The sequence below is a fragment of the Musa acuminata genome, chromosome BXJ2-5 (assembly GCF_036884655.1).
Source record: "Musa acuminata AAA Group cultivar baxijiao chromosome BXJ2-5, Cavendish_Baxijiao_AAA, whole genome shotgun sequence".
Lineage (NCBI taxonomy): Eukaryota > Viridiplantae > Streptophyta > Magnoliopsida > Zingiberales > Musaceae > Musa > Musa acuminata.
The window spans coordinates 9,124,160-9,265,000 of record NC_088342.1 but is presented as its reverse complement, the minus strand read 5'-3'; the positions used below and the strand labels follow the sequence as shown (position 1 = coordinate 9,265,000).

General features: G+C 40.8%; 16 protein-coding genes and 2 pseudogenes across 22 annotated transcripts in view; 11 read left to right on the top strand and 7 right to left on the bottom strand.

The window, feature by feature from the left end:
- Nucleotides 1-6,983, bottom strand: part of LOC103984846 (structural maintenance of chromosomes protein 6B-like) — a 28,309-nt gene extending 21,326 nt beyond the window's left edge. Inside the window, exons 1-3 of one of the 2 annotated variants that reach the window (XM_065108661.1) lie at nucleotides 6,699-6,983; nucleotides 6,510-6,615; nucleotides 1,336-1,469 (exon numbers count right to left, since the gene is read on the bottom strand). In XM_065108661.1, coding sequence (XP_064964733.1) covers nucleotides 1,336-1,469; nucleotides 6,510-6,615; nucleotides 6,699-6,855 — 397 coding nt within the window. In that variant the 5' untranslated portion in view covers nucleotides 6,856-6,983. Of the gene's footprint in view, nucleotides 1-1,335; nucleotides 1,470-2,827; nucleotides 2,905-6,509; nucleotides 6,616-6,698 lie in introns of those variants that run through there. The other variant, XM_065108662.1, reaches the window with a different exon arrangement.
- Nucleotides 6,984-10,852: 3,869 nt separating this feature from the next.
- Nucleotides 10,853-13,123, top strand: LOC135612397 (zinc finger protein ZAT9-like). Its single transcript, XM_065108660.1, has one exon. It carries the CDS (start codon nucleotides 11,074-11,076, stop codon nucleotides 12,139-12,141), a length of 1,068 nt encoding a protein of 355 aa, XP_064964732.1. The 5' UTR covers nucleotides 10,853-11,073; the 3' UTR covers nucleotides 12,142-13,123.
- A 7,463-nt stretch (nucleotides 13,124-20,586) lies between these two features.
- Nucleotides 20,587-23,601, top strand: LOC135612395 (uncharacterized). Its single transcript, XM_065108658.1, has 2 exons — nucleotides 20,587-21,276; nucleotides 21,734-23,601. Exons 1-2 carry the CDS (start codon nucleotides 20,623-20,625, stop codon nucleotides 23,381-23,383), a joined length of 2,304 nt encoding a protein of 767 aa, XP_064964730.1. The 5' UTR covers nucleotides 20,587-20,622; the 3' UTR covers nucleotides 23,384-23,601.
- A 141-nt stretch (nucleotides 23,602-23,742) lies between these two features.
- LOC135612396 (putative glucuronosyltransferase PGSIP8) lies at nucleotides 23,743-25,894 on the bottom strand. Its single transcript, XM_065108659.1, has 4 exons — nucleotides 25,573-25,894; nucleotides 24,897-25,155; nucleotides 24,603-24,804; nucleotides 23,743-24,526 (listed from the first exon to the last, which is right to left on the bottom strand). Exons 1-4 carry the CDS (start codon nucleotides 25,851-25,853, stop codon nucleotides 23,826-23,828), a joined length of 1,443 nt encoding a protein of 480 aa, XP_064964731.1. The 5' UTR covers nucleotides 25,854-25,894; the 3' UTR covers nucleotides 23,743-23,825.
- Nucleotides 25,895-32,809: 6,915 nt separating this feature from the next.
- LOC135612394 (delta(24)-sterol reductase-like) lies at nucleotides 32,810-37,147 on the top strand. The gene is made up of 3 exons (XM_065108657.1): nucleotides 32,810-32,948; nucleotides 34,936-36,183; nucleotides 36,479-37,147. Exons 2-3 carry the CDS (start codon nucleotides 34,945-34,947, stop codon nucleotides 36,920-36,922), a joined length of 1,683 nt encoding a protein of 560 aa, XP_064964729.1. The 5' UTR covers nucleotides 32,810-32,948; nucleotides 34,936-34,944; the 3' UTR covers nucleotides 36,923-37,147.
- Nucleotides 37,148-37,865: 718 nt separating this feature from the next.
- LOC135612392 (NADH dehydrogenase [ubiquinone] 1 beta subcomplex subunit 8, mitochondrial-like) lies at nucleotides 37,866-41,842 on the top strand. Its single transcript, XM_065108654.1, has 4 exons — nucleotides 37,866-38,080; nucleotides 38,172-38,258; nucleotides 38,365-38,460; nucleotides 41,649-41,842. The coding sequence occupies exons 1-4, from the start codon at nucleotides 37,943-37,945 to the stop codon at nucleotides 41,703-41,705; spliced, it is 378 nt and encodes a 125-aa protein (XP_064964726.1). The 5' UTR covers nucleotides 37,866-37,942; the 3' UTR covers nucleotides 41,706-41,842.
- A 332-nt stretch (nucleotides 41,843-42,174) lies between these two features.
- Nucleotides 42,175-45,404, top strand: LOC135612393 (14 kDa proline-rich protein DC2.15-like; annotated as a pseudogene).
- LOC135612391 (UDP-glycosyltransferase 86A2-like) lies at nucleotides 44,677-46,495 on the bottom strand. Its single transcript, XM_065108653.1, has 2 exons — nucleotides 45,871-46,495; nucleotides 44,677-45,799 (listed from the first exon to the last, which is right to left on the bottom strand). Exons 1-2 carry the CDS (start codon nucleotides 46,397-46,399, stop codon nucleotides 44,862-44,864), a joined length of 1,467 nt encoding a protein of 488 aa, XP_064964725.1. The 5' UTR covers nucleotides 46,400-46,495; the 3' UTR covers nucleotides 44,677-44,861.
- Nucleotides 46,496-69,116: 22,621 nt separating this feature from the next.
- On the top strand, nucleotides 69,117-69,854 carry LOC103985058 (putative ripening-related protein 4). Its single transcript, XM_009402673.3, has one exon. The coding sequence runs from the start codon at nucleotides 69,117-69,119 to the stop codon at nucleotides 69,672-69,674; it is 558 nt and encodes a 185-aa protein (XP_009400948.1). The 3' UTR covers nucleotides 69,675-69,854.
- A 240-nt stretch (nucleotides 69,855-70,094) lies between these two features.
- Nucleotides 70,095-75,151, top strand: LOC103985057 (cell division control protein 48 homolog D-like; annotated as a pseudogene).
- Nucleotides 75,152-75,808: 657 nt separating this feature from the next.
- Nucleotides 75,809-85,671, top strand: LOC103985056 (uncharacterized). 3 transcript variants are annotated; one of them, XM_065108651.1, is made up of 10 exons: nucleotides 75,809-76,001; nucleotides 77,391-77,552; nucleotides 80,895-81,090; nucleotides 81,584-81,624; nucleotides 81,836-81,923; nucleotides 82,018-82,662; nucleotides 82,745-82,815; nucleotides 83,164-83,454; nucleotides 83,555-83,611; nucleotides 85,282-85,671. In XM_065108651.1, the coding sequence occupies exons 2-10, from the start codon at nucleotides 77,433-77,435 to the stop codon at nucleotides 85,477-85,479; spliced, it is 1,707 nt and encodes a 568-aa protein (XP_064964723.1). In that variant the 5' UTR covers nucleotides 75,809-76,001; nucleotides 77,391-77,432; the 3' UTR covers nucleotides 85,480-85,671. The 3 variants fall into 3 exon arrangements, with proteins under 3 accessions (XP_064964723.1, XP_064964722.1, XP_064964724.1); XM_065108650.1 differs by having other exon boundaries at nucleotides 82,745-82,839; XM_065108652.1 differs by lacking the exon at nucleotides 75,809-76,001 and having other exon boundaries at nucleotides 77,431-77,556; nucleotides 82,745-82,839.
- A 13,492-nt stretch (nucleotides 85,672-99,163) lies between these two features.
- LOC103984840 (malonyl-coenzyme A:anthocyanin 3-O-glucoside-6''-O-malonyltransferase-like) lies at nucleotides 99,164-100,872 on the bottom strand. The gene has a single exon (XM_009402400.3). The coding sequence runs from the start codon at nucleotides 100,699-100,701 to the stop codon at nucleotides 99,346-99,348; it is 1,356 nt and encodes a 451-aa protein (XP_009400675.2). The 5' UTR covers nucleotides 100,702-100,872; the 3' UTR covers nucleotides 99,164-99,345.
- A 1,257-nt stretch (nucleotides 100,873-102,129) lies between these two features.
- LOC103984839 (phenolic glucoside malonyltransferase 1-like) lies at nucleotides 102,130-103,676 on the bottom strand. The gene has a single exon (XM_009402398.3). The coding sequence runs from the start codon at nucleotides 103,545-103,547 to the stop codon at nucleotides 102,201-102,203; it is 1,347 nt and encodes a 448-aa protein (XP_009400673.2). The 5' UTR covers nucleotides 103,548-103,676; the 3' UTR covers nucleotides 102,130-102,200.
- Nucleotides 103,677-105,026: 1,350 nt separating this feature from the next.
- Nucleotides 105,027-106,584, bottom strand: LOC135612389 (LOB domain-containing protein 16-like). The gene is made up of 3 exons (XM_065108649.1): nucleotides 106,444-106,584; nucleotides 105,917-106,364; nucleotides 105,027-105,509 (listed from the first exon to the last, which is right to left on the bottom strand). The coding sequence occupies exons 2-3, from the start codon at nucleotides 106,196-106,198 to the stop codon at nucleotides 105,210-105,212; spliced, it is 582 nt and encodes a 193-aa protein (XP_064964721.1). The 5' UTR covers nucleotides 106,199-106,364; nucleotides 106,444-106,584; the 3' UTR covers nucleotides 105,027-105,209.
- Nucleotides 106,585-106,792: 208 nt separating this feature from the next.
- Nucleotides 106,793-113,043, bottom strand: LOC135612388 (uncharacterized). 4 transcript variants are annotated; one of them, XM_065108646.1, is made up of 8 exons: nucleotides 112,798-113,043; nucleotides 111,736-111,845; nucleotides 111,282-111,493; nucleotides 111,109-111,200; nucleotides 110,166-110,301; nucleotides 109,937-110,079; nucleotides 108,666-108,790; nucleotides 106,793-107,281 (listed from the first exon to the last, which is right to left on the bottom strand). In XM_065108646.1, exons 1-7 carry the CDS (start codon nucleotides 113,008-113,010, stop codon nucleotides 108,692-108,694), a joined length of 1,005 nt encoding a protein of 334 aa, XP_064964718.1. In that variant the 5' UTR covers nucleotides 113,011-113,043; the 3' UTR covers nucleotides 106,793-107,281; nucleotides 108,666-108,691. The 4 variants fall into 4 exon arrangements, with proteins under 4 accessions (XP_064964718.1, XP_064964716.1, XP_064964719.1 ...); XM_065108644.1 differs by having other exon boundaries at nucleotides 106,793-107,233; XM_065108647.1 differs by having other exon boundaries at nucleotides 106,793-107,233; nucleotides 110,166-110,268.
- Nucleotides 113,044-116,221: 3,178 nt separating this feature from the next.
- LOC135613261 (uncharacterized) lies at nucleotides 116,222-116,671 on the top strand. The gene has a single exon (XM_065110364.1). The coding sequence runs from the start codon at nucleotides 116,222-116,224 to the stop codon at nucleotides 116,669-116,671; it is 450 nt and encodes a 149-aa protein (XP_064966436.1).
- Nucleotides 116,672-118,008: 1,337 nt separating this feature from the next.
- LOC135612387 (ubiquitin-conjugating enzyme E2 4-like) lies at nucleotides 118,009-122,760 on the top strand. Its single transcript, XM_065108643.1, has 6 exons — nucleotides 118,009-118,275; nucleotides 118,385-118,464; nucleotides 119,077-119,191; nucleotides 119,350-119,402; nucleotides 119,530-119,658; nucleotides 122,496-122,760. The coding sequence occupies exons 1-6, from the start codon at nucleotides 118,232-118,234 to the stop codon at nucleotides 122,624-122,626; spliced, it is 552 nt and encodes a 183-aa protein (XP_064964715.1). The 5' UTR covers nucleotides 118,009-118,231; the 3' UTR covers nucleotides 122,627-122,760.
- A 1,106-nt stretch (nucleotides 122,761-123,866) lies between these two features.
- Nucleotides 123,867-126,463, top strand: LOC135612386 (uncharacterized). Its single transcript, XM_065108642.1, has 2 exons — nucleotides 123,867-124,072; nucleotides 124,363-126,463. Exon 2 carries the CDS (start codon nucleotides 124,527-124,529, stop codon nucleotides 126,255-126,257), a length of 1,731 nt encoding a protein of 576 aa, XP_064964714.1. The 5' UTR covers nucleotides 123,867-124,072; nucleotides 124,363-124,526; the 3' UTR covers nucleotides 126,258-126,463.
- Nucleotides 126,464-140,841: the final 14,378 nt, after the last annotated feature.

Genomic DNA, 140,841 nt, shown 5'->3' with positions numbered 1-140,841 from the left:
CATTGGATACCCTTTTGGCAAGCTCGATGTTATTTCTTAACTCCTTCAATATTTCTTAACATTGGATATTCTTAAAAAGCTCGATGTTATTTCTTTTACTTTCTAGATTATAACTCCTTCAATATTTGCTTGTTCATCCTCCTATAAGGCAATGTTTTCAAAAAGCACTCGGGCGCTTACCTAGACGCTCGGGTGAGGCAAAACCTGAGCGCCTTGCAACACCTCAGGGCAAGGTGTTTCAATGAAGCATCACTCTAGCGCATGGCTGAGCCTAAGCATTGGACGCCTTAGGCGAACGCACAAGCCAAATCGAGTCGACTTCAAGTCTGGGTTTGACTGGTTAAGTGGGTTTCAATCAAACCCACTCCCCACCACACCCCACTCCCCCTCCCGTGCATGTGCCCGACCCAATGAAAGAAACCAGAAGTGAAACCCTAACGCTCATCCACCACCTTCATACACTTCATCCACCACTGTAGCTCCATCCACTTTGCCCACCGCAGTCGGCAACCTCGTCTACCACCTTCATACGCTTTGTCCACCACCTTCAGCAACTTCATCTACCATTGCAACTTCATCCATTCGCCATTGTAGCTTCGTCTGCCGCCCTCTCCAGCTTCATCTGTCGCTAGTTTCCACCTTCCTCCACAACCGTCGATTACTTCTCCATCTTCTCAATCCTCTCTTTCTCATTTTATAGGTAATACTTTTATCGATTAACTTGTTGCACCATATTGAGGTGGCGCATTATTAATCTGTTAGAAGTTAGAACTTAGGAGTTTGTGATCAATTAACTCGCTACCAAAGAGTTGGGACTCTATATTACACATAAAGGTCAATTAGTTTGTTGCACCATCTTTATTTTTGTAATCATATCTAATTATTTATCAATCATAATATAATTTTTAAGTTTTAATATTTGGGAGTGCCTTACTCGAGCGAGCACTTAGCACGTCAAACATTTTGGGACCTTGGTAAAATGCACCTAAAACTTATAAAAACACTACTATAAGATTAAATCCAACAAAGTTGACAATTTCTTAAGTCTAACAACTAAACATATGATTTCTTTTTCTATAACGGTTACAGTTATATAATGATTCTTCCATCACAATGTTTCCTATCATTATACAATATAATCGGGTTTAATCCCAAGATAAAATTAATCATTAAGAAAGATCACCTTCTAATGAAGGATAATCCATTTGTTTCTTAAGTTAAAATAATATTCAAAGGAGAAAATAAAAGGATAATATACCGGTTACTTTTTAATAATAAAAACTATGATATTATCTATCAACAAAAAAATAAAAGGGGGAGGAGAATATATTTAACCTTGATGGTCCTTTAAAATAATCAAACTTGATGACTCTGTTATCCTGCGTTCTATCATGATGAGGTCACCATAAGATTCATGCTTGAAAGCATCCTCCCCGTGATTCTTTATTTGAACAAGAACAGTAGCATAACTGCAAGAAGAAAAGCCATCATGTTTTAGAGCAAGTTCCAATGCCTAGCCCCGCTGATGAAATACCAAATTAACGTGAGCTTCCTGTTTAAGAACCTAATAACTCAACAAAATTGGATACCTTTTCTACACTAAACACCAAAACTGACAAGAGCACCATATAATTCACTATTAGTTGACCTAAGAAAATTGATACTACTCATTTTGTGAACATAGCACAAGCACCTACAAAGAGAGAAACATAAACAGTAAGGATATAACCTTGACTTCATATTTGCTTCTATGGTGATGAAAAAGAGGAAAAAGCACAGATGAATTAGTTAAAAGTTGTTTTATTTTAAAGAACTAATTTATGACGTGCTAAGCTGAAATCCTTCCAACTTTACAAGTGCAACTATATGACCCATCCACACAATCAGAAATTTCATATTAATTTCCTACTCTAAGCCTCACACTCATACATCAATCTCACCAAAGCCTCAGTTTGAGAATTAGACTTAAGATGGTTTCGTGGACTCTATTATATTTTCAGGTTTCACAATCTATCTTGTGGCTTCAGATACCATGGGCAATTCAAAACAGATCTCAATTGATATCAAAGCTCTGAAACTATATTTAAGTGCAAGTTTCCTCAAAAAATTCAAATTGCATGAGCATGAGTGTGCCTGGGAACCAGTTGTGCTTTCTATCTTTATTTCATGCTTCATCACAGTTTGCTTTTTTGGATGTTTGTTTACTTTATTTAAACTCAGTCAGACATCACCGATGTGCAACCTTAGCTTCTCAAAATTGACCATCCAGAATAAAAGGAAGAGTTACGTAAACAAATAAGTTCTCTTCCAAGGAAGAGCTTACTCAATAAACATTTAGATTAAAGACGAATAAGTGGTCCGGAGCATAGGGTGAATGGTGTAGGTGGAAATTGGTTACAGAACAAAACTTTTGCTGTTAAAAGTTGAACACACAAAAAATTGCTTAGAAATGAAGAAGAGTTGCATCCTTGTGTATTACCAAAAGGCACAAAATGCGATAAGAGAACTAGTTAGAACTAAAGTTGGATTATAACATTATAGTTTGCCTACTAGCATCAACAACATAAAAAGTCATTCGTAAATGGATGATAATGTTAACCCACAGTTCTGGTCAATAAACAAGTAGCTACTCAAGAATGAGTCGTATGTTTCCATGTTAATGGAAGTCATTCATTCGAGAAAATAAACAACAATACCTTTTACATCAACTACATAGGATTACTCCAAACTTAAGATGAAAAGAAGCTTCAATAAAAAAAATAACATAAGTCATGGTGAGGCACCATAATGACAGGTACCACATTATCACAAACTTAGTTAGTTTTACCTAAGTTGTGCGACACCCTTGTGTGTCCATCCATAAAGGATCGACCCATCTGAAACCTCTTATGGTCCCATAAGGACCTGCAAAAGAGAAGACGGGTTACAGGAAGTGTTTAACTCGGGATCCCACAAGTAGACATTTCAACAAACACTTGATATGCAACGCAAATTACAAATATAGACTTTGCAAGCTCTGAACGATCGCATGACAAAGGGTTCAAGATGGTTCGTCACGACTAAAAGTCCCCATATGACATTGTTGTGAAACAATACAGTAAACTAGCCCTGACAATACCCCAAAAGCCCATTTAGTCATATGTCATCCGAGTAACTCTAAAGTATTGTACTGGCTGACACTCCGCACCACTCTACAGAGCTAGAAAACCCCCAAAATGACTACTTGGATGGCCTATTTTGGGGTAGATTTTCCTTTGTGCGGTGGCTGCACACAACCTCTGGTTACAAGACTAAAACGGCCACAAAAGCCAACCAAAATGGAGCTGTCAATCCTATTACAAGCCCTCTACATGCCATGAAAAGCATGAACAAAACTGAAAGATACGAACATACACAAACATTATATCGAATACATTGTGTACAGATTTCTCCATGACATTCTCCTCCACTTATTCATTTGAAGTCTTTACAGACATCTCCTCGTCTTTACTGAATCATCAATTTTATGCTTTAGCTACAACACACCTCCCACGACTTCCAGTTGCTCTCCATCGCTAGAGAGCAACTAGTGTACGGTCAAACTTAGATCCGCTAATGTTGCTTCAATTCGCCAATGACTCTGACTCTGGTGTGGGGTCGGTCAAGCTGTGTTGATTTTTGCTAGTTCTTGCAGATCCCTCATATGAAGAAAAAGACATTCTTTATTATGCGTTGATCTCTCAAACGTCTCGCGTTGTTTGAACTAGTTGGATGCCTATTAAAACTTTAACGAGCATCGCTTTGCAGACTTGAAAGTTTATAAGGTCTTTCCTTCGTAAAATTTGTTCATTGATTCCTCTTTTGCTTAATTATTGCCTCCAAGGAAGTTCGCATAACTTCTATTTTTTATGGTATTTGATTGGAAAATAAAACAAACAATCTACTCTCAATAGAACCAATCACCATTAGTGAAGATATAATAGTTGTAGTCTTCCACTAAGTCTTTTTGAAGGATCTTTGAATATGTGTAGAGATCATTTGTTGGATCAATAAGAGAAATAGGATACTTGGTTTTGCTCATTCTCTTAAGAGTTACAAAGTCAAAGGTTATTTGATTTCATCCGCCTCCTCAAGGATTGTGCTTCATGCATCAAGCTGGTTACTATCCTTTGCTTGCTCTTTGCTCACACTTTTAAAGCACCCAAAGTATTTGCACTCCTTGCATTGAGTTGGCTAATGCAATTTTCCTCCTCATTGTCATCGAACTTCTAGAATGCAAAAACTTTTACCTAAAAAGAGAAAAATTTTACACGACTTAGAGCAAGTCTCCGATAGTTTTGGTCACCTCTCCAATTGTACCATCTTCTCCATCATTTTCGTTGCCTGCTCCTCTGAATAGAAAAGGTATAGCACCGCATACTGCCTACTTCGTTCCTTGGTCGAACACTCCTGCATCAACCCGAAGTCCCTCACTTTCGACAATCTTGATGAGAAGTCCATCAACACCGGTTTTATGAAGTTTCCTAACCTCTATCCTTTTGTCTTAGCTCGATACATAGAGTTTGCCTTAGCATTTTCCATCTCCTTGACCCCCTTTCACAACCATACACTCTCCCTCTATAAGAGCAAAGGATCAATAACTCCAGAAAAGTCTTGCTTCTACAGTACCATGGCGCTACTGTGCCCATGGCCCTACTATTCGTCACCTCGTATATACATCTCTTTCTTCATGATCGATAGATTCACCTCTATGACACTGTGGCACTCCTCTAAGTCCACCTTCATTCTAACTGACGCTTGGCTTCGAGTAGTTAAGTCCTTCTGGACTCGTCATCACTTCCTCGCCCCTTTCGACCACTTGTTTCAATGTCTCTGTTTTCTCCAAGCAATCCCCCTTGGTTGATGGAACAACATACTACAACTCTCACGCATGGCCTTCGCCATCATGTTGTAGAGCTCGTGTCGATTTTGTTCTCCTTTGCATCCTTGGAAGGAATGTTCGTTCGTTCGGATTTGTCCTCAGACTTGTCAAGCTCCCTCAAGTGAATATGAGTTTTGGAGCAATCCAACTCTCCATTCGCTTCGATCATACCTATGTATGATCAAGCCCCCCACATGAGACTCGTTGGTACTTGCACTTGGAATCCCCCTCAATGGTACACAACCCTCATAAGCTGACGATCAAAGCTTTTATCTGATGCAAAATTCAATACATGTACGAAAGACTTACCTCAGCGAGTACGATGGTATACACTAATTGAATCCATAACCCTTCTTGTTGTCGTGTTGCTCACTGAAGTGAAGCTCCCAATGGCTCTCGATCATACCTCTGTATAATCGAATCTCTCACATGACTTCTCCCATATGTGCCGCATTGCCTCGAATTGTTCCATCACGATCCGCTACATCATGTCGCCTCCTAGTGACATCTTTATTCCATTCTAATCTTTGTGGGATGAACTTGGACTGCGATCTCTCCGTCTGTAGCCTTCACCTACACATCACAAGACCTCCACCACCTTTGATTGTGCTATCTTCTTTGGTAATCAACCTTCGTCCGCCCACTTTTAGGTTACACATGGACAAAACGCAGCTCAAGGATAGTCTGTTGCCCAACATCTCTTGAAGTCTACCGACTTCACTGAAATTGATGTGTCATTGTCTAGATCATGGGCCCCTACCCCTAGCACAATCTATGTTGTGCACAGCTTCTTTTGTGGCAACTCGAATGGCAACACTACGACATATTATTTAAGAGTACTGTCGCCGCATCCTCTTGCCTCATGCCAAGGCTATCTACATATCTTGTTTTTAGGCAGTTTTGCCTCTGCACGATTACCACACACAATTTGCGTTTACTAAACTAAAACAATCACAAAAACTAACCAAAATGAAACTGTCAAGCTTACTGTAAGCCCTCAACATGCTATGAAAAGCATGAACAAAACCAAAAGGCAGACAAACACAAACATTAAATCAAACACCCTGTATATAAATTTATCCGTGACAACGTGACAAAGCCAACAAATTATATTATGGTTATATCACCTCGTAACCAAGACAATGTTTTTTACATTACACAATAGTTTTTATTCTATAATAATCATTATGTTCCAATTAAATCATCTGCAGCCACAAATATGACATTTTCCAGTATCAGGCTCATTCACACACTATTAGATTTTTTTATGAAGTAAAATACTAAAAGAATTCTTAATCTACAAACCTTCTTTACCACTATCAGTTGTGTCCAAAAACAACCCAGCTAGTCTTCAAACCACTAAGCGCAGTAAGATAATAACATTTCCCTGAGTCAAGTAGCGGGATCCCATAAATGTGTACATTACTAATCAAATGCCATTCGTAACACATACACCGCACTCAAACAGAACCAAACAAGACAATCAACAAACAAATAAACAATATCCAGAAAATGAATTTTGCCAGTGACACAAGAAAAAAAAAAAAAAAAAAGCGGGCTTTTCGTCAATGACGAATTAAAAGGACAGGAAAAAGGAAATCAAATATACCTGCAACCCGTCTTTATGAAATCCTTCAAACTAGACGCCCTCTGCGTGCCCCTCGCTCGGGACCCAAACGCAATACATAAGGCGGTCAGTATCGCACTCTTTCCACCTACAGAACAAAACCCTAGTTCAGCACGAACGAAAAACAAAGATCCAGAAACCAGTGATCGAGGTGGGTGTGATCCGGCATACTCCCGTTCTGGCCGGTGATGAAGTTGACCCAATCACCAAACTCGATCTCGAGGCTGCTGTGGCACATGAAGTTCTCGAGGCGGATTCTGGAGACGACCCCAGCTCCGGATCTCGCGGGGTTCCCTCGCGGCTCCGCGAAGACCCTAGAATCGCCCATGGGGGTTGCTGTCCTAGAAACCCTATCGACGGACCGAGACAGGAAAACGATGCAGGAGAAGGAAGGCAACGAGAGACGAAGCGACGAGGGAAGGATGGAAAGAGGGAAGAGATGGGGAAGAGCGCCAAAGCTGGAGTAAGGCGAAACCATGGGTTTTTTGAAGGCTTTAGAAAAGATGGGGCTCGCGATTTGACCGGTTTGCCCTGGGCCCTCCGTCAGTACCGTTGGGGGGTCGAGCGAACGGCGTCAAGACGATTTCTTTTAATCGCCCAAAAGGAAAATAATAATAATAAAAGGCAAAAATATGCATATATATGTTTCTTCTTATACTTCGAATTGTTTAAACTCTAACTAACATAAACGTATTTTAAAACTATTATCTTGATAAGAATATCAATTATATTTTTTTCTACTTTATATTTTATCATAAATTAGTTAAGATTAATTATAGTTAAAAATAGTTTATTTGAGTTTTTCGGGATGATTGTTATCGAAACTATAGGAAAAATTGTATATAAAAACTGTATATATATATATATATATATACTTGTAAAACACAAAATGTTACATAAATGACATTTATAATGATGTTAATGTATTCAAAAATATTATGTAGATTCTTATATACATTGGTAATTATAATATTGTCCTTTTATGTTTGAAATTTTGATGAAATTATCAAAGGATATTTTGGATTTTCTAACTATAGTTTTTTTTATTGAATGAATGCTAATAAGAGAGAGATATATATATATATATATATATATATATATATATATATATATATATATATGGAATATTTAAATGATATATATGTTGTATTGAGTTTTAAAGTGATAAATATGTTATTTTTAAAATTATATGTGCTTGTACTCCTAATTAAAAAAGAAAAATCATGCACCATACAACGGCTATGAAATATTATCTCAACTGATAAAAACCTTAATAAAATATTAATAACCCATGTAAAAGGAATGTGCTTGGAGAATTTTTTTTATTTACTTATTATTATCTATTATCAGTGATAAAATATTATCTCTATGATTTAGAAATAAATACAATAAACTTAAGAAAATTATATAGGAACTTAATGAATAACATACTTATCTATTTTTCTATCAATGTTGAATCCAATTGGCTGTCATCGTTGTCATAATATTTTGTAGAGTTCTCCAAAATCCCAACACACTAAAACTATAATTAATTGGAGAAATATAGCTTAAAGTTGCCGATGCAACGATTCAATGAAACTTGAAGTAAACACACGCTGCACGCAAGCAACAAAGAAAACGTTCTTGCAAGCTTCCGGTAGAAGCATGCAAGCGTGCCCGGCATGAACGCGGTGGAGAAGGCCAGAATAGCAACTCCACTTCTAATCCAACACGCATCGTTAGTGACCCATCCACAACGCGTTGATCGCCTCATGGTCTTCGCATTGCTATCGATCGGCTTCAGTAAAGTCAGCAGCTAAGTCGGAGGAAGATGAGATTTGACCAAAACTTGCACTCCCGTGGAGTTACCACCGGTAAAAGAATTCTTCACCGTGATATGAGCGTGTGTGTTGCGTGAGAGAGAGAGAGAGGAAGAAGAGCAGGTGGAGGAGTGGACATGGCGGAGAAAAGAAAAGAGGAAGAGGATTCCATTTGCCTCCAAGCTGAAGGACAAGAAGTGTCGAATCCTCCTTTTAACCACAACTACTGGTCAACCTTTAGCTCTACATATACACAAGTTCAGCTGCAACTTTTAGATCTTCCATTCATAGGTTTGTCACTTGCCGTACATGAACCGAGTTGCGACTTCTGATGAGTCAGTATCATGATATAGACGTACTGAAAACTCTCAATCCTTCCAAATCGTTAAGGGATATAAGTGCTTATTTTTCTTTATAATATTGAAGAAAATTAACTCGTAAATACTCCTTCTAAAGGTTGTTGATATTGCTAAAATGTAATTAACATCGACAGAACCAATTTTGTATCCACCCTCAAATATATAGCTTTGTGATCGACAGCTGGTCCTTTTTTCCGGTGTGCATGTTTGACCTTCGCTCTCGGTGACTGTCCCATGCATGAACTTGGATTGACTGTCTTGCGACAAAGAAGAGAACAAGGTAGGCTGCGCTGACTTCTGTGGCTAGAATTCAACCCTCGGAGTCTTCGCTCATAAACCTAATAGTTCGATTCCTACGCTGCCATGCATGCATTCTCCCATTTCTCTTGGTTTTGGAATCGATCACTTTCACGTCGAATTCCTCATTTTTGTGCCTTCTAAACGCACAACAGCACTATCAATTCCACGAGAAACTTTGGTCTGATGATTCACTACAGTAAACAATACTATTACATCAATCATCATTAATTGCTAATAAAAGATTAAAAAACTACAGTATATGTAGAGAACTGTGTCGAGAAACCTTTCTACAATTTAGTATCGACATGATAAGTGTTGGCGCATATCAACATGATTTGATTTACTATTAATTAATTTAACACATCCATGGATGAGAAAAGTGAAAGATTTATGTGAGGCTATTGACATAATGATCTTATAAACACAATCTTAATCGATTTTAATTTTTTATATGTCTCGATCATAATAAAAGATATCCCAAATAGTTTATAATTATTATTTTATTGTTATTTATTTATGATTCATGTGATAGATTTAACAATTATGAAATACTTATGATGTCCAATATATACTAATACAACAATACATAATTCTATTTTCGCCACTTATCATTTATTATATATTTACATATTAATAAAATAGAAAAAAAAAATAATGGACTGAGAAGGAAAAAAAAAGGAGGAAGATGGTGGTTAAAATTAAAATTTAATGATATGTATTATTTGATTGATCGACTCAACCATAAATACACTGATTCGTATATTCCATTGTAATCTTATTTTTTTAACATTAACTATAGCATAATATATATATATATATTTATTTATTTATACTATTTGTATGGAAGTTTGATGGGAGTTAAAAGAAAAAAGAAAATTTTTATTGACGAAAAATAACAACGCGGTTCACATCAGCGCCAAGTCATCCTACCCACTAATCGCGTAATCTTCAAACTCACGAGGCGAGTTCTTTCCGGAACACAAGTGGGGGCCACGCATTCCTTGGGAAACACGTTGGCTGCCAGGGAGGTATAGTCATGGGTGGCGTCCTGTTTCGGTCCAACTTCTGCTCCTTGCATGCCTTCGTTTTTATGGAATCGATAATACAAACCCAGCCAACTAAAAAAAATGAGAATTATACGCATTTGCTATTTTGTTCTCTTCTTCTGGAATTATTATTAGAATTTGGATACGGTAATATAAACCCACCCACTTCAGATACGGTAACTTCGGATTCACATGACGTAGACTTAATGTACCAAAATCAATAATAGCTCAACTAATTAATTAATTAATTGAATATTCAACTAATTTGCATGTGGACAACGTGGTACACATTTCTTAGTTTGGCACAAAGAAAGAAAACAAATAAAATGATGTAGGAAATTCTCTTATTAATTAATATTTCGGAAGAAGAGAAGACATTTCTCAATCTGAAAGCACAAGGCCAATTTCTCAATCTCAAAGCATAAGGAGCACTTCAAAGTGTGTGCCGGTTAGGGTGGTCCTGTCAACAGATTAGCCATGGATTCGTGGGCCGATATAAACGGCACAACCACGATTAATTGTGCAACAGCTCAGGTCAAGGTGGTTGCGTTTCGCACGTACCCCTGACACGTGTGTATATATATATGTATATCGAATCGTATTGTATTATGTTTTTATTGCATGTTTGATTCGGTTAAATCAACCTTATGATACTAAGAATTATTAGGATGACAGGAGGAGATGGACTGGGAATGTTTTCTTAAGAAAATACCTGCTATAGAAGCTAAAAGATTGATTACAGAGATGCATCTCCAGAATGACTTAAATTGGTTTCTCCCATTGACCTCCAAGCCGAAAGATACATGCCATTTATGATTCGAGTTCCCTTTTACCAAACACCCTTCTCGGTTTCCTCTCTCTCTATCTCTCTCTCTCTGCTGCTGTTCTTGTTCTCGTGGTGGGGCGTGACTCCTTTTGGTCGAGCAATGCTTGTCACCTACTCATTTTTAGCTCCCACTTCCCGTCCTTCCTTCTCTTACTTGTTAAGAAGAATGATCGAGTGAGTGCGCAAGAAAACCTTTGCCGTTTAGTAGTTGATTCGATGGACAGGCACACCTGCAATCTCTGCTTCCGCCGCTTCTCCAACGGCCGCGCTCTCGGGGGGCACATGCGCTCGCACTTCATCGCCGCCGCCCCTCTGGCTAGGCCGCCGCGCTCACACGGGTACTCTTCGGACTCCACCTCCTCCGCCCAACGTGCGGCGGAGCGTGCAGTTGAGGAGGAGGAGGTGGTGGTGGTGGAGATGGAGAAGGAGGTGGGACTCTGTTACGGCCTCCGCATGAATCCCCGGAAGAGCTTCCGGCTCGTGGATCCCGAGTTCTCCTCTTCCACCTTCGCGGCTGTGGAGGCAGCCGGCTCCTGCGACGTCGTGCAGGACGGGGAGAGCGAGACCGAGTCCCCCCGCGGCCAGCGCCTCCCGACGAAGCGCCCCTGCAGGGCCACCGCCCCTCCGCTGGATCAGCCGGAGGGGGAGCCGATGAGCTCCGTCTCGGACGCGACCCCTGAGGAGGACATCGCCCTCTGCCTCATGATGCTCTCCCGCGACTCCTGGGCCGCTACGGTGGAGGATCGCCCGTTGGACGGCTCCGATGACGAGGACACCCGCCGGCCCGCCGCCCGATCGCGGCCCCCGCCAAGGAAGGGGCGAAGTCGATACCAGTGCAGCGCGTGTAAGAAGGTGTTCCGGTCGTACCAAGCTCTCGGCGGCCACCGAGCAAGCCACAAGAGGACCAACGGCTGCCGCCCGGTCACCGAGCCCCGGATCAACAGCGAAGCCGACTCCGTCGACGCCAATGCCGATGCCAAGGTCCACGAGTGCCCCTTGTGCTTCAGGGTCTTCAGCTCCGGCCAAGCTCTTGGCAGCCACAAGCGGTCGCACTTGACGTCCTCCGCCACGACCGTCGCCGGCAACTCGCGGTTGGCAGCCCCTCCGCCGCCATGCTCTCCGCCGAGCACGTCCCCTGTCTCCGCCGCCACCAAGCACGGAGGCAACTTCGGTCTTATCGATCTCAACTTGCCAGCGCCAGAGGAAGACGACGCCGAGCTGTCGGCCGTCGAAAGCACGCAATCTGTACCCACACAGCCGGCACGTCGAAAGCATGCAATCTGAGCAGGCCTTCTAACACCGGAGCATGCGATACCCAAGTCCAAACTCCAAAGCAGAGGTAAGACTCTCAGAGACAAAGAAGCACAAAAAAGGTAGCCCCTTTGAAGTAAATTATGCAGCATCAAATCCTTTTCCTTCCGCACTGATATCGGATAAAGCTGGTGTCTTGATGATTTTGTTTGTATGATTCTGCTCCTCTTTGCTTCTGCTGACATAAGTTCACAGGTTTCTTGTGGTGTTCAAGTTGCAGCTGTTGCTTACTGTAACAGCTGATGAACAGTAGGTGACATCAATGGCTTTCAGCAACTGCTTCAATAAAATTAGAATCAATTCTTCTTCTTCTTCTCATCTTCTATACAAAGTGAATTAAATTAGCCAGTGAGAGAAGAGCAGAGCAGCTGGCAGCTGCTATCGTTCTTCTTCATCCGATCTGTTCCCTCTGATACTTGGTCTTTTCTTCAACCTTTGCTTCGCTTCTTCACTGATACTCCTCTGGTACACGGCGCCTCAGCATTTCCACGTTCCACCTTCTCCATCCGCCCTCGCTGTTACTGTTGGATTGGTCCAACCGAGGCCGTGCTGTTGGTGAACCAGGATTGCGTACGCTTGCGGTGGTGGGCGAGTATTAATTGGCCTCGCATTGGAGTCATCTATCCTCCTCCGGCTAATTACTCCTCCGCGGCCGAATCCGAACTCTTCCGCAACGAAACCGCGGCGTCGGAGCGCACGGTCAAGATGCGGAACGGTGGGCCAAAGCGTGGTCTTCACGGAGGCACGTCCGATGCACGTTGGACGGCTGTGATGGACGGTTCTGCGGGTCTCTCGTTCTGTGCTTGGCTCGGAGCGAGTCGCGTGTAGAACATGCGACACCTGTGGAGAGAGACCCTCGCTGTTTCAGTTACGAAGCACCTCCACATCGCGCCCGGTCCGATTTGGTCTACTTATTTTCCAGCCGGTTCAGAAGTAATCTGGAACGGTTCTCGAACTATCCGTATGCGGAAGCGAACCAACTGCTCCGGCTCAAATGGACGGGTTCGAACCGGTTGTTCAACTGTTGCGACGAGCACAAACAGCAGCATTAGCGGCGGAGAAAGATGCGTGAGGGTGGAGGGCCGGTGGGAGGCGGGTCAGAATCCTGTGATGGAATGCAAAGCAGATTCCCATATCTTCCCTCCCTCCCTCTACTTTATAACAAAAGCCTTTTATGCACTTCCCCTTTGACCATCCAACTGTTCTCTCGCCACCTTGCTCATCCTGTTCTTCTTTCTTGCTGCATATTCTCACTTTTGTTTGATGATACAGCGATGGTTGAACTCTCCTGTTTATCCAAATCAAGATGTGAAGATACCAAAGACTTTGATTAATGTTAGTGATTGGTCATATGAGCAGCCCAGTAGATTACTGGAGACTTCAGCTGCAAAGTGAACTAAACTAGATTGTATAGTATACGCTGGGAGAAGTCGTCATCACACGGTGGGTAGGCCTTCTAGTGTTGTCAGTAGTAACTCATGGCATTGTTTTCGATTCTTGCAACATAAGCATCAAAATGCGTTGTCTGCTGCGGATGCTTCTACCACAATTCACTGGGTGAATGGGAAATTGGCAATGTGTTTTGAGGGTGGCAGGGGGGGAGGAATAAAGTAGGGAGCAAAGAATAATAACATATATCACGATAGAGAGAGAGAGAGAGAGAGAGAGAGAGAGAGAGAGGGCGGGGCAGTCTTGTGCTCCATGAGTTGGTGGTTGTCGGCTTAGATAGAAGGGAACAAAACAGAGAGGGAGCATTGGGTGTGAGGTCGGGAGCTTTCCACTCTTCACACACAGGTTTGAAGTGCACATTGGAGTGACCAAAGGAACAACTCAATAGCTACTCACTGTGACTAGTTGCCAAGCTTTCTTTTCCTTCTTGCCATCTCATTTGCACAAGGAATCTCAACTACAGAAGCACAATACGGAAACAAGGCTGGAGTGTGGAAGAAGAGATTGAATGATATGCTTGGATTTGGTGATGGATTGATTTAGAATATATCTTTGCTAAGTAGCAAGCTTAGGGTACCTTTATGCCCCTTGAACCCTCTATTACTTCTCAGAACACAGGATGTGTCCTTAAGCTTCTCCACTAAGTGTTTGACAAAGTGAATGCAAAACAACATAAGTGCCTTAATGTCGAATTCAATAAGGGATCATGGAATCAATCTTCATCAGCAACCAAAGAGAATACCTCCTCAATCATTATCGAGTAGGTCAAGTGTATCGGACCAAAACACATAGATCTTAGTGGTGAAGGTAGAACTTGTTGTGTGGAAGCATCACTGACATGGCATTTCCTTTGGGGAACCACAGGGAAGCTTCATTTTGATCATCGTTTTCAAGACCCAAATGTCGAAGAGGTCAATATCCAAGTACTTTCCCTCTCACAAACACATACACCCACTCATTCTCTCTCATGTTGCAGTTCATAACCCACTACATTTTTGCAAGGAAACCTTTGAAGTTAGCCCCACATCACTTGGAGTTTGGCAATGCCTGTGATACAAAGAAAATTTTGGGAAACATAAATGCTAAATTTTCATGATCTGACAAGAATCAATCAAAGCATTTAGTTGGCTATTCAGAATAGCTTCTTGTGAAATTTATTGGAATTGTCCTGTTTATGGAGTGCCATAATGCATATATGGGAAGGAATCCTATCTGACAAAATAATTTATCTGATGGCAACTGTTCTGTGGATAGTCCAAAAGAATCCATAACACCTTTAGGTGGGGAACCCACAATCTTCATGTTGCTCAAGCTGATGCCTCCTTGACTTGCATTCCATGTGCCCAAGTAGGTCTAAGTAACCACCCAAGGCAAAGACTTTTAGCTATCAAACACTAACATTATTTTCAGAATATTAAATATATATATTACATGTAGCACTAGCTCTAGTTACAGATTTGACATCTAAACAAACAATATATCTCAGATATCTTATATTGCAGTCCTCACAATGACAACCTGAAGTTGATCCCTGGCAATGGAAGGGGCTATAAATCTACATTTTGATGGAATTAGGTTCTTAGCCAACCTGTCAAAAAGATGTTTCAAATATCAAAGAACAATTAGTGTTTGAATAGGAGTATAAAGGCCAGGTATCATCCACTAAGCATCTACAGATTGAACATAGTTGATTAGTTTTCAGTGGAAGCCAGGACAAGTTGCAGTGCTTTAAGTAGCTGCTATCATGATGATGTTTTCTGTGTGCAGAGTGAAGTGAAGGTTTCCTAAAAATTGGAACTCAAAAGAGAAGGCAATCTTTTACATTTGTGGCAGTACTGTCCATCAATGGACTGTGATTGCTGAACTTGCACAAACCACAGCTGCCACAATGATGATACTGTTCTACCCACAAGCATATCTAAAGGTTGTGTTGGAGCTCAATTCAGAGGCACATGCATTGTTTATTGTGTGTCACTACTACCAAGTGAATCATGCATAAAGAAGATGGTATTTCCTTTTTCTTCTGAACCTTTAGGAATTGTGCTATATTGTTTCCATATTACAGATGGTCAAGAAAATTTTCATCTGTGGTGGATTCTTTCGGTTTTTGGAAGATCAATAGGGCATCCACCTCAAAGTATTAGGATTGATGTTTTGACATTTCATGTTCTGTATTCTCTCCTACTCTTGATCGAGTAATGTTTTATGCCCATGACAAACTGGAAGGGCATCAACATGACATTGAAGCCTCATAATATGTGTCATTAGGTTAAAGGTCAATAGTTAGTTGGTGCCATTGAATGTGGAATGTATAAGAGAAGATGTAATATATAGTTTTATACTATATTTCATTCTCATTATTGTATCTTCCCTTCTAATATCTAAATTTGCTTTCTGTTTCCAAAATTTTATCTCCTCCTTTCAATCAAGGAAAAGCCATAGTTTCCGTAAAAATAATAAAAGATAGCAATATATTTCTAAATAAAGAATTTTAACCAAATGCAAAACCTCTTTAGATCACTATTATTCTAGCATATATATATATATATATATATATATATATATATATATATATATATATATATATATATATATATATATATGTCATATCGTGAGATATCGCTTGCTACAGACGATCTGATAGGGGATCGATACACGAACCATCTAGTACTAGATGATATTTACTAAAAAACTTTATATTATCTTATCGAGCTTGTACCACTTGGCAACGGTAAAAATCCTCTCATTACCAACCTATACTAATCGATCTGATTTTGATCATTGTTGACATAGGACTCATATCTTACCCTTTCTAATGGTCGGACCATTTTTAAAATCAAATGTTTGTAAATAACTTCTCAATCATATATAGCAACCTGCTCAATCCAAATATATGACAATGACGTTGACAATATTACCTCAATAGATAGTGATGACGATGCTAGTGAGTTGATGGTTATATTTATATAATTTGAAGGTAGGGCATGGACTCCGAAGTATTTTATGTATACTATCCAAGATTCAAAGAATAAAGCTTGATATGATAATTAGTCATTCTTCTCAAAGTAATAGTACGATGATCATCTTATGATATGAATAAGTAGATTAGTGACAAAAATAAAAGTTTTAATATTTCTCGTACTCTACACCAATATATGTTATAATTGTACTTATCTCAAGATCTACCTCAAACACGCATTGTTCATGACGATCAAACTATAATCATCACCACGTTGATGCACTAATAGTGTACGGTATAGTAATATATTATGTTGTGAGATCAATTTTAGGATTAAGTCTAATAAATATATCAAAATGATATATAAATACATAGGTTCGAGGATCCTGATTCATTGCCCATAAAGTCTCATTATTTTTTTTTTGTGATTAAACTAGGTATATACATTGATCAATTACTTAATTCATTTGAATCTTATCGTTTAAACTATTTAACAAATGATATAATAATTAAAATTTTTTTAGATAATTTGATATCAAGGCCTATCTATAATGTACTATAAAGCTATTCCTCAAATTCCAAAAAAGATGGATCATTATTTTTTTTAATTTAAAATATTTTTACTTAAATTTTATTTTTATTTAAAAATCATAATCTAATTTTTTTTTTAAAAAAATTAAAACTATTTTTATATCTTTCTATACCGCCAATTGATTGGTATATATATATATATATATATATATATATATATATATATATATATATATATATATATATATATATATATATATACTTGATTTGGTGGTGTCTCGCTGTCGAATTTGCGAAGGTGTTGTGGAGATGGAAACATCCGAGGGAAATGTTGAAGCGACCGTTTCCTTTTCTGTTGGGGAGGTGATCAAACTGATGAGGGCTTCGTCGGCACCTTCGTCACTGAAATGCAGCCATTGAGATGTCGGTGTTGCTTTGAGAGACGAGGATAGGGGATTCCGGATTTGCCGCAACAGATGAAAACCATCAATGCTATCGACTGATTCATTTGCTTCCGGGGCTGTAACGAGCAAAAAGAGATGGTGGTATCAGTTTGATTTGGACGGGTTTGGATCGAATATGGACTTCTCGACCAGCAAAGAAGTTGGGTTATACAAGAAGTAGGAGACGTAGATTTCTGCAGAAAACTCGATTGCTGGTGTGTTCATATTTTGGTTCTTTTGAGGAACAAATGCTCACTATCATAGGCCGACTTGTGAGCTGGTTGCGGATGTGAATGACTCGATATAGGGAGAATCCATATGCAGGTAGGAAGGTTGATGCTACCACTGGGCAGTGGTATTAAATCAAATCAATGATTTTGATGCAACAGCAATTGCTGAATCAGAAAAAGATCAATGCATTGGAGGAACAACAATATCATCAAGACGATGTTTTGGCTGGTGGTGGTATTATTGTGGTCCAGAAATTGGAAGAACAACTTGGTAGTGGAAGAACAACAAGACAACGCATTGGAAGAACAACAATGTTTCTTATTTGCAACAATCTGCTAACTTAGTAGTGGCAAATGTGGCTGAGGACAGTACCACATGCATGCTGTGTTTCCAATTGGAATCAGGGTTCCCTGACATGGTTTTAGATGCTCAGTGACTGGGAGGTATTATGGCACTGATGCCCCCAACAGTGGCACACACACACTTGGAGCATACACTCAGATGATTCAGGCAAGAAATGGTGCTACACATGTTCAGCTGAACCTGGAATTGCCATTTTTAAATGGTTTGGTCATGAAGGAAGATTCCATTTGAAACAATGGGGTTGATCGATTCGAGCAATACATTACTGATGGCCACTACAGCCAGGTTACAGGAATTCATTGGGATGCCTGCCTTCAGGAGTAAGTTTATACAAGACAACATGTGAAAACCTGAACCAATGAGTGGGATGATCACTGTTTCTTTGAGAATTACTTCTATGATGCAACAGGTCATGCAGCGAATTGTATGGATAGACAAGTAGGTTTTAGGAACCTGAAATCACTGCCAAACTCTGATTATGGCAGTAGCTATGGTGTTCTGTGACGGCAGAGAAGATGGACCTTATTAGATCAGTCAAAAGTCCAGCAAACTTACCTGGCATGTTTACCCCATGGACATCATGGCAATCAAAAGTCAACCAAGCATTCTCTGCAACCAATGCATTATGGAAATCCATTTTACTCAATTGTTCCTGTGCTCAGCACTAAGTGAATGCAGATCTTCACTGTAAACTCACTGTCATGGAAAATGCAATATCTTGTTGTAAGGTATGATCTTTTGATGCTGGTTTTGAAACCGAACCTCTTATCTCTTTCCTGTCAAAGACAACAAGTCAAATTTGTGTTTGCGGTGCTTAGTTGATGCCTAGATTTCATGTAGATGGCTCTCTGCAGTATACTAACTCATTTCATGTGCATCTTAAGATTACATTACTTCTATTGCTGGTGACTTCAATATTGTTATCTTGAAACAATTATCAAGGAAGTTAGCCTACACTATGTTTATATTCTTTATTGAAGAAATGAAAATACTTTAATATATTAACATATTTCCTCTCCTATTTATACAAATTAGGAGAAATGATTTTCATAGAAGATTTTTCTCAACAAAATAGAAAGATTAGAGAAATATTATCATAATGAAAATAATAGAAGATAAGAATAATTATTGAAAAAGTAAAAAAAAATTATTGAAGAAATGAAAATGTTTCAAAGGATTTTCCTCAACAAAATAAAGAATTTTTCAATAAAAAAATTTTCTCAACAAAATAGAGAAATTTCCTTGATTGAAAAAATCTTATCTTCTAAGTTGTCTCTGTTGTGTAAAATCATTGAACATCAACAGAGTTTGGCATTTAGATCTTCTAGATGACGGCTAAAGTGACTTTGGAATCTTAAATCAAGTAAATGGTATTCGAAATCAGAAAAATACTGAGATGAAAAGTGACTTGCAATTACTATCTATCTAAGAAAAAGTTTGGCCACCCACATGACATGCATGGCTCCATCTTCACCTGAGTATAGCCATGACACACTTTTCCCTGCTATTCCTTTCGCAGCTCACATCAACCGAGGTTTCTGATAAGAAAGCACAGAACTTTCATTCCAGAGTCTTGACTTCAGATGAAAAGTAGATACAATCACTACTTTTCTAAAGCAGAGAATTCCTTTTCATGTTCTTGGTTTGATTCCATAGGAAATGGTCCTGAGCAACTGATCACTTCAAGAGATAATAGCTGGTGTTGCATGATTCAATTCTTCAAGTAGCAGTAACAGGGAATAGGGACAGATGAAATGATTCATCTAATCGGGTCCGTTGTTGGCCGCAGGAAAACCCACATATCATGGATCGGACGGTGCAGATCCGAGAAGAAAGGAACAGTGTGCTTACACCCGTCCCATCAAAGGGTCCTTGGAATAAACGGTCCTGATCATCGGATTCGCTACTCTTTCTGTGCCAGCGGTCCTCAACACGAAAAGAAAGAAACGGAAAAAGGTGAGGCTGACGTGGGAATCCCACGCCCCCCGAGGCGATGAGTTGGGATCTTTACCCGCACGCCGTCCCTTCTACGCAAAATGCTCACGCGCAATCACAAGCGTGGTCTCGCGTCCCTGGACCATGGTGTACTCCGTCCATGTGATCTTATTTAGGCTTCCTCAAGACGCCTAAATAAAGCGCTTCTTATAAAGAGCTAAATAATCGGTGATTAAGATAAAATATTTTTATATTCAAATTTTTAGATTGGAGGGTAGACTAGAGAGTAATGATCGATATAAAGCATAGGTTGAGGTTAGATCGATCACAATGAGCATGGTAGGATGAGCCTAATTATTAGGGTTACGAGAAAAAAATAAAATAAAATTAAAATCAGTATGATCGTAAATAATAAAAATAAATTTTATATTAAATTTTTAATGGGGTTGTGAATGGTAAAAGATCGGACTCCTGTTTTTATTGTTATTATTATTCATCGGTGACTTGCTAACGTCTTTTGCTCCGTTCACGGCGTCCTCGGCCATGGTGTTCTCCGCCGTCGCCGAAGCCCAGCAGCAGGAGCAACAGCCGCAATGCCACGAACAATTGGTGTACCAAGATTACCACCACCTTCAACAACTACCCCAGTCCACCTACGACCCGCAGTCCCACGCGCACGAAGCTTACTACACTTACCACTACGACTACGACCCCTCCTCCGCCGCCGCCGCCGCAGCCTACCACCACCACCACTACTACTCCCATTATTACCCCCACGACTACTCCTCTGCCACCGCCTACCTCCCGCCTTCCCTGCCGGCGCTGGCCCATCCCGACCTTGCCTCCACCGTCGCAGCGGCAGCAGCACCGTCCCATGACCCCTCCCAGCAAAACCACGACCAGGCTGCCCATGCGAACCCGCCGCTGCACGAACAGCCGGCGGGGCCGTCGTCCTCGGGGTACCACGTGGCCCCGGAGCCCAACCCCTCGGCGGCCGCGGCCGTGACCGCATTTTCGCAGCTCACGCAGTTCGCCGGGACCATGGAGGCTGCGGAGCGAGCGATGGCCGGGAAGCAGGATCGGCGGTGGCACCCCAAGGGCGGGCCACAGCCGTCGATGGCGCAACACCGTCGCCAACGTCGGCCTCGACACCACCAGCCGAGCGGCTACCATAGGGAAGTATGGGTGCGTCCAGGGGTATGCACTATTTCATCTTATTTTATCTTCTTTGTTCTTGTCCAATTTCACGCTTTGATCGAGAGTAGAAACTCTTTGTCTCTGCCTCTTCACTAATAAGGTCCTTCGTTGCACACCAAATTCCCAATTGAGTTGATAGATCTTCCATCTTCTAGCTATTACTTTTGTCTACATTTGTGTCTGTCGGAAAAATGAGTTCTTCCCTGTGTTGCTATGTTGTCAATAAAATCTGTCGGCCTTACTTTCCTTCCATGTGTTTATTACAATTATAGTGATGATTAGGCCCTTAGGATATTGTTGCCATGCAACTCCTTACTTGTCTCCTATCTCCTTCCATTAACTTTTTGCTTGTGTTCTTCTTAGATTTGGTTTTGTGTGTAGGAAAGTTAATCTTGCAGAATAAGTCATACTTTCTTAGATTTGCAATACTCCAAATTATTTTGGAGCTCTTTTGCAGGTCGCTGATGGCGGTACATCTTCATACAAAGGTGGAAGTAGAAGAGGTTGCGAGCCTTTTATTGGTGGTGCTGTCAGAGGCAATTCCAGTTATCACCCTTCCAAGTATGACAACAGTGTCCGTTCCTTCCGCGGTAGAGGTCGAGGTCGAGTAGGTAATGGTGGTGGTAGGCGATACTATCGGTCTGTTCCTGAAAGACAACTGCTTGATTCTGCACCTGCACCAATTATGGAGTCATCATCAGTTGCAGAGCCAGGGATGGCATCAGGGCAGACACCATTAAAGGTAACAGCAATGGCCACAGAGACAACACAAATGTTACCATGGCAACCTCTCCTCCTGCTTGCTTGGTGCGATGTTTGTAGGGTGGACTGCAATAGTTTTCAAAACTTAGAACAGCACAAGAATGGAAAGCGACATAAGAAGACAGTGCAAAGAATTCAAGAGATCGAAGCTCAGAGGAAAGTCATGGCAGAATTAGAGGCAAAGGTTGCTTCGAAGCCAGAAATAGACCTTCAAAAGATGGAAGAGAACAAGTATGCCCTTTTGGGTGAAGCAAAAAATGTCTTTCATCAAGCAATCGAAGTAGCGAATGCCGGATCAGATAATGTGCCATCTGCGATGTTGCCTTATCAAATCCATGAAGCTACCAAAGTGATTGATGCGAAAGCGGCAACCACAATCTTCTCTTCTCAGGATAGAAAAGTAAACAACAGCTCTGATACACCAGAAATTGTCATTCCTGCTCAAGTTAAAGAAGCAAACCAAGTCTCTACCGCATCAGAAAATTTGCGGGCAAAGACCATGCTAACAAATCACAACATGGAATCTGAAATCCAAGTCCTTGTTTTATCAGGGAAATCTGAGTCTTCAAAGGAGGAGGAAGCCAGAGGTGAGGCACTGATGTTTGATGAACAAGAAATCATGGCATCATCTATCGAGGGACGAACAAGGAGACCAAGAACGGATGCTTTTGACAGGTATGACAAGAGGTATGGCGAAAAGTGGAAGACGATGAGGTTTGGACATGATGGAAGGCGGTTGAGAAGACCTGAACCAGTCCGAAGCCGGCCTCTGATGCACCCCAAGGAACAGCCCAGGGTCTGCACAATCTGCAACGTAATGTGTGATACGCTAGCGGTGTTCAAGTGTCATCTGTCTGGTAAGAAACATATTTCTCGGATCAAGAGGTTCCAAGGTCAACACTCTGTCTATGGGCAAATTAGCCTCTACATTCCTCCCAACCAGCCATCAGCTTATCCACCTCAAGCTCCACAGCCATTGTTTTATGGCCTCAAGTGTCATGAGTTGCTGCAGCATGCGGTGTATGAGCTAGGTGCTGTTCAAATGGAAGGTTATGGACTTCAGCAAGGTGATCAAGCCGAACAAGGTAAAACAGCCGATAATACAGCTCTGGAGTCTCAAACTGAGCAGGCCTCGGAACAACCTGAATATAAATGTTCCTCGTCTAGGTTTGAGGAGGCCACCAGCATGGCCACTGCAGGTACAGAACATAATTCTGCTTTTGCCGATTCTGAAGACTTAATTGCTGTTTCCGAATCCGGAGTATCTCTTGATGATAAACCTCTTCTGCCAAAAATTGATGTCAAAGTTGAGTCCAGCGCTGAGAATGAATACCTTGCAGCTTGATCAATGTGGCATTCAAAAGTCTTCTCAATTATCCTTCAATTATGGACTATTATTGTCTGTTTGACACATCAAAATTGTACCTTGGCTTCTCCTCCTCCTCCTCCTCCTCGCCATATGTAGAGACCTGAAGGTTCAACAAAAGCAGGATCATGGTTCTTTGATCATGGCTGTCATCTCTTCCTCCAATATGTTATGGTGAAATCTCTTATTTCAGTTCACTTGTGCATTTAGCCCGCTCTGTTCTTTTTGCTGATTTCATCTAAGCAAATTATTGTCGACTGCCTTGTTTCATGAGATTTGTATAGGAAAAAGTTCCATTTCAAGTTTTACTGGGAGATTAGACAACTGATAGAGGTATATAAAAGAATGAGATCATAAAATGAATAAGATAATCCACTCAAATCTTTACAGTATCGAGTCTCTCTCTGCTGCAGCTTAATACTTAATACAGCTTATTGGACTCGGACAGCGGCATGGATTCTCCCAATCTAAGGAAGACGGCCTCCCGTTCCAGAAGACTCTGCAACGAGATCACAGTTCTCGTCAGTGATGCCCACAGAAATGGAGCACAGCAGAAGGCATAGCCGAACAAAGCCAGAGCTCTGGTGATGCCATCTGAATACCAAGGAAATGCCATCACAAACAGGGAGCCAACTATGCCCAGCAGCAGTGTGAGGACCGGAAGAGGCGGAAGCAGGAAGACGCTGATCACAATGGAACAAAGCGCGGCTGCTCCGAGCAGGTAGAGCGGCCAGCCAAGAAGCGGGTGCGCCGTCCGGGGAACGAGGAAGAAGGGGACGACGTGCGCTACGACGATGGAACACACCGCCGTCGCCTTCACCATGGCGTGCAGGAAGGGGAAGGGGATGAAGCTCTTCTCCGATCGCCGGTTGTGACACAGCTTCAGCAAGTTGGGACGCGCCATTCGTGTGACCGCTATGATTCCGAGGTACATCACGGCCTGTATCAGCATTGCCGGCGTCTCCGCATCGTACCCGAGACTGGTTCGTCGTTGCTCGTGCCATTGGAGACCCAGTGGCAGAACAGGCCAAGACCACCAGTACCAAGGTTTCAACCATGGCATACTGGGGAAGGTGATGACGCTGTTGGGTCCGCATGGCACACTCCACCGAAGCTTCAAATCTATGATAAGAACAGGCAGATCCGATCGTTCAAGAAGAGAACGATTTCATATAGAAGGGTGACCGATCGAACTCACAGTAGTAGGAGGCATCCATCTGGTATCCCAGCGGGAGTCGATAGGTTCCGTGGAGCTTCGTGTGGTTGGCGGGCGGGTGGAACATCGGCCGATCGAGCAAGTCCGAGAAGTAGCTGACCAAGAACCCCTGGTCTGCGCCATCTTGGTTCTCACGTCCGATCTGTAGCTCGTGAAGCATGTCCTTGAAGACTGCCATGGAAGGCTGCAATCCATGCAAGAATGAATGAGATACTGAGAGAGCTGAGCTTGGAAGATCTGCAAGAGTTAGTAGCTGGATCAGTGCAAGGATCGTGCCTGGAGGACGAAGAGGCCGGTGTGGAAGATGCAGGGGTTGATGAAGGCGGCACAGAAGTTGCCGCACTGGAAGAGCTCGTCGGTGGATTGGAGGAAGAGGTTGTCGGCGTCGAGCATGACGACCCGGTCGTACGACACCAAGCTCCATGCGTAGAGCTTGTTCAGCGTCAGCTTGAATCTGGTGTTGAAGTTGCCTTGCTTCTCGTACGGGTTCTTCAGGTTCTCCACGGTCACCACCTTCACCGCGTCCTCCTCCTCACTGTTGTTTATTCACGCCGACCATGCACAAATCTATGGAGTCAGATGAATGACCCAAGCAAGTTAATGCAAGATTGGATACGTTGACTTCTTTTAATGTGCTTCTAATGGTGAAGAATAAGATGAGATGATGGCATGACGATTTCCACGGTCTGGTAATTTCGTTAATTTCGAGAAGATGTAGGGGTAATATAAAGAATTAGAAACAACGACGCGTTCTTCCACAAGGTCAACGAAACCGAAAGTCAAACGCCTTCGTGCTAACCAAGTAAAAGCCAGCCCGAAAACGAAGCTCGAAAATTTCCGATCGATACTTCTTATGCTCGCCGTTCGATAATCATTTATTTCAACCTCCACCGTTTGATCCACGATTGAGAGAGAGAGAGAGAGAGAGAGAGAGGAGGAGGCAAAGACTTACAGGGTTCGAACCCAACGAACGGGGACGTCGGCGGAAGCAATGACGACGAGGTCGGCGTCGACGCGGAGCCGCGCTAGCGACCGCATCATCACTCGCGTCGCCACGTAGAACTCATAGTCCCTCGGCGTCCCCATGTACATCATCGCCGCGTAGGCGTGGCGCCGCCCCCCACCGCGGCCCTCCTCCTCCGCTCTCGCCGCCGCAGTCGCCAGCAGCACGAAGACCGCCACCACCACCACCCGCAGCAGCGCCTCCCGCCTCTTCCCCATCTCTCCCCACATCCAACGTCCCTACTCCAAACAGAACCAGCACCACCTCCCCGCAGAAGAAAGGAAGGAGGGTGTGGGCAAGAAAGCGCCATTAAGCATGCTTATAAATAAGCAGAAGGGGACATATTGAGGTATCTCATCCTCCCCTTTGACAAGTTCTGCTGGATGTAAACACTTCTCTTTGACGAGTTCTTTCGGATGTAAACACTGATAAAATTAATTCAAATAATTCGATTAGACACAATAAAAAAAAATATGGATAAGGATTTAGATTAAAATAAATGAGTAATTAAATTTTTTTTATTATAAATAAGGATCATTGATTTATTTTTATTTTAAAATTTATAATTTATCTTTCTAAGTAATATAAATATGTACTCTTCGATAAATCTAAGGAATTAGATATTGGATTTGCTGGTTTGAAGAAGATCAATAATAGTATGTTAATTAAAAATTATAATCCAAAAAATGATAGACATTAGAGTACGCATTTTTAATTAAATTATTATTATCTTTAAATGTGAAAATTATTCATTTTGAACTGTGAAGATGAGAACTCTATTTATTTCATAAGATTATAAAATCTGATAAGAAATAATTTTGTTGAGTATAATATATAGGATTCTAATATTATTAAAAATTAAAAATATCAAATAAATGAGAATATGTAAAAAGATATAAAAACTCTCTAAAATACTACAACAAGCAATAGATAAGTTCATATTTTTCTAAATTGTGTCGATATAAATATCAAAAAAAAGTTTAAAAATATATTAAAACTATGTTTAGAGGTTAATTTGAAACTCTTACGATGAAAGAACCTCAAAGCTTCGAATTCTTAGACGTTAATTTGAAACTCTTATGATAAAAGATTCTAAATCTATCATTATGTTTTTCTTAAAAGTCTTTTCTATTATGAATCAGGTTCTATGATGAAAACATAAAAGATCAAAAAAATTATAAAAAATATTATAGAGTTTATTATTAAAATTTGATATGATTTTTATTGTTATAGAAAAAGTTAAAGATAAAAGTATATTGTTTATTAATGAAGTAATGTATTCACTTTTAGTTCATAAACAAAAAATAAATAGATCTTCTAATGAAATTTTAGAACATTCTCTTCAAATGAAGATAGATCAAAAGAAAGATTAAAAAAAAAAAGGTTAGAATGGTAGAAGCCATGGACTATTTGATATTCAAGATAGGGGATGAGGTCGATTAATTGAGAATTAGAAGAACTCTAATGAAGGCAATAATAAAATTTGTTAATATTTTTTTTAAAAAATAGACATATTAAAAAAAGATTATTCATATAAAAATAAAAATCTAAATATTTCTCTTTACTCTCATTATAAAAAATATGGTCATCTTGAAAAAGATTGTTGAACAAAAATCAAATAAATTATCATAAAGAAAATAAGAGTAACATTTTAGATCTATTTTATGACATAAATAATATTTTAGATCTATTTAGTTTTTGCATAGTGGATGCACTAATATGATATAACAAGGAACAAAAATTTATTTTAAAGGCCTAATGATTCAATCAGATCTATAGTACAAATATAAGATATCAATAAGATTTAGGTGGAAAGGAAACGAACGATTATTGTGAATACTAAATCTGATAAAAAAATATTGATAATATGATATTTATTTCTAGTTTAAAATAAAATCGTTTTAGTACAAGACAATTGATAAGAAAATGATATTACACTATTTTTTATGATGAAAATATTTAATTTATGATAAGAAAACTAAAGTTTGATAGTAAGGATGACAAAAAAAATATATTTCCTTTATTATTTTTTTAATTTATTGCATTTACTATTACTGTTATTACTGAATTAACATTATAGCATAAAAAATATGATCATCTGAATTAAGATGGACTAGAACTATTAAATCAAAAGAATATGATAGTTGATTTATCTAAACTTAAGAATAAAGATACTATATATGAATCTTATATTTTTTTTATAAAAATATAAAAATTCCTTTTATTATTGGAGAGCAAAAAAATAATTGAAACTTACATATATATATATATATATATATATATATATATATATATATATATTTACGGGCTTATAGAAGTTGTCGCACAAAGTGAAAGTAAATATTTTTGTTATTTACAGATAATTGGGTATATTTTTTGAAAGATAAAACTGAAGCCTTATGTGTTTTCAAAATTTTCATAGCATATATTGAAAAGTAAAATAGTTATTTTATTAAAACTCTATGTAGTGATAGAGGGGGTGAATTCACTTCCAAAGAATTTTTTATAAGAATATAGATATTCACATAAAACTATAAGCTATACTCCTCAGTAAAATACAGTAGTAAAGTATTACTTGAGAACTAAAGTATCTCAACAAATTTATGATAAAAGAAGATGAACCAATTAAAATTTATTGTGACAATAAGTTTAATGACTAATAATCGTTTCTTTGTAATGACTAAAAACGTAAAATAGAATAGTAAAGTATCTCAATAAATTTATGATAAAAGAAGATGAACCAACTAAAATTTATTCTAACAACAAGTCTATCATTGTAGTGACTAAGAATCATATCTTCTACGAGTGTACGAAACACATCAAAGTTTGATATTACTTCATTCGTAAACTTGTCGATGAAGGAAAAACAACATTGAATATTAGCTTACCAATATTTTTACAAAAGCTTTAGAGAAATAATTTTTTTATTTTTTTTCAAAGATAATTTTAAATTATAACTATTTTTATTAAAGAGATATCATAAAATTAATTCAAATAGTTAGAGTTAGATAATGATTTAGATTAAAATAAATAGATGAGTAATTGATTTTTTTGATGAATAGATAAGGATGAGGTGATTTGTTGGGCTCTGATTTTTTTTATTTAAAATTTGTATATTTTATCCTTTTGATTAAGATGAATTCAAAGTACTGTAAATTGAAAATGCTTCTCATTTTTTTCCACTATATATATATATATATATATATATATATATATATATATATATATATATATATATATATATATATATATATATATAGTTTTCTCATTTGAAAGCCAACAAACACTTTCCTTCCTCTCCTCTCGTTCCTTCTTCGTACTTGCCATGTCCACTAGGGTGCGTCTTGACATGGTCTTCGCCAGGCAGTCGCGGCCATGAGAGCCAGCAAGCTTGAAGGCGTCAAACGTCGCCAGAGAACTAATCACGTCTTGACGTAAAGCAATCGAAACCCTGTGCGAAGTCTAACGAGGTTGGTAGTTGTGTGCACGCTGCAGTGTTGCCACGGTGGTCAAACGTGAACGCGTGATGCACAAAATACTTCCAGTGCAAACAGGTTGGAATGGACACATCCAACTATGCCTTTTATATTGGTACAAAGTACATGCCATGGTTGACTTCATCCTAACGTAAGACTCTCTCTTTTGGCGTTCGATGTCATATGACCTACCAAGTTTCATGAATCCCTTCTGACTCGGTTGTAACGCATGTTCTTGAGGTGCTCGATCTAATTTGGTCAGTGGTCACGTTTCTTTGACGTAAGGGTTGATAGGTGACTTCTCGAACCGTTCATAGTTGCATTCCTCCCACTCGATGCTTGTGTGGATAGATTCGAGAATGAGCCGTGGTGGTCTTTGCAGGACTTGGGTGTGGCTTTTGGGCTCACCGGACCGTCAATGGCATCCATCACCTTGGAAGTGGAAGGTTGTTTGATGATTGAGTTCATGAGTCGGGTATGATCGAGCTAAATATCATATTTATCTTTGATCATTATTTTTTTTTCTTTTTGTATAAATGAATTGGAGTATTATATAGACGATACAAAGGAAAGTCTTCAGAGGAAACAAAGTCGGTGAGCTTTTCTGCGATCGCAATTGCCCCGATCACATTAGTGATATTCCTTCGATGCAGTTCTTGTTGAGCCCATGGCTTCAAACCATCGAGGAAACCGAATAGTTTATCCTTCTCGAACATGTCTTATATGTCCAGTATTAATATAGAAAATTGATTCACGTAGTCTCGAATGGAAATGTTTTGACAGAGTTGTCTCAGTTTCCTCCTTACGACAAATTCTATGTTCTGATAAATTTGTAAATCCTAACTATTTTAGTATCGGCTACATAGATCCTTTATCAGAGATCTTCTTTATATACAATGCAAATATAGAACTGATAATATTCCTTCTCGAATATTAGAAAAAGAGGAGAAAAAGCAAAATCCGAACTCATGGTTTTTTTTATCATCATTAGATTGATGATCAGTAATGCTAAATACGTAGAAAGAACCCACCCACCATTCCTTTGTTGTTGAATGCTTTTTATGTATGCTCTTCCTAGAGAGAGAGAGAGAGAGAGAGAGAGAGAGAGAGAGAGAGAGAGAAAACAATGTGTGCATCATCCAAAGAAAAAGACAATTCAGTAGTTTGATCTGCCAATTCCTCCTAGAGTGAATGCTTTTTACAACTTGTGATTTCAACAAGATTTAATCTGATCTGATTCAAACACTGTAGTCACTGTCTCCTCAAATGCAGTGGAGAGATCGTGTGCTAAAAATCAATATAATCTCACATGCAGCATGAACTTAGGACCGACGAGGATTCAACACATGGGGATGATGATGTTTCAGGACATATAGTAATCATCGAAGCGACACACAGAGGTGAGGCAGCAGAGGGAACAACGGAGTAAAAGAGTGCAAGTGTTTCAGATCTAGTTTGACCGATCCCCATTTGAATCCATAGATTTATTCCTCGGCACACTAAAACAAGCTCTTAAACCCGCAAGCATCTGCAGGAACTACATAACCAGATGGATGGAAGATCCAAAGCCGGTCACGGGTCTTCGTTCTCAAGGCCGGAAATGGCGCTGCGATTGATTCCGACGACGTGATCGGCTCGAGAAAGAGATCTGAAAGACTGCCGAGGAGTACTGTCATCGTTTGAAGGCAGAAAGGTCACATGGCATCCTCTAACTCGAGTTTCAAAACCCATCGTCAGATCCGACAACATCTGCCGGACAACACCTCTCCACCGCGCATGCTCCCCTCTCTCTCTCTCTCTCTCCTGTCATAACAGTTCACGACCTATTCATGCCCAGCTGCCGTGTGAGTATCTTTGCTGAGGTTTAATTCAGCTGAGCCACATTGGAGTACACATTATTCAGTAGAAGGTCTACTACTCTAACATTATCATATTTCAACTCCACTAATGGTGCAATCCTTTTTCTTTTTGAGCTCCTCCTCCTCCACATGCTGTGGGATAAATAATATGGAGTACAGTAGGAGATAGAGAGATGATACCTACCTCTGCACTCACCATAAAGATAGATCCTGCTTTGGAGTGGTTGTATTATAATACTATAGAAGATCTAAGTAAAAGCAGATCTATACTTATTTTACTATTTAATTTTATATAAATTTATAAATTATTTTTATAATTAGTTATATTTAAAATCTACATTCATATGCATTTAAAAGTCGTGAAATATTTATTCTCGTTTCTACTCGTCGATTCTATAACATCACATGATTTATCATTGGTAGTATGCTAAGACTTTATTTTATTTTAATTTATCATTAACTATGTATAGTATTTTTAATCCGACGATATAAGAAGAAACGAGATTAAATCTTTCACTTTGATAAATATAAAGTTCTCAATATAATTTTTAAAAATATATGAACCAAAGTATTAAAGATAACAACTAATTATAAGAGTTAATAGGTAATTAACTCTCTTAACCAAAACAGTATCTTTATATACAGGGTATGAAGCATGATCAAGGTGCTTGTGATTGACAGATAGAAATGTTAGATTAAATTACAATCACTATCAGTAAAGGTTTAGGAGTGAGAATAAATAAAAATAATCTCATGCTACCCAGATGTCTTCCATTCTTTTATATATATAAATATATATAATATAATATAATATAATATAATATGTTTGGGAAACTATTAATACTTTTGATCGATAATAATTTCAGAGAATATCCTGCCTTTTTAGATCTGGATTTAAGTAAACAACAAAAATGATGACAAATCTTATCGATGAATTCTGTTTTCATATGGATCGGAACAACTTCTCTCTCTCAAACTCATGATCTTCTAATAACACCCTATTAATATATGTATTTTCAGCATTTAATGCTCTTGCCCAAATCACAGGCAAAAATATATACTCCACTTAAAATGAATAACTTATATATATATATATATATATATATATATATATATATATATATATATGGTGAATCTCAATCCACTAATATAAAATGTTTAAATTCAAGTAAACAATAGTAGATTTATCTAGTATTTATAAATCTATTCAAGTCATCTTTGCAAGAGTAATTTTTTTTATTCGAGTCTCTCGTCAAGATCAATATTAAATTAATATTGATATTAATAATTTAAATACTTAGACTTAAGTTAATTATAATTTTTAAAAATATTTATTATTTAATAGAACAAAAAAAAAACATAGCCCAAAGTGTCATTAAGGAGGGAATAACCCCTTATCAAAAAAAAAATTCAACTTATAAAAAAACATTATTTTATTCTCTAAAAATATGAATAATAATAATAAAAAATAAAATGTCTCAACAGACATGGAATATTCTAACCATAGGATCATATTGATCAGACTAATTATAGATTTCCCTTATAATTAGTTATATTTAGTATATCAGTTTATATACTTTTAAAACTATATTAAAATATTTATATTTATAAAAATAAAATATTTAATTTTATTTATCCTTACATCGTCGATTTTACCGATAGAAATATTGTAAGATTTATTATTGGGTATATTTTATCTTACTTCGGTTTACCATTAGATATTTTACTCGTTACAACTGAGATTAAATATTTATAAAAAAATAAAAAAATTAATATAATTTTTAAATAATATAAAAATCGAAAGACATATCATTGAGGATATCATCCGCTATTTGAAATTTGATCGTTAAAAAGCCTGCAGAGCGCAACGTATGAGCTTCTTTTCTCGTTATATTAACCTCATCTCCAAAAGCGTCGGCCGGCCCCATCCCTACTTCCACAGAGGCCTCGGCGGCCGTACCTCGCTCCCTTCTCGTCCGTCGTCCATCAGGTCCCCCTGCTCCTCCTCTTGAAGAAACCTTGCGAAAAAGCTTGCCTTTTTGTTTGCTTCTTTGTGTGTGTGTGGATCTTTCTGTTACTACTTTCCTGTGGCGTAATTGTCGCTGGCAAGAGTAGAATCTTGGTTTCGTGCTTCGTAGTGTCTCACGCTATGATCAAAATTTCAATTTTGTTTCATCTGTCAAAGTTTATCGATTTACTTAATTAGTTTCTTCTTCCGTGCAAAAGAAAAAAGTTCTGCCCTTTTCTGTTTTTCTTTTTTGTTTGAGTAACTGAATCCGGCATCATTTATTTCTTTGAACGTCCTTGATTTGGCAAGCATTTCTTTTTCCATAGATACTTGTTGTTTACCCCCTTCTGTGCATAGTTCAGTAAATATAGTTGCTAGTCTACCAATTCATGCTAATGTTGTAGTAGTTTGTTTATTTTTTCCTCCAAAAAAAGGTGAAAATTTGGGTAGCTCATCATCATTATTATTATTTTGCAAAGGGGAAGTGATGATTGTGAGATTCGAGTAAGTACTTTGCGATAAACTGTCAAGGTCTTACCAACTAAGTAAGGTAGCTGACGGAGGGATTTAAGTGGTTTTGTCAAGATCTTAGTTTCCCTTGCGAGATCAGTGGTCATCCCTCAGATCTATAGATCAAAAACACTGTTTTTTAACTTCTAGTACAACGTTCAATTGCTAGAGACATCAAGTGTGGCAGCTATTCAAGTGGTTTTGTTTTTTTCCTCTTTATTTTCTAGGTGGCACTTGTTGGAAATCTTTGTCCGCTGCGTGATGTTGCTGGGTCTTGTTCACTTTGATCCAGTTCATGTCTTTTAACCTGTGAGTAGGAAAAAGTCCATCTAGATGTGGTTGTTAAAGACTTGTGTTACTTTTGATCGACCACAACACTTGCAAAAACTCTAGCACACACTAGCAAAATGTGATGATGATTAGATGTTCTCTTATTTTGTATGTTTCCCCAGGGTCTTCTATGTTCATTCTGATATGAACCTTCACCGTTCATGAACAATTGGTTCTTGCTCCCTTTTTTTCTTTTGGAGCAATTTGTAGATTAAACGGGCAGGCATCTAAGAACCTCTTGCATGGTCAGTGGCAAGCTTATCACTCGTAGTTACCATTATGCCCATCTATCAATGAGAAAGCAGAACGTTTGATGCCAGCTTTTTAAGTGGATATTTTCCAAGTAATCACTGTGGGTTTTATTTCCTTTGGTTGAATGAGATTGCTTATTTGAGTTATCCAGTACACCTGGTGGCTTCTTCGAACCGATGCATGATTTCACATTGTTGTGCTCATATTTCCTGATCTATATTCTCAACAGTCACACCCTACAAAGATATGGATTAGGTTAATGAGTCTTCTTTACCGTATACATGTATCATCCTTTTACTTGTGTGTATATCAATTACAATTGTGGAAAGTTCGGTTAATGTTTACTGGTGTATGAAAAGTTGGGTGGTCTGGTGTTTTTAACTCCAACCATTATGGGCCGTAGAAAGGGTCTGAAGTTTGCAGGTTTAGTCTCCTTAAATTCCGAAGCTTCTACATTATTTTGAGTTATGATACATGAAGCAGTAAAGGACTTTCCATGACCCACTATCTAAAACTTATTAATGTATAGATAATCAAATAGTTTTCTTGCTCATGATACAGTTTTGGGATTTTTATTGAAAGGGCACTTTCAGACTCTTGTGTTATGTTGGTTGTTAGGACTTTCCTTGCTTTGAGTTTACTAGACAATGTTTATCCTAAAGGAAATATCAAGAAGACAAACTTTGTGATAAGGAGAAGAGCCAAGTTGGACTTTTCAGCTGCATGACAGTCCCTTTCTTTCCTTTCACTGGTTATTCTGAATGCAATTTTTTTAGTTTACTTTATGAATTCTTGCTTGTCTGTAATTTGCAGTTCAATCTCAAATGTGACAGAATATCAAACGGTTTGCTCACCATTTTGTCTTGTCAAAATTCAGGTTCGAAGCATGTCTGATCTACAAGCACCTTTGCGACCCAAAAGGAAGAAAGTTTTGGTGGACTATCTGGTCCAGTTCCGATGGATTGTTGTCATTTTTGTTGTGCTTCCAGTTTCTTGCTTTATCTACTTCAAATTATTTCTAGGTGATGTGAAATCTGCTATGAAATCAGAAAAGCGTCGCCAGAAGGAACACGAGGAGAATGTTAAGAAAGTTGTGAATCGCCTCAAGCAGAGAGATCCCAAGAAAGATGGTCTTGTGTGCACGGCCAGGAAACCGTATATTGCTGTTGGCATGCGCAATGTTGATTATAAACGTGTACGACATTTTGAAGTTGATCTCTCGGCATTTAGAAACATTATTGAGGTTGATAAAGAGCGAATGGTTGCTAAGGTGGAGCCTCTTGTTAATATGGGTCAGATAACTAGATATACAGTTCCTATGAACCTTGCACTTGCGGTAGTTGCCGAACTTGATGATCTCACTGTAGGTGGACTTATTAATGGTTATGGAATCGAGGGGAGCTCACACATTTATGGGCTCTTTTCTGACACAGTTGTTGCCATGGAAGTTGTTCTTGCTGATGGCCGAGTTGTGAGGTGTACAAAGGACAACGAGTACTCTGACCTTTTCTATGGGATTCCTTGGTCTCAAGGAACTCTTGGTCTCCTAGTTTCTGCAGAGATAAAACTAATTCCCATTAAGGAATATATGAGGCTTACCTATAGCCCGCACAGGGGAACCCTGAAGGAACTTGCACAGGCTTACGCTGATTCTTTTGCACCCAGAGATGGGGATCCATCAAAAGTTCCAGATTTTGTCGAGGGAATGATCTACACTCCAACCGAGGCTGTGCACATGACTGGTAGGTATGCCTCCAAGGAAGAAGCAAAGAAGAAGGGGAATGTCATCAACAATGTAGGGTGGTGGTTTAAACCTTGGTTTTATCAGCATGCACAGACGGCACTCAAGAGGGGCGAGTTTGTGGAGTACATTCCCACCCGAGAGTATTACCATAGGCACACAAGATGCTTGTATTGGGAAGGCAAGTTGATTCTGCCATTCGGAGATCAATGGTGGTTCAGATGGCTTTTGGGCTGGATGATGCCACCAAAGGTTTCTTTGCTTAAGGCCACACAGGGTGAATCAATCAGAAACTATTATCATGAGATGCATGTGATCCAGGATCTCTTGGTTCCTCTCTACAAAGTTGGGGAGGCTCTCGAGTATTGTCATCATGAAATGGAGGTACCTATTGGTGACTCAGCAACCATTGATATGATTTTGCTTAGTCTCAGAACTAATGCCAATGATTGATAAATAGTATAAATTTTTAGTCTTGCTAATAGATTGAACCCAAACACATATTAAATGTTACTCCTAGATCAGGTGTTCAAGGAATTCCACATCATGCTATTCAATCTTTAATCCTAAGAAACTGGTTTATGTATAGAAAACAAAAAAATTCAAGCTTCTTTTTGTTGATGCATGCTACATAGTACATACAGACAACTTAAATTGGCTTTCTTTTGATGTTATGCAGGTTTATCCAATATGGCTATGTCCCCATCGATTGTTTAAGCTTCCCGTGAAAACGATGGTGTACCCAGAGCCAGGCTTCGAGCATCATCACCGCCAGGGGGACACGAGCTATGCCCAAATGTTCACAGACATCGGTGTGTACTATGCCCCGGGTCCTGTGTTTAGGGGTGAGGAGTTCAATGGTGCCGAAGCAGTCCGCAATCTTGAAGAGTGGCTGATCCAGAACCATAGTTTCCAGCCCCAGTATGCTGTATCTGAGCTCACCGAGAAGAACTTTTGGCGGATGTTCGATGGGTCACACTATGAGCACTGCCGTCAGAAGTATGGCGCAGTCGGTACTTTTATGAGTGTGTACTACAAGTCCAAGAAAGGAAAGAAGACAGAGAAGGAGGTGCAGGATGCCGAGTCCGAGATCCTTGAACCGGCATATGCTGAAGAAGCTTAGCCTGACTCTAACTTGGAGGTGTTAAGAGTTACTACGACCCGATGTGTCTCTCTGAACTTTCCATGTGTGTGTGACCACTGAAGTGCTTGGTTGTTTGCTGCTCTACTGTTTCTTCGAGTTGAACTTGTGGTGAACTCTTAGGTTATGGCCATGTTCGTCTGTACTGTCTTCAGAGTCTCTCTTCTTCCAATGATTTTGCTTGCTGTTTATAATGTGCTTTCTACATGACTTTGCGTGGTTGAGAGGTCACCTGTGATGAAGACATGGTGATAAAATCTAATTGCTTTTCTACTCTATTCTCACTAACCAGTTTCTCTTGTTTCTTAATTCACTTGATTAGAGAAATCATACCAAAAGTTTTAGAGAAATTATTATTTTTTAATTTGAAGTAGATTTTTCTTGAGGAAAAGAACATTTCAAATATTAAAAATAATTTTTCTAAATATAAAGATAAGACTGGATATATTAATTTTTTTCATTAAGATATCGATTTTTCGACTCATATCTCAGATTGTGAAAATAAAAAAAATAAGGTAGACAAAGATGTTATTATTATTTATAAATGAGTAAGCATATCGATTAATTGAACTCTATCCAAATTCACATTCGATTTGATTATCTATTTTTTCTACTTCAATTTGTCTTGAATTATCGTAAAAGTATTACTTTAAGGAAGTCGAATAAATTTGGATATGAAAAAAATAATACACTATTATGTGTACTCCCCTTCCATTAAATACCGGCGATGTCGCACTTGCTGTGCCAAGGGACCCGCTAAAATAACTAGACCCGTTAAGCTGGCAAATGTCCGGTACCCGACCCGAAATTACAGATCCGGATCCACGTCGAGAAAACTCCGTGGTCTTTTATCGGTTCGTGTTACGTGCGCAACGGATCCGGTAAAGCCCTACCTGCGGCACCCGAGTATGAATACCGTCGCGAGACACCCATGGTTTGCAAGCCTCTGCGATCGAAACGAAATCCCAGTCGTTAGCAAGGAGAGAAGCTCGCGAGGGAGAAATGGCCGGGAGACTGAGCGGCGTCGCGTCTCGCATCATGGGCGGCAACGGCGTGGCGGCCCGATCCGCCGCCTCCGCCCTCCGGTCGCGCTCCGGCATGGGCTTCCCCCTCGGCAAGCACATCGTCCCCGACAAGCCTGTAAAATTTCGCCCCCGATTCTTTTTGTTTCCCTTTCTCTTCTCTCTTTTCTCTCTTGTTCCCCATCAAATTCTCAATCTTGGCTTGATAGCTGCCGGCTGACCACGATCTGCTTTGGGACAACGGTACCCCTTTCCCGGAACCCTGTATAGATCGGATCGCCCCCACCGTAGGAAAGGTGCGCTCATCCTCCTAACAATTAGGGTTTTTGTTTCTTGTTGTTGTTTTGATTATTTATTTATTGCGAAATGGATATGTATGTCATTCTGTGACACTTTAATTAGTACGAAGCGTTGGCATGGCTGTGCGGAGGGCTCAGCTTCTTCGCATCGCTCGGTTTGCTTGCTGTCTGGAACGACAAAGCGTCCAAGATACCCTATGTGAGTCCTTTGGCTTTCCTTGGATTCCAGTGTGCATCTACATCCAGTTTCGAGTATTGATTATTTACATCAATTAGATTTTCTCGAGCATCGGAGTCAAATTTTAACCCTATCGATGCCATTATACTAGTCTTATTGATGTTCATTGGGAAACTTGGGGATCCCTTTGTGTCTTCCGGAGTTTCAGGACGACGCCTACTTATATTAGGAAGACTCGGAACTAAAAGCAAACATTATTATTGTGTGGAACCTTATAAAAGCATCAGAAGACTACTAGTATCTGTTGAATTGAAAGAATATACAATTGTTGCTACCCTCATGCATCTCAAGATTCCATGAGCAGCATAGCGTTCCTGTCCACAGTTATCCTTCTCCGTGTCATATAATCTTGAAGAAGGTTTGGAGAACTAAGATGTCCAAAGGGATAAAAAATAAATAAAGAACCACGTATCTAGAACTTTTCATGTACAAATGTATTTGAGTTTTTACAGTAATGTGAAAGTACATCTTGAAGTTTGGTTGGTTTGATTTGGTTCCGGACATGCATCTGTGGCGTACAACTTGAATCTTCAGACAGGAAAAAAAGTACCATACAGACCATGCCACATAGAAACAACATTAGGGCTAAACTGGGGTTTTGTTGTTGTCCTTGTAATTCCTTTTCGTGTATCAGTCTTATCAAGGAGTTGGAGTGTTTTTTGTACGAGACAGCTGCTTGGGTGGTGCTTTACTACATAGGTGGAATCTGTACCCTTAAATGCCTAGATTATAGATGGCTGATGAGTTGATCATTATATTTTCTGTAGTTGGTTTATAGAGTAGTTTATAGATGATTATATTTTCATTATATCATGTCTTGCTCTAGACTGCTTATTGAATGTAGGGCTGCAATCTGGGAAAGGTGGGACAGGTTAGATGTAAACAGAGGACTATCCTGACAACTCTAACCATGGTTGAATCCGTGAGTTGACCTTATTGTTGTCCAAGTTCCATTGACCTAAGTTCAGATCAGGCTGTTCTGTGAGTTGCAGCAAAAGATGATCAAATGCTTTTGAGGCCATAGAAGAAAAAGAACATTTGGGGATTGGAGTTCTTCGACATCGAAAGCTAAAGTATGGTCATGTTCTTCCCAATATAGCTGGGTTAGATTGGAAAAGGCTGGTTGAGTTGCTTAGGCTTTAACCTGAGTATGACCAAAGATCTAGTCAGGTTAATATTTTCCTGGTTTAGGGCCCGCCCAAGTTTTGTACCCAAGCTTGCTTATAATTGGGTTGAAAACCTTATGCGTATATTCACTTAAGTTTCATATGTTCTTGTCCCCTTAATACATATTGTACACGTATGTACTGATAATGCATACACTTAAATAAATTGCAAATATGGTCTCCACAAGTGATAGTGGATAGAAACATCCTTTCCTTTTTTACTTAGTGCCACCATTATTACAGTATTATTGTTAATGTAATGGTATATGGTGTGTCCTGATATAAGTGACTCAACTCCTTGTTTACAGAGCTGGACAGTATCGGAGCTATATAGTGTTACAATCAATTATTAGTAATGGTAATTCCATCTTGCTTGTGATAGTGACATGGCTGAATAGGAGTGAGAAAGGACAGTCCAGTGTACTAGGCTACCGTCAGCGAGGGTTTGGGATCAGTTAATGTGTGTGACTTACCCTGGTCACCAACGCACAAAGGTCCAACCATACCATGGTACTAAGGATTGCCTTGACTTAAGTAACTCATCAAGCCCTGGTCACCAACGCACAAAGGTCCAACCATACCATGGTACCAAGGATTGCCTTGACTTAAATAACTCACTCGATGAATTGATCATGCATGTATGATGAGGGTTCGATTATTTTAGTGACTAGCAACTCTCTTCATTCCCTTTGAAGATAACAAGAAGAGGCTCTGACATTTGTATCACTGGTTATTAATGAATTAATATTACAATAACCAAACAAGTACACCAGAAGAACCATATGTCTGTGTACCCAAATCTCCCAAATGATGCAATTGATAATGTCGTTTTTCATTAAGATTGGATCAGCAGTGCTCAATAGGAGCAGTAGACAATTCCAAGTACATCTTTTACGGCATAGTCAAAGCTAACTTTCATTTCCTATACAGGATCTGTAGCATGGATAACTTGCAAATTGGGCACCATGTTGTGTGACTGCAACTTTAGCAGGTGTCAAAATTAATGATTTTATGCCCAGACGATATATATGTTATTTTTCATTGATAATCAGATTTTCTTGGAGCAAGGTTCTGGGTGGGGTTGTGCAGGAGTTGATGAAACCAAGAAAATCAACCAAACTGTCATGCTATGCTTGTGTTTGGTTTTCTTGTATTGACAGCTTTGATTGCAATATTGAAATTATGAGTTGGATAGTTTATAGTTTGTTTGAGTTTGAGGTTTCTAGTTTGTTTGAACCAAACTGAATTTATGATTAGGGTGTTATAAATCTCATATAGAAGTATCTTGGGTACCACATAATCATATATTTAATAATAACATTATTAAAAGATATATTTTATCCTCACAAGTGTTCATATGTATTCTAGTAAACAGTAATCATTTGTAAAACAAGAAACCAAACTGAGCAGACTAATTTCCTGTTGGTTTTGGTTCAGCCTTTTCCTTAGTTCCGCTTGGTTTAGTTTAAAATTCTGAAAACTAAACACCTTTAATTTGGTTTGGAAATACTTTTGGGTACATTGCACTGGATTCAAATGTATTAAGTGAAGATTTGTATTTTGTCCTGGCTATCCTTTTAGGAAATTATTACATCTTAAAAGCATCTGGTGTTACAGCATTGTTCCTCATAAGCACTTTGTTTATGTTTCATTTTTTTTCTTGACATTTTAGTTTATTGCACTGGATTCTAATGTATTAAGTGAAGATTTGTATTTTGTCCTGACTAACCTTTTAGAAGATTATTACGTCTGATAAGCATCTGGTGTTACAGCCTTGTTCCTCATAAGCACATTGTTTATATTTCATTTTCTTTCTTGACATTTTAGTTTAGTGCAAATCGTGCATTTATGACTTGAGGTCGACATTCATTTGGCTACAAGAGTAAGCTGATTTGTAAATGAGGAGCTTATTAACAATAGCCAAAGTGGATTCTTTATTTAACTTGTGGCGTCTTCCTAATGTTATTTTGCTGCTATTCATAGGCACCCAAAGTTTATCCATATGACAATCTGCGGGTGGAGCTTGGTGGGGAACCATAAGACATTGTTCGAGGTCTTGTGACAACCTCAAGAGCAACGGGGCAATCTGCTGATGCTTCTTTACATCGGTTCCTTGACTTTATTTGGTGATCCTGCAACTGGAATAATATATACGCATTCTGAATGCTTCTTTTTTATGCTCTCTTCTCGACATGGATGCATATGCGCTCTATTTTCTTAATTATGTTGAAGAACAGTAGTTACCTTTTTCTTTGTGGCCGTAGAATTTGTCTTATGGGAATCGGCACCATGATTGCACTTGCAGTGGAATTGCTCTTTTGGAAACACTGCTTTTTATGCTATATGTCCTTTCCCGTTGATGAACTCTCTTTAGCATCCAGTGGGGGAGAGTTGGGATTGTGTTTGATCCATAAAATGTTGTATTAGTTAGTTATACACTGACAATAAAAAGTATTTGAGACCAATTTTCCTTTAGAAAAATCAAGGATGCTGTTTTTAAGTGTTGAGATGGTCAGCTGAGCAGGTGATTTCGACTCTGGAGAAGGCAGGCAAATATGGCCGCTGCGCGCTGGAGATGGATTTGACCAGGAAACCTGTTCGGTACGCCGGTCATCCCATTCACAATTGAATATTACAACAAATATGATCACGACCATGATGGTAACGATAACAACAGTGATTGATAGACCAGTGTGGCTAAGAAAGAATTTTCTAACTATTTACAAGAGCATTGTCCATTCCATCCACAGCTTCTTCAACTGCGCACGTACTACGAAGCCATTTCACCACATGGTCTCATCTCCAGGGTTGACAATTCATCAAACACCCCACAAGCAGTGCAGTCAACCATATCGGCATTGACGTACTTAATTGTCACCACGCATGACGATGCAGGGCATTGCCTGAGGAAGGACAACTTGGTTTCGTGCTTGAGAAGCTGCGGTGGTCTCACATGGCTCACATAACCCATCTTAATAACTGGAGTTTCGTTCTTGGCAGGGAATTGCTTCGTCTGAACAACAGTTATTTTCTTCTGCTCTTCACACCCAGTGGGCTCCTTGTTCTTCAATAATTCTGGATCTCCATGGTAAGTTTACAGGAGACACAGTAGCCTTTATTTCATAGCAACAGTACATAAGAGACCACAATCAAAAGATGAGAACAAGTTATAGCGATGAGATTGCCAGGAAATAAACAGATGAGAACAAGTTATCGCGATGCGTGCTGCATCACGCAGAGCAGGAAGGAAACAAGCCGCATGTGATTCCAGCTAAAGCTCTTTGCCCACCGGATTCATCCCGTGGAGTAGGTACGACACAAGCCGACATGTGATGCCAGCTAAAACTCTTTGCCCACCGGACTCATCGTTCACGTGGCTTCCCTCGTCATCTTTCTCTGCAACAACTGTGCGACGAACCCCACATGCAGCTCCCAGGTACCGAGGGCTATGTAGAGACTAGAGGGGATGGGGCAGGAGTCCTACAGGTAAGTTTGTGTTACTGTCTAACTTTTGATGGCTCATTCATTATTATTGACCACCCTTCCGGTACTGGATTCTCCGTTCAGGACTCGGCGAACACACCCCTTTGGCTCGGTGGTGGCCCGTGCGAGGCAGAAAGCCGTCTGATGGCTGAGGTGTTGGCATTGTGGGAAGGACTCGAGGCTGCTGAACTCCTCCAATGAACACATTTACGGATCAAGACAGACGCTTTGTCCTTTTTTTTTGCGATATTTTCCACCTTTTTGACAGACTTACAGCGGTGGAAGTCGCTCACCTCTGTAGATCTGCTAATGTGATGAGCCACTCTCTAGCTGGTTTAGGTAGAGCTCGCAACCCTGTTTAGAGGAAGTTTCCGACATGATCCCTCCGATGGTAAAATTATTAGTGGAGTGAGAATAATAAAAGTTTTTTTTTGGTCACATCCCTCTTTTCGGGTTTTAGGGGACTACTTTTGTACCTGAGCGATCGATAATGGGAGGCTCATTTATGTCGATGGTTGATTGGTACACTTCTCTGTGGTGCATTGTCAGCGAAAGATGACTACAACGACATCGTTTGTTATGGCTGGTGCCTATGCGGGTTAAGCGCACAACAGTTACATACACTAGGTAATCGAAAAAGGAGGAGATGGGCTTCGTCATCGGGGGTTACTGCTCGTCGTGGTCAGACGACCGAAAAAAGAGGAAGATGGACTTCGTTGCCTGCGATTAATGCTCTCTATAACCAGGGATTGGAAGGGAGGTGCATGAGTTGTTGGGTGAGTGAATAGGTTAATAATTATGTCATTATTCTCCCTATCAAAAAGCACTTCTGCGGTACTCCCGTAAGGTGTTCGACGAGTTGCCGCCGTCAGCAAAAGCAGGAGGAGAAGGAAGAAGCTAGCCATGGCATCCAAAGCCTAAGCATCACTTGGCCTCTTGCTTGCCCACAACCTCCTCTTCTTCTCCCTCACCAGTGCCTGCGGCACCTGCCCCACCCCGAAGCCTTCCTACGGCAAGTGCCCCATCAACACCCTCAAACTGGTCGCCTGCGCCAACGTGCTCAACGGCCTCATCACCGTCGGCGTCGGCAAGTTCCAGCCGTGCGAGTGCTGCACTCTCATCGACGGCCTCGTCGACCTCGAGGCGGCGGTGTGCCTCTGCACCACACTCAAGGCCAAGGTCCTCGGCATCAACCTCAACGTCCTCGTCGACCTCAGCCTGCTCCTCAACTACTGTGGCAAGATAGTCCCCAAGGAGTTCCAGTGCCCTTGAACCACTCGGTCATCGTCTCCGCCACCCATGTATCCTTTGTGATCTTCTTGAGGTTCTGAAAAAGCTACTGCGTTTGAAGTGTCTTCTCCGTTCTACTGCGGAATTCGGGTTGCTTTCGATGCCGCAAGATATGAGAGTGAGTAAAGCGGTCATATTTCTCAAACTGTAAAATTAAGATTCACTTATAAAAAATTGATAAGTATATTATTATCAATTTCAATCAAAATATTTTGATCAAACGAAATTACTGAATTAATTTAGATTAAAGGTTGTGACACAAAGGATGCCACTTATTTATCATAATCTTAAAATTATGACCATAAAGTTACATTGAGTTGCAATTTTTTGTGAGCTGAATAATAATACATCACATTTACTGGAGAAAATAGCTGTAAGGGGTACATATTCTAAATTACGCTCTAAAAACTTGGCTATGTATGCCTAACTCCTCTTCGTCTCTGTGACAGCTGATGCCTTCTTTTGTGAGAGAAGTCCGAGTAGATCGGCGGTGAAGTGATCCAAGTTCTTTTGCGACGAACCATGCGGAGCCACCGCACCCTGCACGGCCTTCTTCACCTCTTTCATCTTCCTCCTCAGTTCTGCACCGCCTTCCCCTCCCATCAGGTCGTCGATTCTGCTCGACACTTTGCCTCTGCTAACCTCACCGATTTCCCCGAGATCCATCCCTATTCCCAGATTCTCAACCACCAGCTTCCGGTTGGGCGGCTGGTCCGAGAACAGCGGGAAGCACAGCATCGGCACGCCGCACCACATGCTCTCCGCCACCGAGTTCCACCCGCAGTGCGTCAAGAAGGCGCCGACCGCAGGGTGCTGCAGAACCTCTCGCTGGCGGCACCACGGCACCACCATCCCCCGCTCGCGGCTCGCCTCCAAGAACCCTTGAGGAAGTGGGTTGGCGGCGCCGGAGCTCGAGCTCCCCGGTCGAAGCACCCATACGAAGTTGGCCTTACTGTTCAAGACCCCGTAGGCGATCTCCTCAAAATCTTTCTTGCTGACAGAGGCGATGCTTCCGAACGAGACGTAGAGCACGGAGCTCGGCGGCATGGAGTCGAGCCACGACGAACAATCCGACTCGGGCCAGAGGGAGGTCATGACGGTGCCCCCGGTGAAGCCGTCGGGAAAGACCGGCCCGACGGCGTAGAACGGCTGCTCCTGCTGCAGCACGGCGATGGTCTCCTCTTCGAGCTCCTGCACGGTGTTGGCCAGCACGAAGTCGCACCTCTTGACCTCCTCGAATGACCTGGCGATCATCTGCTGTAAGGGCGTGGTGGTGTCCGTCTCCCGAAGGTACGACGCGAGGTCGGTCGTCTCGATCGCCGGAATGCCCGGTATGTAGGTGATGGTATCCTTGCGATTCTCTAAACGCACACCACGAACAACGTAACGGTCAATAACGAGACAAACAAACGCCATGGCGATCGTTCCTTACCGGGAGAAGCGAAGTGGCCGTTGGCGATGAGGAGGTCCATGTGGTAGTAGAGGGTGAAGACGAGCGCCGGCTTGGTCCAGAAGGAGACGCACGGCAGGCCATGGTTCTTGGCCAGGGTGGACGCCCACGAGAAGAAGGTGTCGGTGAGGATGAAGTCGACGGGGGCCTCAGAGAGGAGGAGCTTCCGGATCAGCTCGTCGACGTGGGAGGGGAGGAGGTGGAGGAGGGCGGAGTAGAACTGCTCGGGGTGCGAATGGCGGTCGAAGGACACCGGCAGGCCGTCGCTGACGAGCTCGTAGCGGATGTCGAGGCCCCTGGAGCGTGCGCCGGCGAAGACGTCGCGGTGGTCCGCGGAGGAGGCACCGGAGGCGGTGCGCTGGTGTTGGAAGGCCTCTGTGCAGGCGAACGTGACGACGAAGCCCCTGGCGGCCAGGTTGATGGCGAGGTCGACGGCCGGGGCGAAGTGACCTTGGTAGGGAGCGGTCACGAAGAGGGCGTGGGGCCCGGTGGCGCTGCCGGAGCTAGTCATTTTCGTTATCTTTTGCAATGGGGAGACAGACAAAGCGGGGGATGAGCACAGAGGAAAGAAGAGACGATGAGGCAACTCCTCCTCATTCGACGCAAATTTGTAAGACCAGCTATTCCCGTCCACGTGGAAGAAGTCCTCCACAATAGATGGTTCGAGAGGTCGCCATTCAAACACGGCGGTAGTCATAATCCGAATCGAGTTCGATCGAATATATACTTAAACAAGAATCAAATTATAGCAATATTAATGGGAGAATCGTTTCCTTGTTTAAAGGAAAAACAATTATATATATATATATATATATATATATATATATATATATATATATATAAAAGGAGGAGAAATGCTTCACGATTCAAACGAAAAGAAGTCAAAGTCAAAACGAGCGACCATGTTCTTTCCATTCTCCTGATGATGTTCTCACGCACGGTCCAACAATCACAGCGATTGACTTTTGGATCACAAGCCATAGATGGCGGGCGAAGATCGCCACACAAGGAAAGGGTGTCAGTGTTGGAAATGGACGTTTGAAATTCATCGGATTTTGCTACGTAAGATTTCCGAAAAATCTTGTTGAGGGAAATCCTTTCTCCTAATTTGTATAAATAGAAGAGGGAATAATGTCATTTTTATCTTTTATTATTTTTATCATGGTATCAAAGTAATGAGAAAAGTGAAAAGCGAAGCTTCGCTCGTCTTCGGCCAGCGCGACCAACGACGCTGCAGCCACATTCCTAAGAGGCTCCACGGCCAATCATCGTGGTAGCCTTTGCTGTCTTCGCTGATCTGCCAACGGTCGGTGGACTTAAGGAGAACGAAGGGCGGACTTAAGGAGAACGAAGGGAACGCTTGTGCCCTCATAGCAACAGCAATCGCAACAGTAGCAGCGATCTGCTCTTGCCTTACTCACGAAGTCTTTCGCTTGTAAACCATTCTTTACATTGATCCAAGATTGGTATGAGCACCATCTTAAGAGGGAACATGTTAATATATCAAAGTATTTTCATTTCTTCAATAAAACTTCTTAAATAATTGTTCCTATCTCCTACTATTTTTATCGGTTCTTAGGAACTTTGATTGCATCCAGTTTTCTGAATTTTCCAATTATATTTTGCTCCAATAGAATACACATTTCGGAATTTTGTTTATCGAGCTGGTAAATTCTAGATGAAGATATTGTTTTATATTTTATATTTTGTGCTTTTCATTTAATGTCATAAACAGCATCTATAATGTGTTAAATCACCTAATAGTTTTTTTTAACTATAACATTGCATTATATATTATGCATAAAAATTTTATGATTACTATGAAAATATTCACGAGTAAAAGAGAATGATCAAACATTGGTCTATATCGGATTTGACTCCTAATCTAACAAGCTTAAGTTTAGATAATAATCTGAACAACGAGTTCAAATAGAAAAAAAAATGTTTCAAATAGAATTTTGGTTGAATAAAAAATACATATTTACGCCTAAAATAAGTATAGATTACATTAAAAAAAGATTAGTCTGGTAATAATATAAATATTCACTTTTTTAGATTGAGGATCCAAATCCCTCTCCTACGAGATTAAAAAGCATAAACTTGTTTAGATTATAAAGATTTGGATCCTTAATCGTAAGGTCTTATATTATTAATTATATTTCAATCAGGCAAAAGATATAATCTATGTAAAATATTATTGCGGGAAAGGAGATGACAAAATAATTGGTATCATTGAATTTAATTGGTTTTATAATTTGCGCTATTATACAAAAAAAATTAAAATAAACAATCTTGAATAGAAAAAAATAAATATTTACACATGAGTAATTGGTTTCTTGATGATCCAAACCTGCAAATTTAGAAGGCGTTAGCTTAGACTTTAAAAGCCTAAATTGCTAATAGCAAGATTTTGATAACATATCACTAATTAGTAACGTGTACCAACCAAGCAAATTTTTTTTTTTGTACAAATTTTTTTGTGGGACGAATTCAATTTATTTTTATAAATTTCATAATATATTTAGATCAAACTTAATTTAATTTATTTTTGTGGGATGAATTCAACCCGTCCTTTCTGTTGAGCGACATCTAGATCATAGTCGATGCAGATGGAAGTAATAACATGGGGACCAACAGGAGCTTCGACGATTATAGCTTTAGGTTGAGGTTGGTATTCGCCCAACAAGTCAATGATGAGATTGTCATCATTTTCATCGAAGACGTCGTGATGATCATCACTATCTATGTTAATGTGAACATAATTGTTACTTGACAACTGTATCAATGTCAATATAAATGCAGAGTGACGTAGTATCACGGACTTAATTGGTTTTGCCTATGTCGTGCGGCACCCTTGCGTGTCCATCCGTAAATGTCAGTCTCCCCGAAACCTCCCATGGTCCCTTAGGACCTACAGAAGAGAAAACGGGTTAGAGAAAGCGCCTCACTCAGGATCCATAAGTAAATATTCTAGGAAACACTTCATAGACAATGCGAATTATAAACAGACTGTTAGGACTCTAGCTTGGAGAGTCCTAATTGAGAGGGATATTCATGTAAAACTGTTAGGACTCTAGCTAGGAGAGTCCTAATTGAGAGGGACATTTTGTTAGGACTCTAGCTAGGAGAGTCCTAATTGAGAGGGGCATTCATGTAGGAGGTGTTTTCTTAGAGAAGAATTAGGAGTTGTAAGGGAATAGGAGTCTTGACTAGGAGTCCTATTAGGAGTTGGTTAGAAGTAAGAGTCTTAAGTAGGAGTCATATTAGGAGTTAGGGTTTAGAAGCCCTATAAATAGCCATGTATTCCTTCTCTTTTGATAAGCAATAGATGAATCTTTTCTGCAGCCTTTGAGCAGCAACTTGGAGGGAGGAACCCCTATAGAGTTCCAAGGAGGCCGATCCCCTAAAGAGATCAACCCCAAGTTTAGAATCTACAAGGGTTCTAACACCTGGTATCAGAGCAGCGTTCTTGGCGTCTCGCTGCCCTTCCACAGCCATCCATCAACCCTCTACAACCATCCAAAGCAATTCCCACAATTGCTTAAAAGATCATCACCGAATTCCGCCATCATCTCCACCACCGCGGATCATCCTTTGATCTCCCCGTGAATTGCAACAGGTTCTGGTTTCCTACCTTACTGCTGCTGCAATTTAGTTATCCTTATTCGAAAATCCAAAAAAAAAAAAAATTGTTCCTATATTGCTGCATAAACTTTTCATCACAAAGTTTTCATCTCTACGACGAAAGATACATTGCAGAATTCCAACCGCATAGCACCATCTGTTTGATCTTGCTACTGTGCTTTTCTATCCAAATTTCTACGAAATTTTTATGGCATCTTTGACACTTCCTAACAGTGGATTTCCCTTTGGTTTCATAAAAAAATTCTCAATATAAACTACTGATCTTTTATGTCCAATCTGTTGCACTTGAATTGCAGAATTCAAGCCGCATAGCACCATCTGTTTGATCTTGCTACTGTGCTTTATCTATCCAAATTTCTACAAAATTTTTATGACATCTTTGACACTTCCTAACAGTATATTTCCCTTTGGTTTCATCAAAAAATTCTCAATATAAACTACTGATCTTTTATGTCCAATCTGCTGCACTTGAATTGCATAATTCAAGCCGCATAGCACCATCTGTTTGATCTTACTACTGTGCTTTTTCTATCCAAATTTCTACGAAATTTTTATGACATCTATGACACTTCCTAATAGTGGATTTCCCTTTGGTTTCATCAAAAAATTCTCAATAGAAACTATTGATCTTTTATGTCCAATCTGCTGCACTTGAAAATCTATGCTGCAGAATATTTCAGCTGCATATCGTTGCCTTAACCCATCTATTTGTAATCTTTTTTAAATGAAATTTCTTATACACTTCATAGATCATCTTGGCTTCCATCTAAGATTGATCTATTAAGAAATTCATCTCTAAAAACGATTTTATGTTGCTGCAAATTTTCATCGTAACCCGCTGAAATTTTTCGACGATAATTCTACTATCGCAACTTGCACCAATTTTCTTCCTATTATACTGCTGAAATTCTCTTGATTAAATTAGACATCTTGATATCATATAATCTGTGATTTTGCTATCAATTCCCTCCTCAATTCTCTTAAGTTTTTGGTAGAAATTATATCGAGAAACCATTGTTTCTACGACGACAATTCTACTCTTACAAGACGGCACATACTTGCTGCAACTTCCACTGATTTCTATCAAATCTTTACTGCCATCTACCACAGATCCAAAACTTTCATCCACAGCCCTAAAATTTCACTAAACCACACCCTCAAACTGCACCCAAAACTGCCACAAAACAAGCCTAAATCGTAGCCTACATCCACCGATCCACCAACCCTTTCGACCATCACTTCTCTCAACCTATACATGCCTTTAACCTAACAACAAAAGAGAGATCTTAACATCATAGATTTGGAGACTTATACTATGGCATCTAAGGAGGCAATCAATGCTAAATTCGAAGCCTTGGAGGCGCGAATGGAGGATAAGATTCGGACGCTCTTTACCGAACTCAGATTGGGCCGACCACTAAGCCCGAAGAAATCACATCAAGGAGAGAGCTTTGCCCAATCACACCAAGCCCAAAGATATGACTTCCAAGAGAGGGGAAGCTCTATGACCAACCCCAACTATCCATGCATGAGAGTGGACTTCCCTAGATGGGAAGAAGGAGACCCGATTGGTTGGATCTCGCGCGCGGAGCGATATTTTCGGTACCACAAAACCGCGGATGTATCTATGGTGAAAATTGCAGCTATACATCTTAAAGGGGATGCTATACAGTGGTTTGACTGGTTTGAACATACTTATGGAGTCCTTTCATGGTGACAATTCAAAGAAGGACTGCTGATTCGCTTCAGACCAATCGATTACGAGAATATTGACGGACAACTAGCAAAGATCCGACAAACCTCTACCATTCAGGAGTACCAAACCAGGTTTGAAAGGTTATCTAATCAAACTCATGATTGGTCTCAAAAATAGCTATTGAGGACCTTCATTGAGGGCTTGAAGCCGGAGATCCGAGGAGAAGTTAAAGCGCGACAACCGTATACGCTTATGGCAGCCATCTCTTTCGCACGACATCAAGAGGAGCAATTGAACCATGAAGCTCGGAGGACTAGGGTCGCTCCTCAACCAATAATATTGAAGCCCTTAGCCCCTCCTACTGTCGACCAAGTCCCTACACCAAAGAGGTTAACAAGAGAAGAGCTTCGGGAGCGATATGCGAAGGGGTTATGTTGGCATTGTGACGAGCCGTGGAGTCGTGAGCATCACTGTAGTAAAGGGGGACTTCTTATGATTGAACCAATAGAAGAAGAGGTCATTGAACATCCAAAAGAGAGCCTTGAACATGAAGAAGAAGATGCAGAAGAAGAGCCACAACCAACCGAAGTTACGGTAAATACACTAGCTAGCTACTCAAACCCGCAAACGATGAAAGTTGGAGGCCTTCTCAAACAACAACTGATCACTGTTCTCATCGACACGGGCAGCACTAATAACTTCCTAAACAGTAAGGTTGCTGTCCATATGAACTTACCTATTGAGAATTACAGCACGTTTGTCGTTAAGGTCGCCAACGGACGGATTTTGAAGTGTGATCATAGGTGCCCGCAAGTGAAACTATTGCTGCAGGACCAAGGGATAATTGCAGATTTCTTCCTCCTCCCTCTTGATGATCATGAGGCCATACTCAGAATTAAATGGTTGATGACATTAGGTGATATTTCTTTGAATTTTATGCAACTAATTATAAAATTTTACAGTAAGGAGAAACAGGTGATACTGCACGGGAAACGTGAGGGCGACGTAACGACGATTTGCACACAACAAATGGAGAAGGTTTTGTATAAAGCATGTAGCGGCTTTTTGGTACAACTTGAGCAGCAAACTAAGGGAGAGCCAACAAAATTTGAAAATCCAAATCTACTTCCTTTGCTTGCTGAATTTTCAGATATATTTGACGAACCGCGCAACCTACCTCTTACCCGTCGGCATGATCATTATATAATGATTCTTCCAGGCAAATCTTCAGCAAATACTTGGTCATATTAGTATCTACATCTCCAGAAGGATGAAATAGAAGGGATTGTAAAAGAGATGCTCGAAACAGGAGTTATTCGACCGAGTTGCAACCTCTACTCTTCACCGGTGCTACTTGTACACAAGAAGGACGGAACATGGCAAATATGCGTTGATTACCGAGCTCTCAATGGCATAACCATCAAGGATAAATATCCTATTCCAATAGTAGATGAATTGCTAGATGAAGGGGAGCACAAATCTTTACAAAGATGGACCTTCGATCCGGGTATTATCAAATACGAGTGTACGAAGAAGTCATACCGAAAACCGCCTTTCGAACACACAGCGGCCACTACGAATTTTTACTTTCTTCAACAAAAGGTGGGATATCTTGGGCATATCATATCAGAGGAAGGTGTGACAGTGGACCCCTTCAAAATTAAATTAATACAAAACTGGCCGACCCCGAGAAACATAAAATTGCTACATGGCTTTCTGGGTTTAACAAGCTACTACTGCAAGTTCGTAAAAAACTATGGAGAGACTAGTGCACCAGTTACTTCCTTACTGAAAAAAGATGTCTTCCGATGGTCGGACAGAGCCTTCACTGCATTCAAGAAACTTAAGGCAGCCATGATGACGACGCCGGTGCTAACACTACCAGATTTCAACCGACCCTTCATTATTGAGGCCGACACATTTGGAGTTAGAATTTGAGCCATTCTCATGCAAGATGGTCAACCACTCACATACACTAGCAAGGCATTATCTCCCTCCCATCAAAATAAGTCAACATATGATAGGAGATGCTTGCCATTGTGCGCGTAGCAACGAGGTGGAGACCCTACTTGATTGGTCGACGATTTCAAATTAAAATCGACCATAAAAGCCTCAAGCACTTTTTAGAGCGAAAGAAATCATCCCCTGAGCAGCAAAAATGGATGCGCTTTCGCAGCTACCCGAGCAAGCTGAAGTTCCGGCCATTTCACTTCCGACCAGCAACTTTCTTAAGGATATTAAGATGGAATGGCAGGAAGATTCAGAGACTAGTAAGATTATAAAAAAATTGGAGGAAGCACCAAGCTCCGTGGCTCATTACAATTGGGACTCAAAAGAATTACACTATAAGGGTACTAAATTGAAAAGGAGTATGGCATATCACCCACAAATCGACGGCGAGACAATTGTAAATAGGTGCTTGGAGACAGCCCAAAGCCACCCACCAAATATGACTACCCAAAGAGAACTCCAGACCCAGCGAAGTGCCATTATTGATCGATGGATCGTGACTCGACGACGACGACCCACTAATGAAGTTCTAATACAATGGCCGAACCTACCAATAGAAGATGCCACTTGGAAGAACTATGATGACTTGAAGATCAAATTCCCATAATTCATGAATCATCAACCTCGAGGACAAGGCTGATTTGAAGAGGGCGGGTCTGTTAGGACTCTAGCTTGGAGAGTCCTAATTGAGAGGGATATTCATGTAAAACTATTAGGACTCTAGCTAGGAGAGTCCTAATTGAGAGGGACATTTTGTTAGGACTCTAGCTAGGAGAGTCCTAATTGAGAGGGGTATTCATGTAGGAGGTGTTTTCTTAGAGAAGAATTAGGAGTTGTAAGGGAATAGGAGTCTTGACTAGGAGTCCTATTAGGAGTTGGTTAGAAGTAAGAGTCTTAAGTAGGAGTCCTATTATGAGTTAGGGTTTAGAAGCCCTATAAATAGCCATGTATTCCTTCTCTTTTGATAAGCAATAGATGAATCTTTTCTGCAGCCTTTGAGCAGCAACTTGGAGGGAGGAACCCCTATAGAGTTCCAAGGAGGCCGATCCCCTAAAGAGATCAACCCCAAGTTTAGAATCTACAAGGGTTCTAACACAGACTTTATAAGCTCTGAACGCTTGCATAACAAAGGGTCAAAATGGTTTACTATAGATCGAATATCTCACAAGTGTCTACATGACACGACATTTATTTACAAGCCTAAGAAGGCCACCAAACCCAACTAAAATGAGGCTATTAAGCTTTCGACAGTTCCTCTACATGCTGTGCAAAGGATGAACAAACAGAAAGACACGGATATACATAAGTACTATATCAAACATCCTGTTTAGAACTTTGTCCGTGACATTCTCCTCCACTTATTCCTTCGATATCCTCATCGAAGCCTTTGCCGATATTGCAACACCTCGCCTTTGCTGAGTCTTCAATCTTCTGCTCTAACTGCAATGTGCCTCTTGGCTCCGAGCTACTCTCTACTGTTGTTTTTAAGTAGTCGAACCTTTGATCCATCATGCTGCTTCAACTCGCCAATGACTCTGACTCTAGTGTGGGGTTGGCTAAGTTGTGTTGATTCCTATTAGTTCCTACGGATCCTCCAGATGAAGGAAAAGACCATCCTTACTATGCGCTAGTCTCTCAAATGCCTTATGCTACTTGAACTGGGTGGATGCTTGTTAGAGCTTTAACGAGCATCGCCTCGTAAACTTCTGAAGTTTTGGGTTCTTCCTCCATAAAATTTGCCTATTGAATCTTCTTTCACTTAGTTGTCACTTTCAAGTAGATTCACTTCCGCTTTCGATTGACATTCTATTGGGAAATGAAGCGAATAATCTACTCTCAGTAGCACTGATCACCATTGGTGAGGATTTGACAACTATTATCTTCTAGTATCTTCGAAAGGTCTTTGAACCTGTGTAGAGCTCCTTTATTGGATAGATAAGAGCATTGAGATACTCGGTTTCGCCCATTCTCTTAAGAGTTGAGAAGGCAATGGCTACTTAACTTCGCCCATCTCCTCAAGGGTTGTACTCCATGCATCGAGCTGGTTACTGACATTTGCCTGCTCTTTGCTCACACTTCTGAAGCATTCGAAGTGTTTGTACTCCTTGCATTGAGTTAGCTACTGTGATTCACCTTCTCAATGTCATCGAACTTCTGGAATATAGAAAGTTTTCACCTCAACTTGGAGTAATTCTCTAATAGATTTTGGTCGCCTCTGGGATTGTACCAACTTCTCCATCAACCCAGCCACCTACTCCACTGAGTAGCAAAGGTACAACACCGCGTACTGCCTGATGGGGATATAAACATGAATAACCTTTGTATATGAACAAATACTAGAAGATCATAATATGCAACGGAATTAAATGGAACCACAATCAAATAGAACACCAAGATATACGTGGAAAACCCCTTCAATGTGAAGGGTAAAAACCACGGGGCAAACTAGAGATAATCCACTATGAGAATAATGAAGATATAAATCTCAATCTCTTGCTCTAAACCCTAGCAACAATCACAAGAGAATAACTGGGATACAAGGATCACGTCACTGCCTACAATATCTAAAACCTCCCCAAGTAATCACATCAATAGTCTACCATAGATTTGATCTAATCTGAGATGAGAACACTGCTAGATGATTGAGAACAGCCTCTCTGCGTTGTCCATGTCTTCTTCCTTTTCTTTTTCTTCCTTTTCTTTGGAATCCCGTGGCTGTTTTCTTCTTTTTCTTTGGAATCCCGTGGCTATTTTCTTCTCCCATGTTGCTGCCTTATTTATGTCTTTTTCTGCCTCCAAAATGCAGCCACCACACCCACCTAATGTTAATTAGGGTTAGGTTAAGAGGGGTGAGCTGTGGGCTGCCCAAGTCCACTATGGGCTGAATTTATGGGCTGCCAGCCCAACAACCTCCCCCTTCAGCTCATAAGGGAGGCTGTCACATGACTCCTCAATGTGAAGCCATGCCGACCAACTGTCGGTATATCTCCTGTCTTTCTTTTGGTAAAGTTTTTGTTAATATGTCTGCTCCGTTGTCATCTGTGTGAATTTTCTGAAGCTGCAACTACTTCTCTTTAAATACATTTCAAATCCAGTGGTATCTGACATCTATATGCTTTGACTTGGAATGAAACATTCGGTTCTTACACAAATGGATGACACTCTGGCTGTCACAATGCACCACATAATTTTTCTGTTTCAGCCCCAATTCTTGAAATAATTCTTTCATCCATAACATTTCTTTGCATATCTCTATAGCAGCAATATATTCTGCTTCTGTGGTGGAGAGAGCAATACACCTTTATAACCTGGATTGCCATGACACAACTCCCCCTACAAAAGTAAGTACATAACTTGAAGTAGACTTTCTTGTATCTAAATCTCTTGCCATATCTGCATCTGTGTAACCTGTCAATACATGTGGTCCACCTCCAAAGCTTAAACAAACCTTAGAGCTCCCTCTGAGATATCTAAAAATCCACTTCACTACTGCCCAGTGCTCTTTGCCTGGATTTACAAGAAATCTGCTAGTAACACCAGCTGCATATACGATGTTTGGCCTCGTACATACCATTGCATACATTAAACTTCCAACTGCTGAAGCATAAGGAACTTTTTGCATTTTCTCCTTCTCTTCATCACTTGACGGACTCTGTTCTGAGCACAACTTGAAGTGACCTGCAAGAGGAGAACCAACTGGTTTTGCATTGCTCATACTGAATCTTTCCAATATCTTCTCGATGTATTTCTCCTGTGACAATCAAATCTTCTTATTTTTCTTGTCACGGGAAATCTACATACCTAGTATTTGCTTTGCTGGCGCTATGTCCTTCATTGCAAAAGACTCACTTAGCTCATTCAATCTGTCAATTTTAGACATATCTTTTCTAAGAATAAGCATGTCATCAACATAAAGTAAGAGAATAATAAAATCCTCACCAAACCATTTGATGTACACGTAATAATCTAAAGCCGTTCTTTTGTATCCATTTTCTATCATAAATGAATCAAACTTTCTGTACCACTATCTTAGAGCTTGCTTTAGCCCATACAAGCTCTTCTTCAATTTGCAGACAAAGTTCTCTTTACCTTTAACTTTGAAGCCTTCTGGTTACTCCATATAAATTTCCTCCTCCAAATCCTCATGAAGGAAATGCTAGTTATAGGTGCCCAGCAAGCCAATCACGTGAGTGATGGCACGTGTGACTTGATACAGAATCTTTTTGCTTATTATATTTTGGCGTATATCACTTTATAACTATTGCATAAATGCATATATATATTGTGATGTCCTTGGATTTGTGCAATGGGAATCGGATCGTGATGAGATCACGATAATGAGATCGATTCACCTTTAAACACATATCCTAAATAATCCCGGTCATAGGTTACTCGAGAGGGACATCGTGATAACCGGATAGACTGGTGTGCTGTATACCCGTCCATATGATGGATGCAGCTGGTCTCATAGCTGCTCGTGTAGGGACACTAGGGATACAGTACAGGTGCTCATTGGAGAATGAGTTCACTGATTGATCCGCTTACGGAATGCTGGATGGTTGATGATGCCTTATTGTCAGACAGCGATTCCGTAGTCCTAGTGGTGTATCTGGTCCTTAGACTTGAGACACCAAGGATGTCCTGTATGAGTGCTCCACTCTTTGATATCAGACTTATAGGTTTGGCTGTCCCCAGATCTAGTACAGCTGGTCATTGGGAGTGGTAGTCGACCTTACGAGGGCTATTGAGTGTCAATAGAGGATCATCCACTCTCGGCATCATGAGAGGAATATCCTATGTGTTCTTGCTCAGACAAATCCCTGGCCAGGGTCATTCGGGTTGAGAGAGAAAGAGTTCTCCGGGAGAATCCGATTAGAGCGAGACTCGAGTAGAAACCGTATGGGTCTGACAACACCATGCTCGTTATACGGTCTCTGGGATATTAGATGGATGAGGGACTATAGGTACATGGTAACTGAGGACAGATAGGTCCAATGGATTGGATTCTCCTGTATCGTCTGGGGACTACGGCATAGTGGCCTAGTACGTCCGTAGTCGATGAGTCGAGTGAATTATTACAGAGATAATAATTCACTGAGTTAGAAGGAGTTCTGACAGGTATGACTCACGGCCAGCTCGATATTAGGCCTAGAGGGTCACACACATATGGTAGGCATTGCGATGAGTAGAGGTTCGGATATGAGATATCCGACGGAGCCCTTGTCTTATTGGATGCAGATCTAATACCCACTAGGGAAGGACCCATTAGGGTTTGACACGGGATCTCTATAAATAGGAGGGATTCACAGCCTCATAGGCTAGAGTTTTTGCTTGCCTTTCCTATTCTCCTCTCCCTCTCCACCTCAGAGTAGGCCTGGAGTTTTGAGGAGCGTCGTCGCAACCCTGCTGTGTGGATCACCGCTAAAGAGGAGGATGCTTGACCTCCTTCACCCTCTCCTAAGGATCTGCAAGGAAATAGGGATATACGATCTCCCTAGGTAACATAATCTCTATACGCAATTTTGTGTTTTGCGGATTTTTGCGCACCAATCTTCGCACGACGACGAACATCTTTTTGGGAATCGGGGATTTTGTTTTTCTTATTCTTCCGCTGCGCATATGATGTCGCCCCCATGATTTCCCAACAGGAAAGCTATCGTCACATCTAACTGCTCAACCTCCAAATCCCAAGAGCAACACGAATAGAAGACATTTTAACAACAGGAGAAAAAATCTCTTCAAAGTCAATACCTTTCTTTTGACCAAAGTCTTTCACAACCAATCTAGCTTTATACTTTGGTTGAGAACAATATTCTTGAGTCTTCAACCTGAAAACCCACTTGTTCTTCAAGGCCTTCATTCAATTTGGTAGTAGTACCAAATCATAAGTGTGATTCTTCTGAAGAGCATCCATCATTTCCTGCATAGCAATTAACCACTTCTCTTTTTGCTCACTTTCAATTGCTTCCTGGTAACTCTCTGGTTCACTTGCATCAGTAAGCATCACATACTCATATGTATAGTATCTTTTGGAAGGTTGACGTTGTCTAAAAGATCTTCTCAACTAAAGTTCTGCGGGAAGTTGCTCTCCAACTTCTTCTTGCTCAACATGTCCTGCAGGTAGATCAACATCAGGCTCTACACCATCTTCCTGCACATCTCCCCCATCACCCTGATATACTGGAGGAATAACTAGGTCACAATCTGCTACTCCTTCTATAGAAATATTGGCTGGTGCCTTCTTCTTCAAATCTTCAAAAGTTTGATCCTTAAAGAAGACTACATCTCTGCTTCTAAACACCTTCTGCTTTTCTGGATCCCAAAGCTTGTAACCAAAATGATCATGTGAGTAACCAAGAAAAATACATTATTTAGTCTTACTATCCCGCTTGGACCTCTCATTATCTGGAACATATGCAAATGCACGACAACCAAACACTCTCAAATTCTTGTAGGAAACATCTTTCCCTAACCATACATGCTCTGCAACATCACCATCTAGGGCTGTACATGGTGATAAGTTGATCACATCAACTGCAGTCCTCAAAGCCTCATCCCAAAACCTTTTGGGTAGCTTGGCCTGTGAAAGCATACATATGATCTTTTCCATGATGGTGCGGTTCATCCTCTCTGCAATTGCATTATGCTGAGGTTTACTAGGAACTGTCATCTCATGTTGGATCCCATGTGACCTGCAATAGTCATTAAACAATCCTGTATACTCACCACCATTATATGATCTTATGCATTTTAATTTCCTTTTTGTCTCCCTTTCAACCCTGGCATGAAACTCTTTGAAGACATTAATCACCTGATCTTTAGTCTTCAAAGCATAGGCCCAAACTTTTCTGGAAAAATCATATATAAAAGTGACAAAATAAAGTGCACCACTTATACCAAGAACATCAATAGATCCACCATGAGTTTTTGTCCTCAAAGGACCACATACATCTGTATAAACACGGTCTAAGACATGCATTTTTCTAGACAAAGCAGGACTAGCAAATGAAACTCTATGTTGTTTACTTGCCAAATAATCAATACAAGGGTTCAGATGTCTACCTCTGAGGTCTGGTAATACCTCTCTCTTGAAAAGAGCTTATAGCCCCTTCTCGCTCATGTGTCCCAGTCGCCTATGCCATAACTCCATGCTGAAGTCTTTTTCTGTAGCATTTAACTACTCACTATAAGCTTTAGCCTGTAATCTGTACAAAGTATGACATTTCTTTCCATTAGCTATAACAAGAGAACCTTTACCGAGCTTCTATTGCCCTTTGTGAAATTTGCTATCATAGTCTTCATCATCTAGCCTTCCAACTGAAATTAAATTCAGCCTTAAGTCAACCACATGCTTCACATCCTTAAGCACCAACTTGCAGCCAATGTTGGTCTTTAAATGGATATCACCTATGCCTATGATGTCTGCTGTGCCATAGTTGCCCATCTTGACAACACCAAAATTTTCAGACCTATATGTGCTAGTCATAGGTGCCTAGCAAGTCAATCACGTGAGTGATGGCACGTGTGACTTGATACAGAATCTTTTTGCTTATTATATTTTTATGTATATCATTTTATAACTATTGCATATATGTATATATATTTTGTGATGTCCTTGGATTTGTGCAATGGGAATCAGATCATGATGAGATCACGATAATGAGATTGATTCACCTTTAAACACATATCCTAAATAATCCCGATCATAGGTTACTTGAGAGGAACATCGTGATAACCGGACAGACTGGTGTGCTGTATACCCGTCCATATGATGGATGCAGTTGGTCTCATAGCTGCTCGTGTAGGGACATTAGAGATACAGTACGTGTGCTCATTGGAGAATGAGTTCACTGATTTATTTAATTACGAAATGTTGGATGGTTGATGATGCCTTATTGTCAGACAACGATTTCGTAGTCCTAGTGGTGTATCCGGTCCTTAGACTTAAGACACCAAGGATGTCCTGTATGAGTGCTCCACTCTTTGATACCAGACTTATAGGTTTGGCTGTCCTAGATCTAATACAGTTGGTCATTGGGAGTGGTAGTCGACCTTACGAGGGCTATTGAGTGTCGATAGAGGATCATCCACTCTCGGCGTCATGAGAGGAATATCCCTTGTGTTCTTGCTCAAACAAATCCCTAGCCATGGTCATTCGGGTTGAGAGAAAAAGAGTTCTCCGGGAGAATCCGATTAGAGCGAGACTCGAGTAGAAACCGTATGGGTCTGATAGTACCATGCTTGATATACGGTCTCTGGGATATTAGATGGATGAGGAACTATAGGTACACCGTAACTGAGGACAGACAAGTCCAATGGATTGGATTCCCCTGTATCGTCTGAGGACTACGACGTAGTGGCCTAGTACGTCCGTAGTCGATGAGTCGAGTGAATTATTACAGAGATAATAATTCACTGAGTTAGAAAGAGTTCTGACAGGTATGACTCACGGCTAACTCGATATTAGGCCTAGAGGTCACACACATATGGTAGGCATTGCGATGAGTAGATGTTCGGATATGAGATATTCGATGGAGCCCTTGTCTTATTGGATATCCAATAAGCCCCTGAATTATTGGATTCCATGGACGAGATCCAATAAGAGCCCATGAGAGATTATTGGATAGAGATCCACTAATCTAAAAGACTTGGGTTATTGGTTGCAGATCCAATACCCACTAGGGGATGATCCATTAGGGTTTGACAGGGGACCTCTATAAATAGGAGGGATTCAGAACCTTTGCTTGCCTCTCCTATTCTCCTTCCCCTCTCCACCTCATAGTAGGCCTGGAGTTTTGGGGAGCATCGTTGTAGCCCCGTTGTATGGATCACCGTTAGAGAGGAGGACGCTTGACCTCCTTCACCCTCTCCTAAAGATCTGCAAGGAAACAAGGATATACGATCTCCCTAGGTAACACAATCTACTCTATACGTAGTTTTTCAGTTTCGTGGATTTTGTGCAACAATCTTCGCAAGACGACGAACATCTCTTTGGGAATCGGGGATTTTTGTTTTCTTGTTCTTCCGCTGCGCATGTGATGTCGCCCCCAATATTTCACAACAGTATATTACAAAAAACTCCCTCCGTGGTGTAGCATGATAAGAAGCACCTGTGTCAATCACCCACTCAAGATCTTGATACACACAAGAAAAAATATCATCAGAATAAGACAATCAAATAATCACCATCCTGCATTGTAGCTGTGATATTATCTTTTGACTCTATAGATTCCACTTCTTTTCCCTTTTTCTTGCTCTTCTTAGGCTGTTTACATTGGTTCTTGTAATGTCTTTTCTCACCATAATTATAGCAAACAATATCTTTTCTTGATCTTGACTTGCTTCTACCTATGCGTGAACTGCTTCTAGACTTTGACCTTCCTCTGTTCTCTGAGATAAGTGCCTGTGAATCATTCTGGGATGTTGCCGAACTCTTTCTTCTCAACTTCTCATTCAACAAACTGCTTGTTACTTGACTCATAGTGACAACACCATCTGGCGCAGAATTACTGAGGGAAACCACCGGTGTCTCCCAACTTTCTGGTAATGAACTGAGAAGTAACAATGCCTGCAACTCATCATCAAGAGACATTTTCATAGAGGATAATTGGAGAGTAATACTTTGTATTTCATTTAAATATTCAGCAATAGAAGCACCTTATCTATATTTTAGGTTCACAAGTTTTCTGATCAAAAAAGCTTTGTTGCTAGTTGTTTTTCTTTCATAGAGACTTTCCAACTTTTTCCAAAGAGAATATGCAGAAATTTCAGTAGAAACATGGTGAAAGATACTATCATCAAGCCACTATCGAATAAATCCAATTGTTTTTCAATCTAATCTATTCCACTCATCATCTGTCATAGTTATGGGTTTTGCACTATCCCCCTACAAAGGTTCATACAAATCTTTACAATACAAGAGATCTTCCATTCTTGGTTTCCATATCATCCAATTGTTTCCATTTAAACTAATCATGCGGGAAACATTACTGGCCTCCATGTTCAAATACAAAATTTAAATCACCAAAACCCTTACTCTGATACCAGTTGATGGGGATATAAATAGGAATAACCTTTGTATATGAACAAATACTAGAAGACCATAATATGCAGCAGAATTAAATGGAACCACAATCAAATAGAACACCAAGATATACGTGGAAAACTCCTTCAATGTGAAGGGTAAAAACCATGGGGCAAACTAGAGATAATCCACTATGAAAATAATGAATATACAAATCTCAATCTCTTGCTCTAAACCCTAGCAACAATCACAAGAGAATAACTGGGATACAAGGATCACGTCACTGCCTACAATATCTAAAACCTCCTCAAGTAATCACAGCAAGAGTCTACTGTAGATTTGATCTAACCTGAGATGAGAACACTGCTAGATGATTGAGAACAGCCTCTCTACATTGTCCTTGTCTTCTTCCTTTTCTTTCTCTTCCTTTTCTGCCTTGTTTTCTTCCTTTTCTTTGGAATCCCATGGCTGTTTTCTTCTTTTTCTTTGGAATCCCGTGGCTGTTTTCTTCTCCCACGTTGCTGCCCTATTTATGCCTTTTTCTGCCTCCAAAACGCAGCCACCACACCCCCCCTAATGTTAATTAGGGTTAGGTTAAGAGGGGGTGATTTTATGCCTTATTTATGCCTTCTTCTCCCACGTTGCTCCCCTATTTTAGGTTAGGTTAATTAGGGTTAGGTTAAGAGGGGGTGATTTTAGGTCAAGAGGGTTAACGCAGCCACCACGTTGCTGCCCTATTTATGCCTTCTTCTCCCACGTTGCTGCCCTATTTATGCCTTTTTCTGCCTCCAAAACGCAACCACCACACCCCTCCAAAACGCAGCCACCACACCATGCCCATGGCCCTACTATCTGTCGCCTCGCATCTGCATCCCTTTTCTTCACGATCAGTAGATATGTCTCTGTGACACTCCTCCGAGTCCACCTCCATTCTAACTGATGCTTGATTTTGGGTAGCTAAGTCCCTCTGGACTCATCGTCGCTTCCTCGCCCCTTTCGACCCCCTACTTCAACACCTCTGTGTTCTCTAAGCAACTCCTATTGGTCGATGGAAAGACAGACTGCAACTCTCATGTATGGCCTCTGTTATCACGTTGTAGGATTTGCACTGATTCTATTCTCCTTAGCTTCCTTGGTAGCAACGTTACTCAACCTTGTCCTCTGACTTGTCGGGCTCCCTTAAGCGAATATGAGCTCTTGAGTAGTCCAACTTTCCAACTGCTTCGATCATACCTCTGCATGATCAAGTCCCTCCCATGGGATTCATTGGTACTTGCATTCAAACTTTTCCCTTCGTGGAACAAAGCCCCCATATGCTGATGGCCAAAGCTTTCATCCGATGCAAAATTCTATGCACGCACAGAAGACCCGCCTTTGCGATACCACGACGTTCACTCCTTGAATCCATAGCCCTTCTTGCCATCGTGTTGTTCACCAAAGTGGAGCTTCCATTAGCTCCCGATCATATCTCCGTATGATACAGTCCCTCACGGGACTTGTTATGTGCTAGTCATAGGTGCCCAGCAAGCCAATCATGTGAGTGATGGCACGTGTGACTTGATACAGAATCTTTTTGCTTATTATATTTTGGCGTATATCACTTTATAACTATTGCATATGTGCATATGTATATTGTGATGTTCTTGGATTTGTGCAATGAGAATCGGATCGTGATGAGATCACGATAATGAGATCGATTCACCTTAAACACATATCATAAATAATCCCGGTCATAGGTTACTCGAGAGGGACATCGTGATAACCGGATAGACTGGTGTGCTATATACCCGTCCATATGATGGATGCAGCTGGTCTCATAGCTGCTCGTGTAGGGACACTAGGGATACAGTACAGATGCTCATTGGAGAATGAGTTCACTGATTGATCCGCTTACGGAATGCTAGATGGTTGATGATGCCTTATTGTCAGACATCGATTCCGTAGTCCTAGTGGTGTATCTGGTCCTTAGACTTGAGACACCAAGGATGTCCTGTATGAGTGATCCACTCTTTGATACCAGACTTATAGGTTTGACTGTCCCAGATCTAGTACAGTTGGTCATTGGGAGTGGTAGTCGACCTTACGAGGGCTATTGAGTATCGATAGAGGATCATCCACTCTCGGCGTTATGAGAAGAATATCCCATGTGTTCTTGCTCAGACAAATCCCTAGCCAGGGTCATTCGGGTTGAGAGAGAAAGAGTTCTCCGGGAGAATCCGATTAGAGCGAGACTCGAGTAGAAACCGTATGGGTCTGACAACACCATGCTCGATATATGGTCTCTGGGATATTAGATAGATGAGAGATTATAGGTACACGGTAACTGAGGATAGACAGGTCCAATGGATTGGATTCCCCTGTATCGTCTGGGGACTACAGCGTAGTGGCCTAGTACGTCCGTAGTCGATGAGTCAAGTGAATTATTACAGAGATAATAATTCACTGAGTTAGAAGGAGTTCTGACGGGTATGACTCACGGCTAGCTCGATATTGGGTCTAGAGGGTCACACACATATGGTAGGCATTGCGATAAGTAGAGGTTCGGATATGAGATATCCGACGGAGCCCTTATCTTATTGGATGCAGACCCAATACCCACTAGGGGAGGACCCATTAGGGTTTGATAGGGGACCTCTATAAATAGGAGGGATTCAGAGCATCATAGGCTAGAGCTTTTGCTTGCCTTTCCTATTCTCCTCTTCCTCTCCACCTCAGAGCAGGCCTGGAGTTTTGAGGAGCGTCGTCGCAACCCTGCTGTGTGGATCACCGCTAGAGAGGAGGACGCTTGACCTCCTTCACCCTCTCCTAAGGATCTGCAAGGAAACAGGGATATACGATCTCCTTAGGTAACACAACCTACTCTATACGCAGTTTTAAGTTTAGCGAATTTTGCGCACCAATCTTCGCACGACGACGAACATCTTTTTGGGAATCGGGGATTTTGTTTTCTTGTTCTTTCGCTGCGCATGTGATGTCGCCCCCATGATTTCCCAACATTATGTGTATCGCATTGCCATGATTCGCTCCACCATATCGCCTCCTGGTGATATCTCCATTGTATTCTGATCTTAGTGGGATGAACTCGAATTGTGATCCCTCCATGTGTGGTCTCTGCCAATACATCGCAGGGTCTTTTTCATCTTCGATTTTATTCGCTCCTTTGGCAATCGACCTTCATCCACCCACTCTTGGGTCACACCTAGATAAAGCACCGCTCCATGACAGTCCGTCACCTAGTAGCTCCCAAAGTCCACTGACTTTGTTGAAAATGGTGCACCATTATCTGGATCCTAGGCCTCTGCCCCTACTAGCATAATCTTCACTACGCATCGCTTCCTTTATGGCAACTTGAATGATAACACCGTTGCATATTATTCAAGAGTACCTACCTCCGCATCCTCTTGCCCCGTGCCAAGGCCTTATGAACCCAACTTCGCCTCCGTAAGTTGAGTTGCCTTAGTTCCTCCATCAAATACTTCTCCGAGATAAGGTGCATGTGCCCAGGAGCTCTCTTCGTCTTTGGCACAATGCAAGATGAGTCCGCTCCGTTAGAATGAAGGACCCATGGAACAACATGATCCTGCTCTTGCCTCCGCAAGAGTTCATGTCCTTGACCTCTGTCCAATGAAAGCACTATGCCTCCACTCCATGTTCCATCTTCTATGCTGGCTCCCTTCATGCGACTTGGATACTTCGCCAAGTTACACCCAAGCTGCTCCGCTCATCATTTGTTTGCATTGAGTTGATGGTGGCCTTTGCACCCACCATTCCACGGGTCAACCCTCCCTTGAGTCTGATCTCCATATCAACTTCAAGTGTGCCTTCATTTGTATTGCTTTGGGTTGCTCCCCACTTGTTCTCGCAATGCATTCTCTCAAGTGAGATCATGCGACAACTCCTTGCCGCTCGCTCGGTCCATTGAGCTTCGTGAAGTTATTGTTTTTGAGGTACTCCTCCTCAATATGTACAGTCTATTGCACATGATTCTCCCTCTGGAGAGTCAGGACTTATCCCTCCTACATATCTATCCTATTGGAGCAATATCTCTCTTCGTTTCGGAGACCACCATCCCCTTGGACTACGCTGATTTGCTGAACAAACTGCGTATTGTTCTGCCTCCTGCAAATGCACTTGCTAGATTGCGACTCCACGTCAATACAACCCCCACTGTACCACTTAAGTCCTAGCAATATGCTTAACTCACTGCACACTTCAGCCTCGTACGGACGTATCCTTCACATGCCGAAGAGAAAGTTTCAATACTTCATGACACTAAGTTTCGGTTGCCTTGGGATAGCCGCAAACATTCCATCGTTCGCATACAAGCCCATGCATGAGTACTGAATTCTTCGAGTTAGCAATTTCCCTCACCTCTGTGAGCTTTGCACAACTCTTTCGGTCACTGAGCAACTCATTCCACCTTTCATGGTCTTATTCTTTACCAAGCGCCTCGCTTGCCTTGAGCACCATCAAGTATAGTTGTCAACGTCGAGCCGTAGCTCGGACTCAGCCATCCCAACCTTTGTGCACTTCATATTCTTCCAAGCTTGCTTGTTCTCATGGTGCTTCTTGCACGAAGGGTTGACCATTCCTCTGAATACTAATCTCAGATGCCCACTTCTCCGAGCGAATTCTTTTCCCTACATCTCCATGCCTGTTTTCTCTCAAACGGTCACGCGTGTGCTAACTGCCATCAATGTAGCCTCGCTAGGTCCCCCACATTTACATGCCAAGTGTTTCTATGAGTGCTTATCCCGCTCTGATAGCATTTGTCATGGACTTAGCTGGTTTTGCCTAAGTTGTGCGGTACCCTTGCGTGTCCATTCGTAAAGGTCAGCCTCCCCGAAACCCCCCATGGTCCCTTAGGACCTACAAAAGAGAAAACGGGTTAAAGACAACACCTCACTCGGGATCCACAAGCAAACATTCCAGGAAATACTTCATAGACAATATAAATTATAAACAGACTTTACAAGCTCTGAACGGTTGCACAACAAAGGGTCAAAATGGTCCACTACAAACCGAATATCTCTCACGAATGTCTACATGACACGACCTTTATTTACAAGCCTAAGAAGACCACCAAACCCAACTAAAATGAGGCTGTTAATCCTTTGACTATTCCTCTATATGCTTGCAAAGCATGAACAAACAGAAAGACACAGGCATACATAAGTACTACATCAAACATCCTGTTTAGAACTTTGTCTGTGACAACAGGGTGAGTAACGATGAGATTAATGATGCACTTTTCATGGAGATAGGTGGTGTCACGATGAGAGCAGATCTTATCATCGTTAGAAGCGATCAAGCAACTGTATTGATGATGTCGATACTATCGAACATTAAAATTATATATTTTTTATTTTATATTTTCATCGATAAAACTGATATCGTTAGTGTAAATGAACATAGATATCAATATATATTTTAAAATACTAAAATACTAACATAGATGTAAATGATATCGTCCGTATAAAAACTAAATACTAAAGATAATTAACTAGACAATATATAATTAGCTTCTAGAAAGCATTGATCAATGTCAATGTCAAATACATTGATCAAATCAACGACAAAGGCATTGACCAAAGTCAATGTCTGTGCCATGTTTATAAGGGAAAAGGAAACCAATCACAAATTAACAGCGCACGGAAATAATCTCTTTAATTTGGATTCATTGAATGCATCCAAAGTTTACGCGACCGATGGTTGAGTTGGTTTCCCACTATCGCATCTTTGTGTGCGAGCATCTCTCTCTCTCTCTCTCTCTCTCTCTCTCTCTCTCTCTATGTTCCTCAGCCATTGAGGTGTATTTCTCTATATATAGCTCCAAACTGTATACACTTGAGCATGGCGATTTCTCTAGCTTCCTTGGCCATAACCTTACATGTTTGCGCCGACAGCTGCTTTCGCTACTCGCTCACCGAGCCTCCATGCACCGCCAGTGGCTACCTCCGTGGCAAGTCCCACAGCTGCAACACCGAGAACTACTCAGAATGCTGCAAAGATGGCGAGATGTACCCCCAGTACCAGTGCTCGCCGCCGGTGACCAGCTCTACGCCGGCGCAGATGATGATCGTCAGTTTCGCAATCAACGGCGACGGCGGAGGCCCAGGGGCGTGCGACGGTCAGTACCATAACGACACCGAGATGGCCGTTGCCTTGTCCACCGGATGGTTCGACGGCGGCAGCCGGTGCAACAGGAACATTCGAATCAGCGCCAACGGGCGGTCCTTGCTGGCGAAGGTCGTCGACGAGTGCAGCTCCGTCGAAGGCTGCGAAGCCGAGCAGAACTACACACCACCGTGTCCCAACAACGTTGTCAATGCATCTCCGGCGGTGTGGGACGCGTTGGGCATACCGGAGCTGCAGAGAGGGGATTACAATATTACTTGGTCAGATGCATGAAGAGAAGAGCATGCAACTACGAAATGCTCGACGAATACACGGAAGAAACTTGTGTGCAATTCCATTTTTATCTTTTATTTGACTTGCTTTCTAACTTAAGGATCGTAAATTTTCATATCATATTTATGTTATATCGACTCTATCAAATCGAGTTTGATCAACTTTGATCACAAATCAAGATCGAAGCCAAAATATCATTTCCTTCCTTACCCAGTGGAAAACTAGTCTCAATATTTTTATAAATGGTTTATTATTATGTTTTAATCATAATTAATGGATTATTATTATCATCATCATCATCAAAGACCCATCTCCCGGTCTAGAAGTTTCCAGTCCGCGCTTCGCTCTCCGACCCGACTCGGGGCCCTTTTGCACCCGATCTGCTCTTCTGCTTGAAGATGCGCGAAACCTCGCCCATGTCCGCGTCCGACGGCTAAGGATGCATGGTTGAACGGCGGATCTCAACCGCTTGAGAAAGCAGATCATTCTTCACTGAGCGGTTCGTCACTCTTCCGCTTCCGCGTCTATAAAAGTGGCCTCCCTTCTCCCGCCTCGGCATCTTGCCTTCTTTCCCATTTGTCATCTCGTTCGTTCTTGGACCTCGATCTTAATGGCGAACCCGGGCAGGTCTTCTGCTTCCGATGCGTAAGTTCATTGTTTCTTTTTGTTTCCCGCGTGTATTTCTTGGCGTTGTCGATTGGATTTCTCGAGGGTGTTTTGCATGAATGAGAGGCTGTCATCCGTTTCTCGAGGGTTTCGATTGGATTTCTTAGGGTGGAAATTGATGCAGCAAGGGTAAGAATTACACGGCGATCCTGGAGAAGAAGAAGTCGCCCATTCGTTTGATCGTAGACGAGGCGATCAATGGTGATAATTCGGTGGTATCGATGAATCTTGAGAGGATGCAGAAGTTGCAGCTATTTCGTGGTGATATTTCGTATCGTAGTCTTACTGTCCTACTCAATAGATATAGGATTTGTGTGGTTGCTAAGATAGAGTTACTGTGAAGGGATATGATTGTAACTGAACCCGGCTGACGGCCTTGAAAAAGATTAGGGTTCGAATAGGCAATGTTTGATTATGGTTGCATCTGGTTTTTGCAATTAGTTTTGTTAGTTATAATTTCCAGCTCTTAATTATATGAGCTTCAATTGCAATCACTAAAATTCATTCGTGGATTCATTTTCGTTTTTTCATTTGTTATTCATTTATTTTCTTGAGGGAAATGGGGATTTCCAGAATTCTTTGGAGATCTTAGACTTAGGTTGTGTTCAATTGAAAATTTAGGCTTTTAATCTAAGACAGTCTTTTCAATGTTTTTCTATAGGGAAAAAAGAGGAGGGATACAATTTGTATTGCTCTAGCTGATGATACATGTGATGAACCAAAGATCAAGATGAATAAGGTTGTTAGACCGAATCTCAGAGTGAGTCTGGGTAATATTGTCTCAGTCCATCGGTGCCAATATGTAAGTGTGTGAAGTGTGTTCGTATTCTTCCTATTGATGACACAATCTAAGGAGTTACAGGAAACCTCTTTGATGCATATTTGAAGTGTGAGTTTTTTTTCCTTCTATTATTTGATAAATTACACATCACAGCCACATTATGTTGTAGTTAAACATTAAATTTTTTACAATATTTTCACTGCAAATTTGTAGGTTGTTTTAGAATTGCAATTCATTGGAACCACCTGAGTGTCTTTGGCAACTTAAAGAAGTTTCTTGGAGTGAAGTTTGTCCGATCCCTATTAATGGGTTATAATCTGTTTTCATGATTTGTGGTTGCTTTAGCTAACTTATTGACTTGTTTATTTGCAGCATATTTTCTGGAGGCATACGCCCTGTTAGAAAAGGGGATCTTTTCCTTGTCCGAGGAGGTATGAGGAGTATTGAATTTAAAGTTAAGGAAACCGATCCTGCAGAGTATTGTATTGTTGCTGCTGACACAGATTTTCTGTGAGGGGGAACCTGTAAAAAGGGAGTACGAGGACAAACTTGATGAGGTGGGTTATGATGATGTTGGAGGAGTTAGGAAACTAATGGCTCAAATAAGAGAGCTAGTAGAGCTACCTCTTAGACACCCTCAATTGTTCAAGTCAATTGGTGTCAAGCCACCAAAAGGTATTTTGTTTTATGGACCGCCTGGTTCTGGGAAGATGCTGATAGCTAGGGTGGTTGCAAATGAGATGGGAGCCTTTTTCTTCTGCATTAATGGTCCAGAGATCATGTCAAAGCTAGCTGGTGAACATGAGAACAATTTGAGAAGGCTTTTGAAGAAGCAGAGAAAAATGCACCATCAATTATTTCTATCGATGAGATCGATTCCATTGCTCCTAAGAGAGGATAAGTTGAGAGACGTATAGTGTCTCAATTGCTGACGCTGATGGATGGGCTAAAACAGTATTGATCCAGCTCTTAGAATATTTGGTAGGTTTGTTTGAGAAATTGACATTGGAGTTCCAGATGAAGTAGGTCGCTTGGAGGTTCTTTGAATCCATACTAAGAACATGAAGTTAGCTGAAGATGTAATTGACCATTTCTTATGACCATTATTCTTTTAAATAATAAAACATTTTATCTTAATTTTTCATTGATGACAGTATTTCATGTAATGCAGGTTGATTTAGAAGGGATAGCTAAGGACACTCGTGGGTATGTTGGAGCTGACCTTGCCACTTTATGCACTGAGGCAGCTCTCCAGTGTAGACATGAGAAGATGGGCATAATATATTTAGAGGATGAATCGATTGATGCTGAGATTCTCAACTCAATGGCTGTTACAAACGAACATTTTAAGACTGCTCTTGGATCAAGTAATCCATCTGCGCTCCGTGAAACTGTAAGGCCACTTTTTAGTTGTTTTAAGTCTTAAAGACTATATTTTTTCTTGTTCTTTGAGTATGTTAATTCTAGGGTTGATATCTTTTAAGCTGCTGGTTGTTTGAAGGGTTGAACATGAGAAACCTTGACACTTAGAAATTCTTATTGTAGTTGAAATTTTCAATCAACTTCTATGCATTCAAACATTCAAATTGGTACATAAAGATGTGTGATTTGGCCTGGTATCCAAAGCCCAAAAAGAGCCCTACATGCTCTATGTCATGACAGGCTTATGCAATTAGGGCTGGAATATCTGTTTGTCCTTGAGATATTTTAACTTGAAATGTGATGGTTTCTTTATCAGGTTGTTGAAGTGCCAAATGTTACCTGGGATGATATTGGTGGGTTGGACAATGTTAAGAGGGAGCTGCAAGAGGTAGTTTGGTGAATAAGTTATGGTTTTTGCCTTTGCAAAATGCTTGATGGTGTTGCTTGTCTAACTCTTCTCCTTTTTCTTACAGACTGTGCAATATCTGGTTGAGCATCCTGAGAAGTTTGAAAAGTTTGGGATGTCCCCCTTCGAGGGAGTATTGTTTTATGGACCGCCTGGTTGTGGAAAGACCTTGTTAGCTACGGCCATTGCTAATGAATGCCAAGTGAATTTCATCAGTGTCAAAGGTCCTGAATTATTGACTATGAGGTTTGGTGAGAGTGAAGCAAATGTGTGTGAAATCTTTGACAAGGCTTCGTCAATCTGTGCCCTGTGTTCTCTTTTCTGATGAGCTTGACTCCACTGCAACCCAGGTTATCTATCCATTGTTTCTGTCTAACTTGTGTCATTCACTTGTATTTTCTATTCTTGATCATAATTTTTTCACTGCCACTGCAGAGAGGCAGCAGTGTTGGCGATGCAGGAGGTGCTGCCGATAGGGTTCTTAATCAGCTACTGACACAGATGGATGGCATGAATGGCAAGAAAACAGTCTTCATTATTGGGGCAACTAAAATGCCTGACATTATAGATCCTGTTTTGCTTAAGCCAGGCTGGCCGTCTTGACCAATTGATTTATATACCTTTACCAGATAAGGCCTCTTGATACCAAATATTTAAAGCTTGTTTGAGGAAGTCTTCTGTGTCTAAAGATGTTAACTTGAGGGCTCTTGCCAAGTACACTCAAGGATTTAGTGGTGCAGATATTACAGATATTTGCCAACATGCATGCAATTTTGCCATTAGAGAAAACATTGAAAAGGTAGGCTTTTTTTTTTTTTTGTATTTGTCATTTCCTTTCTGTTTTGACCATGGAATATAATTATTTGTGTGTGATAGATATTTCTGATATTGTATATTAAAAATGACAGCTGCAGCAGTAGCTTTCTTCTGTTATGTGCACCTTAATCTGATATGTTGCACATCAACTTGATAGTGTACATTCACTTGGCAAAACATGTGAGAAACAGCATCATTTTAATCTTAGTTCTTTTTTGGTTAAGCAATATATATACATTTTTAATTGTGTGTTTTATGCTTGGTCAAAATATGAGTTGTGTATATTATGTTACATAAGGAGATCACAACTTATTTTAAATCTGTTATGCCTAATTTCCATCAGCATTAGTCTGCGGATTGAAACATGATAATTAGTTGGTGGATTGTTGTGCTGTTTTATATACTTAACCCTTGCTCAAAAACTGGAGATAGAACATGAAAGCCTGCTTCCAGACCTTTTGACAAGGTCAAGAGCTTCTGCCTCCCAAGTGTATTTTGGTTATAGTAGCATTAATTGCTGATGGTACAAAATTTCCATTTCTACTAGGATATAGAAAGAGAAAGACGGAAAAGTGAGAATCCTGACGCAATGGAGGAAGATGAGGCTGATGAAGTACCAGAGATCAAAGCTGCTCATTTTGAAGAATCAATGAAGTTTGCTCGTCGGAGTGTCAGTGTTGCAGACATCCGGAAGTACCAGGCTATTGCACAGACCTTGCAGCAGACATCACACTGTGGCACTATGGAGATCTTTCATGTTTACTAGATCTCATTCGGGACTCAAGAAACGAATTTGATGGTGAAGGTTCTGAAGAATTCAATGGTATGGTTGCTCGCCAGTGATTTGTGTCCAAGGTAAACCTTTTCAGCTCTGTTCCAAATTATTGCTTTCATATATCAAGCTAAACCTTTTTGACTGGATATTAAAGTCCAGTCACACGTAAATTAAATATTAGAAAACGACAGGTTTCCTGCATTCTTCAATGCAAGATGTACTTCTGTGTCTCAAGGTTGTTGCTATTGTTTCGGGTGTTTGCTAAGATAACTGGTTAGGAATGTCACTTACAGGTATGTATCTGAAAACCCAGGTTGCTTCAATGGAGGCCAATCGGTTGATTTCGCACAGCTGTGCTTGCAGGTGGGTCGCCACAGATGCATGTCATTTACAAATGATGATAAATTTGAATTTTTGTACAGATACCTGTCCTGTTTGCTTGAATCATAGTAAATTGATCAAATCTAGGAGTATTAGCAAGCATAACTACTACAACTGGATCGGATTGGCCAGAAGAAAATTATGAATCGGTTCCGAGATAGGTCTGATATTTTATGAAGTGTAAGAATTTATGGGGTTAAACAATGGGTAAAATTTTCGAGATATTAAAAAGACTGATTAACATACCTTTGAAATCATGTTTAATCGGAAAAGAATATGCTTGACGAATATTAAAAATTAAAAATATCCTTTCAATCTTTTGCTTTCTCAATCACATAGTTCGATGTGAGGGAAGATGGCATCGATGTCAAACGAAAACCCCAAAGAATCGACAATAGATATAAACAGGTTAGAAGAGAAACATGGAAGAGCAGAAGTAAAACAAAAGGGATAAAAAGAAGAAAAATAAGAGAGAAGATAGCAGGTTGGGAAAAAGAGAGAACATGATATAATAAAGAGATAAGGAAAAATAAAAAATATATATATTAGAATATATTATCTTATAAGATCGCTTATTATGTGTTTTATATAATTTGTTCGATTGATTGATTCATCAAACCAACTAATGCCTCGATGTATCAAAACTTAGTCGAATGGATTATAGTTTAGTTATGATAATCAGGCAAATAAACATTAAAAAAAATTAGCAAATATTTCCCCCCTTAAGAAAAACCGCCGCCTCACGCCCCCTGTCGCACGTGACATCGAACCGGCGACCGTCGTCGCCAGCGTATCACTACCGTCTACCCCACGTGGGCCCCCCGGAAAGGGATTGCCGTCCACGTGCCACCATGCTTCCTTGTGCCTCTCGGACCCCAGTCCCATAATTCCAATCCGCCTTTCCCCCAGCCCCCTCGAGTCCGTTGCCGAAGCTAAGCAAAGCAAAGCAAACGCAGCGCAGAGCAGAGCAAAGGCGAACGCCGAGCGTGCTCCTTCAGCGTCTTCGTCCTCTCCCTCTCGCCTCCGTTGCTTCGCTCGGTTCCCTTGTCGGTCCTCCGCTTCCATCGCAAGTACCTCGAGGTGAGCCGGCCTTGGTTCCTCTTTCGTCCATTTTTGTCCTGCTCATGTTTTGTTCTTTTCTAGGAGAATGTTGTGGGGTTGGATGTCATGCTTTTGTAATGCCCGTTCTTTTTCGTGGTCGAATGTGTTTGATCATTGCTTTGGAGGAAATAGTGGTTCAGATATTCTACATGAAAGAATGAAATATGTCGTGATGATTCTTTAATGCTTACCTCTTTTCTGTTCCTGAAACGGGGATGTTCTTCAGCAGATATGTTATTGGAATATAAGTGGAACTAATACTGATTAGGCTCTTAGAGGGTGGAAGCTTAGAAGGTGGAATATGTTGAATTCTGGTGCATATGGTCGTCTCATGTAGGTGTGTCCACTAGTCCTCTGTTGTGACTGGGTATTGGAGTAGTCTATCTTTGATTAATTTACTCAGTTCGCGTATTTAGTGTGATAAGCTACTGCTCTGTCAAGCTCAACAGGAAGCTATCATGGAATGTCTTTACTAGTTACAAATTTATTCTTGGTTATCGTAATTCTTCTAATTCATCCATCCATATAACTGATGCATTAATATGACAAAATTTCTCTTAGTTATTTTAATTTTTTAATTTATCTAGATAACTGATGCATTAATATGACAAGTATGAACCAGTGGCTCAGAAAATATTTAGTACATCTATCCAACCTTTGAAGACCGATTCAACTTTTCTCTTGCTTCTAATGTGAAACTGAACTTTGTGTATTACAGTCCATGATGTGTCTTTAGTTGGTCCTTTCCTACTTAAACTATGATGTGCCTTTAGTCGGTCCTTTCCTACTTAAACTCATCGCGATACCCACCATATCTAATATTAGGCTTTCCTTATACCAATTGCCATGATTTGATTGAATGAGATAATTGACACATTGTCTTGGTCTTATAACTATGTGATCCAAAATGCTTAATCTGTCTGTGTTAATGATGGTACACTCATGCGGTACTTATATACCAACTCACGTTTCTCCCACTTTCGACGTGAAACTAAACTAGGGGTGTTTATATTTCATTCAGTTGCAATTAAGACATAGATGAGAATATCAAAATTGAGTCATGATAGACTAAACGGGGATGTTCTCCTCATTATACCCATTAAGACATTTGATCTATCCAGGCTTTTAAGCTTATTGCTGTGATTTTAGCTCTCAAACTGATTTAGTCTGTTTACTTGACCAAATCTAGACCCATTGCCGCCACTAGCTCCCGAGGTTTACATGTGGACATGTTTGCTTATGGGATATGTGTCCTAAAAACATTACAATGATTCTGAGTGTTGTATAAACAAAATTACCTATTTCTACATGTGGTAGTTATGATGAAAAGTTTAGCTGTTAGAGTGATTTCTCTTTTTAATTTTGCAGTTTATTAGGATTGGTGGAACTACTAATTGCACTTCCATATTTATGGAAATTGTGGAAGTTGTGCATGATGATTGCAAGGATGGCATGGTGAAATGTGCCATAGAAGATGGGTGGGTGAAGCCAAGCATGTACCAAAATAACTTCACTTGTAAGCCTGTTCAGGTTTGTAAGTGTCCTTGAAACCAATGAGGAATGTTTCATTTCTTCTATCTACTTATTGTCTCCCTCTTGTCTTATTGTTTCTGTGATTTTAAATCTTAATCTTAGGTCTCATCTGACATTCTTCTCGTATATTTTGTCAAGATTTTTGAATGCATAGATGGAGATCTATTATCCTTTTTGTTAAAGGTCTGTATACTTAAATCCAATGTATGCAATTTCGAATAATACTGCCCGGTACGGGCGGTACGTATCGGTCCGTCAGCTTACCAGTACACGGATCGCCCGTTACCGAGCGGAATGAAAAAAAAAAAAATATATATATATATATATATATATTTTTAATATATAAATATTTTATAAAAGGCGACGCGACGTTGCCTTATATATATATATATATATATATATATATATATATATATATATATATATATACACCGCTCGGTAGTCAGTTTCGTACCATATCGAGCGAACGTCGAAACTCCGGTACAGTACGAAATTACATACCTTGCTTAAATATCTTTGGGACACTTGGTTGGATTGAGAGATGACTATGATTGTGTATGAATCACCAATGAACTAAGCTGTAAAGTGGGAACCTTTGGCATTGACTATAATTCCAAAATTCATCTAGTCTTAGACTGAAACGGCGAATGCAAAATTGTGAATTGTATGCATAATATTTTTGTTGTGTAACAATTAGCAAAAACCAAGGAGTCAATGTGAACAAATAATATCTTGCATTTTCCTAAGAGGTAAATGGTGTATTGCTATTCTGCATGACTAGTTGCCCTAAGCTAGGTGCTTTACTTAGTTTGAACTTGTGGAGGGCTGTTGCAGGCCAGGTTGAGTGAAAAACTGATTGGTTGTCCTAAGGTAGGTGCTTTAGTTCTTAGTTTGAGCTTGCTATTTTTAATCATTACAGAGGGCTGGTGCAGGCCAGGTTGAGTGAAAAACTGACTGGTTGTCCTAAGGAAGGTGCTTTAGTTCTTAGTTTGAGCTTGCTTTTTTAAAAATCATTTCAGAGGGCTGGTGCAAGCCAGGTTGAGTGAAAAACCGCCCCAGCCTCACCACTTGTAAATCCCATCCCATCTTTGTGGATTCCAACCTGGGTTAATGAACATGATGTCATCTCCGATCCATACAAAAATTGATAGTATTAATTTTTTGCCTGCCCAAATGTGAATAAATAATGGAAATATATTTAGTATATATATATTGTTTATAATAGTAATATAAAAGGAAAAGTAGTTTATATAATTCTACTAGGATGGCTTTTTTATGTGAGATAGGGAGGGCAAGGATCAGGCACGTTGGGTTTGGGGAGTTTAATGATTTTGTTCCAGTCTCGAGTAGACTCACCTTGTGAAAATTATGTTCTGATTTCACTGTCATCCCTCTCAAAGTTAAACAAATAAGACCTGATGCATTTCAGATCTGGGCTGAAATTGCAACTTCTAATTTACCCAATTGAGTTAGTATACTTGAGACCAACTTGAAAATTGACATCTCCAATACACACCTAATTGAACTCCCGAGAAAAATTATTATGTCAATAAGTTTCCACTTGTTTGATTTATTCTGTTTTCTTGTTTCAAAGTTCTCTTGCTTTCAGAAATAGCAGACATCTTGGTTGGGAGTCAACTAGGAATATTTTGATTACTGCACTATATATTATTGTGAGAATTTCTAAATAATAAAATTATAGTTGTTAACCCTTTCGTAGCTGGACTGGTTTATTCAAGTTGCCTTGCCCCCCTTAGAACTTGATTTGAATCTCATTTCCTATATTGGGATCATAGGAACTTGTATCGGTGATTTCTAGTTGGCTTGCCCACTGTAGAACTCGGGGTGACACTCATTGCTAAATTGGAATCCTGGGAGTTTGTGTGTATGATTCTTTCTATGACCACTTCCTTGCACCTGGTCTGACACTTGCCTTTACTGCTATATGTTTTGCTAATAAACTTCAAATCTAGAGATTTAATAGTAGTCATGTGAATGATATCTCTTATAATTTCTCAAAAAAGCCCAACACTTGATAGCGCTTATTGATTTTGGAATCTTATATTTGTTGGGGAGACGAGAATTCCAAAAACTAAAAGAAATTGTAGAGATCAACAATCAAGAATATACCAGAAAGTCGACGTAAGATTGAATATGGTTTGGTAACTCCCGTCTACATCCATGGAGAAAAACTAAATTATTCACCATGTGAAATCAATTACAATACCTTGAGTTACCCATTCTCAAGCACAAATTTCCTTGTAGACCCTCTTACATAAAACCTCGAAGAATTTGCACATTTTCTCTTATTTGAAAACTCTAGAGAGTACTATCTTTAGATATCCTAGATAAACCTAAGAGTACTAAAAGTATTCCTCACATCTTGCTCTTATCCCGCTAAAACCTAAAGATACATGAGATATTTATAGAAGAACCAAACCCTAAGTAAATGGTTTTCTTTTTCACGGGAACGCCTTCTTGTACTAGGGTTCCTTATCTCATTGGGATACTGGCTTTAGGAATCATAAAATACTTGTCAATCCCAACCATCTCTCTCTTGGTGAGTATTTTGTTTACTTTTGTGCCTTGTGAAGAGAATATACTTTTGCTCCACACCCCTTTCAATCTTCGTCGTTCATCCTTATTGAATCTCTGACCACTGGATCTTTTTGGGTCTAAAACCACTTGTTGGGGAGGGAGAGGAGAATTCTGAAAACCAAACCAAATTGTATAGATCAACAATCAAGAAGATACCAAAAGGCAAACACAAGATTTAACGTGGTTCGACAATTCCCGCTTACATGCACCATGTGAAATCAATTACAAGACCTTAGTCTTTCTCCACTCAAGCATATATTTCTTTGCAGACCCTCTCACATAAACCCTTGAAGAATTTATATTTTTTCTCTTGTCCTCTCTAGAAACTCTAGAGTACCCTCTCTAGATGCCCTAGAAAAACCTAAGAATTCTAAAAGTATTCTTCGTATCCTACTCCCCACTCCCCCTTTAAACTAAAACATAGAGATACATGAGATATTTATAAAAGAACCAAACCCCAATTAGTAGGGTTCCCTTCCTTCACAAGAACTCTTTCTTGTACAGGAATTCCTTATCCCACTGGGACACTGGCTCCACGAATCCCAAAGTACTTACCAATCCCAACAATATCTATATCTAGCATTTACTCAAAATTAGAGAAATTTCTCGTGTATTTTTATGAAAACACAGCTAAGAATGATATGTTGGTACTAGGTTTAGTATGATCTTTTGTCCTTCTTAAATTCTGAACTTGTAATCAACCAGGTTGTAATTATTTTTTCCATCTTGAATCTATTACAGGATGAAATTCATGGTGTACTTTTTCCTGCCTCAGAAGATGAAGCAATGGAGGTTGAGCATTTACTTTTGGAGCCACAAATTGAAAAAGATTTAAGCAACAATATCATGCTTATGGGCTCAGAGCATTCTAAAGAGTGCCTAGCTATCGAAGATTTTACATTTGCAGTTGATTACACAGATTGTAAAGCAGATTTTGGTATGATTATTGCTAGATGTGTTAAAAGTTTATTTATCTCCTAGTTTATGTTTTGATGGAGTGATTTTTTTTGTGATTGCTAAAATTTTTATTAAATAGTAGTCTTTTTTTCAGTTTGTTCTATATTTGTGTGTGTGTTTGTAAATTATTATGTTTTCCTGTAATCATGTGACTTCATGTGGTTTTTATATGTGGTTTCTTAGCTTTGAGTTGCTGCGTAGATGCAAGTAACTTTTCATCTTATATTCTGCTGTAAATTGCCTTTGCCTTTTAATTTTGTTTCTTTTTTACATGATGTCGGCAATCTCTTCATTGCACAGTGACAATTTGCAACAAGAATCCGTGCCTCCTCCAACTTCACGGTTTTAGTTATCAATGCTTTAAGGATGAAACACTCGAATAAAGTCCCTTCTGCTGTTTATTCTCTTCTCTAGTTTCATTATATGTGTATTGATGTATGTGTACAGTGTACTTATATGCAATTTCCTTGCAGGAAAAAATTATTCTGATGCTGCACTGATTCAGAAACATGAGGTGAAGTGTTCAGTGTTCATCGTAGCTCAAGATGTTTACACTTAGAGACTATTTTCTTGAATAAAGATTAAGAATTGTGGGAGATGAAGTGCAAATACCTTTTGTTTGTATTAGTTTGCAATCTTGGGTTTTGCTCTACTTTAATTGTTCAAGGAATCTTTGCACTTGTACATTTTAAACCTTGTGATACATGGTAGTGTGTTTTTTGCAGTTTGTTGATAGCATGCTCCAGGGAGTTAATGAAGGGAATCTTCATGGACAAAGCAATTTCTGCAGCATCTGTCCTGAACTTTTTTGGGGTACCTCTCTTTTGGTACATTTCTTGTTATATTGGAGCTCTTAAATTAGGCTGCTGCTTATAATTTTCCCCCTTATCTTTTTTTGTTTATTCAGATAATGACTGTGCAGAAAGCCTTCAGGTTAAATGTGCTTCCCAGTACACATCATGTATTAGAAATTTCAGATCAGATTTGCAAACCAAAAGCATTGGAATACATAGTGATGCTGGAGAATTCTCAGACTTGTCAAATGCTCTTAATTCTCCATATGATGCTGCTACGCCTGCTCGAGATGCATTTTTGTTCGATGATGTAAGCACCGATCAACTTCCTGATGTGTTCAGAAGCACTTTGGGATGGGGTACATCAGTGGAGGACAAGCAGTCTCTGGAGCATCATATACTCTTTGAATTGCAGAACCTGACTGAAATTAACAAATTTTCCAGTCCCTCGCAATGCAGTTCTATGCCAAATGAGATTGATGATGAAACAATATGGATACCAAAAAATCTTTTTGAAGAAGTGTCTAGTCCATTCGGAAGTATATTTGATACCACCAAACTGGTGGTTGGAATAGGTGCTGAGAAGCCAGTGCAGTGTGGTAGGGATGTTCGAGTGGGAAATTTTTCTGAGGCACACAAGACTCATTTGGGAGATGAAGACAGTGCAGTTATAACAAATAAGAGATTACGCAAACCTACTCGAAGATATATTGAAGAAACATCAGATTTGAAATCCAGATGCTGCAGAGAAACTAGAGGTAAAATTTCTTGTGCTAGAACAGTTGATCATTTATTGGTAGAAACTGGTAGGACAATGGTTTGACCAAGAGTCCGATGCAGGTTTAGTTATTCAGAAACAAAGAGGTCTGCATGCCTCCAGAGTTCAGCGTCGGAAAAATGCCGCAGTTATGGTGAGATATCCTTTCCATGAAGTGGTAAATTCTCTGCCGAGTCTTCCTGCATTACTAGTGATTCTCTTGAACTCTCATGGTTTGCAGTATGCTTCATTTCATTGCAGTTATTTTCTGAAGCTTTTAGTTAAGCACAAAATTTACTAATCATTATATCCAATATATATTACCATGTAGCATTTGAAGATCCCAAGACCCCAACCTTTTTTGAATTGCATATATATATGCACTGGAAGATACGCAATGTCATATATTTGGGGTCTCAGAAATCAAAACATTTGTTTGTTAAGTACCTTTGTTGTTTCTAGCTTTTTATTTTATGGCCACTAATCAGAACCTTCCATCCAGGGAAATGAGACTATAATAAGCGAGGATGAATTCTTAACTGCCGATGAATCTAGAGCAACATATGCTTTAAGGTTTCCAAAGTCTGAGTTACGAAATAATGCATCAGAAGACTGGACCAGAACAGTTAGAAATGAGAAAAGTGGGATTAGAAGGAAACATCATAGACTTTGGACACTTCCAGAAGTGATGAAGCTCATTGAAGGTGTCTCCCATTATGGAGTTGGCAGATGGACTGATATCAAGAGGCTCTTATTCGCAACATCTGCTTTCCGCACATCTGTGGATCTCAAGGTCCTTATGAATCAATCATATGATCAATTCTTCTTAATGAAAAGTTTTTTGTTGATTAAAAGAAAATCTTTGTTGATTTTAGAATTGCTTCACTTTACAGGATAAATGGAGAAACCTTTTGAGAGCTAGTGCTGCTCAGTTACATGACAGAAAGCAGGTAAGAGTTGTGTTTTTTATTCCAATGTCTGAGAAGAGATCTAAAACTATGCTTTATGACATAAATGTTCCTTGCTTATAAGAGGTGCTTAACTTCTCTCTTTGCGTGTCTTCTGCAACTATAGAGACTTATGATTTACATAGACGAGGGATCAAAGTTGTTTGGTCTCTGTGAACTATCTGGTTGGAAATAAATAAGCAGTTAGTAAACTGAATTAAGTACTAAAAGGGTAATTATGAACATCTATTAGTTAATTGTACTTGTGTTCTTGGAGAGAGGATGATAGCATGGCTTGCTAAAAGCATGTTTTGCAGTTAGATTATGTACATTGATGCAAGTTCAGAGTCTGCAAGATTGGGATAAAAGATCACCTAGGGATTAATATGGTTGGGATTGAGATTGACAGTATCAGGTCAATGAAAAAGTAATTTGAAAATTTTAAGATATAAATTATCATAGAAGTAAAACACTTGGAAAAATAAAAAAAAAGAACAGAATTTAAGAAAAAAATGACAGTATTATATTGTAAAAAATACTTTTACTTTCATGTTAAGATGTTAAACTTTTCACAGAGAATTATGATACTAAAATGTAAAAGATATGATTTATGTACAAGTAACAGTTAGAATAGTTGGAACAGTTCATTAAAAAAACCTCTGATAGATTTAGTAGAAAAATGTTAAATGTATCATACAAAGATATTATTAGATCGTAACAACTGTAACATGTTAAGTGTAATTCTGGAGGCACTCACTCTATAAGAATTATAACCTGGTATATTGCAATTGTAAAATCATAACAGTGTATGCATATTGAAAGCTCTTCTTTTACAATCGCATCTTGCTCCCATGTGGCCAATCCTAAAGAGTTGGGTAGATTCTGTTTGTTATTTTCATTTATACTCTTGAGGAAGATGATTGTTGTACATGTTCCTCGAACTTTCTTGCTTCTTTCAGTTTATTGTCTAAGCATTATTTTCACTTTTATAGTTGCTTTAGGTAGAAGGAATAATATTCTTGCACTAAGCACCTATTGGTGGTTCGAGTAGAAGGCCTGTATCTTAACATTGAGCTTATATTGATAACCTGAGCTTTATTATGCTTACAGCTGAGTATCTGTATCTGTCTCTATATTTCAATACTGTGTATAAGTTTCTTTCTGAGATGGTCCTATTTGCATAGATCCTGAATTCACAATTATTTGTCATTGCATATATGTAAGGCATACATTCATGATCTATATATAATACGAACCCCAAAAGTGTTGATGCAGACACTTGTTTGCTCATGTTTTGTTCAATCATTTGTCAGTGTTACACTGTCCAGTTGCATTTTATCCCCAATGACTCGTCACTTTGGAGGTGTCCGATATTTGTTGATGGAAACTTGTCTGTCTATATTCGTCAAAGCATTGCAAAATTTCTTTACGTTCTGGGCATCAATTTGTTTATAATCATTTTGCGCTTTGGTGTTAATAAATTATATGTCGTCTGACACTATTATGTATGCTGTCATTGTTAAGCATTTGAATCAGGTGGAAAATTTTCATGAACGTAATTACTGGTGAAGTAGATCATTTTTCTGAATTGGTTCGAGAATGTGATCAATTTGCTACAGTTTTGTGGAGGTTTTGATATCATTAGAGATATCCTTAACACAGTATCTTTCTAGGTTGGGCCACACAAGAAACATGTGACACTCCCCATACCACAATATGTTATGCGACGCATTAGGGAGTTATCTGCCATTCATCCGTACCCAAGGGAGCGAAAGCCAAGAGCACAGCTGATTTCAAGCAATCCAGTCTTCAGCCGCAGCAATGACAATTCCAGTAGCGGCGGCGACGATGAACTCACAGAAGAAACATAGTCTCACATAGCAGAGACACTAAGTGGCTGTCTCTTTTTTGTTTCTTGCTTACCGAAAATTTACCTTCACTTTCAACATAATACATATTGCCAACTTTGTACAAGTAATGTTCTTCAATCGATCGGAGTGCAATGGGAATAGAAATGCTCCTCAAAATTGGTGGAGGAGACCGAGGGTTTCGGTTTTCTTTTAGTGCTTACAATAACCATGTCCTCCACAGCATGCTGTGACTCGCAAACAAATCGATTGACCGATCCTGCTGCCAACATGCAATGTTAATGCAATCGTGGTACATTAGCTTTTGGTGTTTTTGTTGTTTACAACATGCAGTGTTAATGCAATTGCAACGCAGCAGCTTTTGGGGTTCGCAAGGCGATGCCAACAACGGAGTAATTCTATTACAAGTCTAAAAGGTTTCAATATCATGAGAGGCTTCGAAGACTTGCAAACACATTCAAGATTTAATATCCCTTCATTATTACTACTCTTAAAAGATATACACATTAACAGAATCAGAAGATTAAGATAGATGTGGTACATGCCACATGGGTAAATGCCCATTACAAGTCTCGTCGACGTTGATTTCGAATGGTAGGGGCTTCAAAGAGCCATCCTCTAAATCATATACCCCTGATCTAATATATCCATTCCAACTATACTGAGGATAGATATAGACAGTGTCATGTTTTCCACGAGGGTATTGGGTAGTTGTGCACGAGATGGAGCGACAAGTATTACCTATGAAAAGTATGTGCTCACCTAAGCTCTTTGCCTCCTCTAGCAACATAAGTTGATGATTCAACTTAGAGATATCGATCTTGTTTAGATGATACTGAAATATATTGATAGAACTCCTTATATATTTGCTTGTAAAGACTACAAGTTCTCCAGATAACTCAGCAAAACAATTAGGCCCATGTCTCAAATCCCCTTGAGGACCGATAACAATCACTTTCTTAAGGTATGAGTCAAAAATGGAGACTCGGGCATATCTGTCTAGAACATAAAATCTTTCTTTAAAGTAGATGACATCTGTGTAGATGCTCTTGTCATCCAACTTGGTCCAATTATCATCCTCGCCGAAACGGATAGATAGGAGAGGACTGAACTGGATGGGGATAACAATAATAATGCAATTATTGTACGACTTTGATGAGTTCGAAGATGTTGCCATCCTCCAAAGCGATTGGCAATTTTTATTTTTCCAAAGATATCTTGGGAGCATCGGAAGATGGATATGAACACCCGTGAGAGGATTTAAGATAGACATGGTCCAACAAAATATGTTCTCGAGGACTAGCCATCCGTCAAATGAGCCAATGATTTTTTCGTCACTCGTCATTGGAAGTTGAATTGAGTGGACTCTTGCACTTGATAAGGAGTAGAAGAAGAGACGATTGATATCGTCGTCTTGTCTGAGAATGAGCCATGGGAGTTGGGGAGGGTACGCACGATCACGAGGGATGCTAGAGTTCCATTTCTTACAGACGTTACGAAAGCGAGTGTAGTCAAAGATATCGATGGTGAGTCGATCAGCGATGAGTTCAAGTATGTTGACTTGGAGATTTGACCAATCAATCGCCTCCCCTTCTTCTTCTTCTTCTTCTTCTTCTTCTTTGCTTTCAACACTTTGTTTGCTTTCATCCTTCGAAAGTTTTCCACCCATGTTAAAACATAAAACATGGTTGTAAGACCCAAATCCAATGATATATAGAGCCCTAAGTTATGAGATTTTATATTAGAGTGCCTCCCTTTTAAAGAAACCGTTGGAATTAAACTTGTTCATCAAAAGAAATGTTCATTGTATCAAGAGGAAGATTCATTATATTAAGAAGAAAAAATAGATTAAAAGTTTATGGAAGGATAAGTCAAATTGGTTATTGGTTCTTGAAAAGGTTTCTCGAAAGAGAATGATTCATCTTGAATACAATTAATGTAATGTATCTTTGGGGACTATATAAACCCCATATGTTAGGTTATGAAATAGAGAGAGTTTCTGAAATTATAAAGTGTTTTCTTGAGAGAAATATAGAAGATTGAAGTTTGTCCTACTCTTCGTCTGTTTGATATCTCTATCCCCTCTTCCTATCAAGATCAACATAAATTACTAAAAAGCATTTTTTTTTAATCTTTACGGGGGTTGTATTCATAATTAGAATATAGTTGTATTTCTATATAGTTATATTTCTAAATAACTATATTCTAAATTTAAATTATTCAATTATTTAGTATTTACTATATATTAGGATAACTATAATTTAGTTGTATTACTATTATATTAGAACGTGTGTGGCATTATTCCTAACATTGGTAGTTGTTTCTTTGTTTTTTTGGATTTACATACCTCCTATAAATTAGAATACTCATTCATGATGAAGTAACGAAGGAAACAAGTCATTCTACAAGAAGTATATTCCAATCAGACACTTGTGTGCATAAATAAAAAAAGCCTTAGCAAACAAACAACAAATATGATAGAAATTCTCTACTTCAGTTATTTATCTGAAAACGAATGTAACAACATAAATATTATGTATTTACTGATACTTTCACCTTAAAAGGATACATCTAAATGGTGAATCGATAATATTTTCATTTTAATATAAATTTTGAGATACTTAAATTCAAATTTGATATACTTTTATCATGATTATAAAAACATATATAACGACATTCATTTGTGAGGATAACACAAAATTTCATCCATGTTGCCTCTTACTATAGTGAAAAAACTATCCATATGGTGAATCAATAGTTCTTTTATTTTTGTGTCAATTTAAGTACATTAAAATCTAAACTGCCCAAACACACATTTCAAATAATTTTATTTAAATAGTGAATCCATTGTTTTTATTTTATTTAGTGTGAATCTAGGGTTTATCTAAATTTAAATTTATAAATTATCGGCATGACCTAGAAAATGAGCATACAATTGTTTGTAAAATGATGCAAATACTGTCCATTTTCCTTAAAGATTTCCGCATACAGGATAATAATATCTTTAATTTATTTTTGTATGAATCTAGAATTATTTACATTCAAATTTATCATATTTCAAGTATGATTGTAAATGAGTATAAGGACATCCATTTATTAGAATAGAAAGGGCTAATTATATTGTCTATTTAGTTTGGTTTGTTTCTTATATGTAGAATTTGTCTTTAAGTATAATAATATGGTTTTGTGTGCATAAGAATAGAAATGGCTAATTATATATTATTCCCATGTAGTTAGACTTTTCCGATCTTTAGATTTAAAAAATTTATATTGCAATCCCTATAATTATAAAAGTGAAACCTCCGGCTCTATTTCTCCTATCTTTGTTAGTTTTATTGACAGAAACATAAAAATGATGGGTAAAAAGGTACTTTCAATGTCTTAGATATGTTTTTAATGGTGACGGATGACGATGTCGCTGGGGGGCCACGAGTGACTGTTGTGGATGAGGAGGGAGAGTGATGATGAGACTTGAGGTAAGAAGAGGATGATACAAATGCCGACGCTTTGTATCTATGTCAGTGTCAATCAATAACTACGTTGGTGACTCAGGTTTTGTGCTCGATGACCCACTACGCGATGATGGTGATTAGCCTCACAAAAACTTTCAGAGCATGCCTCGAATCGCTAGAGCGCCACCCAACTACCTCTTTTTGTTGTCACATCATGCTCTTAGAGCTTGATGTTGAACCACAATGTGGCCACGAGGGCCACCCGTAGTGGTAGGGTCGTTGTCATTTTTTGCTGCGGGCCAACCACGTGGGCCATCTCTTCCACGCACCACCGTTCACTCTACAACCCCACCATTCGACTCTATCCTAACATGGTAGCCTCCACCCTCTCCACAACCACTGTGCATCGTCACTTTGTGGTCGTCCACCAAGGATCCTTGGGCTTCTTCACCCAAGGCATCATCATGGATTCAGAGGTGGAGAGGCAAGAGCGAGACGATAAGAAGGCCAAAAAATGCAACGGGGTGGCAACAGGATCGGGATGATAGGAAGCACAGAGAGGGTGGATCCATCACAAACTTGTGCCAGAGATGCGATAGGCAACTTCGAGTGAGTGGCAAGCAACACAAGTAACCTAGTGAACATGACAAGTCATGAGGAAGTTTACCCCAGTTGCATTTTATCCCCTAGTGTAACACTGTCCAGTTGCATTTTATCCCCAATGACTCGTCACTTTGGAGGTGTCCGATATTTGTTGATGGAAACTTGTCTGTCTATATTCGTCAAAGCATTACAAAATTTCTTACGAGTTCTTAAATTTATTCTTTACGTTCTGGGCATCAATTTGTTTATAATCATTTTGCGCTTTGGTGTTAATAAATTATATGTCGTCTGACACTATTATGTATGCTGTCATTGTTAAGCATTTGAATCAGGTGGAAAATTTTCATGAACGTAATTACTGGTGAATTAGATCATTTTTCTGAATTGGTTCGAGAATGTGATCAATTTGCTACAGTTTTGTGGAGGTTTTGATATCATTAGAGATATCCTTAACACAGTATCTTTCTAGGTTGGGCCACACAAGAAACATGTGACACTCCCCATACCACAATATGTTATGCGACGCATTAGGGAGTTATCTGCCATTCATCCGTACCCAAGGGAGCGAAAGCCAAGAGCACAGCTGATTTCAAGCAATCCAGTCTTCAGCCGCAGCAATGACAATTCCAGTAGCGGCGGCGACGATGAACTCACAGAAGAAACATAGTCTCACATAGCAGAGACACTAAGTGGCTGTCTCTTTTTTGTTTCTTGCTTACCGAAAATTTACCTTCACTTTCAACATAATACATATTGCCAACTTTGTACAAGTAATGTTCTTCAATCGATCGGAGTGCAATGGGAATAGAAATGCTCCTCAAAATTGGTGGAGGAGACCGAGGGTTTCGGTTTTCTTTTTGGTAAGGTTCGAAGGTATCAGCTTCTCTAAGAAAGCCAAACAAATGGATTGGTGGATCGATCATGAGTTCCTGCATCCTTGTGTCACTTGAGCCCATGATCAAAGTTTCTTTTATTGCTTATAATAACCATGTCCTCCACAGCATGCTGTGACTTGCAAACAAATCGATCCAATGCAATCGTGGTACATTAGCTCTCGGTGTTTTTGTTTACAACATGCAGTGTTAATGCAATTGCAACTCAGCAGCTTTTGAGGTTTGCAAGGCGATGCCAACAATGGAGAAATTCTATTACAAGTCTAAAAGGTTTCAATATCATGAGAGGCTTCGAAGACTTGCAAACACATTCAAGATTTAATATCCCTTCATTATTACTACTATTAAAAGATATACACGTTAACAGAATCAGAAGATTAAGATAGATGTGGTACATGCCACATGGGTAAATGCCCATTACACTTAACAACGTTGATGTCGAATGGTAGGGGCTTCAAAGAGCCATCCTCTAAATCATATACCCCCGATCTAATATATATATTCCAAGCATACTGAGGATAGATATAGACAGTGTCATGTTTTCCACGAGGGTATAGGGTAGTCGTGCACGAGATGGAGCGACAAGTATTACCTATGAAAAGTATGTGCTCACCTAAGCTTTTTGCCTCCTCTAACAACATAAGTCGATGATTCAACTTAGAGATATCGATCCTTTTTAGATCATACTGAAATCGATTGATAGAACTCTTTCTATATTTGCTTGTAAAGACTACAAGCTCTCCAGATAACTCTGCAAAACAATTAGGCCCATGTCTCAAATCCCCTTGAGGACTAAAAACAATCACTTTCTTAAGATAGGAGTCAAAAATGGAGACTCGTGTGTATCTATCTATAACATAAAATCTTTCTTTGAAGTAGATGACATCCGTGTAGATGCTCTTGTCATCCAACTTGGTCCAATTTTCATCTTTGCCGAAACGGATAGATAGGAGAGGACTGAACTGGATGGGGATAACAATAATAATGCAATTGTTGTAGGACGTCGATGAGTTCGAAGATGTTGCAATCTTCCAGAGCGATGGGTGCTCTCTATTGTTCCTAAGATATGTAGGGAGCGTCGGAAGATGGATATGAACACCCGTGAGAGGATTTAAGATAGACATGGTCCAACAAAATTTGTTCTCGAGAACTAGCCATCCGTCAAATGAGCCAATGATTTTTTCTCCATTCATCGCTGGAAGTTGAATTGAGTGGACTCTTGCACTTGATAAGGAGTAGAAGAAGAGACGATTGATGTCGTCGTCATGTCTGAGAAGGAGCCATGGGAGTTGGGGAGGGTACGCACGATCACGAGGGATGCTAGAGTTCCATTTCTTACGGACGCCACGAAAGCGAGTGTAGTCAAAGATATCGATGGTGAGTCGATCGGCGATGAGTTCAAGCATGTCGACTTGGAGATTTGACCAATCAACCGCCTCCCCTTTTTCTTCTTCTTTTTCTTCTTCTTCTTCTTTGCTTTCAACACTTTGTTTGCTTCCATCCTTCGAAAGTTTTCCACCCATGTTAAAACATAAAACATGGTTGTAAGACCCAAATCCAATGATATATAGAGCCCTAAGTTATGAGATTTTATGTGAGAGTGCCCCCCTTTTAAAGAAACTACTAAAAAAGCATCTTTTTTTGTATTCTTACGGGAGTTGTACTCATAATTAGAATATAGTTGTATTTCTATATAGTTATAGTTCTAAATAATTATATTCTAAATTGAAATTATTTATTTATTTAGTATTTACTATACATTCGGATAACTATAATATAGTTGTATTACTATTATATTAGAACGTGTGTGGCATTATTCCTAACATTGGTAGTTGTTTCTTTGTTTTTTTGGATTTACATACCTCCTATAAATTAGAATACTCATTCATGATGAAGTAACGAAGGAAACAAGTCATTCTACAAGAACTATATTCCAATCAGACACTTGTGTGCATAAATAAAAAAAGCCTTAGCAAACAAACAACAAATATGATAGAAATTCTCTACTTCAGTTATTTATCTGAAAACGAATGTAACAACATAAATATTATGTATTTACTGATACTTTCACCTTAAAAGGATACATCTAAATGGTGAATCGATAATATTTTCATTTTAATATAAATTTTGAGATACTTAAATTCAAATTTGATATGCTTTTATCATGATTCTAAAAACATATATAACGACATTCATTTGTGAGGATAACACAAAATTCCATCCATGTTGCCTCTTACTATAGTGGAAAAACTATCCATATGGTGAATCAATAGTTATTTTATTTTTGTGTCAATTTAAGTACATTAAAATCTAAACTGCACAAACACACATTTCAAATAATTTTATTTAAATAGTGAATCCATAGTTTTTATTTTATTTAGTGTGAATGTAGGGTTTATCTAAATTTAAATTTATAAATTATCGGTATGACCGCGAGAATGAGCATACGATTGTTTGTAAAATGATGCAAATACTGTCCATTTTCCTTAAAGCTTTCTGCATACAGGGTAATAATATCTTTAATTTATTTTTTTTATTTTTGTATGAATCTAGAATTATTTACATTCAAATTTATCATATTTCAAGTATGATTGTAAATGTTATAAAGACATCCATTTATTAGAATAGAAAGGGCTAATTATATTGTCTATTTAGTTTGGTTTGTTTCTTATACGTAGAATTTGTCTTTAAGTATAATAATGTGGTTTGTGTGCATAAAAGTAGAAACGGCTAATTATATATTAGTTAGACTTATTTAGCATTTTGATCTTTAGATTTAAAAAATTTATATTGGAATCCCTAATAATTATAAAAGTGAAACATCTAGCTCTATTTCCCCTAACTTCATCGATTTTATTGACAAAAACATAAAAATGATAGGTAAAAAGGTAATTTTAATTTCTTAGATATATTTTTAGTGGTGACGGATGACGATGTCGTTGGGGGGCCACAGGTGACTATTGTGGATGAGGAGGGAGAGTGATGATGAGAGTTGAGATAAGAAGAGGATGATGCAAATGCCAACGCTTTGTATCTATGTCAGCCTCAATCGACTACGTTGGTGACTCAGGCTTTGTGCTCGGTGACCCACGACGCGGTGATGGTGATTAGCCTCACAGACACTCCAGAGCATGCCTCCAATCGTCGGAGTGCCACCCAACTACCTCTTTTTGTTGTCACATCATGCTCTTAGAGCTTGATGTTGAACCATAATGCGGCCACGAGGGCCACCCGTAGTGGTAGGACCGTTGTCATTTTTTGCTGCGGGTCAACCACATGGGCCGTCGCTTCCACGCACCACCGTTCACTCTGCAACCCCACCATTTGACTCTATCCTAGCATGGTAGCCTCCACCCTCTCCACAACCACTGTGCATTATCGCTTTGTGGTCGTCCACCAAGGATCCTTGGGCTTCTTCACCCAAGGCATTGTCATGGATTCAGAGGGAGAGAGGCAAGAAGAGCGAGATGACAAAAAGGACAAAAAATGCGAAGGGGTGGCAAGAGGATCAGGATTATAGGAAGCCCAGAGAAGGTGGATCCATCACAAACTTGTGCCAGAGATGCGACAGGCAACTTCGAGGGAGTGGCAGGCAACACAAGTGACCTAGTGGACATGGCAAGTCATGAGGAAGTTGACATACTAGACAAACATATTGCAAAACGAATAAAGGAAGGTCATGTCCAACTCGGAGTAGACCATCTCTCTTTAGTCGCTCTACATTTTGTATCGACACCGATGAAATTGTCATAGCCCCCAGCAATACTATCATCCGCTACCACCAAAAACATAACTAAGACGTTAAAATTATATTTTTACTTATCATTTTCATACTGCTATCGATAAAATCAATAACATTATGATAAATAAAGTTAAGTGTTTCAATTTTATAAGTATAAAAATTCTAATATAAATTTTTTAAATCTAAAAATCGAGATGCTAAAAAGGTATAACTACCATAGATAACATATAATTAGCTCGAATAAAAATAATTCTCAAAATAGGTCACGGAGATCAAGGGTTTTGGTATTTTTTTAGTTCGAAGGTATCATCCCAAATTGATTGGTGGGATCATGAGTTCCGGCATCCTTCTACGACTCGAGCCCATAAAGTTTCTTTTAGTGCTTATAACAACCATGTCCTCCACAGCATGCTGTGACTCGCAAACAAATCCATCGATGGATCATGCTGACAAGATGCAGTGTTAATGCAATTGTAGTTCGATAGCTCTTTGGGCTTTAGCGTACAACATGCGGTGTTACTGAAACTGCAGCTGCAGCAGCTTTTGGGGTTTGCAAGGCGATGCTTGCGATGCCAACAATGGAGAAATTAGATTCCGAGTTTGAAGGGTTTCGATCTCATGAAGCTATTTTCAACACATGCAATATTTTAATATAAAAACACAAATGATTACCTTTATTAAATCACTTCGTTACGAATAACCAATGTTTACATAAAAAATAGTCAAAAGAAACATATTAAGATAGATATGGTACGTGCCACAAAGGTAAATAGCCATTACATCTTTTATCACCGATGTCGAATGGTAGGGGCTTCAAAGAGCCATCCTCTAAGTTATATACACCCGACTTAATGTAAATAGGTTTACTTTCGATATACCTCCAAGTAGGCTGAGCATACATATAGATAGTGTCATGTTTTCCAAGAGGGTATCGAGTAGTTGAGCATGAGATTGAGCGAGAAGTATTGCCTATGAAAAGCATGTGCTCTCCTAAGCTCTTTACCTCCTCAAATGATAGAAGTCGATGGTTCATCTTGAAGATATAGATCATTTTCAAAACTAATTGATTAGCAGAGTTCTTAACATATTTGGTTTTAAAGACTATAAGCTCTTTAGATAACTTTGCCAATTAACAAGCCCCGTATCTCAAATTCCCTCGAGTACCAATGACAGTCACTTTCCTGAGGCATGAGTCAAAAATGGAAACTCGTGCAAATCTATCTATAACATATAAGCTTTCTTTGAAGTAGATAACATCTGTATAGTCGCTCATGTTGTCCAACTTTGTCCATTTATGGTCCTCGTTGATAGCTAGGAGAAAATTGAATTGGGTGGGGATAACAACGATGATGCAACCTTTGTAGGACGTTGATGAGTTCGAAGATATTGCCATCCTCCAAAGCGATGGGCAATTTTTATTGTTCCAAAGATGTCTTGGGAGCATCGGAAGATGGATATGAACACCCATGAGAGGATTTAAGATAGATATGGTGCAAGAAAGTTTATTCTCAAGAACTAACCATCCGTCAAATAAGCCACTGATTTTTTCTCCATCGATTACTGGAAGTTGAATTGAGTGGACTTTTGCACTTGATAAGGAGTAGAAGAAGAGACGATCGATGTCATCGTCATATCTCAAAAGGAGCCATGGGAGTTGGGGAGGGTATGTGCGACCACAGTGGCTGGTAGAGCACCATGTCTTGCATACACCACGAAAGCAAATATAGTCAATAATGTCAATGGTGAGTCGATCATCGATGAGTTCCTGCATATCAACATGAAGATTCAACCAATCAACTTTCTCCCCTTCTTCTTCTTCTTCTTCTTCTTCTTCTTCTTCTTCTTCTTCTTCTTCTTCTTCTTCTTCGCCATCAGCGCTATGTTTGCTTCCATCCTTTCGAAGTTTTTCATCCATGTAGAAACATGAAATATGATCCTAAGAAGTTTAGGGAGATATATAGCCTTAGGTTTTGGGATTTCACCTGAGAGTACAACCTTTTCGAGAATCTCGAACGAGTGCCCTTTGAGTTGTGTTGGTAGAATATGGAAGTTGTAATCCTATATATAGGTTGTCTTTAGAATTAGAATATAGTTATATTTCTATATAATTATATTTCTAAATAACTATATTCCTAATTTAAATAAAATAATTATTTATAATTTATTGATATATATATATATATTAGGACAAATGTAGCATAGTCTATTTACCTCGTACTTTCATCATGGAGGGAAACAACATTGAAATAATGAATCGATATTTTTTATTTTTTGTGTCAATTTAAGGACATTAAAATTAAAATTTTATATTTTTTCAAAACCATTCTGAAAATAGATGTAATGGCATTCATTTTTAAGTGTAAGAACATAAAAATTGTCCATTTTGAATTACCGAAACGACCTTGAAAATGAGTGTAAAGACACTCATTTGTTTGTGAAATGATACAAACAATGTCAATTTTCCTTAAAGCTTTCTGCAAACAGGGCTAAAAACATCCTTAAATTTATAATTTTTTTTAATATGATTCTTAATGAGTATAACAACATTTATATATTAGTGTTAAGGATAAATTTACTCATTTTACCTTAGAATTTTACTATATAGTAACGACTAACAACACCATCGAAATAGTATATTTGTGTGAATTTAGAGATATTCACATTCAAATTTGCCATATTTTTCATTATGATCATACAAGCATGTAATAAAAATCATTTATGAGCAATGACCTGAATATTATCCATTTACCTTAGACTTTCATCATAGAATATTTATGTCGTTCGGGGCAACAACATTCAAATTGTGAATTCTTATTTTTCTATTACTTTTGTGTGAGTTTAGAAATATTTATATTCAGATTTATCATATTTTTAGGATTATTCTAAAAGTAAAATTATGAGTGCAATAATATAAATATCATGTATTTTACCTTAGATTTTCACTACAACATGGCGGCAACATTCAAGTAATGCATCCATAATTTTTCTAATTTTTGTGCGAATTTCGAATTTTAAAAATATTTTTATTCAAATTTGGCATGTTTTTAATATTATTTTGGAAATAAGTGTAATGATATTAATTTATGTATAAAAATATAAAATTGTATCCATTTGCTATTGCTAAACATAAAACTACAATGGTGCTACTGTTATGCAAGAAAAAAAAAATTTTAATACCAAAATTGAAATCAAATAATGATATATTAAAATCAGGATATTATATCTTTATTTGATTTATAAATACACAATCATCATATCCGATCTAATAATGTCCACATAATCTAATTTAAAATATATATCTTATCTAATTAAATAGGACCACATAATCTAATAATATCTACTCTCGATCCTTCTTTCCTTAAGGTCATTAATTTTCGTTATCAATATCTCATTTTCAATGAGTAAAGATCAATTATCTTTATACCTTTTATTTGTTTCAATGATTAAAACTAAACCATACACTTTAAACACTTGTATCTTTACAAACTATAATCGTTATAGCTTAAGAGAAGACTTCTCATTTTAGCTAAGGACACAAGTGTTTTTGTCCTCAACTCACCAACTCAGTAAGGTAACGATAAAAAGACCTCCTACACCTTAAAACAAGTAAATCAAACTAAAAACATATGAGAATATGGATATTGATGGATAGTACTATCATCGGATCTTTTAAATAGCATAGAGTTTACCCTATAATTGTAACTTAATTATAGCCCAATTACTTAACAAACGTCTTAGATCAATCATTCGGCTTTTCGATCGATCCTTTTAACTCGTTAAACAAAGGATATTTATTGAAATAACCTAAAAAGAACAACTTTTTTTTTAAAGAATTCGTAAAACAAAAAAAAATCAAAGTTGTTTTAATTATTCTTTGGTTGAGATGACAATACAGATTGTAATTACTTTCCTTCGCATACTTTGTGTTGTCAAGTCAAACTACCCTTTGGTCCTCAAAAATAAATGAATCTTCCTTTTCTAAGCGTATCATCGTCTTCGAAGGCAGCCAAAGCCTCACACTTCACTGAGAGGTGTTTGCGTCGTTGATTTCTTATCATCCGTCTCAGTCACTGACCGAGAGCACGGCTGCCGAAGAGTTGGAATAGTCAACCTGTCAAACTCTTCAGATATTGAAGCCCGACGTTTTTCTAACCTTTGTTTGGCTTCCCCCCATCTATATATGGTTGCTGTGACATCTCTTCCCGCCCTGCGATGGATGGATCATCTCAGAATCCGTCCACAGCTTTGCTACTGACTGTGGCCGCCGCTGCAACCTCATCCTTGCCTCGGCCACATCCATGCGGGTATGCACCAGTATTATAGTAGGATGAGTTGGGAACGATGCATAATTTGAGGTGCGAGGATCAAGAAATATTGCGTTTCCATATCTCTCTGAAAGCTACCTTGAAATCTTCAATCGGAGCTGGTAGAATCGGTGACTTGTAGGCAAATAATTTCCTTTTTGTCACGTCGCCCTTCATGGACGGGTGTGACTTTGGCTGAAACATACGGTCTCCTCGACAAAGTTGTAGTGCTTAGATTGATCAAGAAGTCGACATGCTCATCAACAAGCATCCAATCAAAATGATAGGCACTGTCCAAAGTTCTAGAGCTTAGAAATATCAGTGGGAATGGAATCCTCCAATAAAAAATCAATGAGATATCTACTAGTCCAGCACACCTTTGACTTGGTCAGTTACGTATCAAAGAGGCATCGGGAATAGTATGGTGGCCACAAGCATCGCCTGTAGGATTCTATTTTTATGATCGTATCATTGTCTTTTTCTTCTAAGTCAACTTAGTGATTAGTCAATAGTTGATAGGTCGCAAGTTTGAATTTATGTAAGAATGTCATTGGATTCGATCGAGAGTTGCAATTTGACCAAAGCGCTACTTCGTCGAGCATAGAATTTTTCATCTTAATATATAATATTTAACTAAAAAAACCAAAAAGAATATCAAGTTCGGTCAATAGAAAAAAAACAGTAAAATTCATCTGTTATTAAAGCAGGATAAATTCATTGATGCAAACAAGTATAACATAGACTCATATTAATTCCTACACGATTTTGCCTTTTAATTTATTCTCAGCTGCAATTTTCTTTTCCCAGCAAAAAGGCTGGCAAGAACTCTCATTATACTCTGTATGCTGGTATTTATCTGCTATTTAGAACAAGGTTTAGTGCAATTGCTCAAGGCCATCGGAGAAGCAAGTCCCAAATTGGTCAATCTCATGCTTTGGTAGCACCAAACCAATCTCCACCCCACCCTCTTCTTCTCTGCTCTCCGCCATAGACATGGCTCCTGACCTCATGATGGAGGTTATCACCACCTTCTTCGGCCTTCCCCATCCAAAGTCCAGATCGTACACCCGAAACCTGGGTGATCCCGCCACGCTTAATGGTTGTCGAGGCACGATAGACTTGATTCTCTCCGGCCATGTCTCTGCGCCTCGTAAAGGATCGTCTGCGAATTCTTCTATGGCTTTGCCAATAGCTTTCGCCGCCGAGACGACCCCATTTTCTCGTAGGAGTTCGCTTGCCTTCGCTTCGACGAAGCAGACGCCGATGCAGTTCCCGAAGTACGCCGCCGGCAGAGGGGGCCTCAGCCTTCCTCTGCAGTCGGCAGCAAATATGAAGTGGGCTGTCCGGTCGCTTCCGTATGCTCGTGCTTTGACTAGGCACACCCAAACGTAAGCGTAGGTCGCCATGATGGTGGAGCAGCGGAGGGATGCGCCGCCTCCCTCCATGGCTCCGGCTTCGGCGGAAACCAGTTCCTTCAGCCTTCGGATGTGATCTCTTTTAAGAGCGAACGAAGCGATGACCATGTCCACCGGTGGATCCTCGTGGATGATACAGTCAGCACGCTGGCCAAAGTACCTGTAGAAAATGGAGTACAAATCACGAGGAACAGAAACCAAACTCCTGTCGAAGACGGGCGGCACCACGACCGCCGCCGCCGAGCTTCTCGGCCCCGCGCATGTGGAAGCCCACGAGAACATGAACCGCATGGAGCTCGAGCCATCGCATCCGGCGTGGTGCACCGCCACTCCGACGGCCACGCCTTGGTTCGGGAACACGGTCACCTGCAAGGCCAGCACCGGCACGCCGTCGTCGTCGGACCTCGATAGCCGGGGAAGCAACGGTAGCAGCGAGCCGACATCACGTGCGTGGTCACCGGAGACCTCATCGAAGTCGGCGTCGTACTCGGCCACAGTGAACGACACGGAGTCGCCGTCGACGTAACGGATCTCGTACTTGTCGTCATCGAGCCCGGGGGACCTTCGGATCTTGCCGGCGAGGGGGTAGAACTGATGCAGAGCGAGAGAGAGGGAGGACTCGAGGTCGGGGAGGACGGAGGCGCAGAAATAGGAGGTGGAGTAGGGGAGACGGTAGAAGAAGACTCGCTCCACGGCTCCACCTCGCAACCATAGTATGTCGAAGAAGGTGAGGGGCAAAATGGACTCGGATACTGTCCCGGGCGGGGGAGAGACTTGAGATGTCTGAAGCAGACGGAGTTGCGGTGGCGATGACATCGGTGAAGTGCTACACGGAGGCGGATGTTGGTCATTTAGCTACGCATATATAATACCAGAGCTATGTCAGCATTTGGCACAGCATAAAGTAAGCGATGCGTGCATGCACTTACGTACTTTCCTAGAATAAGGGTGTGCGTCCTCCGTGACAGAATTGAGATATTAAAGATAACCAAAAGTATATTAGTAGTAGATATCATATGATTTTCTTCTGAGAATGCATGCATTATATTAGATATCGAGTGAATTTGATAATATTAGGCAACAGGTGAAAAGTATGTTTAAATTATCTGTAGGGGAGGTGATTGTATATTAATGTTATCAATCATTATTTTAGTCTAATTTGATATGGACACATTGAAAATTATTATCAAGAGTCATATAAAGTGCTTTGAATAGTCTTGTCTTTACAGTAATTGTTGTTTAGCATCTTGATAACTATGATAAATAGTATAATTTAGTTTGAACTGACCTGTTGTTGGTTTTTCCCATTTAATATTACAAGGACAAGGCATAATTCATCCATCCATCATGTTCAGTTGGCTTTATCATAAAATAAAATATAAAGAGGAAATAAATAAATTTGAAGAATAATAAAATAGTAGGAGAAGAAATCAAAATTTTAAGAACAGCAACATCATTTCAAAAACTTCATCTAATAATTAGATGATTCTTGATGCGCACAGGAAACAGAGGGCCCCATTGTCTCAAGATCAAAGTTCCAAATCTTATATTACAAATTTTAACACTCAAAATATTAGCCTTAATGTAGTAAAGATTGAGAATCTATAATTTCAGCTAATAAATATTTGAAAATATTAACCAGTTTATCTGGTAAAAATCTTGACTCATCATAATAGGGTAAGATCATATGATTAGACCTGTCTTCATCGTTTATTTTTAAAAATATATTTAAAATATCATGGACTTTACTACTTGAAGAAACATTTGATCTTTGAAATATCAGGTAAATTTTTTTCATATAAAAAAAATTACATAGGTTTATAGATAAAATAATCAGGTTTATAATATCAGTATCCTCTTCTTCTTCTTTTTTTTTAGAAAAGAATGACTCAGATTATTTTTAAGTTAATCTGCTATAATATCAAAGGAGAATATTGTACTAGATTTTCTAACATAATATTAGTTTTTTACTTTTAGTAAAACAATAAATATCAGGACCCAGTAGATAACTCATTTAACACATAATTTCCATGGCCACTTTGTTGGGAAATTAATGGATTTAAGCTTACTTTCCTTAAAATATTATCTTTTGATCAAATCGAAATATTCCCATGCAATTATTAATTGTCCATATTTACAAACATTTCGAATCCTTCTCTCTCTCTCTCTCTCTCTCTCTCTCTCTCTCTCTCTCTTATATATATATATATATATATATTCTGAAATGCTGACTGAGTTCATAGATAGAGACAATTAAAGCTTCATATATGTTTTAAGAGAGAAATAATTGATGCTGAAAACCTTCCAAGAAATGATTATTGCAATCGATCGAGGCCATCGATGAAGTGGGTCGCGAACTCATCCATCTCATGCTTTAGGAGACCCATCCCGATCTCCACCCCACCATCTTCGTCTCTGCTCTCCGCCAGAGACATGGCTCCTGACCTCACGATGGAGGTGACCTCCACCTTCTTCGGCCTTCCCCACCCAAAATCCAGATCGTAAACCCGAAACCTGGGTGATCCCGCCACGCTTAATGGTTGTTGAGGCGCGATATACTTGATTCTCTCCGGCCATGTCTCTGCACCTCGTAAAGGATCGTCTCCGAATCTTTCTATGGCTTTGCCAACAGCTTTCGCCGCCGAGACGACCCCATTTTCTCGCAGGAGTTCGCCTGCCTTCACTTCGACGAAGCAGCAGCCGAGGCAGTTCCCGAAGTACGCCGCCGGCAGAGGGGGCCTCAGCCTTCCTCTGCAGTCGGCAGCAAATAATAAGTGGGCAGTCCGGTCGCTTCCGTATGCTCGTGCTTTGATTAGGCACACCCAAACGTAAGCGTAGGTCGCCATGATGGTGGAGCAGCGGAGGGATGCGCCGCCTCCCTCCATGGCTCCGGCTTTGGCGGAAATCAGTTCCTTCAGCCTTCGGATGCGATCTCCTTTAAGAGTGAACGTAGCGATGACCATGTCCACCGGTGGATCCTCGTGGATGATCCAGTCAGCACGCTGGCCAAAGTACCTGTGGAAAATGGAGTACAAATCACGAGGAACAGAAACCAAACTCCTGTCGAAGACGGGCGGCGTCGCGACCACCGCCGCCGAGCTTCTCGGCCCCGCGCATGTGGAAGCCCACGAGAACATGAACCGCATGGAGCTCGAGCCATCGCATCCGGCGTGGTGCACCGCCACTCCGACGGCCACGCCTTGGTTCGGGAACACGGTCACCTGCAAGGCCAGCACCGACACGCTGTCGTCGTCGGACCTCGGTAGCTGGGGAAGCAACGGTAGCAGCGGGCCGACACCACGTGCGTGATCCCCGGAGACGTCATCGAAGTCGGCGTCGTACTCGGCCACAGTGAACGAGACGGAGTCGCCGTCGACGTAACGGATCTCGTACTTATCGTCATCCAGCTCGGGGGACCGCCGGATCTTGCCAGCGAGGGGGTAGAACTGCTGGAGAGCGAGGGAGAGGGAGGACTTGAGGTGGGGGAGGACGGAGGCGCAGAAATAGGCGGTGGAGTGGGGTAGACGGTAGAAGAAGACTCGCTCGACTGTTCCACCCTTTAACCAGATTAAGTCGAAGGCGGTGAGGGGCAAAGCGGTCTCAGCAACTGCTCCGGTCGGGGGAGAGACTCGAGACCTCTCAAGAATTCGCAGGGATGCCATATCGATGGATGTGGATGCGGTATTGGGGAGTGGATGGTGCCTTTATCGTTGCCGGCCCTTCACCACATCAGTCTGACGGCTAGTGTTATGAGCTGCCATGTTCTTCGTTTTGGTAGCCTCGGGTACAAGTTGCCACTTTCTCCATCCTTTTATTATTATTATTATTTATTGTGGCATTGATTGCCAACTGAGAGCGGCACAGATGTCGACAGATGATTCCCGGCCGGGCGCTTGGGTGTTCCGACACGTCTCGGACTAACTCTTGCTGGATGTGGTCCTGCCGATGATATCATAGCATTCCATAGGAGGAACCTGTGGATGTATAATAAGACTTATCACAAGGCTCTATCACCTGTGAGGAGGAAGAAAAGGAAAGACAAACGAAAGGGAAGAAGGGAGAGTGAAGGCGATGACGAGACAGAGGAAGGTAAGAATATATATATGTATAAAAATATTATTACTATCTAAGAAAAATAAAAACAAAGGCATAATCTGATTAAATAATAATAATAATAATAATAATAAAAGAGAATTTTTAGAGAAATCCTCCTAAAACTTTTAGGATTAATCTTATCTTTATCACTTTTTTTTTTATTAAAAATATTTGTTTAAAAAAAATCGAATAGGACCCAGAGACATGATGGGACCCACAAAAAAGAGGCGTTGAACGATGAGGACAAAATGCACGGACGGGAAGTCATGACAATTGGACCCCACATACGAGTCGTAGACGAATCGAGCTCTGATCCTTGATAGGGTCATCTCCACCTCGTACTGCTTGCCGAGCATGGGATAGCATTCAATTTCACGCCACAATATCGTGAACCCCACTACGCTCACTGCACATTCGTTCGGCTAATTGATGCTTGTTGCGAATGCTCCTTTAGCCGAAAGCAAATACGTATCGACTAATAAGAGAAGGCTTTTACTTTGGTCAATGTTCTAAATGAAGTTTACATTTTTTCTCTTTCTCATTCAATTTTTCATTTCTACTCTCCTCAATCTTTTTCCTCCACTTGTCTTTTCTTGATTTGACCCATGTATTTGATTTAGTGAATTTCGAACCGGTTCAAGTTTTACTAATTCAATAAATTCAAAAAAAAAAAAAAAAAAACAAACTTATGAAACAAAATTCAAATTTTAGAACATACATCAACATACACTTTAAATATCTGTAATTTTAAATAATATTATTTACTATAATTTTTTTAGCAAATTTTAAATTCATTCTCAATATTCATGTATACTTAAAATATTATTAGAATTTAGAGATCTGCATTATATATTTTTATGTCTTCCAGAATATTCTCCGAATTTTTAATGGAGTTTTAATTTATATATTTATATTATTTTAGATATTGGTTTGTTTCGATTCAATTCGTTGGATCAACAATTTTTGACTTAATTCAGCCAGACCACAAGGAAGACAAACGAGGGACAATGTTAGGATCTTGAAAAGAAGAAGATCCTCCAAGTTCGTCAAGGGGTGATGTGCTTATTTGTTTATTTATTTTTATAATACTTTTCGGTGTTTTTCTTCTATCATACAATTCGGAGGAACCTATCGAGCTTAACAGCACAAGTTTCAGCGAACTATATACAAAATATCCAAAACGTGGTCACAGATTTCTATTTTCTTCTATCAAGCAAACACCGAATCGGTCACAACTCGCCTGTCATCCTAAAGGCCATGTCTTGAAGCTCCCCCGCTTCAGCTTGTGTTGCCCGGCTCTTGCCACTCTCTTTGGAGAAAACATCTTGCAGTGGCAAGAGACAATTGCGGTCTTGGTCGGTGAAGTTGAAGGAGCCCCGAGAAGACATGGATTCCCAGGCAGGAGAACATGGTTGGAACAAAGAGCTCCCATCGTTCCCTTGCCATTGGTTCCCTGTGGATTGTGGAAAAAGCATGCACTGAGCTAGCTGAGCCTTCGTCTGCAGCAACTGCAGCTGCAAGCTAGAAACCTATACATACATATCACATGATCAGCTGCAACCTATACGAAAAATGTATCATCAGGTTGATAAATCCCGTAGCGGTCGTCATCGTCTCAACAAGTCGCATGGGAGTAGGTAGATAGACATGGAAAGTAGTCATCAGAATTCAAAAAGGGTCGCAATGGAATGGAACAGTGTAAAAGGGAACAGCCCACCACGGTAGCAAGTTTATCACCGTGAAGCACTCATTCATACTAACATCATCTGAATTCTTCAACAGTGTTCGTTCTTTATTCCCTTCCCAAGAGAGAAGAAACGGTGTCTCAGAGGACCTCAACATCTGTTGAACCCTCCAAAGACGTGTATGTGTATATATGGTCTTGTCGAGTGCTCGAGCACGCTTGCGTGCGACAGAAGGCGAGGGAGGGGGCTACCTGATGTTGCAGCGCGAGTATGCGGCCTACGCAACCGTAGACAGGGTCCCTCAGCCTGGCCTGGGCCTCGTAAGCGATGGTGACGACCGCCTCGCACCGGGCGGCCTGCGGCACGTGCAGCAGCAGCTTCGACGCGTTGCTGGCGCCGAACACCTTGTGGATGGCGGCGAACCGCGCCGCCCCCTGCTCGGAGCTGAAGTAGGGCGCGAAGACGCAGTCCCTCGCGCACTTCCGCCGCAGGAACTTGCACGCCCCGCACGGTGAGACGCCGCCGGAAGCCATCCCGGCAGCCGCCGCCGTGACTTGGCACGAGGTTCCGGCGGTGACGGACGAGGTTTACTTATAGGAGACGGAGAAAGAGGAGTTGGGTAGAGGGAGACATGGGAAAGGAAGTTTGCCGGTTTCAGAGGAGACAAGTAGTAATGGTGTGTCGGAGAAGGGTGGCCTCCTGAGAATATTTTGCGAAGGAGGAAGAAGGTGGGTTATATGATGATGAGCAATATATATATATATATAAGAAAACTTACAGTGATTTTAGTTAGGATAAACTAAGTGGCTGGCATCGTTGCGCCCTGTCGTCCGCCGAACGCCGCACTTTTAGACGGCCCAAAGTAGGCGTTGTTTTGAAGTTGGGGGTCCATTTACCACCACCTGCCGGTCATGCTTGTACTTTGCCTGAATCACAAACAGTAAAAGATAGGGCAACCTCAGACATAAGTGTAAAACAAGTCAATAGATTGATGACTTACACCCCGAAAGCATGAAAGTTCCTATTGGATTGACACCAAACTTACCTAACAATCTTTAGTGGTACATTCAAACAAGTTAAACAACACCGAAGGCTGGAAGCAGACTTGTCAGAAGAGGACAGTGCAATAGCGTAAAACATGCTTACAATGCAGGAAATGAGCTTAAATTCAATCAAAAGATGACAAATATAATAACATGGCCGAGATATCAAGTAAAATCCTCCTAAGATTGCGGACATTGCAATCGATGAACATGGGAGCCTTGTGTGTTGGGTAAATAGCTTGAATGTATGCTCTGTACAGTCTGCTAAATGAACTCATTTCTTACTAGCACGCCACCATCTTCCTTTTCACTGCCACAAAGTTCAAAAAGAAAAAGAGAACGAAGAAAAAGAAGATTCAAGATACTATGGCCAGAGTCTTCTTATCAACAAAGGATATTTTCTCTTTAAATTATTTTGGCAGCTTCGGATTGGTCATGGAGGAGGATTAAGAGTGATGCTGGTGACAGTGACTGCTCTCTTTCTCAACACCTGATATGGCGAAGCTACTGTCTGTGATCCACCATCTGTAACAATTGCCATGTATGAACCAAATTAGTTCCCACGAACAGTTTCTGCAGAAAACCATGTCCAACTAGGTTAGCCAGTAAAGTTCAGAAAGCTTTATAGATTAGATTGTTTGTAAATGCTGTGATATAATGTACATTGTCCAAGTGGAACAAAAAAAGAAAGTGTACTGAGTGCAGATTGCATACACATGGTTTCTGGATGTCCAAGACTGGCAACTATTAGTCTGACCTGGATATTTCCAACTTCAAATCAACTATATGCAGATGTCTAGAAGGAATAGGGAGATTTTAACATGCTAGCACTAAATTTCACCAAGAAAACAAATTAACTCGTGTCCAACTTTAAAACAAACTACCATCAGTGTGGAGGGATTTAGGACGCACGATAAAGTCGCACCTCACTTTCAACATTATGGCATTAAGTTGACTAAATATGTAAACTGACTATTTTCCAACTTGGAACCAACCTTATGACATCAGGCTGCAATGACACAAACATAGTGACAAGAAGTCCTCTAAAACTTTCCTAACCCACCACTGGTCCTGCTGTCTGATGAATCTTGGCCTTGGTATTGCTGGTGTTCAGCCTGTAACTAACAATCATGCAAATTTGCTTTGTGGAGGCTTCCTCTGAATCAGAGCTAACTCCTAGAGACATATGGAACCAAAAGAGGAAGGTTTTTAGGAGCAAGACCAATGACATGCACAATGAGAAAACCAAAGAACACCGAGGTGCACAAGTGATTCTTCACATTAGGTAACTTTTAAGAGAATATAAGGATCCTGATTAATCATTAGAAACACTGGTTACAGATGGAAGCAGCAAGCAGCCTAGTATTTAAGCCTTGTGATTTGGAATGCACTACTAAAATTAAGCAGACGCCAGATGAAAAGAATGCTATCAATAAGTGCAAACACTTGATTCTGTTTAACCTTATTTTTGCATTTGGGAAGACAGAGCATTACAATCTTCAATAGCTTAGATTATCATCTCTAGTTTATAAGAAATGCTTTTCATTATTGCTGTCTTCAAGTTTCTTCTCAACTCAAAGGTAAATCTTTGGAATGTTGGTGCACCAGCTGAGACTACAATCAATGCGACTGACCTTTCTACCATCAACTAGCCACCATTGGATATTGAATGACTAAATTTCTCACTTCCCCCTATTTTTCCAATAGAAATGTTAGCCTACTATTTTATATGGGTTCAAATCCTATCGGGTGGTCCACTAAAACTTCACTAGTTTAAAAGCAAGAAGTTTATTTTCCTCTTCCAAGTAACTAAAAATAAATTATTTACCAAAGACAGTCAGATACATTGATGATTGAAATCAATTGTCCTGTCCACATTTAGTGGTTTAACCAATCTGCAAAAAAGATAAAATTTACAAAAAAAGGCACAATTATGCTAAATTTTCTAGGAAACTACCTTAACAGAAATGAACAAATGAAGCATCAAATGGGCTTTTGGAACTTTCCATGAATCCAAACCCTTTGCATCTTCTTTCCCCTTTGACGATTTACTGATGTTATACAACAATATTCAAGCTCCAACTGCATGTACAGTAACAACTTCTCATCACTTACCACTAGACAATAAATTAATACTATTCAGCAGTACCTTGTGCATGCTAGGTAGCAAAAATTTTCTACCTAAATTCATACAGGAAGATACCATACATTAACCAGTTTTCAAAAGAAATAATGAAATTATCTATTGCAAAGCAGAATGAAAATCATGAACCGTAAGTTTCCAGTGACACGGTAACATCTGATGTCCATTGTCATTAACTAGGCCTTCTTATATCATAAGCTCTGTGTAACAAAAAAAAAAGATGGTTTCTTTTATCACGTGCTTCAAAAAAATAAGCATAAAAAATATTTATTAAAAGAATATGAAAATATGTGTGGTTCAGGAAGAACTTGAGCAAGAGCCCAAGATATGCCAACCGATTTTCAAGGCATTACTAATTTAATAATCCACCCAAGGAACTGATTTTGGCCCATGTTTGTTTTGCAAGTATTAATCTGATATCTTCTACATTTATTAAGAAAAGGCATAAATGTTACTACAACTTTTTCACTCAAATTAAGAACTTAAGGTATGGTGGTTTCTACCATGATAAAGAAATGATGGCATAACTGCACGTCATGTGTATCTACATGTTGGTGCATGATGTATCATGCTAGTCACAGCAAACATCAGAGCACATGAAATCTGGCCATAGAAAGCCTTCTATTAATATGGCGAGGAAGTATATTGTGCACACGTGAGGCAAAGTGAGACCTTCAACATTGGTGGTAATTTTCCATACAAACTGTGTAATCCAAGGGTCATCCTCTAGAGATACAACTCCTTTTTTAGTGTCATTGCATATTTTCTTTTCAATGTTCTTTCCTTGGTCAATGATAGCTCATTTTATGTGTCTTTGTTGAAAATGTCTATTTGAACAAAGGTTTTTAAAGAGAACAAAAAAGAAGAAACACCATGAACTGTAAAAGAGATGCAAAATTAAGATGACAAATGATATTTCCATCAAATTGAATCATCATTGTTAATATACATGGACTAGAAAACATTTTTTACCATATTCAACTGTGATACACTTCTGCAAATATACTAGAGCTAAAATTAATGTACGATTACATGTGGTTGTTATTTGAAGCAAAATTTGGCATTAACATTGTCCAAAATGTTACCTCAGTAAAGCCAGCACCAAGAAAGAGATCTCTTACAATATCCAGTGAGAAGAAATAAGAAAAAGTACCATCTGATCGCATGTATTCACGGAACCCCATCCTTTGCTCTGGCAGAAACCGAAGCATAGTCATGTCATAAAGACCTGCATTCCACAAAAAATATCTCTAGCAAATATCACAAAGTTAAACCAAAGTTGAAGAGAATAAATAATTAATCAGAAGAGGTTACCATAGTCTCTGAATAAAAGCAAGCACCCAGGTTTCAAGACAGAGAAACATTTCTCAATAACAGAAGACATTCTTTGAAAAGGTATTGCTGACAGTGTAAATATCTGCAAAATAACACCACCATACAGTACCCAGTTCTGTGAGAAAAAGGAAATGGCTCAATTTTAACTTTTGATAATAAACACATTTAAGGAACATTTGTACAAATAAGAGAAATTGATGTTGGACAACTTTCTCTTTTGTAGTAGAGCAGAGCTCACAGAAAGAAGAAGCAGCACATCATGAAGAATATAAGTGACACCATCATAAGCATCTTGGGTGCCAATAAACCACCTAGACATGGTAGCAGCCACCTCCATTTAGTCTTGGCAGCAGTGAGACCACTTTCTTATTTTGCATAAATATGCAATTTACTATCAACTACAAAGTATTTACTTATTATTATCTTGGACTTCAGCTAAAAGACTATCAAGCATCATTATCAATTATTGCAAAAATTTAAAAAGATTGAGAGATAAAATGATGTCTTAAGAAGCATATTATGCCAATATCTTATGCTAAAAGGTGGAAAATTTCCCAACCAATTAAAACCTATTAATTATGATAATACATTGATGAAGTTAAACATCATCTGCATGTATTGCACCATCCATAGAAAAAGCCTACATCCCTTAGTCCAATGCAATCATAATTGAGAATCATATAGGGTCATCACATCAGAATTTTTTTAAATCTTGAAAATGATGGTCCAGTTTATAATATTGTTTGCACCAGAATTATGCAGTGTAGAAAGGAACTTTAAACCTAAATTTGAGCATCTTAATTTGTTTTCCAGTTAAGGATGGAGAGTAATTGGTTATAATTGGAAAGGGCACACTCGCTTAGAGTCTCAAAATAATGATAGAAGTACAGAAGTCATTGATTATAACCCAAGGCACACTTACCAAAGTAACAAAATCAACTCCACCAATACAACACTGCTCTTCTCTTAGGAAGGATGGTGCATTCAATTTTCTCAATTTTTGTTCTCTAGAATCTACATGAAAAAGCAAAGAATATGATGAATGAGAAGATGAGATTAAGCACTCATAATACAACTAGAAAAGTTAAGACTAACCTGATGATAAGTTGACAGGCTTTGAAAATGAAGCTCTTTGACAAGAAGAGCAGAACAACCAATCAGGAAATTTATGTACAGTGAAATCGAGTAAGAAAGTGTGCAACCGATGATCTAAAGATACATCACTGGTAGTGGCTACAATCTCCTTTGCCATTTGAAGGACCTCTTCACTACAGTCACAAGCATAGACAACAATACTCTCCTTTGCACTAAACAAGAATATTACTATTAGTAAAGAGAAAAAAAAATGAATAAAATGAATATATGTCATGTGGTATTCCAAGTTGATTTACCTATTCTCGGCTCAAGGTGGAATTGGCACAAATATGATTTTGCTTAGGGGAAAAGCCTTACACATCTTTTTGGTTGTGTTGTCTATGTATATTAGCTAAACTTCAACAAAGGAAAACCAAGACTGATGAAGTTCAAAATATGACAACAAAGAAATCACCGTAAAATAGGAAGGATTGTGCTCCCATTTCCACATCCCAACTCGAGAACCTGGATGGAATTACCAGAGCAAAGGAGCTCTGGAAATTCCTTCAACAAGTACCTTCTTTCCTACAATAAAACAAAATAAATGTGAATGCTAAAAACCATACATGTCTCTCATAATTAGTCTATCAATGTTCTATTTGTCTTTCAAAGCAATTTAACATTTAACACATAATGAAGTCTTCAGTCATTTTTATTTGACATTTTTCGTTGTTTACAATTAAGTTATACCAAAGATATATAATTTTCACTTACTCAATCCAATAGATATAAATGCATTCCCATTTAAAGAAACTCAACTATGTGTCCACACACACAAAAAAAAAAAATGTAATTTCAATGGTGAAAATGTCATACAGAAAAAAATTCTATGATTTGGTACTGCATAGAGAACAGACACAAACAAATACAAAAAAAATTGTGGCTGTACCCAATGAATGCATAGTTTCAATCGAAAATCGGACCTTTAAGCTAGCAGTGAATCCATCCAACTTTTGAGTCTATTATGGAAAAAAAGAAGTCTAGTGCATAAGGCTCCTGCCAATGAAGAATCTAGGGAAGACTAATGCATGCATTCTTACCCCTGCAAGCAAAGAGGTTGTTTCAGCAACTTGAATCTGATCACCTACATATTACCATGACACCAAGGCCCACCCTATGAATCTAAGTTATATGAAAGATGACAGTATCAAACTAGTATGACATAAAGCCTTTTACCAAATTAGGATCTACAGCACTAGGTTTCCTTGTTTCTCAACCTACCAAGATGCTACTATAACTCCAAAGATTATTCCAACAAGGATCGACAGAACTATATTTCCTTGTTTCTCAACCTATCAAGATTTCTTTGTCTGTGCTTCGGACAAAAAAGTCGAAGCAGCAAGAAAATCCAATCAAACCCTACATTAATAAGACGGCCAGAAGCGATAATCAAAAGGACAAAGTTGGGAGCCGATGTAACTAAGCAACAATAGAAATGAAGAGAAGAAAGAGCGGTATCGAAGATGTCGGCAAGAACCTTGAAGAACTTTCCGGCGGAATGGCGGCGATGAAAGCTCCGCCAGGCGTCCGCGTCGTCGGGAGGAGGATCAGAGGAAGGGGAGGAAGACGAAGAGGAAGCAACGAAAGGCACGAGATGGTAGCGTAAAGAGGCGTCGTTCTCCACTTCGTCCCGGAGCTCCTCCCATTCGAAGTCCTTGGAGTGGTACTCCGCCGCGGTCCCCTCCATCATCCCCGCCCCCGCTCTCCGCACGCTTCACCGCCGCTCCGCTTCTTCCGTGGCTAAAAGAGCCGACCCAATTTAAGCGGGCGAAGCAGATCAATCTTTTCGGGCCGATCTCGTTAGAAACGGCGGCCCATCTCGGCCCGCTATTGCCTTTTGGGGTCCAGAAAACAAAGGGAAAAATAAAAGGAAAAAAACCCAGTCACGCAATGGGCCCCATGCCAGAATAAACTGCGTTTTGATTTCAAATTTGGTCCATCGAAGGAGGTTGGTGGGTCTTGGTGACTCCCAGCTGGTTGTGTGAGCGGGAAGTTACGAGGCTGATATGACCATTGTCAAGTATCTCGTCGTGCACAAGTTAGTTTAAGTGTCTTTCGACTCAATATGTAATGGGTCCTTAAGCAGAAAATATCAAGGTTGATGCACTTATCAGATAAGCCTTCATCCTAGTTATAAGGGAGAGCTGGTTGTTGGTCAAGATGTTGTCGATCCAAATCATTGAAGAGCATGATGTGTCTACAATCGAGAAGGAACTAAACTGGATGGACGAGTTCCTGCATTGATGCTCCTGAGTGACTTTGTCACGATCTAGAGAGTCAAGCATCACTAAGCATAGTATTATATAATTAATAACCATATGTACCGAATGTCCTTTAGCTAACTATTCCTCTGATGCATGATGTCCCAAGAGGTCGAGAGGATGCTCGTCGAGATCCATGAAGGCATTTACAAAAAGCACAAAGGCAGGCAAACTTTTGCATTCAAAGTGCTATGGCAAGGGTTCTGCTAGCCAACTTTGTGAAAGGATGCAATGACCTATGCCCAAAGGTGTCATAGGTGTCGGGATTTGCTCCGATACAACATTAACCATCGATTCCTGTAAGCCTGATCTACTACGCATGACGCTTCACCCAATGGGACATGAACCTCCCAAGACCCTTTCCTCCAACCTCGGGGCCACGGAGGTTCCTCAACATCTGATTGGACTATTTCACAAAGTAGGTTGAGACCAAGTCTCTAGCATCGATCACTCACCGAGAAACAAGTGGAGAGGTTTATGTGGAGGAACATCATTATCCAGTTCGAAATCCCGAGGGCCTTCATCATTGACAATGAGACCTAATTCAACAATGTAAAGTTTAAAAAATTCTACCAATATTATAAAATTCAGTTAAGATTCAACTCGATGACTATCCTCAAACTAATGGTCTCGTCGAGGTTACCAATCAAGTCATTCTCGATGGATTGCAAAAGAGGATTGTTAGAGCAAAAGGTACATAGGTGGATGAGTTATTAAGCAACCTATAGGCCTCCCAAACAACATCCAAGACCGACTCGAAAAAATCATCATTCAATCTAGCATTCGATACTGAAACTATCATACTATTTGAGATAATTTTTAAGACACATCTGATTGAGAACTTTAACGAAGAAATATCCAAATAGGAGCTTTGAGTCAGGATAGACCTGATCAGCAAAGTTAGAGTCGAAACACACATACGAGCATTGAGATAAAAAAAAAGATGACAGATTTCTACGATCGAGGAGTCGAAAAACTTAAGCTTCGAATGAGAGCCTAATGCTTTAACCTTAAAGCCAATTTGAATATTTTTGTACCTACCATCATATTTAGATCATGTCGGTTAACTTCAGCAACAATCATTGCAGGGTAGCTATCATATCGAATCAAGTGGCATGTTATAACATCAATAGCCAATTGCAACAGCGTCCAAAGCACACAACATTATTGGACCGGAATAACTGCTGACTCGGATCTGTGTCTTATATTAATTAGAAATGACGTCACGAATGGTCATCATTAGATCACATTCCATCATGTGGATCATAGTTATCGAATAATAATTTTAAAAGAAAAGTTATATTAAAAATGATAATAACAATTATTATTATTAGTATATTATTACTATTATTAAATCCAATTCTGATCATTCATAATAGGTACAGTTCACGTGCCTCACTTTTGGCCTGTCACGTACAGATCAGAGATTCTCGCTAATCAAGAGACCCCTTTTATATCAGACACGTGACAGCTGGAGCGTGGAGGGTGGCGTGGACTTGCCACCACCTTATCCTCTGCAGTCACCGTACACTAACTCAAGACACGTGCGATTGCAGGGGAGAGACGTTTTGGAGCGTGCGGATTCAGATGCACCTCCCTTGCACGTTAGAGGAAGTCACGGCTTTTCAAACTCTTGAACCAAAACCACGGAGTTCATTCCTTAGTCTAAGTTATCTAATCATGCTAAGTAAAATATGCCAAGAACACGTACGTTTGATCTCATGAGGATATGCGTCCATCTCTATGAAACGAGTACGTTGGTTGAACTGTCACGTGTCAACGGTGGAGTCTAAGAAGGCGGGCATCATTCCAATCTTAAAAAGAACGCCTCACTGTCACGCAACCATCGGGAAGAAACCGGCAGCAAAAACCAGTCGGATATGACTACCTTATGGTTAACGGGTGCACACGGAATGTGTCAGTTTCACATAAATACCCTCGAAAAATTATACTAAGTGTATTTTCTTACATTCACATAAAAAATAAGAGCTAATTATAAATTATCATTCGTAATTAGTTATCTTTAGTATTTCGATCCTAACATCTTAAAAAGTTACATAAGTATTCTTATAACTACGAAAATAAAATATCTAGATTCATTTATTCTAATGACATTATTTTTATTAATAAAAATATAAAAATAAAAGATAAAAAATATAATTTTAGTGTTTCAGTTAATGATGATAAACGACGTCGGTAGTGGCAGATGACGACATCGTTGGCAACGATGCCGACATAATTATCGAGTGACCCTTTCATTGCTCTGTATGTGCATCAGCATTTCGTCATCACTGAATCAAAGTCCAATGTTGAAGTCATCGCGAAAATCTATTGCCTATCGAAGCAAGACCCAGAAATGTGCACCCCCGTCGATGATGCTAATATCGTGCCCCTCCATGTCGTCTGCCTCTTCAATCACCACCACCACCACTAGTTCGCGGTTGAGACCTAGGAGAATGCCACCACTATCCTCCTTAACCTCTCCATCTCCGCTTGTGAGGCACTCATGTGCACACCTTGGGTATCCTCATCGTTGCTCTCTGCCTCCTCTCTCCTGTTACCACAATCCTTTACAACCTCCTCTCCGTCGAAACATCCCGCTTTATTATCGGATCAAAGAAGCTCCTCATTATCTCCATCATGGACCTTCTCGATGTCGTTGATGCATCGACTAGGTCCATCAAGGACATGCTCAATGCTCTCTTTATCTTAGTCCTCTACATGCTTAACTGTACTGCCCTAATCGAACTAGGCGTTGTGTCACTCCTCTTCTCACTGGTGGTGAAAGACAGGCTGAGGGTGGTGGTAGAGGATGCTATGATGACAATCGCCCAGGTGGTAGGATGCAACGAGAGTGCGAAAGCATTCCAAAGGGTAGACCACATCAATGTCCTGGTGGATCTGGTGGTTGGAGAGAGCAGGAGGGTGCGGGAAAATGCTACAATTGCACTACCGAATCTGGTAAAGAACAATAGAGATAATGCAATGGGAGATGTCAAGGAGATGGATGCGGTGGATGTAGCCATGAGGGCTTTGGTTGATAACGATAATAGGATGAACACGAGGGGAAAGAGCAGGCAGAGGAGCTAGTTACAGAGTCTTAATGATTCCAAAAGACCGACATCAATGACTCCGCGCCTCAAACACCACAAATGTTGCTCTGTGATGGGAGTCATAGAGCACTCCATCGTTGCTCTATATCCGTCTCTACCGACTGAAATATTAAAATTATATTTTTATCTTTTACTTTTATGTTTTCATCATTAAAACCGACGATGTTACTGTATATCGATTTAGATATTTTATTTTCGTATTTATAATGATACCAATGTAACTTTTCAAAGTATAAGAATCGAAATATTAAATATAGCTAACTACAAAAGAATAATAATACGTAATTAACCCTACAAATGATATTTCCATAGTCCATAAAATTAATTGTACCTTTTTTATGATTAACTTAAAAGACAATTACATTACAAGTACGATTGTTTACAGAAATTATGTGCAAATTTAAGTTTTAGAATATAACATATAATTGATAAAATAATCTGAATACGTAAGTATCCAAACATCTTTCATATTCGAGTAACTCCAATAAAATATCAACTTAATTTCAACCGTTGCAAGAATCCACTATAAAAGTTTCAAATATGCTATTTATTTAATTCTTTGAATTCATCGGCTCCATTAATATTATTTTTATTTTTATTTTGACTTAAAAATTTAAATAAATATTTGTTAAGATATTTGAATTGATTCATATATTATTACATAAATAATAAGCCTTAGACTCAAGAGTATATTCATGTGCATCATTTAATATAATAATTTGTTTAAATAAGTATTTATAGGACATACTCCAATAATCCCTTATTAAATTTAATTATCCCCCACCATCAAATTTAGAAAGACTACCATCCCAACCAAAATAGGAGACTTGGATATGCTCGGACTCCAACCAAAATTAGTTATGTGACTTGAAACTTAGGACAAACAATAAGCTACTTCTAAAACGGGCATATAAGAAGATAAAATACATTTGCATATACAATCCTACAAAACCTAAATTTATAAGTATGTAATTATAGTCCGTCTCCATCAATTAATTATCATATGGTTATAATCTTCGATCTAGATGAATGGAATTGGATACTTGTAGTTGAGTGAATATTAATATAGATGATAATATATACAGAAAATCTAAATATTCGAAGGAATATATACGCAATATTTGTTTCAATAATTTTGCAGATATATGCTGGAAGAAATGGAATAAAACCTAAAAAATAACCCACAACGATACAAGTAAAATAATATTTGTTTCAGGACTTTTGCAGATATACGCCATAAGGAGTGGAATGAAACCTAAAAAGGACCCCACAACTCTACAAATACTGCGTTAAAGACTGGAAGCGTCTCCCATAAACACTTCCTTGCCGTCTCGTTTCCTTTGTCCTTTTCCAATCCTTTCTCCATCCCGTCTCCCCCCGCCCCCCTCCTCTCTCTCTCTCTCCTCTCTCTCTCTCTCTCTCTCTCTCTTCAAAGGCCGAGAAAGCAGAGAAAGGAAGAATCTTTAGGCCTCCAGCCCCAACATCATCGCCGTTCGTCCTCGATACCGCCGGAGCCGGTCAAGGAAGCAGGGGCGGGATGTCGTCTCCGAGCAAGCGCCGCGAGATGGACCTCATGAAACTGTAGATCGCTGGAGAAAACTCCGACTTTGATCCGGTGTTCTTGTTTCTCTCTTTTTTGCTTTTTTTCTTTTCGTTGATTCGTGCCTTCGTTTCTTGTTGTGGCGCGCAGGATGATGAGTGACTATAAGGTGGAAATGGTGAACGACGGGATGCAAGAATTCTTTGTGGATTTCCACGGCCCCAACGAGAGTACATCATTTACTACTCATGAATCTTTAATGCTTGTTTCATTTCGTCCGAGATCCGGGGTTTCTTGGATTTCGTTTTTCGCTTCGGGTATTCTTGCTAATCTGATTTGACGGGAGAAGTTGGTGGTTGGTGTAAAAGAGGGACTTCAATCTATCGGCACTCGTGTTTCCGTTTCTTCTTAAATCTTTTTTCTATCTTTTTAACCCAAAGATTCGTGTATTCGAGGTGTCGGAATAAAGAAATAGTTAATGCGAAAGAGGAACTTAAAGCTATTGACTTTTGTTTTCTTTAATATAAAGTTAAGAAAGTTAGATTTGAGATGTTGGAAATATTGATTTAGTTGTTTCAACTCAGCTACACGGTCAAAATAACTTCTTTGTGACTATTCAGATAGGTTTTGTGAAGTTATAGCACTGAGGTGCATGCTTGGTGATTATTGGACTATCTATTGAAATTGATTAGTTTGGCTATTCATCCTTTTATCCTACTGCTAATGCTTTGCTTGTCTTGATTTATTATGAAAATCTTTGATCAGTCAGTATCTGATCGTGACGTTAGCTTTTTATGGACTCCCTGGTGATAAGTTCAAAGCTTACTTGTTGATCATGGCAGGCCTCTATCAAGGAGGAGTGTGGAGAGTAAGGGTTGAACTACCAGATGCTTATCCTTACAAATCTCCTTCAATTGGATTTGTTAATAAGATGTATCATCCTAATGTAGATGAAATGTGAGTCTCTGGGTGCCCTCCTTCTGTTAGTTCATTATTTTGGGACGATACTTTTCCTCCTCCTGTAGCCTTTTTTCAATAATCCACAATGATATAAACAAATTCCAAAGATTAGAATTTCTGCACTCTGCTCATTGTTTGGCATTCCAACATTTCAGGTCTGGTTCAGTTTGTTTGGATGTTATCAACCAAACTTGGAGTCCTATGTTTGGTAATAGAAACTGCCCTTATCATGGGTCCTCAGTAATTCCTCGATTGGCATATACAGTGATGTGCTACACCTAATACTTTGATGATTTAATTAATTGGAAGTTAATTTTGTGCAAATTTCCCGTCAGATCTTGTCAATGTATTTGAAGTTTTCCTTCCACAACTTCTTCTGTACCCAAACCCTTCAGATCCATTGAATGGGGAAGCTGCAGCATTGATGATGCGCGATCGGCCTGCTTATGAAGAAAAGGTTAAAGGTAACATGATTAATATGTTTGTTTTTAGATTTAAGACATCCCATGCTTGGTCCATCTGACATTTATGCAGTTTCTTGGATTAACCAAATTACTGGTACAATGATATTGGTCTGTATTGGCTTACTACCAAAGTCCTGTTTAAATGATATCTGCAAATGAATTAGTGACTTAAATGCTGATATGGAGATAAATCCTCTAGCATGATTTTCAAATAGGTGTTTTTTTTAATGGAGTATATTTGTCATATAAGCTAAGTTTACATTTGTGCTTATAATGAGCAAGTTGTAATGTCCAAAAAATCAGGTGGCGCATGCAGTTAAAAGGATAAATGAAGAGAAAGGGTCAAGATCCACAAGAACTAGTTATATTAGCATATTATACTTCTCCTTTGTATGTGCATTCTCATTTGAGATCCTTGCATCAAGTATTTGTTTCTTGTGCTGAGCTTCTATCTCGGCTAAAACCTGATTATGATGATGGTACACCTGAAACTTGCATGGAATAGTGGGAAGCCGAGTGACACAGAGATTTGCAGTTTAAGCTCATTTTGTTGGATGTTAAGATAGGGCAAGATACAGATTAAAAGGGTCATTGGTTGTTGCTTTTTCTTTGACAATTGGAAAAGATAGTGCAGGGCAATTGGGGCATTAGTTTTCTCTGGCAGACATACTCTAAGGACTTCTAGTTTATGTAGTGACTGTGGATGAAGCTTCTGGGTTAATGGATCAAATCTTTGAAGAAGGTTCACTTTCTAGTCATATTGCTACATTTTGTTCTTTTGATAGTACTTGAATCTTTTCTTGAACAACTTCTACCAGGTTGTTCTCTTGTTGTCTTTTGCTTTTGTATCAGTTGGAGGGCTTGGGCACTCTGTGGAACACATTCTCAAAAGAAGTTACTTAGATTGGAAATATGAGAGGGAAATATATTAAGTTTTGACATCAATCAAAATTAAGTGATCATCATATGGTTGTAATTCCTGAAATTGTTTGCTTATGTCTTCTCTTTTGGTATTATAAATCCTGAATAGTCTGGTTATAAATTTAACCTTGGTTAGCTTATTACTTGGATTGCCTAAAGTTGATTGAGTACAATTTGTTATCGCCACTAAAGAAAACAGAGCAAGTTTCACTTGTTTTTCAACCTGTTAAAAATCAAAATTGGAGTGGACTATTATCTTTCAGTTGCATATTTTTGGAAAATCCTTTTAAGGAGTGTATGTCACTGATTCACTAACAAATCGAAGGGTCTTGCCTTTGCAAGGTGATTGTTTTAGTTGTATGCTACAAAAGATTTTATTGATCTGACATGTCAATAAGTTTGTTTAATATTTCTTGCATCCTGCGATATATATATATATATATATATATATATATATATATATATATATATATATGTTGTTTTCCCCAGAAAGCTACTCAGTAAATCAACAGATCATCTTAAGCGAGATTAAGTTTGCACTTCCTCTAGTTGCAAATTGTGCTTGCCTATTCTTGGTATCTCTATTCATCCCATGGTAATTACTAAAGAAGATCAAGATTGACATCTGACATCTAAATTTTTTGTCATTTGGCATTGTTTGTGAATGCTGTTTTATTCCTTAATCATTTCTGTTCAGATGTTAATCTCATTCTTAATCATAGTTTGATATTAATCAATTCTGATATGATATGCTCAATCCATATTAATTTTATAGTTAGACATTGGTCAGAATTGGTTAGCTTTGATTTCTTTAGTTTTTGTCTCCTGAAATCTTTGGTATGAATTAGCTCTTCTCTCTGATATTTTCTAGAAAAAAAATACAGTTTTACACATTTATATTTGAACTTTTTGAGGTTGGCTTCATGGTTTATTTGAAGGCTACACAACATGGTTAGCTAATGTCCTATCCTAATCTAACTATCCAAGATCAATCTTATATTATTCCATAAATTTTCAGCAAGTTTCCTTGATGCATTTTATCATCTTCAGTAGTCCATCTAAAAATCATTAGGTTACTACATCCTAACATTTGGACACACAAAGAATGATTGGGTGTGTCTATATCATTCGTGTCCATATTCTTCATGAAGTTTGCTCAGATTCTTACTGAAAACAGATTTGAGTAATTTACCGTGCCAATGACTCAAAAGAGTTAATGAGTTTCTATGGCATATTTATCTATTGGTCTTCTAATAAACATAAACATAGTTGAATAACCTACTCTGTCCATCTTATTTGGAGAAATGTGAAACATTAGCAAATTTGCGGCAAACGATTCTGGTTTGATTGAAATATAACAGTTATACATATAACTTTTATATTCTCTGTTTCCTACTCGAGAGCCTTGTTAAGAAGTGACAAATTGTGAGCTGTTATGTTAGACTCTGGTTGTTTGATAATGCAGAGTCCCTGATTGGCACTGCTTGTGAGATACCTTAGTTTGAAGTTCTTAAAATTTGCATCATATAAAATTACAAGTGAAGTTCTTACCCGAATTGGCAAACCATTACAGCTGTTTGTGCTTGTCATGAATAATTCTGTGCTTATAGCACAGTTGACATGAAATTTTCTGACAAAGTGTATTGACTAAATGTTGCACCCAAGCATTTGGAGATTTTAGAGGTTAGTGAAATTAAAACAATAATCTTGTTGGTTTGTGTTGACAAGAGGATGCCATTTCCCTACTACTAACTTCTGAAAGGATGATGAGAGGCTTTTTCTGTTGTGTGAATCTTGTGTTTTTATTTTTTCTATAATTTTATTGAAAAAATATAGTGAAATTAAAACAATATTTTTATTTTTTCTATATTTTTTGTATTTAATTTCTTACTGCTCCGTTTACCCTCATTATCCAGAATACTGTCAGAAATATGCAAAGCCTGAAGATATTGGCGCTTCCCCAGAAGACAAGTTGAGTGACGAAGAGCTGAGTGAAGATGAATATGATTCCAGCGATGAACAAGTGGTGGGAAAACCTGATCCCTAATGGGATTTCTCTGTTTCCTGTACATCTTTGTTTCAGCTACTAGAAAGAAGATTAAATTCTTTGTTTTATGTGCCACTGTAAATAAGCATACTGAATCATCAAGTTATCTATGGCTATTGGACTTTGTTTAACCAGATTATTCCGAGGAGATCTAAAGGACTTGGAATTGCATACCTGTCACCATTGTATGTCATGCCATATGAAATTGTTTTCCTAGTGGTGTTTTATTCATATATTTTCTTGAGCTGCTGTTGATTTGTTTTAGTCTCTGTTCGGTATTTGAATGTTCGGTAGATACAGTCTGTCTCTTTTGAGGTATCAACTTTGGATGTATCATCTTCGTTTTTGGGCAGCTTTTTTGGTGTCTCTTCTCTTTGAATGCTTCACAAAGTCTGAACAGTTGTTCAGATGTTACTTGTACTTTGTAGCAATCAATAGCTGGGATGATACGTTTATAGAGTTTTTCAGTGTAAGTGGTTCTGAAATCAAGAACTTGAACTTTGGCAAGTTTTTGTTCTCTACATCCGCATATGCCCTGTTTCTGTTGCTCTCTGGTTTTAGTGGTGTTTGGACTGTCATATATATGTTGCAGATTTCCACCATGGATGTGTTGCCTGATAGATTCATATTTCAAGGAAGGTGACATAAAACTGTGCATCATTAATGTAGATGAAATGATTGAAACCAAGGTTTGAAATTTGTTCATCGGCATTGTGCCGATCGGGGTTTGGATTCGGATTATATTGAGTTTCGAAAAAAAAAATAGAATAAAATATAAATAATAAAAAGGTTACTCGCTATGAGATCGAGATCGGTATGGGGTATGACGTCAGTATGCGCGTACCATCCGGTTTAACCTAGTAAATATTATTTGTGTTGAATATGGAATGGTATTTATTATGACATAGTATTTGAGCAATTTTGGAATGGTGGTATTGCTCTACTCTGCATATCAACTCCATCGCCACCCTCGATCGTTACTTTCTCCGTTGCCGGCCCCGATCGCCGTTGTCTCCACTTTTGTAGCCCCTAATCGCCATTGCCTCTGCTACCCCCTTCTCTCACCACAAGTGGTGTCACCCTCTCCTCCTTTCCCCTTCCTCCCCCGTTAACTATCGGTGCCCTCATTGCCTGGCTTTGACGGTCATCGCCCACCTCCCTCGATAAGACTATAGCTACTACGGTTGCAACTCTCCCTTCCTCACGATTAAAGATGGGGAGTTCGCTACCCACGTTGCCCTCTGTCACTCCCCCTGCATCACAATCAAAGACGAGCCCTTTGGGAGGCAAGTGGCGAGGGGCGCTAGTAACGAAGGTGACGAGGGAGGAGGGGGCCAGGATGAGGAGAAGAAAAAGATGGAAAGAGAGAGAGGAGAGGGAGGCACCATTAGTAGTGGGACGGTCGATGGTGGTGGCAACGACGATGATTGAGGGTTGCTGACGGAGGTAAGGAGCATTTTCATTAAATCGATGAAAGAAGGGCTCCCATAGAATAGAAGTGTAATACTGAAATATTTTAAAGATAAAATATTTATAAAAAACAAGAGAAAGGCATAAACAATGGGAGAAAGTTGCAAGGTATAATAAGTCAACGCCATGGTCGTGATGAATCCATCCATTTCATATCATGTTCTTCGACTGATACGGACAATCATGCAATTTCTTCCTTTCTGCTGCTGCTTCTCTTTTGGTTTCTAATCGAACTTTAATCTTCCACTGTCGGCCGTTTTCTTTAGACAAAACCAAGCGAGATCTCAGCGTCAAGTGCAGCTCCAGAACCTTCTTCTTCTTCTTTCGACTCGCCGGTCCAGATCCAAGACTTCCAACCTCTCTCTCTCTCTCTCTCTCTCTCTCTCTTAGATCAAGCAAGCGGCAGCGAAGGAAGGGATCCAAGAAAGAAATGGCAGGCGGGCGGACACTGAGCCACCTGAGCTCGGGCGCACTCCGCGTCGGGGGAGTTGGCAGCGGCGGTGGCAACCTCTGCTTCGCTCTCTTCGTCGTCGCCGTCCTCGTCTTTACTATCATCGCCGCTACCTACCAGCCCGATGACCCCCTCCTCCGCTCCTCTGCCGCCGCCTCCAGGCTTGCCTCCTTCCTCACTTCCACCTCGAACGCTACCTTTCTTTCCGATCCCTCCGTCCTTCGCACTGGCGAAGACTTTCTCAACTCATCCTCCAATTCCACCTCCGCCGCCGCGGGAACTGAGGCCGCCCCCTTCATCGAGCTCTCCGACATCAACTCCACCGCGGCCTCTGCCGCCATCGTCCCTGTGTGCGACCCCGCCGCGCCCGTGGACTGCGCCGATCCGGAACTCTTCCACCTGCTGATGCGCGCTGCCATCGAGGCCTTACCGGACATCCACTTCTACCGCTTCGGCAAGCCAGTCACCGTCCCCGGTGGGCCGGGTTCCTGCGATATGGCCTGGCGTTTCCGCCCCAAGGACGCCACTCGGCCCATGTTTTACAGAGACTACCGCCGGTTCCACCTGACGCAGTCCGCCAATTGCGTCCTCTCTGTCTCCAAGGTCGATGACTTCCACTCCGGTGTCAACGCACGCAAGCGCCGCGGCTCCAAGCCCGATCATGCCGGCGAAGACTCCGCCTTCGGGGCCAAGAAGGCCGATGAGACGACAGCGGCGGTGCCGGTCGTTGGCGAGCCGGTCAACGACACCCTCCCAGTGATCGATTCAGAATCCGCGTTCGCCTCCGGACGTTATCTCATCTACATGGGCGGCGGTGACCGCTGCAAGAGCATGAATCACTACTTGTGGAGCTTTCTTTGCGCGCTAGGCGAAGCTCAGTACTTGAACCGGACGCTCGTCATGGATATGAAGATTTGCCTGTCCTCGATGTACACGCTGACGGGCCAGAACGAGGAGGACAAGGACTTCAGGTTATACTTCGATTTCGAGCATTTGAAGCACTCTGCTCCCGTGATCGACCAAGGCCAGTTCTGGACCGACTGGGGGAAATGGCACGAGAAGGACGGACTGAGCCTCTACTATGTTGATGACTTCAAGGTCACCCCCATGAAGCTCGCCGATGTCAAGGACGCATTAATCTTGAGGAAGTTTGACGACGTCAAGCCGGATAATTACTGGTACAGGGTCTGCGAGAGTGAAACCGAGTCTGTGATCCAGCGGCCATGGCAACTCTTATGGAAGTCACGACGGTTGATGGAGATTGTCTCTGCGATAGCCTCCAGGATGAATTGGGACTTCGACTCGGTTCACATTGTGAGAGGTGAGAAGGCGAAGAATGCTGAGCTCTGGCCACACCTTGCTGTCGATACTTCGCCAGAGTCACTTCTTGTGACTCTCAAAGATAAGATTGAGGAGGGGAGGCACCTATATATTGCAACTAACGAGCCTGATACTTCGTTCTTTGAACCTTTGAAGGAAGCATACACTACATACTTCCTTGACGATTTTAAGGATCTATGGGGTGAGAACAGTGAATGGTACTTGGAGACTAAGGAGCTTAACAACGGGGTACCAGTGGAATTTGATGGGTATATGAGGGTTGAGGTGGACACAGAAGTGTTCTTGAGGGGTAAGAAACAACTCGAGACCTTCAACGATCTCACCAATGATTGCAAGGATGGTGTTCATACATGTCCTACCTCTTCTTGATCCTACAATAGAGATACTTGGTATGCCAGCATTTTGAGGAGTTTATGCAATGCTTGCTTTGACATCAGGCAGTATACTAAGCCTTTTTTTCCTTTATGTCCTTAAGAACTTGTTCTTCCTCCATGTCCACAGAACTGTTGTGTTGTACTAGATTTCTACTCAATTCTACTGTGTTGTTCAGAATAGAAGCAATTTTTTGTGATTCAGATAGGATTGTCTCTATAGATCCTGCTTATTGCTGTAATCTCCTACCTGATTGTGAGTGGATCATTGATTTAGTGGTGATGTTACCTTCATCTTAATTGTCCTCATGGAGAGCAAACAAATAATCCAAGGTGATGATTTTGTGGTTATCCTTTTGTGTGTTCATTTATGGTTAACCTCAATATTCTTATCTATTTTGGTGATTCAGATATGATGAGGAAAATAAAGTTGCATGAAATTTCAGCTTTTTATGCTAGATAGGTTATAATGATAAATTATTTGTTTTCGTTCTTGTGCTACTTAATGCTCCGATTGATGGATCTTCCTGTACTGGTGCAAATTCAGCATTCATGCTTGATAAGTGATATTGCTTTAGCTTTGGGCTATATGGTAAGAATTGCATTAAGCAAGCATTTGATTAAAGTTAATATGACTTATGAAGCAGAAATTATGTCTGTCCTATTCTTTGTCGTTTTTCATTGGACCTCCTCTCGTTAGCTGCTAAAGAACTTGCTCCCAATTTCTCTGATTAGTATCTCACTTTACTGAGTAGAAACACTTATGGTGATTGGAAGTCCATAGTCAAGACTGCAGGTAAGATTTAGTATTGTTGCACCTGTGGAACCAATCTGTAAGATCTTTGCTTTTATGTTGCTTACATCTATCTATTCATATTTGAGCCATACTTCTGTTATGTTGCTAAAACTTGGAGTCTATTTTTTTGTAGAGTGCATGAAATGGAGATGATGTCAGTGGGTCTTTCATGGTATATAAGCAATTAGGCCATACAAAAGCATCATTACAGAGGGTTATAATCCCAACTATTTGGGGTGAGCTACATGAATGAATCCTTTTCATTTATTTCTAATAACAGTGATATCCTAGTGCACGTTCTAATTTGTATTGCGTGAAAATCCATCTTCTAAATTATGGCAATGTATTTAATGGCTATTAGATGACAAACACGCTATTCCTTCTTCTCCTTGATTGATATTCATGCTCAGGAGAATAGAATGTGACATGCACTGGTGGTGCCGTTATGTACATGGAACTTTAAGAAGAACCCTTTTCCCCATTTTCTCGGTATTTCCAATATTGATTTAACATAGTCACGATGTTTACGTTGCAATGGAATGTTATCAAGCAATTAGGCAAGCTTGATTCTCTTAGCCTATTTCTGTGAATTTTGGCATTTTGTACTGTTTAGGTCCTGATACATGTTATAAAATTCTCCTTCTGTTTCGTTTCATATCTGTTTCTTGTACTGTTTAAGTCCTGATACATTTTGTACTATTTCTAGGTATTTCCAATATCTGTTTGTTCGTATCAGACTCGTAGTTTGTGACTTCGATAAGTTCTATTTTCTCGTAGCTTGTTCTTGTTAAAGATCCAAACTGTTTGTGGAAAATTAGACTGCCAAAAGTCGTGGATCATGTCTATGATCTTCCTTTTGTTCCATTACTTTTTCTTCTGATTGAGCAAACTTTTACTCCATAGACTATGAACGTCCTGAAAGCCACATGCCATTGTGCAGTTGCACAAACATTTCACAAGATTAGTGGGAAATAGTATCATAGCTTACTCTCTCTTATTTCAATAGCTGACTTGAATCTACAGCTGATTCTCTTAGCCTATTTCTGTGAATTTTGGCATTTTGTACTGTTTAGGTCCTGATACATGTTATAAAATTCTCCTTCTGTTTAGGTCCTGATCCAAACTGTTTAAGCTTGATTCTCTTAGCCTATTTCTGTGAATTTTACTCCATAGACTATGAACGTCCTGAAAGCCACATGCCATTGTGCAGTTGCACAAACATTTCACAAGATTAGTGGGAAATAGTATCATAGCCTATTTCTGTGAATTTTACTCCATAGACTATGAACGTCCTGAAAGCCACATGCCATTGTGCAGTTGCACAAACATTTCACAAGATTAGTGGGAAATAGTATCATAGCTTACTCTCTCTTATTTCAATAGCTGACTTGAATCTACAGCTGATTCTCTTAGCCTATTTCTGTGAATTTTGGCATTTTGTACTGTTTAGGTCCTGATACATGTTATAAAATTCTCCTTCTGTTTAGGTCCTGATCCAAACTGTTTAAGCTTGATTCTCTTAGCCTATTTCTGTGAATTTTGGCATTTTGTACTGTTTAGGTCCTGATACATGTTATAAAATTCTCCTTCTGTTTCGTTTCATATCTGTTTCTTGTACTGTTTAAGTCCTGATACATTTTGTACTATTTCTAGGTATTTCCAATATCTGTTTGTTCGTATCAGACTCGTAGTTTGTGACTTTGATAAGTTCTATTTTCTCGTAGCTTGTTCTTGTTAAAGATCCAAACTGTTTGTGGAAAATTAGACTGCCAAAAGTCGTGGATCATGTCTATGATCTTCCTTTTGTTCCATTACTTTTTCTTCTGATTGAGCAAACTTTTACTCCATAGACTGTGAACGTCCTGAGAGCCACATGCCATTGTGCAGTTGCACAAACATTTCACAAGATTAGTGGGAAATAGTATCATAGCTTACTCTCTCTTATTTCAATAGCTGACTTGAATCTACAGCCACATGGGATTTACTTCTGTTCTTCTGTTCTCTCACATCAGGTAACCATGCTAAACCACTATTAAACATCAACTTGTCCCAGTAAATTCCTATACTGTATAAAATAGGCTAAACCTCCAAGAGGACTTGTTTGTTTCTTGGTGCAGATCATGAAGTCACTACAAACCAGAGCATGTCTTTATGAGTAGTCCTTGATTTGCTTAGTGCAGTTTGAGACTTCACCCCCAGTTCAAGGTGCTCAGTTGATGGTGAACGCTTGGAACAGGTGTCCTGATTTTTTGGTAAGGTTTGCTTTAATCCAACTCTTGTTTTGCAATTAATTCACATTGCATCGTTACAGTTTGTCCATTTTGCATGTGTATGTGTGCATATAGTGGTGAAGTGGTGAAGGCAGGAATCTATTTTTACGGCATCTTGCAACCATCTTGTAGTTATTGGTTTGTCTTTTTCTTTTTGTCGATCATAAAATTGGGATTATGGTGGACCTTAAATGGGCCATATACTTGAATAGGTCAAATCCGTTGAGATCCGAGAAGGTCCAAACAGGCCGAGGGATCAGTCCATGATCATATACTTAGGCATTTACCACATAATATTTGTTTTCTTTCTTTATTGTTTTTGGCCTACTGAATGTAATTAGTTTTCAGTGTCAACTGGAGCAACTAATGTTCTGTGGAAATCCAGGTCAAACTCTGTGGTATCAGTCCAAAAAGACACATTTGGAAGTCAGGATCTATTGAAAAAAACACAATAAAAGGAAAAAAAGGATATATGACAAGAAATGACAAGGTAAGAAAGGGATCTATTGGAATAAAAAAGAAAAAAAAATATTTTTTTAATGTTTCTCTTGCCATTAAAGAAGACAATGATCTATTTTTCACAGTGACTTAAAATACCCAAAGATATATGACAAGGTAATTTAATTAAACGGATTCACATGCACTGTTACTGTTCTTGTCCCCATGAACTCATGGTATGCAAAGGAGTTATGGCCACTCTGCATATAGAAGAGACCAGAGGAGAAAGCAATATGAGGTACACCGAATATAAATTGATGGTTTGCTGTACAAAGTTAAGTATCAGGGTGTTAATTGTTGACCAAGATAGTCATGTGTCCATATATTTTGCACTTCAGGTTCACATGGTTCTATTAGTTTTCTCTCCAGCATTTATACTTCAGTTCAGATTTGATAATCTAAAATGCAGTGAGAAATATGCTCATCATCATCAACATCATCATCAGACGACCTATCCAATCTATATTCTATTATTGGCTGTCTCCTTCAACTTTTGTTCATCATCATGTGCAGGTTGAATAGACATCACCTTTTGTAGTTTGGCATCAACATGACAGCCAATTCCCACACAGGTATCTTTCATGCTCAAAGTACCTGACAACTGTTTGACAAATGTTGTGGGTCTTCCCTGAGAACAATCCTGTCGACAAATATCCACATTGGCAAGAATCTGCATGAGCCACTTGGAGATCTGTATGTATTCTTCTGAGAACGAGAAAGTCACCAAGATGAGTTGTAGCATCATTTAGAGCATGTCAATACATTTTGGCATCATTTGGACCAAGCATTTAGCTTGATTCATCTTGAGAAGGTTTTTCAGAGCAATCCAAAGGCTGTTCCCTTTACTTTTCTCTTATGTCATGTTCGTTCTGATGACAGATAGATGTAGATGGAGGACATGTAGGTTAGCTTTCTGTCATCAGCCTCCAGAAGAGTGGAGGATGAGACTTGTTCCAAATGGTTCAAGGTCCGCAAGGAGGTCAAGCCCAATGGCTGTAGGAAGATGTAGGGCTGGGTCATGTTCAGACTTGAAGCAAGAAAGAAGGAGCTCAGAGCTCCCTTCTCTGCAGGATGAAGATGTAAATGCTGGATCCTACTGATTCATATCCAAGTCAATTATGGTCAACAAGTCTTGGATTCTTGTGAAAATTCTTGTGTCAGAAACCTCATGGTGTTCCCCCACCTAACATTTTTTTTGTTGTTTTTTTATACTCGACATGTGCATTATCTTCTTCGACATTCAAAGATCAGATCCTGAGAGTACAAAACTTTTCAGTATTATCTTCTTCATGCACAGAGAGAAAAGAAGGGAACTTGATAGGGGTAAAAATGGTGATGTGACACGCCATGGCAGCAACCCCCTGAGCGACACACTGCCCGAGGCTCTCCATACCCTGCAGCAGCTCGGCCTCCCACGCAACCCCAGTGGTAACATCAAACCTCCTCTATAAATACCCCTGAGTCCTAAGCAAAGGGGGGGAACTCACTGAGACAGAGAACACTGAGAGGCTCTTCTTCTGCCTCATCCCCAACACCCTCCACATCCTTCTCTAACTTGATCGTCGGAGGGGTCGGGCCGGGAGCTCGGCCCGACCTGTGTGCAGGTGCGAGACGGTGTCGCCTCTTCCCGAAGCTGCCTCCCGACCCGAGCCGCCGACCCGAACCGTCGACCCGACCTGCCGAACCGACCTCCCGACCCGAACCACCGAGCTCGGCCGCCGGGAGACCTCGAGGAGCGCCCCCACGGAGATCACCGCCTTCCGGACCCGAACCAAGCCGCGACGGCCCCGAGGCCACGGCTAAAAAAGTTACTTACCGTAACAGAATGGCGCTAGAAGGAGGGCCCGAAATGACGGTACGTTAGCTTTCTCCTTGTTGCTCCGCTACAGCTGACTTGCACCAACAGCAGCGACTTCTAGGGCCGGTCTCGGCTCCTCGGCCACGCGCGCGGCTCGGCCCGCGGCCAACCCGCCCGCGTCGGCCCCACGCGTGCAACCAGCCCGCGCGTCTCGGCCACTCGGCCCCACGCGCGCGACGAGCCCGCGCGTGTCGTCCCCTCGGTCCCACGCGCGCGGCTCGGCCCCGAGCGCCTCGGCCACTCGGCCACAAGCGCCTTGGCCACTCGGCCCCACGCGCGCGACGAGCCCGCGCACCTCGTCCCCTCGGTCCTACGCGCGCGGCTCGGCCCCGAGCACCTCGGCCACTCGGCCCCACGCGCGCGGCTTCGGTCCCACGCGCGCGGACATCCCGCCCGCGTCGGCCCCACGCGCGCGGCCAGACCGCGCGTCTCGACCCCTCGGTCACGCGCGCGGCTCGGCCCAGCGCACCTCCCTCGCCTCGGCCACTCGGCCTCATGCGCAGCCAGCATGCTGCCTTACTGCCTTGCTGCCTCGCTGCCTCGGCTCCTCGGCCTCGTGCGCAGCCAGCAAGCAGCCTCGCTGCCTCGGCCACTCGGCCTCGTGCGCAGCCAGCAAGCAATACGTTGCCTCGGCTCCTCAGCCCCATGCGCAGCAAGCAGCCCGTTGCCTCGGCCCCTCAGCCTCATGCGCAGCAAGCAGCGCGCTGCCTCGGCTCCTCGGCCTCGTACGCAGCCAGCACGCTGCCTCGGCCCCTCGGCCTCATGCGCAGCAAGCAGCGCACTGCCTCGGCCCCTCGGCCCTGTGTGCAGCCAACACGCTGCCTCGGCCCCTCGGCCTCATGCGCAGCCAACACGCTGCAGCTAGCACGCCGCACGCTGCCTCGGCTCCTCGGCCCCTTGCGCAGCGAGCAACACGCTGCCTTGGCCGCTCGGCATCATGCGCAGCAAGCAGCCTCGCTGCCTCGGCCACTCGGCCTCGTGTGCAGCCAGCAAGCAGCCTCGCTGCCTCGGCCACTCGGCCTCGTGTGCAGCCAGCAAGCAGCCTCGCTGCCTTGGCCACTCGGCCTCATGCGCAGCCAACACGCTGCAGCTAGCACGCTGCCTTGGCCCCTTGGCCCCATGCGCAGCAAGCAGCCCGCCGCCTCGGCCCCTCGGCCTCATGCGCAGCCAACACGCTGCCTCGGTGCCTCGGCTCCTCGGCCTCACACGCAGCCAGCAAGCAGCCTCGCTGCCTTGGCCACTCGGCCTCATGCGCAGCCAACACGCTGCCTCGGCCACTCGGCCTCAGGCGCAGCCAACACGCTACTGCCTCGGCCTCATGCGCAGCCAACACGCTGCCTCGGCCACTCGGCCTCATGCGCAGCCAGCACGCTGCCTTACTGCCTTGTTGTCTCGCTGCCTCGGCTCCTCGGCCTCGTGCGCAGCCAGCAAGCAGCCTCGCTGCCTCGGCCACTCGGCCTCGTGCACAGCCAGCAAGCAGCCTCGCTGCCTTGGCCACTCGGCTTCATGCGCAGCCAACACGCTGCAGCTAGCACGCTGCCTTGGCCCCTCGGCCCCATGCGCAGCAAGCAGCCCGCTGCCTCGGCCCCTCGGCCTCATGCGCAGCCAACACGCTGCAGCTAGCATGCTGCACGCTGCCTCGGCTCCTCGGCCCCTTGCGCAGCGAGCAGCGCGCTGCCTCGGCTCCTCGGCCTCATGCGCAGCCAACACGCTGCCTCGGCCCCTCGGCCCCGTGCGCAGCCAACACGCTGCAGCCAGCACGCTGCATCGATCCCTCGGTCCCATGCGTGGCCTTCCGCCTCAACTGCTCGGCTGACGAAGCAGCCCGCTGCCTCGGCTCCTCGGCCTCATGCGCAGCTAACACGCTGCACGCTACCTCGGCTCCTCGGCCCCTTGCGCAGCGAGCAACACGCTGCCTTGGCCACTCGGCATCATGCGCAGCAAGCAGCCCGCTGCCTCGGCTCCTCGGCCCCATGCGCGGCCAGCCTGCCTGCGCCGAGCTACTCGGCCATATTCACTGCCGAATCTGTCTCAGGGCGACTTACCGACCAGGGTCTCGCCCCTCGGTCGCAGCTTGCCTGCGCCGAGCCTACCTCAGCGCGGCCTGCCCCCTGAGCGGTGTACCTCGGTCGCAGCCTGCCTGCACCGAGCACCTCGGCAACTCTCTGCCGAAATCCCACCTCAGCGCGGCTTGCCCGCCTGAGCGGTGTCCCTCGGTCGCAGCCTGCCTGCACCGAGCACCTCGGCCAATCGCTGCCGAGATCTACCTCGGCGCGGCCTGTCCGCCTCTATCGTGTACCTCGGTCGCATGGTGCCCGAGTCCACGTCCTCGCGTCCTGCCCGCCTGCGTCGTGCTACTCGGTCGCATGGCCCTTGCGACCACGCCTGCGCGGTCTGCCCGCCTGCGTTGTGCTCCTCGGTCGCGTAATGCCCGAGACCACACCTGCGCCGCCAGCCGCCTGCGTCGTGCTCCTTGGCTCCATGTCCCCGAGACAGACCAGTGCCGCCGGTACGCCCGTGTCGTGCCCCTCGGCTCCATAAACCCCCAGACACGTTAGCACGGCCAGCCTGCCCGTGCCGAACTCCACGGCCCTATCCACCTGGTCCACGCCCCTCGGCCGCGGCTTGCCTGCGCCGAACGCCTCGGCTCCATGCTTGCCGAGCCCACCACCTCGGTCGCAGCCTGCCTGCACCGAGCACCTCGGCAACTCTCTGCCGAAATCCCACCCCAGCGCGGCCTGCCCGCCTGAGCGGTGTCCCTCGGTCGCAGCCTGCCTGCACCGAGCACCTCGGCCAATCACTGCCGAGATCTACCTCGGCGCGGCATGTCCGCCTCTATCGTGTACCTCGGCCGCATGGTGCCCGAGTCCATGTCCTCGCGTCCTGCCCGCCTGCGTCGTGCTACTCGGTCGCATGGCTCTTGCGACCACGCCTGCGCGATCTGCCCGCCTGCGTCGTGCTCCTCGGCCGCGTAATGCCCGAGACCACACCTGCGCCGCCAGCCGCCTGCGTCGTGCTCCTTGGCTCCATGTTCCCGAGACAGACCAGTGCCGCCAGTACGCCCGCGTCGTGCCCCTCGGCTCCATAAACCCCGAGACACGTCTGCATGGCCAGCCTGCCCGCGCCGAACTCCTCGATCATATCCACTACCTTGCCCACCTGGGTCACATCCCTCGGCCGCAGCCTGCCTGCGCCGAGTGCCTCGGCTCCATGCTTGCCGAGGCCACCACCTCGGTCGCGTAATGCCCGAGGCCGCCACCTCGGTCGTATAATGCCCGAGGCCTCCTCGGTCGCTTAATGCTCGAGGACACCCCCTTTGGCTCCGTACCACCCGAGACCACACCTGCGCGGTCACCCCGCCTGCGTTGTGCTCCTCGGCCCTCGGCTCTACGCCTCCCGAGACCACACCTGCGCGGTCACCCCGCCTGCGTTGTGCTCCTCGGCCCTCGGCTCTACGCCATCCCGAGACCACACCAGCGCGGCCAACCTGCATGCGTTGTGCTCCTCGGCCCTCGGCTCTACGCCTCCCGAGATCACACCTGCGCGGTCACCCCGCCTGCGTTGTGCTCATCGGCCCTCGGCTCTACGCCATCCCGAGACCACACCTGCACGGTTGCCCCGCCTGCGTTGTGCTCCTCGGCTCTTCGGCTTCACGCCACCCGGGACACGCCTGCGCGGCCAGCCCACCTGCGTCGTGCTCCTCGGCTCTTCGGCTTCACGCCACCCGAGACCACGCCTGCGCGGCCTGCCCGCCTGCGTCGTGCTCCTCGGCTCTTCGGCTTTACGCCTCCCGAGATCACACCTGCGCGGCCACCCCGCCTGCGTTGTGCTCCTCGGCCCTCGGCTCTACGCCATCCCGAGACCACACCTGTGCGGTCACCCCGCCTGCGTTGTGCTCCACGGCCCTCGGCTCTACGCCATCCCGAGACCACGCTTGCGCGGCCAGCCCGCCTGCGTCGTGCTTCTCGGCTTTTCGGCTTTACGCCTCCCGAGATCACACCTGCGCGGCCACCCCGCCTGCGTTGTGCTCCTCGGCCCTCGGCTCTACGCCATCCCGAGACCACACCTGTTGGGAAATCATAGGGGGGGCGACATCATATGCGCAGCGGAAGAACAAGAAAACAAAAATCCCCGATTCCCAAAAAGATGTTCATCGTCGTGCGAAGATTGGTGCGCAAAATCCGCAAAAACACAAAACTGCGTATAGAGATTGTGTTACCTAGGGAGATCGTATATCCCTGTTTCCTTGCAGATCCTTAGGAGAGGGTGAAGGAGGTCAAGCGTCCTCCTCTCTAGCGGTGATCCACACAGCAGGGTTGCGACGACGCTCCTCAAAACTCCAGGCCTACTCTGAGGTGGAGAGGGAGAGGAGAATAGGAGGGGCAAGCAAAGACTCTAGCCTATGAGGCTGTGAATCCCTCCTATTTATAGAGATCCCGTGTCAAAACCCTAATGGGTCCTTCCCTAGTGGGTATTGGATCTGCATCCAATAAGACAAGGGCTCCGTCGGATATCTCATATCCGAACCTCTACTCATCGCAATGCCTACCATATGTGTGTGACCCTCTAGGCCCAATATCGAGCTGGCCGTGAGTCATACCTGTCAGAACTCCTTCTAACTTAGTGAATTATTATCTCTGTAATAATTCACTCGACTCATCGACTACGGAAGTACTAGGCCACTACGCCATAGTCCCCAGACGATACAGGGGAATTCAATCCATTGGACCTGTCTGTCCTCAGTTACCATGTACCTATAGTCCCTCATCCATCTAATATCCCAGAGACCGTATATCGAGCATGGTGCTGTCAGACCCATACGGTTTCTACTCGAGTCTCGCTCTAATCGGATTCTCCCGGAGAACTCTTTCTCTCTTAACCCGAATGACCCTGGCCAGGGATTTGTCTGAGCAAGATCACATGGGATATTCCTCTCATGATACCGAGAGTGGATGATCCTCTATCGACACTCAATAGCCCTCGTAAGGTCGACTACCACTCCCAATGACCAGCTGTACTAGATCTGGGAACAGCCAAACCTATAAGTCTGGTATCAAAGAGTGGAGCACTCATACAGGACATCCTTGGTGTCTCAAGTCTAAGAACCAGATACACCACTAGGACTACGGAATCGTTGTCTGACAATAAGGCATCATCAACCATCCAGCATTTCGTAAGCGGATCAATCAGTGAACTCATTCTCCAATGAGCACCTGTACTGTATCCCTAGTGTCCCTACACGAGCAGCTATGAGACCAGCTGCATCCATCATATGGACGGGTATACAGCACACCAGTCTATCCGGTTATCACGATGTTCCTTTCGAGTAACCTATGACCGGGATTATTTAGGATATGTGTTTAAAGGTGAATCGGTCTCATTATCGTGATCTCATCACGATCCGATTCCCATTGCACAAATCCAAGGACATCACAATATATATATGCATTTATGCAATAGTTATAAAGTGATATACGCCAAAATATAATAAGCAAAAAGATTCTGTATCAAGTCACACGTGCCATCACTCACGTGATTGGCTTGTTGGGCACTTATGACTAGCAATCTCCCACTTGACCTAAAGCCAATCACCTATGTGTCTGATCCCCATCAGACCCCTGTGACGCTCAAAGACAAAATGAGACAACGGCTTTGTCAGTGGATCTGCAATGTTATATTCTGATGGAACTCTTTCCACTGCTACATCTCCTCGGGTTACGATCTCTCTGATAAGCTGGAACCTCCTCAGAACACTTCTGATGAGACCCGGGTTCCCTTATTTGAGTAATCGCCCCATAGTTGTCGCAATATAAGGAAGTCGACTTCTCGCTATTCGGAACGACTCCCAAATCTGTGATGAACATCTTCACCCAGACTCCCTCTTTTGTTGCATCTGATGCAGCAATATACTCCGCCTCTATGGTGGAGTCAGCAGTAGTATCTTGCTTGGAACTCTTCCAGCACACTGCTCCTCCATTCAAGGTGTACACATACCCTGAATTCGACTTGCTATCATCGACATCAGACTGAAAACATGAGTCAGTGAAGCCTTCAACCTTAAGGCTATTACCTCCATATACTAGTAAAAGATCCTTAGTCCTTCTCAAGTACTTAAGGATACACTTTACTGCTTTCCAGTGCTCCAAGCCTGGATCCGCCTGATACCTGCTCGTGACACTCAGAGCATGCGCTATATCAGGCCTAGTACATAGCATGGCATACATGATAGACCCTATTGCTGAAGCATAAGGTATCATATTCATGTTTGCCCTTTGGAATTTTCCATACCAAACCTTTTGACAATGGTTTCTATGTACCTGGACTGGGACAAGCCAAGCATCCTCTTGGATCTATCTCTATAGATTCTAATCCCCAAGATATAGGATGCTTCTCCTAAGTCCTTCATGGAGAAGTGTCTAGATAACCAAGCCTTTACTGTGGATAGCATTCCTATGTCATTCCCAATGATGAGGATGTCATCCACATATAACACCAAAAAGCTAATAGCGCTCCCACTTACCTTTCTGTATACACAAGGCTCATCTTCGTTCTTAACGAAGTCATAAGATCTGATTGACTCATCAAATCTTATGTTCCAACTTCGGGAAGCTTGCTTTAGTCCATAAAAGGATCTAAGCAACCTACACACCTTATCTGGGCAGTTCTTGGACACGAATCCCTCAGGTTGCATCATATACACCTCCTCCTCCAGGTTCCCGTTGAGGAATGCAGTTTTCACATCCATCTGCCAGATCTCATAATCATAGTGTGCTGCAATAGCCAATAGAATTCTGATAGATTTTAGCATTGCTACGGGTGAGAAAGTTTCGTCGTAGTCAACACCTTGCCTTTGACGATACCCCTTAGCCACTAGCCTTGCTTTATAGGTCTCTACCTTTCCATCTACTCCGATCTTTTTCTTAAAGATCTATTTGCAACCGATGGGTACAATACCTTCGGGCGCATCAACTAGGTTCCAAACCTTATTGGAGTACATAGAATCCATCTCAGAATTCATGGCTTCTTTCCACTTCCCGGAGTCTATACTCATAATAGCCTCCTCGTAGGTCTGAGGATCAATATCCTCTACATCCTCTGCTCTAATATGTCCCACATATCTCTCAGGAGGATGGGATACTCTATCAGACCTGCGTAAAGTTGAAACTTGTGTATTAGATACCTGAACAGACTCGGGCTGTAGAGTGGTGCTTGAGCTTGGTTCCCTAACTTCGCTCAACTCTATCATTCTCCCACTGTCTCCGCCAAGAATGTGTTCCTTCTCAAGGAACACTGCTCTCTTAGCTACAAAGACCTTTTGGTCCTCGAGATGATAGAAATAATACCCACAAGTTTCCTTGGGGTATCCCATAAATTTGCATCGCTCTGTCCTTGATTCTAACTTATCGGGGTTGTGTCTTTTAACATGGGCAGAACAGCCCCAAATCTTAACAACCTTAAGATCAGGCTTCTTTCCTTTCCATATCTCATATGGTGTAGACACTACCGACTTAGTTGGAACTCTGTTCAGAAGGTAAGCTGCGGTTTCTAGGGCATATCCCCAGAATGAGATGGGTAGGTCAGCGAAACTCATCATGGACCGTACCATATCTAATAATGTACGATTTCTCCTTTCAGAGACACCATTGAGCTGAGGTGTATAAGGAGGTGTCCATTGGGATAATATCCCATGGTCCTTGAGGAAGTGAGTAAACTCTGTACTTAAGTACTCACCTCCTCGATCTGATCGAAGAGTTTTGATACTCTTTCCAGTCTGGTTCTCCACCTCATTCTTATACTCTCTGAATTTCTCAAAGGCCTCGGACTTGTACTTCATTAAGTACACATATCCATACCTTGAGAAATCATCAGTAAATGTAATGAAGTAGGAGTAACCTCCAATGGCATGAGTTGACATGGGTCCACATACATCACTATGTATGAGTTCCAACAACTCAGTGGCTCTCTCTCCAGTTCCACTAAATGGAGAGTTGGTCAGTTTTCCACGAATGCAAGGCTCACAAGTTGCATATGACACATAGTCGAATGGATCTAGATATCCATCATTTAGCAACTTTTGAATCCTTCTTCCATGGATGTGACCTAGCCTACAATGCCACAGGTATGCACTGTTCAACTCATCTTGTTTCCTTTTGGACACATTTACATTCATGATATGTGGAGTGGTGTCTAACATAAATAAACCATTATGCAATGTTCCTTTCGTGATGATCTTATCATCTAATAATATCGAACAACCATTGTTCTCAAAAACAAATTTATATCCACTAACTGTTAAACATGAAATGGAAATAATGTTTTTGATAATAGAAGGAACAAAATAACATGCATCTAATGCAATAAAAGCTCCACTAGGCAGATGTAGAGCGACCTCGCCAACAGCTAATACAGCAACTTTTGCTCCATTACCCATCTTTAGGTCCATCTCGCCTCTCTCTAGTCTCCTAGGCCTTGCCAGAACCTGCAACGAATTGCATATATGATAAGCACTACCGGTATCTAATACCCATGTGTTATCATAAGAGTCTGACAAATGGAGACTGATCATGAATGTACCTGAAGCTTCATCAAGCTTTTGTTTCGCCCTTTCTGCAAGGTACTCTTTGCAGTTTCTCTTCCAGTGCCCATCTTTACCACAGTGGAAGCACTGGCCTTTGTCCTTTGTTGGGTCTTTCTTAGCAACCTTTGCTTTACCTTGTTTGCCCTTGCCCTTTCCCTTCTTAAGGGACCTTTCTGCTTTCCTTTTCTTTCTGGTCTCACCAGTGTAGAGAACTGGCTTCTCTTTCTTAATAGTACTCTCTGCCTCCCTCAACATATTGAGGAGCTCTGGGAGAGTCACCTCAAGCTTGTTCATATTAAAATTCATTATGAACTGTGAAAAGGAATCTGGTAGGGACTGAAGCACAATGTCCACACACAAGTTATCCTCTAGGACCATTCCTAGACCTGTGAGTTTCTTTATCCACTCAATCATCTTTAGGACATGGTTCTGAACCGGTGTCCCCTCAGTCATCCTAGCGCGGAAAAGGCTCTTGGATATCTCATATCGTTGAGTCCTTCCCTGTTCCTCAAACAATTTGCGGACATGTAGGAGAATGGATCTGGCATCCATCTTTTCATGTTGTCTCTGTAACTCTGAAGT

What these genes read in the sequence shown, in the direction of transcription:
- LOC135612397 (XM_065108660.1), top strand. Translation starts at nt 11,074, where the DNA reads ATGGACAGGCACACCTGCAATCTCTGCTTCCGCCGCTTCTCCAACGGC.
- LOC135612395 (XM_065108658.1), top strand. Translation starts at nt 20,623, where the DNA reads ATGGTGTTCTCCGCCGTCGCCGAAGCCCAGCAGCAGGAGCAACAGCCG. An exon ending in AAGTATGGGTGCGTCCAGGG is followed by an intron (nt 21,277 to 21,733) that starts GTATGCACTATT and finishes GCTCTTTTGCAG; the next exon opens with GTCGCTGATGGCGGTACATC.
- LOC135612396 (XM_065108659.1), bottom strand. Translation starts at nt 25,853, where the DNA reads ATGTGGGGAGAGATGGGGAAGAGGCGGGAGGCGCTGCTGCGGGTGGTG. An exon ending in CCGGCCTCTTCGTCCTCCAG is followed by an intron (nt 24,805 to 24,896) that starts GCACGATCCTTG and finishes CATGGATTGCAG; the next exon opens with CCTTCCATGGCAGTCTTCAA. An exon ending in GATGGATGCCTCCTACTACT is followed by an intron (nt 24,527 to 24,602) that starts GTGAGTTCGATC and finishes TTCTTATCATAG; the next exon opens with ATTTGAAGCTTCGGTGGAGT.
- LOC135612394 (XM_065108657.1), top strand. Translation starts at nt 34,945, where the DNA reads ATGTCTGATCTACAAGCACCTTTGCGACCCAAAAGGAAGAAAGTTTTG. An exon ending in ATTGTCATCATGAAATGGAG is followed by an intron (nt 36,184 to 36,478) that starts GTACCTATTGGT and finishes GATGTTATGCAG; the next exon opens with GTTTATCCAATATGGCTATG.
- LOC135612392 (XM_065108654.1), top strand. Translation starts at nt 37,943, where the DNA reads ATGGCCGGGAGACTGAGCGGCGTCGCGTCTCGCATCATGGGCGGCAAC. An exon ending in ACATCGTCCCCGACAAGCCT is followed by an intron (nt 38,081 to 38,171) that starts GTAAAATTTCGC and finishes TTGGCTTGATAG; the next exon opens with CTGCCGGCTGACCACGATCT. An exon ending in AAGCGTCCAAGATACCCTAT is followed by an intron (nt 38,461 to 41,648) that starts GTGAGTCCTTTG and finishes TGCTATTCATAG; the next exon opens with GCACCCAAAGTTTATCCATA.
- LOC135612391 (XM_065108653.1), bottom strand. Translation starts at nt 46,399, where the DNA reads ATGACTAGCTCCGGCAGCGCCACCGGGCCCCACGCCCTCTTCGTGACC. An exon ending in CGGCCACTTCGCTTCTCCCG is followed by an intron (nt 45,800 to 45,870) that starts GTAAGGAACGAT and finishes GTGTGCGTTTAG; the next exon opens with AGAATCGCAAGGATACCATC.
- LOC103985058 (XM_009402673.3), top strand. Translation starts at nt 69,117, where the DNA reads ATGGCGATTTCTCTAGCTTCCTTGGCCATAACCTTACATGTTTGCGCC.
- LOC103985056 (XM_065108650.1), top strand. Translation starts at nt 77,433, where the DNA reads ATGGAAATTGTGGAAGTTGTGCATGATGATTGCAAGGATGGCATGGTG. An exon ending in TCACTTGTAAGCCTGTTCAG is followed by an intron (nt 77,553 to 80,894) that starts GTTTGTAAGTGT and finishes AATCTATTACAG; the next exon opens with GATGAAATTCATGGTGTACT. An exon ending in GCACATCTGTGGATCTCAAG is followed by an intron (nt 83,455 to 83,554) that starts GTCCTTATGAAT and finishes TTCACTTTACAG; the next exon opens with GATAAATGGAGAAACCTTTT.
- LOC103984840 (XM_009402400.3), bottom strand. Translation starts at nt 100,701, where the DNA reads ATGTCATCGCCACCGCAACTCCGTCTGCTTCAGACATCTCAAGTCTCT.
- LOC103984839 (XM_009402398.3), bottom strand. Translation starts at nt 103,547, where the DNA reads ATGGCATCCCTGCGAATTCTTGAGAGGTCTCGAGTCTCTCCCCCGACC.
- LOC135612389 (XM_065108649.1), bottom strand. Translation starts at nt 106,198, where the DNA reads ATGGCTTCCGGCGGCGTCTCACCGTGCGGGGCGTGCAAGTTCCTGCGG. An exon ending in TACTCGCGCTGCAACATCAG is followed by an intron (nt 105,510 to 105,916) that starts GTAGCCCCCTCC and finishes ATGTATGTATAG; the next exon opens with GTTTCTAGCTTGCAGCTGCA.
- LOC135612388 (XM_065108646.1), bottom strand. Translation starts at nt 113,010, where the DNA reads ATGATGGAGGGGACCGCGGCGGAGTACCACTCCAAGGACTTCGAATGG. An exon ending in GAGTTGATTTTGTTACTTTG is followed by an intron (nt 110,302 to 111,108) that starts GTAAGTGTGCCT and finishes TTTTTCTCACAG; the next exon opens with AACTGGGTACTGTATGGTGG. An exon ending in TTGGTGCTGGCTTTACTGAG is followed by an intron (nt 108,791 to 109,936) that starts GTAACATTTTGG and finishes CTGTACATGCAG; the next exon opens with TTGGAGCTTGAATATTGTTG.
- LOC135613261 (XM_065110364.1), top strand. Translation starts at nt 116,222, where the DNA reads ATGGACCTTCTCGATGTCGTTGATGCATCGACTAGGTCCATCAAGGAC.
- LOC135612387 (XM_065108643.1), top strand. Translation starts at nt 118,232, where the DNA reads ATGTCGTCTCCGAGCAAGCGCCGCGAGATGGACCTCATGAAACT. An exon ending in CATCCTAATGTAGATGAAAT is followed by an intron (nt 119,192 to 119,349) that starts GTGAGTCTCTGG and finishes CCAACATTTCAG; the next exon opens with GTCTGGTTCAGTTTGTTTGG. An exon ending in AACTTGGAGTCCTATGTTTG is followed by an intron (nt 119,403 to 119,529) that starts GTAATAGAAACT and finishes ATTTCCCGTCAG; the next exon opens with ATCTTGTCAATGTATTTGAA.
- LOC135612386 (XM_065108642.1), top strand. Translation starts at nt 124,527, where the DNA reads ATGGCAGGCGGGCGGACACTGAGCCACCTGAGCTCGGGCGCACTCCGC.